General features: G+C 46.1%; 5 protein-coding genes and 1 pseudogene across 11 annotated transcripts in view; 1 reads left to right on the top strand and 5 right to left on the bottom strand.

Annotated features, from left to right (window-relative positions):
- Window positions 1-2,741, bottom strand: part of Egr1 (early growth response 1) — a 3,153-nt gene extending 412 nt beyond the window's left edge. Inside the window, exons 1-2 of the mRNA XM_021150547.2 lie at window positions 2,177-2,741; window positions 1-1,494 (exon numbers count right to left, since the gene is read on the bottom strand). The exon at window positions 1-1,494 is cut by the window's left edge and continues 412 nt beyond it. Of these exons, the coding sequence (XP_021006206.1) occupies window positions 191-1,494; window positions 2,177-2,474 (1,602 nt within the window). The 5' untranslated portion in view covers window positions 2,475-2,741 and the 3' untranslated portion in view covers window positions 1-190. The remainder of the gene's footprint in view (window positions 1,495-2,176) is intronic.
- A 14,828-nt stretch (window positions 2,742-17,569) lies between these two features.
- On the bottom strand, window positions 17,570-24,689 carry Reep2 (receptor accessory protein 2). Of its 2 annotated transcripts, none has more exons than XM_021150545.3 (8): window positions 24,468-24,689; window positions 22,718-22,790; window positions 22,302-22,378; window positions 19,665-19,785; window positions 19,348-19,461; window positions 18,939-19,080; window positions 18,712-18,842; window positions 17,570-18,630 (listed from the first exon to the last, which is right to left on the bottom strand). In XM_021150545.3, the coding sequence occupies exons 1-8, from the start codon at window positions 24,497-24,499 to the stop codon at window positions 18,562-18,564; spliced, it is 759 nt and encodes a 252-aa protein (XP_021006204.1). In that variant the 5' UTR covers window positions 24,500-24,689; the 3' UTR covers window positions 17,570-18,561. The 2 variants fall into 2 exon arrangements, with proteins under 2 accessions (XP_021006204.1, XP_021006203.1); XM_021150544.3 differs by having other exon boundaries at window positions 18,939-19,086; window positions 24,468-24,671.
- Window positions 24,690-26,224: 1,535 nt separating this feature from the next.
- Kdm3b (lysine demethylase 3B) lies at window positions 26,225-86,868 on the bottom strand. Of its 2 annotated transcripts, XM_021150261.2 has the most exons (24): window positions 86,636-86,868; window positions 70,183-70,350; window positions 68,784-68,897; window positions 67,582-67,687; window positions 66,459-66,583; window positions 64,258-64,332; window positions 59,533-60,132; window positions 54,221-55,469; window positions 53,257-53,458; window positions 51,276-51,490; window positions 50,089-50,241; window positions 44,784-44,891; window positions 42,477-42,604; window positions 41,273-41,552; window positions 40,231-40,487; window positions 38,013-38,279; window positions 37,020-37,191; window positions 36,572-36,662; window positions 36,302-36,432; window positions 35,348-35,467; window positions 33,878-34,017; window positions 31,946-32,122; window positions 31,063-31,197; window positions 26,225-27,636 (listed from the first exon to the last, which is right to left on the bottom strand). In XM_021150261.2, exons 1-24 carry the CDS (start codon window positions 86,828-86,830, stop codon window positions 27,556-27,558), a joined length of 5,289 nt encoding a protein of 1,762 aa, XP_021005920.1. In that variant the 5' UTR covers window positions 86,831-86,868; the 3' UTR covers window positions 26,225-27,555. The 2 variants fall into 2 exon arrangements, with proteins under 2 accessions (XP_021005920.1, XP_085689732.1); XM_085833606.1 differs by lacking the exon at window positions 59,533-60,132.
- A 3,344-nt stretch (window positions 86,869-90,212) lies between these two features.
- Window positions 90,213-104,788, bottom strand: Fam53c (family with sequence similarity 53 member C). 4 transcript variants are annotated; one of them, XM_029472001.2, is made up of 5 exons: window positions 104,492-104,788; window positions 100,870-101,099; window positions 100,466-100,523; window positions 95,056-95,840; window positions 90,213-93,213 (listed from the first exon to the last, which is right to left on the bottom strand). In XM_029472001.2, exons 2-5 carry the CDS (start codon window positions 100,945-100,947, stop codon window positions 92,953-92,955), a joined length of 1,182 nt encoding a protein of 393 aa, XP_029327861.1. In that variant the 5' UTR covers window positions 100,948-101,099; window positions 104,492-104,788; the 3' UTR covers window positions 90,213-92,952. The 4 variants fall into 4 exon arrangements, with proteins under 4 accessions (XP_029327861.1, XP_029327860.1, XP_085689821.1 ...); XM_029472000.2 differs by lacking the exon at window positions 104,492-104,788 and adding an exon at window positions 104,040-104,169; XM_085833695.1 differs by lacking the exon at window positions 104,492-104,788 and adding an exon at window positions 104,040-104,169 and having other exon boundaries at window positions 95,056-95,837.
- A 160-nt stretch (window positions 104,789-104,948) lies between these two features.
- On the bottom strand, window positions 104,949-109,105 carry LOC110284649 (oocyte-specific histone RNA stem-loop-binding protein 2-like; annotated as a pseudogene). Its single transcript, XR_015046107.1, has 5 exons — window positions 109,016-109,105; window positions 108,812-108,916; window positions 107,483-107,637; window positions 107,224-107,343; window positions 104,949-105,389 (listed from the first exon to the last, which is right to left on the bottom strand). The product of XR_015046107.1 is annotated as an oocyte-specific histone RNA stem-loop-binding protein 2-like (transcript).
- Window positions 109,106-112,085: 2,980 nt separating this feature from the next.
- Cdc25c (cell division cycle 25C) lies at window positions 112,086-130,014 on the top strand. The gene is made up of 15 exons (XM_021150461.2): window positions 112,086-112,280; window positions 112,383-112,480; window positions 112,631-112,856; window positions 114,000-114,094; window positions 114,647-114,692; window positions 115,932-115,965; window positions 116,235-116,321; window positions 118,766-118,864; window positions 119,643-119,768; window positions 123,535-123,636; window positions 125,448-125,510; window positions 127,393-127,491; window positions 128,012-128,145; window positions 129,343-129,454; window positions 129,643-130,014. Exons 3-15 carry the CDS (start codon window positions 112,666-112,668, stop codon window positions 129,793-129,795), a joined length of 1,341 nt encoding a protein of 446 aa, XP_021006120.1. The 5' UTR covers window positions 112,086-112,280; window positions 112,383-112,480; window positions 112,631-112,665; the 3' UTR covers window positions 129,796-130,014.
- Window positions 130,015-141,443: the final 11,429 nt, after the last annotated feature.

Genomic DNA, 141,443 nt, shown 5'->3' with positions numbered 1-141,443 from the left:
GGAACAGGACGGGGGAGGCAGGGACGGTAAGTGAAAGGGCCAGTGGCCAACGGACCTTCTACTCATGAGTAGAAGGACTTGGCTCTGAGATCTTCCATCTGACCTAAGAGGTGGCCCCTCTTGCGGCCATCTCTTCCCACCTGGGCTTTTATGTCTTTCCTGCCCCTCCCTCTGCTTTCTTTTATTCCCTTTAGCAAATTTCAATTGTCCTGGGAGAAAAGGTCGCTGTCATGTCTGAAAGACCAGTTGAGGTGCTGAAGGAGCTGCTGACGCCTGCAGACGGGAAGCTGCTGACCTGGGTGGGGAAAGCAGGTGGAACCGAGGCAAAGGTGGTGGCCACCGAAGGCGACGGGAAGCCACTGTGTGCAGGAGATGGGTAGGTGGAGGAGCCAGGAGAGGAGTAGGTGGTGGGCACAGGGGATGGGAATGAGGTGGTGGCGGGGGATGGGTAGGAGGTAGCCACTGGGGATGGGTAAGAAGAGAGGGAAGAGGCAGCCGGGGAGGCCACCACACTTTTGTCTGCTTTCTTGTCCTTCTGTCTTAAATGGATTTTGGTATGCCTCTTGCGTTCATCACTCCTGGCAAACTTTCTCCCACAAATGTCACAGGCAAAAGGCTTCTCGCCTGTGTGGGTGCGGATGTGGGTGGTAAGGTGGTCACTACGACTGAAGTTGCGCATGCAGATTCGACACTGGAAGGGCTTCTGGCCTGTGTGGATGCGGATATGGCGGGTAAGCTCATCCGAGCGAGAAAAGCGGCGATCGCAGGACTCGACAGGGCAAGCATATGGGCGTTCATGGGGGGGTGTCTTGCTGGGCCGGTTGGGGTACTTGCGCATGCGGCTGGGTTTGATGAGCTGGGATTGGTAGGTGGTATTAAGAGCCTTTAAGTCCTGGGAGCCCGACTGAGTGGCGAAGGCTTTAATAGTGGATAGTGGAGTGAGCGAAGGCTGCTGGGTACGGTTCTCCAGACCCTGGAAGGGCTTCTGGTCTGGGGTGCCCAGGCTCAGGTCTCCCTGTTGTTGTGGAAACAGATAGTCAGGGATCATGGGAACCTGGAAACCACCTTTGGTGGCAGGGTAGGCAGGAGGCGGGTACTGCAAGGCTGTGCCTGCAGAGCCGGGAAAGGCCTGGCTTTGGGGCTCAGGAAAAATGTCAGTGTTGGGAGTAGGGAAGGTGGGCGCAGCCGAGTAGATGGGACTGCTGTCGTTGGACGGCACGGCACAGCTCAGGGGCGGGCTCTGGGAGGCAGAGGAAGACGATGAAGCAGCTGGAGAAGGCGCCGAGGATGAAGAGGTCGGAGGATTGGTCATGCTCACGAGGCCACTGACTAGGCTGAAAAGGGGTTCAGGCCACAAAGTGTTGCCACTGTTGGGTGCGGGCTCCAGGGAGAAGCGACCGGTATAGGTGATGGGAGGCAACCGAGTCGTTTGGCTGGGATAACTCGTTTCCACCATTGCCTTCTCATTATTCAGAGCGATGTCAGAAAAGGACTCTGGCAGGAAAGGGAACAGAGAGGCCTGGTTACTGGAGAGCAATCACTGGACGATGAGACCCGAAGCGGCCTGGCAAGAGGTCGCCCGGCTACCACTGACTCCCGACGTGGTTAATAATTGATAGCAGCAGATTGCAATGTTCCTGGACCTGCTCCAGTGGCAGAGCCCATTTCAACAGCTGACGCAAACAAGAGAATCCCCCCTCTACTGCAGCTCCGAGAGCGCTCCGCAGCGAGGCTGCGCGGGCGAGGGAATCCCGCCAGCACCCTAGTGGCCACAGCTAATGCGCGCCCCCGACCCTGGGCGGCGGGACATCCCTGGTCACAGATTTCAGTCCTGCCTTGGGGAACAAGCTGCAAACAAGGCGCGCGACATCGCGCGCGGGGGGGGGGAGGGGGCAACCCCGCTCATCAAAACAAACCCTCCCCCCACCCCCCTCCAGCCACCCACGCAGCTTGAGTTCTCCATCCAAAACAAACGGTCTGCCATCCCGGCACCCGCAAGGATGGAGGGTAGGGGGTGTCCCTAGACATCCCTCTAACACAAGACCCTGGAGCTGTGTGAAATAGAGGGAAACCCCAGTCCCATCCCTAAGGGATAGAAGCAGGTCCGTGCAGGAAAGGACTGGACGTTAGGGTCGTCACGAAGGGGGATTCAGCCTCGGCGCAGACCACCGCTTACCTGTGGTCAGGTGCTCATAGGGTTGTTCGCTCGGCTCCCCTTGAGGATTGAAGGCGCTGCTGCCGCTGTTGCTGCCGCCCCCACCACCGCCCCCGCTGCTGGTGCTGCTGCTGCTATTACCGCCGCTGCCCTCTGGGGTTCCGGCAGCACCGAGGAACTGGGGAGCCCCGTTGCTCAGCAGCATCATCTCCTCCAGTTTGGGGTAGTTGTCCATGGTGGGTGAGTGAGGAAAGGAGCCGAACGGGTCAGAGATCTGCAGCGGAGACATCAATTGCATCTCGGCCTTGGCCGCTGCCATCCCGGACCAGCGAGCTGGAGAACTGATGTTGGGTGGTGGGCGCAGCCCGGGGCCGAAGCTACTGAGGGCACACTCGCCGGGGGTTGGCCGGGTTACATGCGGGGTGCAGGGGCACACTGCGGGGAGTGTAGGTGGGCCCCCAGGCTGGCGGTGGCCGCGGCCCGTGGTGGACGCAGGGCTGCCGCGGAGGCTGGGGCAGGGGCCGATCTTGCGGCGGCGGAAGCTGGCGGCGGCGGCGAATCGCGGCGGCGGCTCCCCAAGTTCTGCGCGCTGGGATCTCTCGCGACTCCCCGAATCGGCCTCTATTTCAAGGGTCTGGAACAGCACGGGCCCGCCTCCGCCGTGACGTACATGGCCATATATGGGAAGCAGGAAGCCCTAATATGGAAGGACCGGCCGGGAGGACCCGGAGTGACGTGAAGCCCTCCCATCCAAGAGTGGTGGGCACCTCCACCCTGCGACCCGCTCCGGCATCGCGAGCGCTCAGGCTCCTGGAAAGCCTAGAATTGGAACGGCGGCAGTGGCCTCCCGGGCCAGGCGCCTGGAGTTCCCAGCTTGCCCCCGCCCCAACCCCCGCTCGCCCCTCCTCCCAGAGCCGGAAGCGGCAGGGCCATATTGGGCCACTCCATATAAGGCGCTGCCCAAATAAGGTCTGTTCCGGCGGGGGATCCTTCCTGCTCCTTATATGGCGTTTCCGGGTCGGCGCACCCCCCCCCCCATCCTCCCCCTCCTTGGTTCCCAACTGGGAGCCTGAACGCGCGCGGGAGTCGGGGACGCCCGCGTGGGGAGGGCGCCAGGCGCGTAGAGCTGGGCGCGCGGCGGCTCCGACGGCCCCCGGGTGCGAGCTGGGCTGGGGAAGCCCAGGCCTGGCGCGGGGGCGAGGGCGAGTCAGGCCGGGGTTCTACAGCCGTCATCCTGGGCTCACCCGCCCACCTCGGGGACCGTGGGAGCGAGCCTGCGGAGAGGAGGAGCGGCAGGGCGGGCTAGGGCAGAGGCCGCCCAGGAGAGGCGGGGCCCTGACCCGAGCCTCTACTAATGGCAGGGTCACTTTCCAGGTGTCACCGGGAAAACTGAGGCCAAGACATTTGGCTACTGGTTCTTGGGACACTGCCTAGCTAGTAGTCGGGTGCATACTCGGCCACCAGTCAGTAGGTTGGGGGTGTTAGAGCCTGGGGCTTCCAATGCACCACCCAGAATCGAAAGGCTATTCCCTCCGTCCTGCGGTTGAGGATCCCACCTTTGGGGACCTGGGTTGGGGAACCCTGATTGTTCTAGGACAGTCCTAAGTCCCCGCCAGGATCTGTTGGTTCTTGTGATGGTTAGACACTTCCTGACTTTTATCCAGGCCAGGGACTGGTCGGGCACGGACCCTGCCCTGTCCTAAAGAGGGGGACTTGGCTTTGGGCAGTCTGGCGACCCCGAGCTTGCGGTGCGGAGGACGCGCTTACGGCTCGGTGCTGCCCTCTGTAGGTCTCTGGTTGTATTCCGGGGGCCCCAGGCGCGACGGGCTCTTCCGTCGCCTCCACGTTCCCCCTCCCGTAGTCTGGGCTGGGCGCGGAGCCAGGCCGGGAGAGCCTTAGACGCAGTGAGGGAGAACTGAGCAGGCGCGGCGGCCTGGGCCTTCCCCGCAGTCCCGAGGGAACCGCCACTGCCAAAGCGCCCAGAATTCAGGGTAACACTTCCTTCACAGAGCCAGGCCAAGGGCAGGGAACGGGGGGAAGGCGGGGGTGTGATGGCAGAGAGATCCCGCTGGTCTCCCGGGACCCTGACGCAAGCAGTGAAGCCCTATCTCCGAAGCAACCCAAAGGGAGAAGGGATTCCAGGAAGGGGAGGCTCTTGTTTCCAACATTGAACCGAGGAAGGTGCTGTTATTTTATTTTTTTTATTTAAAAAGAAAGCAGATAGTGCCTGTGTGGAAGGAGATTGAGAGACAGAAGGAAGATCGGGGACGTCAAGGTTAACAGGGAGGTTACTCTTCGGCTCTCTCTCTCTCTCTCTCTCTCTCTCTCTCTCTCTCTCTCTCTCTCTCTCTCTCTCTCTCTCTCCATCCGCCTCCACCTTCGTTTTATTTATTTTAAAAAACCAAAACAGCTTAAGGAATCCAGACATGAACCAGGGTTCCATTCTGTTTGAGTTCTTTGGTTGTTACTAATTTAGGAGCCATTAATGTGCCTTTCCATAGCCTCCTGGCCAGGACAGGCAGGGCCAGGTGCTTCCTGTGTGAGCATGCCCATTTTGATACTCTGGTGGGATACTCTGACCAAACCTGTGTCTCACCTGCTCTTGTTGTAAACTATCTGTTTTCATGAGGCAGGATTGTTTGTTTCTTCAGACCTGTGACTACCAAATGCGGAGCGTGTACTGCCCGTTACTAAGCACTGGAGAAACGCGGTGGGGGCGTTGTTACTTTTGCCCACCGAACCTCGCTCAGCTTCAAGAAAACCCAATTGGGGCTGGGAAACTCAGTTGATAGAGAGCTTAGTGAACCAGCCCTGTGTTGGTAATACCAATACTTAGGAAGTTCAGGTAAGAGGTTCAAGGACGTCCTTGGCTGCTTAGCACTTTTGAAGGCGGCTTGGACTATGTGAAATACCATCTTTTTTAAAAGGAGAAAATGAAACAAATTCCAAAACAACAAAAATCTGTGCAGAGAGAGAAACATACCAGTCCTAACACAAAGACACTGTCCCTAACAGCGGATCGGTATCCCTTCTTTTTATTTATTTATTTGTTTGTTTTTGAGACAGGGTTTCTCTTTATAGCCCTGGCTGTCCTGGAACTCACTTTGTAGACCAGGCTGGCCTCGAACTCAGAAATCCGCCTGCCTCTGTCTCCCGAGTGCTAGGAATAAAGGCCTGCGCCACCACGCCCGGCTCAGTATCCCTTCTTAAAAAGAAAAAAAAAATATGTGTATGAGGATTTTGTCTATGTGGATGCACATGCACTGTCTCTGTGTAGTGCCCATGGAGTCTAAAAGCAGGCATCAGATCTCCTGAATTTTTGCTTACAGAAGGTTGTGAGCCTTCCTTTGCTGGGAACCAAACCAGGGTCCTGTCTGCAGAGCAGCCAGTGCTCTTAACCACTAAGCCATCTGTCTCTCCAGCCCCTAATCTGCATTTGCTATGTATTCAAATGCTAAATTCTGTACCCCAAGATCTGGTTGTCCAAGAGGAACCCAATACCAGCTATTGTTGAGCAAACCATGCTCACCAATTTAAAACTATTTGATAAATAAAAGTTGCTGGGCTGGAGAGATGGCTCAGTGGTTAAGAGCACTGACTGTTCTTCCAAAGGTCCTGAGTTCAAATCCCAGCAACCACATGGTGGCTCACAACCATCCGTAATGAGATCTTACACACTCTTCTGGTGAGTCTGAAGACAGCTACAGTGTACTTATTTATAATAATAAATAAATCTTTGGGCCAGAGCGAGCAGGACCAACTGGAATGAGCAGAGGTCCTGAATTCAATTCCCAGAAACTACATGATGGCTCACAAACATCTGTACAGCTACAGTGTACTCATATACATAAAATAAATAAATCTTAAAAAAAAAAGTTGCTGATGGCTGAGGCTGATCTGAGCAGAATAAAGGTAGGCTGGGCTTCAGAGGTAGGGAGGTGGGAAGGGTCTGCAGGTAGGGGACACATGGAAGAGAAGGGAGGGGGAGAAGCAGGGCATGGCTGGTGGAGTGGATCCAGCACAGACAGGACAACTGATTGGCTGGTGACTTGAGTGTGCGATAGTTTAGGGGTAATGGCCTGGTAATTGTGCTAAAGTGGTTCAAATAAATCCATAGGTCTCTGTCTCGCTGACTAAGTCGTATTAAGAACTAGTAGAGTTCTAAATATCATATTCACTTCCCCCCATGACTCTGATGTGCAAGTCTGCCTGAGGTATCAGCATGTGTACATCTTCTGTGTACCCAGCACCTGTTAGTTTTGGAATATTCTCCAGTAATCAATTTCTTCTTAGGTGCTACTGTCACTCCTGAGGTTGTGGGGACTCCACACCAAAATCTAAGAGTAGGTCTGTGACCCAGGCCTGGCCATTCATATAGGACCCTGTAAGCCATGAGCATTCTGTTTCTTGCAGTGATGACTTTTGGATGGGCACATGACCCAAACAGGCCAATGGAGATTACTTCTGGGACTGTCTCTTGAACTCTTGAGAAAGATCTACAGCCAATGGAACGTGACCCCGGAGTCTGCTTTGCTCTCAGGGTTGGTGAGCGTGTTTCCAAGTGAAATCACTGGTAGGAAATTAGAGAAGAGAGATTTCCATACCCAGAGTGGCTTTTGATTCAGCCCCGGCTCCTCAGTTACACAAGGCAATGGATTCCCTTCTCAGCCTTTTCTCTTTACTGGTAACACAAGAGACTCTAATCAACACACCCTTCTCAACTGAGTTCCAAACTTCTGTGAGGAGCTGCTGAGTAAGGCCTGTGGTGGAGAGCCCCCACCCCCACCCCCCAAGAAGCTTGCTGTTGCATAGAAGCAAGCTGGAATCTTTTATTAACAAATTAAGAACAAAAAGAAAGTCCCTTAGCTGCCCAATGGTGGCGGTGGCGGTGGCAGCGGCGGCAGCAGCAGGGGACTTATAAGAAAAAAGGCATGGAGAGAAGCTTGTAACTTGGTGAGTCTAGCGCCTGGTAGACAGAGGTATGGGGTTATCACCATTTCAGGTCACTAGCCTGGGCTATATAAGACTGTCTCACAAAGCCGGGCAGTGGTGGCACACGCCTTTAATCCCAGCACTTGGGAGGCAGAGGCAGTTGGATTTCTGAGTTCGAAGCCAGCCTGATCTACAGAGTGAGTTCCAGGACAGCCAAGGCTACACAGAGAAACCTTGTCTCAAAAAACAAAAACAAAACATTCGAGCCAATATGCTGGTGCATATAGTTAGTCCCAGAACTGAGGAGATAAAGACAGGAAGGAAGGTCTCTGTGAGTGTGAGGCCAGCCAGAGCAATGGTGAGGTAATGAGAACCCCCTTCTCTCAACTCCCCTCAAAATAATAATAGGCTGGGACAGGAAGAGTGCCGTGAGTTGTGGGCCAGCCTGGGCTACAGAATTAAGACTGTCTCAAACAAACAGACAGACAAAAATATCCACTCTGCATAGAAGGAAGCTTGGAGTCCCCAGGAAGAGAGATAACCTAGCAAAGAGCCCAGGAGGAACAGGGGTAGGAACATGATTGGTCCAAAACCTCAAGCTAAGACATAGGCTAAGGACGTCCAGTACTTAACTGTACTCAGCCATCTCCCCACTCTAATTCTTTGCTTGGTTTTATGGTTCATAGACAGAAAGTCCTCTTGACTTTGCCCAGTCTCCTTGGTATAAGCCACTGGAAGGCAGATTCTGCCCAGGAACCGTGAAGGTCGGCCATGCTCTTAGAGAGGATTGTGCTGCTGACCCGACATCTCAGTGGCAACGCTAGGCGCCTCTGAGCCATCCTCACCCTAGCAGATATGTTCTATAGCTGGTGGCACACTTCTGTTTACTGTGATTGAGGGTCAGAGGGGACAATGATGACATGGGGAGGGGGAATTGGTTCCTCCCAAGGAGCCAAGTCACCAACGACAGGCTTTATGGGCCTGCAGGGATGCTGGGCCCCAAGGAATCCTCAGGGATGTCCTGAGAGTCTAGGGTCTTGCTGGTCAGGTGACGGGAGGAGGCAGAGGAGAGGGAGAACCAGGCTACTGAGTCTTCACTAGAGAGCAAGTGCAGTGGGCCATCTTGACTCTACTTAACCTAAGGCCAGGCGAGCTGCCACTCTCAGAGGAAAGCAGGTCCCCTTTCCATTGCCACTTCCTCCTCCCAGGGCTGGGTTGCGTCAGCACCCACATGTGCTGCTCAGGCCGTGGTTTGCCACTTCTGTGGCTAGCTTAGGGCTCAGGAAGTGACTCTCTTTTGGGTTCTGTCTGGGTTGCCCGTCACACTTTCCGATGGCTGAGGGGCCCCAGCGGAAACCTAGACAACTTGGCCTGGGATGCCTCCAAGTACAGCTTTGCTCCCGCCCATGGAGGGCTTTGAGAGATGAGAAGAAGGCTGAAGAGGCCACACACGAGGTGGGAAAGAAGTTGGGGACAAATGGGGAGTCATGGGAAAAGACAGGTCCCAGAGAAAGAGAATTGCCCCAGAGTGTGGAGGTGACACCCCTGAGACCTAGGCTAGGTGGGAAGGGCCACACGGAGTAGTGCTAAGGCCTGGAGCAGATCAAATGGTAGTCTGAGACGGCCCCTCATGGGCTGGGCTGTAGCTCAGTGGTAGAGTACTTTCCTAGTATGTTCGATGCCCCAGGTTAGATTCCCACCAACCCCCTCCCCCCCCCACACACACACCATGGGGAATTTGGCACTAGGTACAGCTTGCCTAAGGAGGCAGTTGTGGTCTGGGTGACTTGAATAAAAGTCCTCAGAGCCCTACAGAGAGTTGAGCCAGACAGAGTTAGGTTAGGTTTAAAATGGAAGCAACAGAAACATACTGAGTTGGAGGAGGCGCTACAGTCTGTACCTTAAGCAGGTCTGTAAAGGGAGGAGGCAGCTGCCTATCTATAGGCTGACAGGCTCTTTCCTGCCGCAGGTTGCCATGCAGAGGCCGAAAGAGACTGTAGTCCTTGGCCCTCAGTCCTTCCCTGCACAGCCCTCCCCTGGATCTGAAGCTCAGACACTGGGCTCAGAGGACAACCCATCCTGTGGTGTTTTCTCTGCTCTCCCCACCCCCAGCTGCGTGTTCAGCAAAGCCGGCTGTAGAAATCTCTGGAAGCTCCCTGGGCAGGAGAGGGAGGGGAATGTTACATAAGAGCCCTAGTGATGAGCAGGAAGTCGAAGCAGCCTTTAGATTCAAAAAAGCAGCGTTTCCACCCAGCCCAGAAAGGCAGGAATAGAAACAGGGGTTATTTCTGGCCCCTCCCCACCGCCCAGCTCCAGGCTGCTCAGCTTCTCGGTGGGTAAGCTTGCATTCTGCAGACCTGCCAGGAGGGGAAGGAGGGAGGAACAGGCACCTTCTGGGGCTACCTGATTCAGAACTGTCCTCGGCTACCCCACTCTAACAAACCTTAGAATGCCAAAAAGCAGTAGTGTCAGGGTGCCTGCTTCCTCCGGCTTTCCTTAATCTCTGGGGGGATCTCTTTTCCCATGATCACCCAGAACACATTTACTCTTTGGGCTCAGTGCTTCCAAGAGTCTGTCCTCACAATGCCTTATGAGGTAGGTCTCTGCCTCAGCCTCATTTCATTGATGAGGAACGATGCACAGAGAGGGCAGGTAAGTTGTTTGAGGTCACAGAGCAGCTGGTCAGAGGTAGAACCAGGGTTCTACTGAAATGGTTTGGCTTCAGAACCCTCTGTCTAAACCTTGGCTTCTGTCATGATCTGTTCTCTGGGGTCCCTAGCTTTTTCTATGCAGTTCTTGGGTCAGTTGGAGATAGGAGACAGACAGACAGACCATTTCTATTCATTTCATATTTACTGACCAAACATGTCTGCTCTCTGATATAAAAAAAGCAAGGAGACTCCTCCTACCCTGCTGTTGCTGCTGCACAGCCTGGTGGGGGACAGATATGCAAAGAAGCAATGGCAAGCCGGATGTGGTGGCCCAGGCCTGTAACCCCAGCACGTGGGAGGTCTAGACAGGGGGTCAGGAGTTCAAAGTCATACTCAACTACACAGGGAATTTAAGGGTAGTCTGGGAAACTCAGAAATCCAGGGGCAGAGGGTCTTCATGGTGGTGCCGTACGCATGTCTTGAAGCTGACATTGGACATCCAGCTGGCTTTAAAAGAATGAAAAGAAAAATGAACAATGGCAGCAGTATGACATCATCTCTCACGGCAGCAGTATGACACCTTCTCTGGTGGGGAAACACAGCTAGTCCTTGATCCAGCTCCCATCTCCTCATGCACACCCCAGCCTGTCAGAGAGCTAATCGCCATTTATAAAAAAAAAAAAAAACACAAGAAAAAGCAGGATGTGATGGCACCCATCCAAAATCCCAGCGCTTGGGAGGCAGAGACCAGAGAGTCAACTACAAATTAACCACAGCTTAATTTACAAAGTGAGACCCTGTGTCAAAAACCAAACAAGCCAGGCGATGGTGGCGCACGCCTTTAATCCCAGCACTCGGGAGGCAGAGGCAGGCAGATTTCTGAGTTCGAGGCCAGCCTGGTCTACAAAGTGAGTTCCAGGACAGCCAGGGCTACACAGAGAAACCGTGTCTCGAAAAAACCAAAACCAACCAACCAAACAAAATACATAAACACAGCACAAAAGAAAAGAGTGCTAAGCACAGGACCTGAGCGGGAGCCCAAGGAGAGAGCGCTGTAGTCCCGGATAGGGTGTCTGTAAGCGCCTGCTTCCCACAGCATCCACTCCAAGGCAAAAAGACATTAGAAAATGGACAGCCAAATTCACTGAGAGCCAGCTTAGCCCATAGGGCCATCTACTGTTCTTGGCATGGTGGCACTATGATGACTGGGACACTGGGTAGAAGGGGCTGTCCTTTTTCTTTTTCCAGCCATTCTCCTATCTGCTGCCTCCATATGGGAACACAGAGTCCCTGTATCCTCAAGATGAGCTGTATAGGGGAAGTGGTACCTCACACTGGGAGAAGAGCTTCCGGCAGGAAGGTAGCTGCTGTCCTTAGAGCGTGCTGGAAGGGCTCTGCCTTACTCTGTGCACAGACAGCATTGCTGCTCCTACACACAGGCAGGGGGTTTTTGGAACTTAGAGGACTCAGTTTCCCCCCAGTGCAGGGGACAGGTGGTCATCATGACAGCACGAATGCCTTGAAGCTGACATTGGACTAAAATGTTCACTTAGATGAAACACATGAGATCCTGTGATTCTCAACACTGTCAAAATTTGTCTGGTAAGCAGAAGCAAGCAGATCTCTGTAAATTCAAGGTCAGCCTGGTCTATGTAGTGAGTTCCAGAACAGCCAGGACTGGGTAGAAAGACCCTGTTTGGAAAAAAAAAAGTAAAATACTATATACTTAAATTTTACCATTTTAATCTCTTTAGTTATCTGTATGATCCAGGGACATTAATTACATTCAGTAACTTCTGAATCCTTCCAAACAGAAAGTCTGTGTCCATTAAACAATGACTCTGTCCCCTTCTCTGACCCCCATGGTCTCTGTCTCTTGACTACCTTTGGAGTCTCATGTAAGGCTAACACACACACTGTGTAGTCTTTGGTGTCTGATTTATTTCTCTTGGCATGATGTTTTCATGGACTGTTTTTTTTTTTTTTTTTTTTTTTTTCAGACAGGGTGTGTGTGTGTGTGTGTGTGTGTGTGTGTGTGTGTGTGTTTAGCCTTGCCTGTCCTGGAACTCATTCTGTAGACTAGGCTGGCCTCAAACTCAGAGACCTGCCTGCCTCCTCCCAAGTGCAGGGATTAAAGGCGTGCGTCACTACAAGACTCTTCCTATTGTAGCGTCCCTGTAGGACTGAATTACTCACCATGTCACGTATATTTCACATTTTATGTGTCCACTTATCTAACATGGGTGAAGGGTGGTTTCCATTTGAATATTTTTTATGTGCATTGGTGTTTTGTTTGCATGTATGTTTGTGTGAGGGTATCTGGTCCCCTGTAACTGGAGTTACAGACAGTTGTGAGCTGCCATGTGGGTGCTGAGAACTGAACCCAGTCCTCTGGAAGGGCAGTCAGTGCTCTTAACCACTGAGCCATCTCTCCAACCCCTAAATATTACTTTTGTTTTATGCGTGTGAATGTTTTGACTGCATGTGTGTCCTTGTACCATGTGTGTGTGTGGTACCTGTGGAGATCAGAAGAGCATCTCAGATACCCTGGAAATGGAATTACAAATATCTGTGAACCACCATGTGAGTGGCAAGACTTGAACTCGCCTCCCCTACAGGAGCAGCAGCTGCTCTTAGGCACTGAGCTATCTTCAGTGTCTCACTTTTTGACGCTAGTAAATAAGGCTGCTGAAAAGATTGGCAAGTGTTGTGGATGTAGAGTTTTGATTTTTTATCCTGTGGTGATAGCCATTTGGTGTCGGTGACAGCCGATCACTAGGAGCATGTGCCTCACGGATAGGCTTTCTGACGGTGCAGTTGCTTTGTTTTCTTGAGACAGAGCCTCACTATACAGCTCAGCCTAGACTTGGGCACACAATCCCCCTGCTTCTAACTGCTGAGTGCTGTCACAGGTAGGTGTACACTGCCACAGCTGCTGTGCATTCTGGGTAGCTTTTATATAAAGACGTGCCCACATGCTCTCTGAGTAGGACAGGACTCGGGTCTTTAAGTGGCAGGGCCCTTGGGTGATTCTCTTTAGGAGTGAGTTGACAAGGGCCCATGCTCTTCCCCTGGGCTCTGGGTAGGTTTTCCACCACCCAGCCCAGCCCCAGCCTGCTTTCCCTGGTAACACCCATGCTGTCTCACTTTTTCTCTCCCAGGCTAAATATGGAGTGTGAAACTGCTCTTCTTCCCAATTTAGCCTTTGCATTAAAGCAAGAACTGAATGTGGCTGGCTTGCTGACTCCCATCTGTATGTGAGAAAGGGCTCGCAGTCTGATGGGGGAGGAGACTGAGAAACAGGCACTAAGGGCACGGGCTGATGGTGGCATCAGCAGGTGTGTGGCAGGACAGGTGTGAGGGGACACCTGACAGCTTGTGGGTTTAAGCCCAAGACTTGCGCACCTGTAGGAGCTGGCCCAGCTGTGTGGGAGAGCAGAGGAGGGGCACTTGGGCAGAAGGAAGTGTTGGGCAGTGATTTGAGTTGACATGGCTTCTGTCTGTTGAGCACAAGGCACAGAGCGTGGGGCCTGACTTGGTCCGGGAGCTTCCTCAACCTCAGATTCTCCCCTCTTCCTCTTCTTACCCTTCATGCTGGAGAATAAACCCGGTGAGAGTGACCTGGGCCAGAGATGTCTGATCACGTGATCACGTTTGTTTTGTTTGCCTGTTTTGTTTTGTTGTTAGTTCCCAGGAGGCCCTGCCTGGTCTGGAACTTACCTAGACCAGGCTGGCCTGGAACCTGGAGTGGACCCTTCTGCTTCTACTTCCCCAGGGCTGGGATTCCAGGTGTTCTCTACTGTGCCCCGCATGCGACCACCTTCTGCTTAGACCACTCAGAAAGTGGACCTGGCAGGCCCAATGTGGACATGGAACCGGAGGAGGATCTGGGGGGGCATCATGGGAAATCAGTTAAGGGTCTTTGCTTGTTTTAAGCGAACCGTCCTTCTCAGAGGGAGGAGCTAGGTTCTTCTCACGTCTCTTCCTCTACTGGTCGAAACTGAATCATGATTTTGGTACAGAATGGATCGGGTGGAGACCTTGGTCAAAGGAAGCCTTTTGTTGTCAGTGTGAAAAGGCTGCCGGGAGGGTCATGGCCTGCCAGACACAGCTAAGGGATGCTGGTGTAAAACTCTCCATCAATATTTCAAGCAACATTATTTATTGATTACTTATCAGGGACAAAAAGAGGAGGTAGCTCATCACCAATACAAACCTGCTGGGGTGAGCGTGGGCAAGAGGTCAGAGAAAGGTAGGCTGTTGAAGAGGATTCTCTACCTTGTCAGGCCCTGCAAGAGTTCTTGGGGATTCGGGGGTAGGGTTTGGGGTTTTGTTCTCTCTTCCAACTCCACAATATTCTGGATGAATATACGGGAAAAGACTAGAAGTTAGGGAATCCTGGAGCAGGCCTGAGCTGCCACTGTGGCCAGGTCTACGGCTGTAACAGCTATGAAACATCTTTCCCCACAACCCTAACTGTGCCTTTCCCCTCGTCCCACCCCCAAACCCACTTTAGTAGGTGTCTCTTAGATGCTACTTTCGAAGCCCAGGTTAGGTCCCTCCTGAAGGAAGCCTGGCACATCCCCTGCACCCAGAACTGGGCAGATGCCTTCTCAGACAGGTTCTGTCTTTGAAACTGTTCACCTCTTATTTAGAGTGGTGGGGTGCACATAGACGGAACTCGGACAGAGATTGCCGGAGAACCCACAGCTATCTTATCTACCCTCTTTTCTACCCCCTTTAGTCTCTCATTCCGGGGAGCAGAGTAGGAGGTATTCTGGTCTCCAGTCCCTGAGCTGCTAAAGGATAGAATCCACATCGGGAGGAAGCTGCGCCACCTAGTGGGCCTTTCAACGTCTTGCAGGGAGAGTTCCCACAGCCGCCACCTCCTCTTGGGTAAAAACCAAAACGGAAGCCGCTGTCCAGCTCTCAGGACTGCCTTGAGATGCCCTTTTCTTCCTCAAGTCAGGCATGAGACCTAGAACCGAGAGAAAGCAACTATGGCGTTGGGAAGGAAATGATCATACATTAGCTGAAATCTAAGTTGGTAGGAAAACCAGGAGGGTCTTTTGACCTGGAAACAGATTGTTCCTGGCATCCAGAAAGCCACAGATAGAGACCACTGTTTAGGGTCTCAAGTTCCTCCCTCCAATCCCTGTTAGCTTTCCAGTAGGCTGAGCAAGGCTGAACTTAGCTCTGCTAATCACGGTAGAGCTGGCACAGGCTAGAGGGAGCTGCTGGCTTTCCTCTGACGTCAGGGCCTGGAAATCCCATTTTAAGCAGGTTCTTGGGAGGTTGGAACACCCACAAAAAAGGGAGGAAAAGCCAGATAAAGCGGCTTCAGGGGGCTGGTGAGATGGCTCAGTGGGTAAGAGCACCCGACTGCTCTTCCGAAGGTCCAGAGTTCAAATCCCAGCAACCACATGGTGGCTCACAACCATCCGTAACGAGATCTGGCGCCCTCTTCTGGAGTATCTGAGGACAGCTACAGTGTACTTACATACAATAAATAAATAAATCTTTAAAAAAAAAAAAAAAAAAAAAAAGCGGCTTCAGGCCTGAGGCCATCATAGTCTGGAACACAGGCCTGGAGGGTTGCCTAATATTCCGAGGGGACCTGGGCACGTGACATGGCACTAAACCCTATCGCTAAAGCTAATAATATTTCCCAAGGGCCCCTGAGAACCCCTTGATTTAGTGCCCTCCACCCACCTCTAACAGAGGTCTTTCCCTCCTGCCAGAGAAGATCTGTGGCAAAGGAGCAAGGCCAGGTGGCCCTAGGGAATGAGTGACAGTATGAGGTCACCCAGACCCAGTGCGTCCCACCAGCCAACCTTCTCCTAAAAGGCTTTCCAGTTATTCTTTGTCACCCGTTAACTCTCCTCTCCTCCCCTGCACCACAGGGGGCAGACCCTGAGCCTAGAGTTCTGGAAGCCTGAATGTTTCCATGGCAACGGGACAAGGAGCTTGGAAGTCTGAACATGCATACTCCTTTTGACACAAAAAACCCAGATGTATATGTAGAGAGGGGCCATTCGGAAATCTGGCTGTGGTCTCCCAGCCACAAGTGTGTGTGTGTGTGTGTGTGTGTGTGTGTGTGTGATGTAGCAAATGAAACAGAAACCTAACTTGTTTTCCTGACTATATGGTAAACACTAGCATAGTACTACAGCATTTTACTTTCTGGGAATCTTTTTTTTTTTTTTTTTCATTTTTTTTCGAGACAGGGTTTCCCTATGTAGCCCTGACTGTCCTGGAACTCACTTTGTAGACCAGGCTGGCCTCAAACTCAGAAATCCACCTGCCTCTGCCTCCCGAGTGCTGGGACTAAAGGCGTGCGACACCATGCCTGGCTACTTTCTGGGAATCTTAAAGAATGAGACTCTGCCTCTCCTTTTCAATTAAAAAACAAACAAACAAACAAACAAACAAAAACAAAAAAACAAAAAGGAGCCAAGTTCCTCAAGGGCTGGCTGCTGGCTAGTTTTTATGTCAGCTTGACATAGGCTAGGTTTGTCTGTGAAGAGGAGATCTTCAGGAAGTGCCTCCATCAGATAGGCAAGCCTGTGGTGTATTTTCTGCACTGTTGACAGATGTGGCAGAGCCCCGTTGCCTTTGGCCAGTGATACTCTGGGAAGGTGGTCTTGGGAGGAATACAGGAGTGGACCGAGCAACCCAGGAGCAAGCCAGTGAGCAGTGTTCCTTCATGGCCTCTGCATCAGCTCCCGCCTCCAGATTCCTGCCTTGGGTTTTCCCAGACTTCCTTCAGTGAAGGAGTGTGATCTGAGAGCTACATGCTGAAATAAGTCCTTCCCTCCTCAGTTGCTTTTGTTCATGGTGTTTATCACAGCAGTGGAGACTTCGATAGGAGCCAGTGGTGAAAGGAATCTTCAAAGGGCTGCTTGACTAGTGGGTTCCAGGGTGGGCAAAGGGCCCTTGCATATTTATTTTTACATATTTTTATATTATAGATTTATTTCTTTTTACATAGTTATATATTTATTCATTTATCTATCTATTTTTGAGACAGGGCTTCTCTGTGTAGCCCTGGCAGTCCTGGAACTCACTCAGTAGACCAGGCTGGCCTCGAACTCAGATGTGCCTGCCTCTGCCTCCAGAGTGTTGAGATTAAAGGCTTGTGCCATCACCCAAAAGGGGCCTCTTATACCCTCACATCCCAGTTCTGGAAGCTCTGATAGTTTGGCTCCAGTATGGCAGGCATACTTGCCCTGATGCCAGGGAGGGAGTCTATTGTACTTGGGATGTTTGCCCACCTTAGGGACTGGAGCCTAGGCTCCCGCTCCACTCTTCCCCCATCACCTGTTTTCCTTCTAGCCTGAGAGGCTGCGATCTCTCCCTTTTCCCTCTCTGCTGCTCTGCCATCCTGGGTTCCAGGCTTTGGTGTCCTGTCTCATTTGTCCCCAAGACCTATAGAACTGGTTTGCCCATAAACCTTCCTTTGAGTCATCTCTCTTGCCACCCACTCCAGCAGTACTGGGCTTTTCTGCCCCATCTTCAGCTCTGTTTAATAGCCTTTATCCCACTTTTTCCCCCTGGTACCTCACTGGGATCCCATCTCTAAAGTTTACACCTGGCAATTTCCATGAACTACTAAAGGATCTACTGAGGTCTTGGGACATGATTCTGGGGTGTAAAACAAAGTATGGAGGTGAGGACCCTTAAACTATTCTTCCCAGATGGATCAACTCTCCTGGGTTCCATCTGGCCCTTTTCTTTGCCCCTCATAGCTAGGTTCTGCTTCCTGGTGAGGCCCCTCCCACTTACTGGCTTGGTGGGTCCAGAACAACACAGAGACCACAATAAAGGAGGTGTCAGAGTTTCGTTTATTGGCTCATCCAGTGCCAAGGTCCAGTGTGGGCACCGTGGAGTTGGGAGCCTCTCAGCTCCTGCATCTCCTTCCCTGCACAGGTACCACTTGGCCCCAATGAGGCTGGCAGAACCAGCGCCAGGGGTGGGGTCCAGGTTAGTTCTGACCAGGGTTTGCTTGGCACAGGAAGGGGATCCCATGGCAAGGTGGGATGCATCCCCTTTACAGGAGAGGAAAGGAGCCAGCTTGGCAGGCCCTCTGTGGTGGAGCCTAGGAGCAGAGGAGTCCAGCCTACGGGCATGAATGTGTAAAAGGGATCAAGGATGGAAGGGTAGGGAGGAGTCCCTGGGAGCCTTGTTCTGTCAAGGGCTTGAGTCCTGAGGTTCAGAGACCAGCAGGGGTGGATAAAGAGGAAGAAAGACCAGAGCTGAAGTAGGGAGGAGGTGACCCCTCTCACCCAACCTCCCTAGCACGCACACCCTTAGCATCTCACCTCTCTTTTGGTAGAATACACAGCCCTACCAGCTGTAGTTCTGGCCTGGCCGTGCTGCTTATTCAAAGCCCTTGTCTCCATGCATAGCTGTGCCCGAGGAACACCCTCCTTCCAGGCCTGCCCCATTTCTTCCCCGTCTCAAGGTCCCCTCCCTGGGGCTGGGGGGAGCAGGTCAGGCCTCTGAGAGGGGACGGCCATGGTCAGCAAGGCACTGGATGGGCAGCGTGGGACTGGAGCAGCAGCAAAAAGAGCAGCGCTGGCCGGCCACGGAGCCTCCACCTCCTCGAGGGCTTAGTCATCACCTCTGTCCTCAACCTCCTCTTTGCCAAGCCCCCTCCGGAGGCGTGTTCATGGGAAGTGGGTGCTGGGGACAGCCGTCTGGGGGGGGGGTGTTTGCGGGTATGAAACACTTGGGGCTAGTGGCTCACTGTTGGAGGGGCCAGGGCTGTAGCTCTCCTCCGTGCTTGTCCTACAGATGGAGGGGTGCGGGGAGCCGAGCCTCTCATGCTGAGTCGCCCCCTCCGGAACTCTTCTTCTTGGGCCGGGTCTTCAGTGTCTTGGAAGCCGGTGGCTATGTGGAGAGTCATGATGGGGTTCAGCTTGTTCCCATTGTCTCTTCCCCATCTCCCCAGGCCACGGCCTGTATTCTCACCTCAGCTCTGGGTACTTTTTTGATAGGTTTGGTCCTCTTGGGTGCCTTGTCTCCTAGGTCATCTTCTGAGGTCTCTGTCCGGGGATCTGGCTGGCTTGTGCTAGACCTTAGACTTAGGGCAGGCTCATCTCCTGGTTTCACGGGGAGGGAAAGAGAATAAGGGCCCAGGGGTCTCTCTGGTCTTTTTAGCTCTGGACTCCTTCCCACAGCTCAGGGCGTGCCAGTACCTAAGTCCTCGATAGTGTCCAGGAGACCCACGGGGCCGGGTTGGAGGCGGCCATCTGGCCCCTGCAGCGGTAATGCATCCTCATCTCGAATGAGAGTCAGGTCCTGCATGCTGAAGCTCCGCAGCTTTTCCGACAGCACCCCCTGGCCCTAGGGTCACCACCACGCACCAAGAGAGCGGGAGGAAGGGGCGGGGTGGAGACAGAGGTTACCATCGTGTTGAGATATTTTTCCCTCTGGTCAGATGAGGAAGCTGACCAGACAGTCGAAGACACAGGGCTGGAGCCTGGAGCCACACAGCCCAAAGTCTCCTAGGCCTAAGGATAGGGTGGATGCTAAGGGGCCTGGACAGGACATGAGATGACCGACCGAGGTGGGGGCCCCGGGAGTCTGGGCCCATCCTCATCTCACCTTGGCAGCAGCTGTGACTGCAGCATTGGCAGCCAGGTTCAGGCCCCTCTTGCCCACCCTCATCATCGTCTCATAGCTCTTGTCTCGGGCTTGTGTGATGTATTCGTCGATCTCCTAGGGGGATGAAGAGACCTGAGAGGTGAGGCTGCAGGCAAGTTACCTGTGCTCACAACTGTGCATAGACAATGCCTACCCCCGGGAGCTAGGCTCTGCCAGATTGCTGCAGGCTCTGGCCACCCACAGGAAATATCTGTGGCTGGAGGCGTGGGAATGTCTCTGCTGGGCCAGGCTGGGAAGAGCTGAAGGAAGGGGCAAACCTTTTCCTTGTTGGACAGTGTTGGGTGCACGAACTTGCGGTAGAGGACGCTGGAGCCCTTGGTGTAAGGGGACAACAGCCATATCACAAAGGCAATCTTGAGCTCAAAGTAGAAGGGGAACCTGTTGGGCAGACAGAGGTGTGCTCAGACAGAGGTGTGCTCATGGCTTGTCAGACATGAGACAAGGGATATACTAGATTTACATCAGGGACCCTGGACAGCTCCCACTTCTTAAGTGGTCTGAGGCCACGTGGTTTCCAGGAGGACGGACGTAGGGGTGGGCTTTGGGGAGGGTTGGGAACACAAAATTGACTCATGCAGAAGGCAAGAGGAGAACCCATTTGGGGTACATGCCTATAATCCCAGTATGGGAGATTGATCACAAATTTGTGCCCACTCTAGCCTACCATATCTCAAAACAGACCCCAAAGCAAAGGTACGGGAGCACATGACATTTAAGCCAGTATGGAGGATAGACATGTGATTCACAAGATGTCACATGGTGGAGAAAGAGGAAGAAAAGCCAACATGTTGGGGAAGCCCTAAGCATTAAGAGATACATGTTTGGAAAAGAGATGGCTCAGTGGTTACGAGCACTGGTGGCTTTTGCAGAGGACCTGGGTTCAGTTCCCAGCACCCACATGACAGCTCATGATTGTCTGTTACTCCAGCTCCTGGGGATCCGATAGCTTCTCCTGGCACCAGACACACAGCAGGTGCGGGAGGCAAATAGACAGGCAAAACATCCGTGAACAGAAAGCAAGGGTTTTTGTTTGTTTGGTTGGCTTGGGTTTGTTTTGTTTTGTTTTTCTGAGACAGGGTTTCTCTGTACAGCCCTGGTTGTTCTGGAACTCACTTTGTAGACCAGACTGGCCTCGAACTCAGAAATCTGCCTGCCTCTGCCTCCTGAGTGCTGGGATTAAAGATGTGCACCACCACGCCCAGCAAGGGTTTTGTTTTGTTGTTGTTGTTGTTGTTGTTGTTTTTTTAAAGAAGAAATTGAGTTGTGGTGAAGTGCACACCTGTAATCCTAGCATTAGGGAGGCTGAAGCAAGAGGAGGATGATTGCTATTTTAAGGTCAACATGGGGTACATAATAGGTTCCATGTCAACCCAGCCAGGGATACATAGTGAACTCTATCTGGAAAAAAGAGAAAGAGAGAAGGGGGGAGGGGGGAAGAAGAAGAAGAAGAGGAGGAGGAGGAGGAGGAAGAGAAAGAAAATTATGCTTTCCTGAATCGAAACAAAGCAAGAAGCCTCAGGAAGGTGCATGGCTGTGGCCAGTAAGCTACTGCCTTTTTAAAAAAAACCTTAGCCGGAGGTTAAGTTAAAAACTTAGCTTAGTGGTGGCGCACGCCTTTAGTCCCAGCACTCGGGAGGCAGAGGCAGGCGGATTTCTGAGTTTGAGGCCAGCCTGGTCTACAAAGTGAGTGCCAGGACAACCAGGGCTACACAGAGAAACCCTGTCTCGAAAAAAACCAAAAAAAAAAAAAAAACCTTAATCATGTATATGATATGTGTGTGCAGATATGCGCATGTGTGTGTTTGTGAGTGTGTGCCACAGTGCATCCGTGGGAGTCAGAAAAGATAGTATTGGGGCTGGAGAGATAGCTCAGCGGTTAAGAGCACTGACTGTTCTTCCAGAGGTCCTGAGTTCAATTCCCAGCAACCACATGGTGGCTCACAACTATCTGTAATGGGGTCTGAATGCCCTCTTCTGGTGTGTCTGAAGACAGCTACAGTGGACTCATATACATAAAACAAATAAATACTTCTTTTAAAAAAAGAAAAGACAAGACAAGACAGTATCTGGAGCTGATTCCCTCCTTCTATTCTTACACAGCTTTCAGGGGTCAAACTCAGGTCAGCAGGCTTTGAGCTGATGCAGCGAGAGCTTTGTTGATGAACTACCTTGCTGCTCCCTGCCCTAAGATTATGTAGCCCAGGCTGGCCTCAAAACTGCAATGATACTCCTGCCTTATCGTCCCTAGGGCAGGGATTATGGGTGATTCAAATTCCAATATACTTCACTCTTCAAGAGGTATTTCTCACCCAGTCAACATTTCTGAGCAGATTCAAACTTACTCCCCGTCCCCGTAACGCTCGTATACTTTAGGCCTATTTGTGCCTGCAATACCTTGGGAATACAAGCATTCAGTGTCACCACAAATGAACTACATGTTTGTTCCACAGACGGGGGAGACAAGGTTTAGGGACTGGTGATCTGTCCAACGTCACAGGAAGGACTTGAGAGCAGATGCACATCCACTCAGTTCCCCTGGGGCACTGTGGCTGTCACCAGAAAGAAATGTGGCAGGTTGGTTGGTTTGTTTGAAGTAGGATAGCCCCAGCTGTTCTGGAACTTGCTACGTAGATCCACCTGCCTCTGCCTCCCAGGTGCTGGGATTAGAGGCGTGGGCCACCATGCCCCGTTGCTATGTCTGTTCTTGTGCTGGCATCAGGTGCGAAGAGCCGCCGTATTAAGGGGGCTGAGGAACTGTTGGGAGTCGGGGATCATGACTCTAGCCTGGGTCCAAATCTGCCTAATCTGTCTGGCTAGAGAAAGGGAGAGATCTGGGTCCTGAGATTCGGGGGTAGGGGGTGGGGTGGGACGACGGGGACATGACTGGACCTCACCAGGACAGTATTATATCCGTAAGTGTCTCAGCTGTGGTGAAGAAGGCGAAGACTATCCAATACATCATCCATTTTACCTGAGGGACAAAGGACAGCATTAACCGGGGCTTAGGGCTGAGGAGCTGTAAACACCCCAAGTCCCTGGTCTGTCAGCTCCTCATACTGGGGCTAAGTCAAGGAAAACAGAACCCCATTGCACTGTCTGCCCCAGGTTAGACGTTCTGGGAGAGAGATACCCAAGGCCTCACACTTGCCAATCATACCAAGCCTGTGTGGGCACAGGGAACATCCCAGAACCTCTTTTACTCAGTGTCTTGTTGGGTAGTGTGGCATAAAGCCACACTCTACTCCCATCTGTTTTACACACACACTACACACACACACACACATTACACAGGGTACGGTCATGCACTCACGTATTCCTTCACGTTTTTGGTCTTCACGGCCTTGTAGGAAGAATAGGCTGGGTACAGGGTGCCAAAGATGAGCCTAGAGAAGCAGGCATGGTTACTGGGCCAGTCTTCCTCCCAGCTCTGCACCATCCCCTGGGCGCTAAGGAGCAGAGGGATGGATCTCCAGAGCATCAGTTGTCTGGGGAACTCTGGTTAAGGACTATAAAGTCAAAGCCTTTGGAGCTACACACGTGTGGGGGCGGGGCCTCAGCCAGTCTGGGTGGGACCCTCTCCCTGTCCACTGTTCATTCTTTATATGGAAGACGCAGAGGCCGGAGGCTCCGGTGGTCCCTCTGGTCAGGAGCTTTGGCTATCCACAGGCGTGTCATGAGAGCTGAGGGGCTGGTCACTGCTATGAGATGTCATCCTTCTTGGCCTAATGCCTATTTTACCCATCTGTTCATACCCTCCCCCTCCTTGTCTCACAGACAGGCTGGGTAGGGCCAGGTCCCCAAGGGACCCTAACATCGCCGAACAGGGCACCCAACCTGGCAGTCAGAACTATTATGGTCCTGGGACTAGAGGGCACAGGTGCGGGAGGGGCACAAAAGGCTTATAACCCCAATATCAGCGTGGTCCAGGGCCAGGTACTGAAGACCTGGGCTTCAGACCTTATCTAAGCATCCCTCTACAGATTACAGGAAGGGCACAAGTGAGGGAGAAAGAGAGTCCATGTATCCTGTCGGGAGTTTGCCCAGGCCAGAAAAGTAGCCACCCTTGGAGGCTACAGGGAGAGATAAGGCCTGTAGGGGGTGGGAAGAGGAAACCCCAGTGGCTGGAGAGGAAGCCAGGACACAAGCATGGGAAGAAGGGTGGGGCTCCTGGGATGCCAGTCCTGAGGGACGCTGAGGGGCAGAGACCTAAAGTAGAGGAATGGTTGCCTCGGAAGCCAGCACCTTCAAGTGTGGGTGATGCTTTGCTAAGGTAGGGCACTCATTTCCTGTGCCGATGCGGGATAGCAGCGGGGCAGAATTCACAAGGCCAAATCTAGGCTTGTGTGTATTTGTGGGAGGGAGGTATTTGTTCCTGTATCTGGGGGAGGTGCCAGGGCCACAGCTCCACAATGTGACTGTTACAATGTGCCTGGAATCAAGGCCACCAAATGTTCTCCCAGTGGCTTTCCGCAATCCTAGGCAGATATGCATCCATCCAGTTACCTCCCCACTTTTGTCTTCCCAGCAACTCGGCTTCCATACCTAGCCCTGCTTCCCGGATGCCTTAGGACAGGTGTCCTCATCCTATCACTAGTCAGAACCAGGAGGAAGGCCTTGAGAGCTTTGGGGAGGCCCCAGGGGATGAGCCATGGATCTGAACTCCGGAATGACGAGCCCCCCCCCCCCCCCCCCGTCATAGTCCCCTTTTAATCTCTTCCTGGAGGGAAAGGAGGGTCTTGTATGCTCCTCCAGCCTAGATCTGCTTGGTGGGGGAGGGGATGTGCCCGCCTCCCCTAATAAATCAGTAGCTGCTCAGCGTCTAGGATGGGGGAGGGCGCAGGAGCAAGACAATTAAGAATAAACGGGTTTTAAAAATAATATGGGCGAGGTCCCTGGGAAACCAGGCCTGCCATGCTCCCCTTCCAGTCCCACATCTCTGTGTCTGGGGACACCACTTAGGGACCCTGGGATAAATCATCCCAGGCTTGAATACCGCGCCCTCCACCACCGGCCCCCTCATCCCCAACCCGGGCGAGCCCCGCCGCAGCCTCTGCACTCACACCACCAGGCGAGAGATGATCCAGGACACCATGGCGGGGCGGGGACCCAGCCCGGGTGAGGATGCAGCTGCCCGAGGCCGGCGGCTGAGGCAGCAGGAGCCGCTGTTAGCAGCGGCAGCCGCTTTGGGGTCAGCGGAGCGCAGAGTTGCCGCCGTTAAAGGGGAGGTCCCTGCCGCAGCGGCGGTCCGTGGGCGGTGGCGCCTCTTAAAGGGGAGGCCGCGGTGTCGGCGCGCCCCCCCCAGCACCTGCTGTGCCTGGGCATGCGCCTTCACCCTCTGTGCCCAGCTTTCCTCTAAATCGCCTGTTCACTTTCCTAGAGCTTCAAGCCTGTGTCCAGAGTCCTGGCGGGGTTCCCTTTTGGTTCCATCCTTTGACAGCAGCTTCGGCCTACCTCCCGCCCTGCCCACATCAGGTTGAAGGTTAAACATCCCACGAGGAGTAAGGGCTGCTTTGCTTAACTGTGAGCCAGGCCCTGAACAAGAGCTTCACGTGTTTCATTGAATCCTCACAACTACCCTGTAAGGTAGAATTATCCTCATCCTGAAGATGGGGCTTATTGGTTTCACTACTATGCTGAACCACTAAGCCATACGTGTTTATTAGGCTACACCCTCCAAACACTGTCAAATTCTCCTCCCTATTATAGGCTCCTTAAGGACTTCCATCTGGCTCCACTGTCCACTCCAGTCCTCATCAATAACTGCTAAGTCCCAATTTAACAGGATGTTTTGATCTGACTTTTGGTGGTAAATTGTGTGTGTGTGTAGTTTAGGGAGATGTGAAGTTTAATTTAATATGGGTGGGGGGGGTGGATAGGAGAGAGGAGTGGGTCTCAAGTCAGTGGAAAGTCCAGAGACCTGGGTTCCACCCCCAGCAAGTACCACTGGTAGTGAATGTCCTAATTCTGAAGACATTTATATCCAGAATGTAGGCTAGCCTGCCTCCTGATTTTCACCAAAGCAGCCACATTCCAAAGCATCCCTCCTCCACTGTCCTCCTTCTCTGTCCCATTTTAGAGCTGCTGTATCCCAGGCCTTTATGATGAGGTATAATCCTTTTGGTGACCACACTGTTAACCTGTTCCACCAGGCTGAAAGGACAAGCTCACAACTCTGTATTTCAAAGCGTTATGATCATATTCAAACCTAGCATCCTTGAAAACCACAAATGGTCTATTTCTACCCTGGTAATTATGTTTCCAGGTGCAAATGCTTTGGAAGGTGTTTTCAAACATTTTGGAGAAACAGGCCTCTGTGATCCCTCCTGCTTTTTAGAATTTCCTTCCCAAAAGGCCTCTTTAAATCAGAATGTAGGCTGTCCTTACCCAGTAAGAACACTTTAATTTTGCTTAATAAACACAACCCCGATTGGGTCTGTCCATCACTTCTAAGGTAACCTAGGGCCACACAGGTTAAGGCAGGCAGGCGACTGCAGCCTCACAGCCTGGCCTGCAGCTCTGTCCAGGCTGCACGTCAGGGCAGGCTTCTCTTATCCGGCTCCTAGCAGGACTGCACGTACTCCATTCTGTTCAATGAACACAAATTGGGAACCCTCTCTCCACTTCCCAGCTCACATGGCTCCTTCCCCACTGTCTGTCTTTCTCCCAACTAAGCACAGTTCAAACAGCAAAGAGCAATGACCAGATGCAGGCAGGGCAGTAGGAAACCCTGAAATCAACTCCATCTCTTACACCCAATGTGAGAGACTTTCTTGACTTTAGAAAGGTTGGTAGAGAAAGAATTTTGTCTACTCCAAAGAGATTTGTTAGATTTTTTAATAAGAACATGGAAATCCCAATCAGCCCTTCAATAAAATTAAAATACAGAAAGTGAAATTAAAAGTATTCTACAATAAATGACTTTTATTTAAAAAAAAAAAAAAAGAAAGTAACTGTGAACATATAAACAAGGCTGCAGGGTAGTACACCTGGAAAGAGACACATTTCCCAATGCACCTATGGGCCAATGAATTCTATCATTTCCAAGTAAATCCTTAATAAAAACTCCACTGAGTTGGAAAGCTTTGCTGAAAATATTCTAGACAAAACTCCAAAAAACAAAAGCAAAACTTCTTTATATTGGAGATCAAACTTTCCACCCCGTTTGGACACACATGAGGAGTCCCAAGGGAACGCTGGTAATTGGTGACACAGCTCCTGGGGTCAGCAGTTGGCGTGCAGGGAACACTCCGAAGCTCAGACATGATGCAGTTCTTTCTCAGATGACCGCTCCCTCAAGATAAGACTGAGAAGGACGCGGAGAAACTAAAAAACTCCTAATAAAAAGCCAATTCTTTTAAATCACGCTTTGGCTGATTTTGTGCTATAAGGGGCAGCTGATTTCTAAAAATCATATTTCTTTTCAAAGAGTTTTATCGAAAGGAAGACTAACTGTAATGTGCCTTTCCTCACAGTCCAGGAAAACAACTGTTATTTCAAAAGTTCTAAAAATATCTACTTTCATGAAATAGTAACTATTTCACTACAAACCTATTTTTCACTAAATACACATTTCCTAATCCTGGAGCCTCCTGGGAAAAGCAGTGGGCTCTCCCTGGGTCCTGAAGACTCCGGTATTCATGGAGAGTACGGGAAGGGCTGCACCCCCATCTCCTAGGATGGGCTAGGTCAGAGGTCATGTGTGGAGACACTGCCAGGCTCCCACCAGGCACAGTAAGTCATCACCTTACTTTACCAGTTATGACTTCCTCTGCCTCCAAACACATTCCTAGTTAGCTAGGCACAAGAGGAACAGAAAAGGAAGGTGTGCCCACATTCCTGGTTTCCATGGTCTCAAACCAGGAGAATGTGCAGGAGAGCCCAGCGATGTTCAAGCAACCTGGATTCCCAAAAGGCCACTGGATGGGAATGTGGCACCCTTGGCTTGAGTCTGAAACTGTGTGTCAACAGTGCGACTTGCTTGTGTCACCCTTCAGTGTGGAGGCAGCACAGAAAGAGCGGCTGGAGAGTTTGTAATACTGACCACGCTGGCTTGGGGAAGGGCCTCCGCTCCTGCAGAGAACCCTGCCCTTCCCTGCTAAGTGTTGTGAAAGGCCTGCTTGACAGGAGAGCTCGAAGTTTCCCCAGGCTTTAGGACCTTGCGAGTTTGGATTCGTGGGCCTTGAGAGTGCCGACAGCGTCTTTCACTGCGTGATATATGATGTTCTTCACCTGGAGAACAATCAGCACTGTCAGTTCACGGCAGCAGCTCACAGCCGCACAGCTAAGTCCTACAGTAACTGTGTGCTTCCTAAACCACCTCCACAATGAACTATCAGTCCTGCAGGATGTGAAATCACAGAGAAGGCTACACAGCCACCGTGCTCAGTAGGTGCTCAACAGTGTAACTACGGTATTTGGTGGAGGATTAGTTCATCTTTGCCATGATCCTATGAAGTATATTTTATTGAGAATCTTGTTTACAGATGAGACCCTGAGAAAATCAAGTTCGAGCAAACTGAAGCTGGGCATGGCGGCACTTGTCTATAATCCCAATGGCTGATGCCAACCTGGAACAGACCAAGACCTCACAGCAATAATCAGTGGAAGTGGGTGGCTGAGTGGTTCTCTCCTTCCACCTTGTGGTTCCAGGGAGTAGAGCCATCTTGCCAGCTCCTCCTCCCCCTTTGAAAAACAGGGTCTTACTACTTAGCCAAGGCTGGCCTCTAAACTATGAGCCTTCTGATTTAGTTTCTCAAGTAGTGGGATTACAAGAATGTGCCACCAGGTCCAGAGCCTATGTGTTTTTTCTAATTTATCTAAAAGAAACATATTTTGCATGTGATATTGGAAGAAGTTATTAAAATATGGTGTCAGGCTAAAGACACCTTTTTTTTCCCCCCCCAAGACAAGGTTTCTCTGTATAGCTCTGGCTGTCCTGGAACTCACTCTGTAGACCAGGCTGGCCTCGAACTCAGAAATCCGCCTGCCTCTGCCTCCGAGTGCTGGGATTAAAGGCGCCCGGCTAAAGACACCTTTAAAAAGGACTGACCAGAGACTGTTTTCTAAGGAGGGAAAGAAAAAGGAGGACACTGGCGCTGTCATAATGCTGCTGCTGTAGACTGGACGTGCATGTGTGTGCATACACATTACACTTTGCTTCACAAACACTGGAGGCTTTGTGAAGGCGTACAAGATACCTTACACCTCTACTGATCCTTTTCTCTTAACAAAACCACACTGTGTACCATCAGATTTGTGCTAGGGAAAGTTGCCAATGAGACAAAGCTCATTTAAAGCTTACTTTAACATGGATAGCAACCGACAAGTCAAATAGTACAGCATGTCAGATGGTGAAGTCATTACAGAAAAGAGCAAGTGACCAATGGGACCTGGAGCATCAGCAGAGGTGATGCTGATGCTGCTCTCATATCATTTTAGAATTAAATTTAGGTATATTTTATTGTATTGTATGTCTGCATGTCTACCATACATGAGCCAGTGCATGCAGAGGCCAGGGGAGGGCATCAAATCTCCTGGAACTGTAGTTAACAGGCAGTTGTAAACCCTGGTAAACAAACCCAGGTTCTTTGTGACAACAGCATGTTGGTTTTTTTTGTTGTTTTTTGAGACAGGGTTTCTCTATATGCCAGGCTGGCCTCAAACTCACAGATCTGCCTGCCTCTGCCTCCCGAGTGCTGGGATAAAAGGCGTGCGCCACCACGCCCGGCTAAATGCTAGGATTGAATATATGCGCCACCCCCCCCCCCCTCGCTAGCATGTGTTCTTAGCTCCTAAGCCATCTCTGCAGCCCCAGCCTCTATAAAATAAAAGGAAGTGAAAGGGGAGAAGAGTTGGCTCAGTGGTTAAGAGCACTGGCTCCTTTTCCAAAGGACCTGGGTTCAATTCCCATCATCCACAGGACAGCTCACAACTGTCTATAACTCCAGTTCCAAGGGATCTGGCACCCTCCTACACAAATACAAGCAGGCAGAACACCAATATACATGAAATAAAAATAAATAATTTACAAAAAGAGTAAAACGACAGGCTACAGTTGAGACCTGTAGAGGTGGGGATGATAAGTACATTTGTATTGCTTCTATGTTAATATGATTATACTTTGTATAAAAATATCTCTCTGCACCAATCTGCAGACTAAGGAACATGTTGTCTGAGGCCCTATGCAGGGACAAGCTCAAGTTTCTTTCTTTCTTTCTTTCTTTCTAGCTCAAGTTTCTTTCTTTCTTTCTTTCTTTCTTTCTTTCTTTCTTTCTATTTATTTATACAGGGTTTCTTTCCTTTCTTTCTTTCTTTCTCTTTTCTCTTTTCTCTTTCTTTCTTTCTTTTTCTTTCTTTCTTTCTCTTTCTCTCTCTCTCTCTCTCTCTCTCTCTCTCTCTCTCTCTCTCTCTCTCTCTCTCTCTCTCTCTCTCTCTTTCTTTCTTTCTTCAGGGTTTCTCTGTATAGTCCTGGCTGCCTGGCTGTCCTTGAACTCAGAAATCCTCCTGCCTCTGCCTCCTCAGTGCTGGACTGCCTGGCTCAAGTTCAAGTTTCCTGACCACCAGAAGATACCCTTGTCAAAGTGTGGCTTCACCAAGTTTAATGCAGATGAACCTGAGGAAGTAGTAGCTGAGAAGCGCTCACCCTCAAAGGCTGTAAAGGCCAAACCTTTCCCCAGCTATGTTCCTCAGACGAGTGCAGGGCTGCTACGCGGGGAGCCTTCTGCTGCAATAATGAACGAGGGATACCTTTCTCCTACCAATGATGTCTATTAATAAATCTCAGATCCAATGGAAAAAAAAAAGTTTGTGACTAAGCTGGGCCTGCCAGCACAGGTTTCACTAGTCCATGCTACTCCTCAACTTGGAAGTAGGAGATTACTCAAGTGCGAGGCCAGTCTGGATAGCTTAGCAAGAACCTGTCTTGAATTCAGTCTGATACAGCTCCATAGGAGCATGTCTGTCTACCGAGTGCACAACTGCATATTTGGGTCCCAGCACTGTTAAAAAAAAGTTCAAGGGCTGGTGAGATGGCTCAGTGGGTAAGAGCACCCGACTGCTCTTCCGAAGGTCCAGAGTTCAAATCCCAGCAACCACATGGTGGCTCACAACCATCCGCAACGAGATCTGGCGCCCTCTTCTGGAGTGTCTGAAGACAGCTACAGTGTACTTACATATAATAAATAAATAAATCTTTAAAAAAAAAAAAAAAAAAAAGAGTTTTAAAAAAAAAAAAAAAAAAAAAAAAAAAAAAAAAGTTCAAAGGAACAAGCATCCTCCTTCCCAAATAAAACCTCCTACAGTGTTAGTGTTGTCCCCTGACCAGGAATGTAAGTCTACTCAGTTAACACTAGAAATGGAATTATATTGGACATAGTAGACCCTTACCCATAAACAACACTCAAGTAGCCCAGGTTGGCCTGGAACTTGTGATACTTGCCCCGCTTCAGCTGGGTTATATGTATCAATTAGATCATAAGAAGATCTAGAGCAGAAGAGCTGGAAGTAGGAGGGTTAGGAGTTCAATGGTTAGGTATCTCTTCCTGAGAGGAGGCCTTTAGATGCCTGACAGTTCCCCCGAGTCCTTTCTCTACCAGAACACATCTATGAGGGGACTGTGATTTGCACTGTGAGCTAGACGAAGGAGACATTGCTTACCTGTAGCTTATCCTCATGATTGGTGTGAGTGTTGGAGAGATGCCTGAATTCCTGAGTCAGGCGGAAACAGTGCTTCACGTGCTCTGGAGATACAAAGTCTTCTGCTACTTTTATGCAACTGTACAGATTGTGAACCTGGGATGAGGAAATGTAGACCAGAGTAAAACAAACACAATCTCCTCTTTTTTCCTTCTTCCTTCTTTTCTTTCTTTCCTCTCCCCCACCCTTTTTTTTTTTTTTTTTTGGTGAGACGTGTTATGTCTCCCATACTGGCTTTGAGCAATCCTCCTGACTACAGCACACGCCACTGTGTTCTGTTAATACTACAAAACATGAGTATACATTTAAAAACAAGGGCTAGAGGGTATGGAGAGATGGCTCAGAGATTAAGATACTAGATGCTTTTCCAGAGGTTCTGGCTTCAATCCCCAGCAACCTTTTGGTGGCTCATATCCATCTATCATGAGATCTGCTGCCCTCTTCTGGCATACAGGCATACATGCAGGCAAAATGCTGTATACATAATTAATAAAAATCTTTAAAAAGGGGTTGGGGTTGGGATGGGGGAGTCTGGTAAAATGGAGATGGCTTGGCAGGTATATGTGCTTGCCAGCAAACCTGGTCGCCTGAGTTTGATACACAGAATCCAATGGTGGAAGGAGATGACCCAACTACTGCAAACTGCCCTCTAACCTACCACCCACGCACACAGCTTTATTCTCAGTATTAACAAGGCAGAAACAGCCTGATCTCTATGAATTTGAGGCTTGCCTGGTCTCAGGAAAGTTGATTTTAGATCCCGCTATTTATAGCTAAACTAGAGAGGAAAAGGAACCACCCAAGCCCATGGAGCTCTGGAGCCAGTCTTGCCAGCACAGCCCACCTGGTGCGGGGCTCCAGCAGGGATGAAGACAGCGTCACCCAGGAACTGCACAATGGCCCAGCCTTGCACACCATACTCTTCAAAGAGTCGCTTTCGGAGGATCTGGTCCAGATACCAACTTTGGTCATGAATTGGGTCATGATCTGGAGGATTCTCTTGGCCTTGCTCTTCTCCAACCTGAAATCATGATCACGATCCAAAAATGGAAGAATTAAGAGAGAGTAGTCCTTCTGTACCCAGTTTCTACAGTTTCATTTACACATAGGCTATTGTGCTCTAAACACACTACATAGAGAAGTCCAGAAAGAAGTCAACACTTTAAAATTGTGTGGTACTCTTCTGGTAGTGTGGCAGACTCACTGTCCAGCTCTACTTTTTACTAGACACGTGTCACCCTTATCTAGGACAGCTGTCTTTCAGGCCCTGGCATTTAGTCACCTAACAGCTGTTCCAGTTAAGACAGGTACCAAAGTTTCCAGTACCCTTTATGTAATGCTGGCTCCAAAGGACAAAAGCATGATGGCAAATCAAAAGCTCTGTGAGCCACGTTCTCTGTGAGCCACGTTCTCTGTGAGCCACATTCTCTGTGAGCACGCACTGGGAGAGCTGATGAAGGAGGTGGTGGCAGGCAGGGTCACAAGTTTGAGGTCAGCCTGGGCTACACATAGCTGGGGACTGGTAGCAAATATGCCTTTATCCCAGAACTTGGGAGGTAAAAGTAGGTGATTCTGAGTTCAAGGCCAGCCTGCTCTACAGAGTGAGTTCTAGGACAGCCAGGGCTACACAGAGAAACCCTGTTCCAAAAAACCAAAGCTAAACAAAACCCAAACAAATGCTAACTTTTTTGTTTGTGTATGTTTGGTATGTTGTAGTACTATTGTTGTTCTCTTACTGTACCTCATTATGTTAAAATTTATTACCAGTATGCATGTATAGAAAAGATAGATATAGGATACCTACTAGGGTCATGGAATATATTATCCTTTAAACACACAAAGAATATGAATATTTTCCTTATTTTGTCGAACATGTGTGAGCTCAGGCCCCTTGGGCATTTTGGAAAGAGGCTTCTTGGCCACTCAGTCCTTTCTTCTTCCCTCCCCACAGTGCTGCAGACTGAACCAGAGCTGTATACAGGCTAGATAAGCACTCTACAACTTTTAGCTACAAACCTTGCTCTTGTTTGATTCATGTATTGTAGTCTTGGCTGTCCTGGAACTTGCTCTGTAGTTCAAAGAACAAAGGGCCTCTAATTCTAAGATCCACCTGCCTCTGCCTCCCAAGTGCTGGGATTAAAGGCCTGCACTACTAGACTCACCCGAAATTTATTATGTGCTTTATCATGAGTGGTCAATTTGCATATACTGCTGCATACCAAAAGAGGGCATGGAATTCCATTACAGATGGTTGTAAGCCACCATATAGTTGCTGGGGACTGAACTCAGGACTTCTGGAAGAAAAGCCAATGCTCTTAACTGCTGAGCCATCTCTCCAGCCCTTGTGTGTGTGTTTAAATTTTTTTTTTTAAAAAGACTATTTTATGTGCAAAATGTTTTGCTTGCATGTATAATGTAAGCTCAAGTACCACATTTGTGCCCAGAGTTCAGAAAATTTACAAATGACCATGACCATTCACATGGATGTTGGGAACTAAAGCTGGGTCCTTTGCAAGAGCAAACAAACAATGCTCTTAATGCTCTAGCCTCGTGCTCTTACTTTTTTTTTTTTTTTTTTTTGGAGCTAGGGTCTCTCTATCTCTGCAGCCCAGGTTGGCCTCTATGATCTTCCAGACACAAGCAAGTGTCAAGTGCTACAATCATAGGTGTGCACTACCATGCCCTGTGTGAATAGGTCTTTACTGGTAACAGACTTCATACCAAAGACCACGGTGGGTGCCCAGCCCAGCCCAGCCCAGCCCAGCCAGAGGCACACCTTCCGGAGCAGCTCTCGGATCTTCTCTGCATCCTTCGCTGCATAAATGTGCCATAAAGCCCCTGGCTTCTCTTTGCCGTCATGAATCCTCTGCTTGGTCACCTCATCAGCATCTCCCTCATCAATAGTTTTGAGTACTTCTGAAAAGAACAAAGTGTTGATGTCAAGTAACCAGTCTAATATATAGGCCAAAAAAATAAAAATAAAAAATCAAAAACAAAAAACTGATTTAAAAAAGTTTGGCCTAAATTCTTCTCTGTCTAGTAAGATCATAAATAATCAAGAATCAAAACTTTCTAGGTATTGTGGAACACACGTGGAACACACTTTTTTTTTTTGTTTTTTTTTTTTTTGTTTTTGTTTTTCGAGACAGGGTTTCTCTGTATAGCCCTGGCTGTCCTGGAACTCACTTTGTAGACCACGCTGGCCTCGAACTCAGAAATCCGCCTGCCTCTGCCTCCCGAGTGCTGGGACTAAAGGCGTGCGCCACCATGCCCAGCGTGGAACACACTTTTAATCCCAGCACCTGAGGAAAGACAGGCAAATCTCTGTGGAATTTGAGCCCAGCCTGTTATACATTGAGAGACCCTGTTTGCTTATTTATTCTTTAAATCAAAACTCATATTGGGGATGGTGAGAAGGCTCTTGCTGCCATGTTTGATGACCTCAGTTGGGTCCCAGGGACCCACATGGTAGAAGGAAAGAACCAATTGGGTCTTAACATGTATCCCTGGCTGGCCTGGAACTCTCTCAGTAAGCCAGGCTGGCTCTAAACTCTCAGAGATCCACCTGTCTCTGCCTCTGAGTGTTGGAACTAAATGTGTGCAGGAGCACCCCTGGCTACTTAGGTTTTCCTGCTTGCTTGACAAATGCTTTACCAACTGAACTTTGTGTCTGGTCTCTGTGCAGATGACCTGGCTCTGCCACTTGTCACTCTGCAACTGTTACAGTTAACTAGTCAAGTCCTTTCTTTTTTTTTTTTAAAAATATTTATATTTGATTATGTGTATGTATCTGCATGAACTCATGTGTTCCACATGCATGCTGGTGCCTGGGAGGCCAAAGGGCATCCCATTCCTTACAGCTGGAACTACAGGAGGCTGTAAGCCTCTTTCTGTGGGTGCTGGGAACAGAATCCAAGTAAGACATAACCATTGTGCCGTGGCCACAGCCCTTCCTGCCCACTATCTACCAGGCTAGATACTTGGTAGGAAAAGAGAACATCCCAGGGCAAGGATCGAGTCAAGATTTACAAGTAGCACTCTGCTAGAACTTCAGTCCCTTTGTCTAACAATCTCCACCAGATGCCGCTACATGAAGCTGGGAAGGGAGTAAAGAAGATCCACCAGTGGAATATAAAGAGGAAGGCAGGAAAAGAAGTCACTGTGTCTTAGTGGACTGGGAAGAGACAGCCAGTTACTCTACTTCTTAAAGCTAGCCACACCACAGCCATTTTTCTAGCAAGCATACCTTCATCGTGAGCACCCTCGCCGACAGGAATCCCAACATACACCATCACATTAACAGCATCGGACACATCTAAATGAAGATTTGTCGTCCCAACCCTTCTGTCTTCTGCTGTTATCAAACCTAAAGTTGAGAGGAAAACATGAACGATAAAGGGGAGTGATTCCAAAGAACCCATGACAACCCTGCAAATCCGCTCCAGGATATCCTGAAGTAAGGATACTGAGAGAGGGAGGCGCGTGTGCTTATCAAGAAGTCAGCTCCGTGGCAGAGCGCTTGGTGCTCAGGCCCTGGCTAAATCCCTAGCATGACAGGGACGTGGGCACCAGGGAGGTGAGAGGGAAATAAGCTACAGCATTCGCCTTTCTCGCTTGTGCAGTTTAGGACTAATTCCTAGCCTCTCCACAGATCATCAGCATTCACCAAGCTGCTTCTTGAAAACAGTCCCTTTCTTCAAATTCAAAATATACAGGATTAGGGACAATCAGACAGAACTCAACTTTCACAGTATTTTAGGTCATTTTTTAACTTAACAGAGCACAGGTCTATCAGTAGCAAGGTATTTAGTATTCTTTTTTTTTTTTTTTGTTGTTGTTGTTGTTTTTTGAGACAGGGTTTCTCTGTATCCCCTGGCTGTCCTGGAACTCACTTAATAGAACAGGCTGGCCTTGAACTCAGAAATCTGCCTGCCTCTGCTTCCCAAGTGTTGGGACTGGTATTCTTTATTCTTAGCAAAACTAAAGTATAAAACTAAGAATATGTCTGCTTGAGTAGAATTTTTGAGAACAAACTGTTTTTAATAGATATACAAGCTTATGAATATATCCCAAGTCAGAATTGACAAAGGAACACGAGTATGATTTTTTTCCAGCATCTGTCACCTGCCCCCAATCATCTCTCCATATAAAACGAGGACAGCAGTCCCCCCGAAGGGCAACTCTGTCCTCTCCCTCATACCATAGGCGTTGTACATCTTGGGGCCCAGATCAGGCCTTACAAAGTAGCTGGGTAGCCTAGAAGCCAGATTGAGCCTGCCATCTCGTTTGGTATATTCTGGAAGAGGAAGATTCTCCATCAGATCTTCAAACCTAAGAAAGGGCAAGAAAGATGACTCTCAGTTTGCTGCAGGGAGGAAAACAAGAGCTCAGGTCTCTGTGCCTATGCCGTGCTGTGCTGTATTCCACCCAGCACAAGCCCGTGAGGACATTACTATCTGAAACCACTCACCTTGTAGGCATCATGTCCCGGAAATCTTCCCCAGGGGGCCAGTCTTTGAGTTTGAGCACCATTGGCTGCCCATCTTCTGACCGTAGTCTCTCTAGAATACAGACAGCATTCTCATAAACCCCTTCTGGCTAATCTTCTAGGGACAGAGTGTCAAGAGATGCAACCTCTCATTTCATAATGGGCCAGGTGAGGTGAGCCTTGCTTTATCCACCCACGCTGTTACTGCTCCATTTCACAGGTTCTTGCTCCTTTCCTTAGAGCAACAGAGCTCCATACAACCTAAGTCTTCCATGAAGCACAGCAGGCCTGCTCTGGGATGACAGGACTGCCACGCAGCTCTGTTCAGCTGGGGTTGAAACAGAAGGCTCCTCCCTCCATGGGGGATGGGCTGTTATTTCAGGTGCAGGACTACACTGTCTCTATTTAACCAGATAACCAAGTTACTTACTGCATATGATCTCAAAGCCATCCCAGAAATCTCGAACTTTAACATCGGATATGATAGCACAGTTCCTGCAGTTCACCAAGTCCACGTCCTGGTCTCCAAACTCCTGGCTGAAGGCTTCCGGCTTCCAGAGTTCAGACTTGAGCTTTTTATGCACCCCTGAAACTAGCACTGGCTGTGAAAACAAAAGCAACCCAATGAGAATCATCCACACATGCTGCAACAAAAGCAACCCAATGAGAACCATCTACACATGCTGCGCTCCATGAGAATCCCCAGGTCATCATCTCTGGCTACAGAGAATGGACTCGGCCTCTACTCTGCTGTTATGCTGCGTTCTCACTCTGGGGGACAGCCACTACATTTTTTTTTTTTGTCTGTGTAATAGAGCCCTAGCTATCTTAGACTTGCTTTGTAGACCTGGCTGGCCTTGAACTTCCAGAGATCTGTCTGCCTCTGCCTCCTAAGCACTGGGATGGAAAAATTAAGTTGGTATCTACCAGTATTTTGAGATGAGGAGACATAGCTGGCAAATGCTGAGAATATTTCTTCACAATACAAATGCAAATGAGGAAACTCGCTAAGCTAAGCTCCTCCTTCCTCAGGCACCTGCTATATAAAGATCATGGAGCACCTGTCATATCCACAGAGACGCAGACACGTCCCAGAACCCTGTTACTCCAGCCCTACACTCAGGGATTGACTCTCCTCCAAAGGTGTCGGCACCAGCAGCTCCACCCACAAGAACCACCCTGTGTACTTTAACCACAAATACAAAGCCCTGCTCAGCATGAAAAAACCCAAAGTGTTCTTAGGGAGCTCTTTGATTTTAAAGAGCAAAGTCAAGTTGAAACAGCAATGATATCTCCCATAAATTTACTATGTACGTCCTCCTGGCAAATGGTCTTCCAGGTAGGCCTGGAGCTATCTCGGCAGCAGTGACTTCCAGGCAAACAGTAGGCTAAGAACAAAACAAAACACCTTAGTTTTGCTTACCTGGCCTTGCTTCCAACACTCTCGGAAGATCTTCCAGTTGTTTTTGTTGCTGGGGTCATGGAGACACAGAAGCCGCCCGTCGCAGAGCCAGGAGTGAGACGTGTGGGGGTCGAGCACATTCAGCCCCATCGCCATCTCCTTCACCTCCTTCTGGGTGTCGGTCAGGTTGCAGGACCGCTTTGAGGAATCTGAGGTTTTCTTGTTTTCTACCACTGAGGCGATGATGTGGTCGAGGAAGTCGGGTAGGCTGGCTTTGCTCTTCGCTCCCTTCACAGACAAACCCTCGGTAAGCTGGACTCAAGCCCACAAGAACTCAAACCCAACTGTCTCAGAGTTACATTTCTTTCCAGTCCTAATCTACCTGATTACGTCTGATAAAAAATGCTTCCTGCAACTGCAGAAAGACAAAAAATTACTAATTTTTAGTATCATAAAGTCTTCAACCTTTTGTATTTCCTTACATTTATTTATGAAAGTACAGAGTGAGACCCTGACTTAACAGACAAAAACATATACTCACATAATGTTCTAAAAAAGAAACTTTAGGAAAGTAAATAGGGTATAACATGTTCTTATCTAAAAAGAAACAACCTCTATAGTATGTATTTAAACCACCTATGGTTTCAGACTGCACCCATTAACCATAAATATAATAAAAAACATACTTATGTTCTACAAGATAAATACACTGAAAAGTAGAAAAATGAACAGTAGAGCCAACTGTGTAAACAGGAGAAAACTATATACATTTAACGTTTCTGAAATGACACCCAAGAAATAATGCAGGGTCAGTGAGACAGCTCAGCAGGTAAAAAGACACTTGCTGCCAAGTCTACCGCCTGAACTTGCTTCCCACCCTGTGACACCTGCATCGCTCCCACATGTAATGAATGGTAACCTGCAAACAGAGAAAGGGAAACCCGAAAGACACCTCTATTTCTTTTTCTTAATGCGTGTGCTTTGCCTGCATGGTGCATACCACATGTAGGCCTGAGGGCCTCAGGTCCCCTAAGACGGAGGTCACAGAGCTCGGGAGCTGCCAAGTGGGCACTAGGAAGTGAACCAGGTCCTCTGCAGCCAGTGCTCTTAACCACTGAGCCATCTGTCTAGCCCTGCGCTCCCTGTTTCTCCTATGTTTAACTTTTGTACTCTGAGAACTCACACATTACATCAATGCTTACTAAAAATGGTTCCTATGTACGAGTACTAGTAAGCAAGATGCCTTTAGTGCAGGCAAGAGAAACAGAGCAGATTGTAACAAGTGCCAGCAAACAGGTAGATTTCTGAGTTCAAGGCCAGCCTGGTCTACAAAGTGAGTTCCAGGACAGCCAGGGCTACACAGAGAAACCCTGTCTCAAAATAACCAAAAAAAAAAAAAAAAAGGATACTGGTTCATTTTACAAAAGAGTTGTACCTGATGATCATGAGTAGATCTAAGGAGGAAACAGAAGAACTTGCTGACAAACTATGTACAAAATGTAAGAGGAAAGTTCCAAAGGATTCCAATTTTGGGCTGAGCAATCAGATGATACAGAACCATTGAGCAAGGGGAGAACACAGACACACACAAACACAGACACACACACACACACAGAGAGAGAGAGAGAGAGAGAGAGAGAGAGAGAGAGAGAGAGAGAGAGAGCGCACAGGTAGAAGACTGGAAAGACTGGAGCTACCCTGGTTGTTTTAAAGACTTGAATCCAACAGAGCACACTAAATGCACTGCTCAGCTTACAAAAATCTAGAGTTTGCAAGAAAGTCAAATGGATCTGCTGAAGACCAAAAAAAAAGGGATGTTTCAATTCTTACTGACCTTCTTTAAAAAAACAAAACAAAACTGTGTAGGGGGAGGGCGGGAGGGAGGGAGGGGCGTGACATGCCACGTCTGCAGGAATGGGTGCTCTCCTATGGTATCACATGGAGGTAAGACAACAACAATCTCAGGAGTAGGTGACTTCTCCTCTTCCACTGAGGGCCCTGAAGACTGAACTTAGACCATCACACTGAGCCTCAATTTTACTGACTTCAAAAAATGGTACCCAAGGCTCACAACTTAAAATGATCTCAAACATTCCAAGAACCTAATGTTAAAAGAGACTTTGTTAGCTTGACCACGTAACTAGGAGACTCTCACTAGATCTGTGATGGTTTTTTCATAAAAAAAAAAAAAAACCAGAAAAAACCTACCAAAGGCTAGAGTTGTAGAAAGGACACTTACTGCTGAGGATGAAGAGAAAACAGGGGGGAAGGGTATCCCTGTGTCCAGGGGGGTTTGAGGAAGCTTTCCGGGCCCAGAGTGAAGGAGGTCTCGAAGACTAGAACCCTCGGTTTTGCTGTTGGAGGCAGTGGGACCCAGTAACAGACTGTTAAAAAGCTTTGGAGTCAATGGAGAGACTTTTGCAGTAGAGTTGAATGAGTCCAGCCCAAAGGGTGAATGAGACTCCTTATTGAGCACCGACCGCAGGGACCCTGCATCTGTAAGAACATAAAAGCAGAGCATTAGACAGAGGAACACAGCCGACACTGACTGTCAACACAGCTAGGTGGGAAGAGAGAAGACCAACCTTCTGCAGTGCCCTGCCTCCAAACTAGGTAGGGTTAGTGTATGTCCAGGCTGAGAAGCTCTGAACACAGGTTTTAGGGATACAAAGAAAATTCTCTGCCCTTTCTTCTTACCTATGTTTGGATCACAAAATTTCATTTTTCTCATCTACTTTTTAATCTTCTAAGACAGTTTAAGTGGGTCTTCAGATCTCTTGGACTGGAATCATTTGTAATACTTGTAATAAATGGAGATCAGTTCTTATCTCAAGAAATTCTAACTCAATGGTTCTACGTGGGGTTAAAAAGAAAGAATTCCCAGGTGGTTCTCAGGCCCATTTAACATGGCTGCTCCTTTCAAGCCCAGATGAGACCCTCTTCAAACTAAAATTGCTATTCTAAGTCTCACTGCTAACTCTGGCTGCAGAAACAATCCAGGGGGAGGCTCACACAACACTGTCTCAGTTCTGACTAAGGAGGTTCAGGTAAGAATCCAACAACACTCCACTTCCTAAAAATCCAACCAACCAACCAACCAACCAACCAAAAACAACTGGAAAAGAACCCCTCCTGCTGAGCTACCAACCAGAGTAGCAAGCAGCACCTCTCTAAGCCATCAGTTTGAAAAATCCCAGAATTCCTCAGCCCCTTCCCACAGCCCTGGCTCTGGTGCTTCTGTAAGCACACCAAGAGCTGTGGGCACAGGTGCTTCATCTCACCTTTCGTTTCTTCTTTCGCCTTCTGAGTTGCTAAGTCGGCCAACCAATGCAGAGCAGAGGAAGGAGGGGCTGTGTCCGGGCACGGGGGCCTGATGGCTTTTAGTTCACTATTGCTATTTGATGCAGAACCTTCTGCTTTTAGGGGCTCCTCAGGTCTGCTGTCAGTGCCAGCACCTTTGGGAACTTGGTCTGGCTCTGGATTTGTGACCGCTGCAGTTCCGCCTCCGCTTGAGAAGGTAGTTTCGTTTCCAGAAGAGGCACTAGGGGTTACACTGGGAAGCTGAAGCATGGAGGGAGGATTAGGGCGTCAGTGAAGAGGGCTGCAGAGGGCAAGCTTAGGCAGAGAGCACTGACCAGGAGGACTACAACGGCTGCTCACACTGCACAGGTCTGGAAAGAATAACCTGGTGTTGTCTCAATGTCATTTCATGCATTCTGTAATCCAGACATTTATAAAGTCTACAATGTGTCAGTCATTTATTCAAGGTTCTGTAGAAAACCAAGCGAATAAGACTTAGAATTGATAATTTTAAAATGTCTTAGAGTGCTTCTACAACAGGAAACTAGTGATCAAAGCTAACCCCATGGGGCTGGAGAGACAACTCTGGTAGGAGCACCGCTGCTCTTCCAGAAATCTTGAGTTCAATTTCCAGCAACCACAACCATCTATAATGGGACACCAGCACCGATGCTGCTGAGGACTCACCTCCAGACCTCTCAGCATCCACACCTGGGTTTCTAGGAATCCACTCCATATTAGTGGTTCAAGGAGAGTTTCAAATGTAAGCTGTGGACTCTAATTGTTGCTTTGCTTTTGCTTTTGAGATATGATCTTGATATGCCCAGGGAGGCCTCAAAACTAACAATTCTTTCACCTCAGAATCCTGACTATTTCAGATTGAATTTTTCCTTTCAAGTTGAAAGCATGAATTTTCTGTTTAGTTGGTCCTAAGGTAACAGGTCCCTACGGTATTTTCACACACACTTAATGTGGTTGGGGTTCCCCACCATCCCTGTGCTTTCAACCCTTCTACCCCAGTGCTGCCCCTTCCAGGACTAATTTTTAAATAAAATAAAAATGTAAAAAGAACCCAAAGTATATAGAGGAGGAAGAGGGACGGAGGGAGGAAGAAAGACAGAAAGACAGACAGAAGGGAGGGAAGGAGACAAATAGCCTCACTTACATGTGGCCCACACATCTTACCTGTGATATCCCATTGGTGACAGCAGGTCTCAAAACAGATTTGCTTTGCCGACTTATACAAGGGCAGTTAGCTTTAATCCCCCACTTTCCCCGGGCAGCGTGTACCATGTCTCCAATATTGTAAAGCGCTAAGGAGAAGGACAGACAGTAAGTACCACTGGAAGACCTGCTCGGTTTTGAGACTAGGACCTGAAGGCCCCGGCTGCCTTTGAGGTCCTGAGGAGGACGTGGTGCAGAGAGCTGGGATTATGACCCAAACATACCCAGTCATTCCCTCTGTCAGGCTAGTACCATCTTCATGGATTCAAGGGTTTGGTTATGCTGAGCTGGTATCCCCCATCCCCAGGAAGCTGAGAACCAAACCCAGGACCTTGCAGTGAGCTAAATTCCCAACCCCTTAGCTAGATATTGTTACTGTTTGCCTGAGCTAGAATTTACTATGGGAGCCTAGGATAGCCTCCAACCCACTGCAGCCTCCTGCCTACCTCAGTTTCCCGAGGACTAGCACAACAGTTCTGAAGCACCATGGCAGTTCTCGTTGGTTGGTTGGTTTTTTTTTTTTTTTTTTTTAAATCATACATTTTTAAAATTATTATTGAGACAGGGTTTCTCTGTGTAACCCTGGCTGTCCAGAACTCAGTCTACTGATCAGGCTGTCTTTGAATTCAGAGATCCTCCTGCCTCTGCCTCTGCCTCTGTACTGGGATTGAAAGTGTGTGCTACCAAGCCTGGCAAAACCTATTTAGTTTGCCTCTTTGATTTTATTTTACTTGAATGCCCACACACACGCATGCATGCACGACAGCCCTTGAGAACGAGAGTTACAGGTGGTGTGAGTTGTCCTATGTGAGTGATGGGAACTGAACCCAGGTCTTCTGAGAGCAGCAAGTGCTCTTGCTGCATGTTAAAAACCTAAAACCAGAAGTCTTTCCTAACATCAAGAGTGACGGCTTGATTGAACTTAGAGTAACTGTGGTAACACAGCTCTGGGTATCTGAGGCATATTTCTAGAAAGGTTTAAATGAAGACCCATTCTCAGAGGCCCCAACTGATTAAAACAGAAGAGCAACAACACCAACATTCCATTTCTGAATCCTGTCTTTGAATACAACCCTGAAGTGACTTTTCCTGAATATTTTGTCACAGCAATGAAGAAGTAGCAATTGATCTACTGACTGCTTTCTTTCACTCTGACCCAGCTAATCACTCACCTCTCCCAAGTTCAAGGCCGATTTAAACTATGTAAAATCACTTCCTGTAGGCTGGGGATGCGATCTCAGTTGGCAGAGTACTTGTCTAGCTTACATGAAGCCCTGGGGCCATCCTAGCATGTAGACAACAGAGTGGTGGTGGGATACTCCTATAATCCCAGTACTTGGGAGTTGGAGGATCCTAAACTCAACCTTAGTTAGACAGTGAGTTCTAGGTCACTCTGAGCGTTTGAGGCTAAAACAAGGCCTGGAGAAGTGAATCAGCAGTGGTGAGTGCTTCTTCTGGGCTTCAGGAGCCGACTGCTCTTCCAGAGGTCCCGAGTTCAATTCCCAGCAACCACAACCAGGGCTCACGAACCACCTGTAATGGGATCCGATGCCCATTTCTGGTGTCTAAAGACAGCTACAGTGCACTCATGTACATAAAGTACATAAATAAATCTTAAAAAAAGAAAAAAAAGTGCTTCTTCCTCTTCTAGGGAACCCACCCAAGTTCAGTTTCCAGAATTCTTGTCAGTCTGTAACTCCAGCTCCAGGCTATCTTAAGCCCCCTTCTGAACACCAAAGGTATCGGCACACAGATGTACCACACAGACATAAATAATATGAAACAAAAATAAATCTTTAAAAAAATTAAAGAAAAACATGGCACAACAATGGTGCTGAAGAGATGGCCCAGAGGTAAAAGGCACTGCTGCTGTCACACAGTGACAGGGCTCAATCCCCAGACCTACACAGTGGCTCACAACCCTTTGTAAATCTAGCTCCCGGGGTCTGGTGCCCTACCCCACATAGTAAGTAAACAAACAGAACAGGCAGTCAAGTGGTGTTCTGTGAGTTGAGGCCTGCCTGGTTTTACATTTTGAGTTTCAGGCCAGCCAGGGTTACAAAGTGAGACCCTGTCTCAAACACGTGTGTACACCCCCAGCCCCACCAAACATACACACACATACACCCACACACAAAGTAACCCAATACACTCAGGCCAGGGATGTAGCTCTGTGGTAGAAGTGCTGACCTAGCATGTGAAAGGCCGAGAGTTTAGTACTCAGCACTGCACCCTTCCCACCCACTCTGCGGACAGGAAGGGACTTACCTGTGCCAGGGATGATCTGGGTGGGCATGAGGTTTTCTGGTTCGTGGGACTGCCCCTTCGCACACTTTAGCCAGGAGAAAACTTCCTCATCGCCCATTTCTTCTGTCTCTGAAACAGAAATTAATTTCTGATTTTATGGGGTCACAGATGGATCTCTCTCAGTGAGAAGTTTTAAAACCGCAAATTTTGTCATGGCCAAAGAAAGCAACAGCTTACTTAAAAAACTAAAAATATGAACTGTTCTACTGTGCTATATATTATAAAAAACAAACCAACAATCTAAAGTAGATACTTCATGTTTCTTCAAATCAATAATGACCAAGAGCAATCCTATCCCCTCTACAAACTTGAACTCTTTACAATTAATATCCGTCTTTTGATCTTGGCCAGCACTGTTGTTGTGTTGTGTTGGATGGCTTCTCATGTGTCTCAGCTGGTCTCTGACTTGCTAAGCAGTGCAAGACAGCTCTTAACTCTGGATCCTCCTGAGTGTTAGGATTACAGGTGTTGCTGCCAGATCTAAAGTGTGTCTGGGATGAATGTTGTGTGTGTGGGTACCGGCCATGGTCTGAGAGGACATCAGGCCCCTTGGATCTAAGGTTAAAGGTGGCTGTGAGCAGCCTGCTATGGATGCTGGGATCTAAGGTTAAAGGTGGCTGTGAGCAGCCTCCTATGGATGCTGGGATCTAAGGTTAAAGGTGGCTGTGAGCAGCCTGCTACGGATGCTGGGAAGGAAACTCGTTTGCAGAAGCAGAGAATGCTCTTAGTCATCACTCTAGCCCCAGTAGCTTTGGTGTTTTAGGAATTGCCCTAGGGTTAGCAGTACTAACTTTAACTTACCATAGTCTATCTTCAACTAGTAGACTACCACTTCATATTGGGTGTGTCACTTAGACGACAAGCGTCATCATCCACGACTTATAAGCATTTTCTCTTTTGTCATTTTGAGTCGTTGGTCATACCTCAACTCTGCTTTTGTCTCTTCCCCATTATTCTTTGTTGACTGAATGCAGAGGTTTGTCACTATGAGGAGACTGTTTTGTTTTTAATGTTTTGTTTTAAGATTTATTTTATTTATGAGTACACTGTAGCTGTTTCCAGACACACCTTAAGAGGGTGTCAGATCCCTTTACAGATGGTCGTGAGCCACCATGTGGTTGCTGGGAATTGAACTCAGGACATTTGGAAGAGCAGTCAAGTGCTCTTATCCACTGAGCTATCTCTCCAGCCTGTTTTTTGTTTTTAAATCCCTTGAACACTATTAAACTTGTTAATACTGTTAACAAGTCAGCAATCAGTTTGAGTCTTTTTTAAAAAAAAAATGGTTATTTTATTTATTTACATTTCATGTTATTCGCCTTCCCTGTTTCTCCTCGGCAAATCCCCATCACACCCCCCCCCCACCTTTGAGTCTTCTAAAGTTTACTTTACAATTCTCGGTGGCAGATCTAGAGATTTTACTTTACATGTATAGGTTGTTTGTCTGCATGTATGTATGTACATCACCTGTGCCTAGTACTAATGGAGGATGGAAGAGGGAGGGTGTGTCAGACCTTCTGAAACTGGAGACAGACAGTTGTTACAGACAGACATATGGTTACGGACACCCATATGGGTACTGGGAACAAAACCCGGGTCACACACTCTCAGCCCTCAATTAAAGAAGATTTTAACACTAAATCCCACAACTCAGATGTGACTCTTCTAGACTCTAATAAGCATCTCTTTTTGTTGTTTTTATTTTTATGTCTTTAAAATACTATCTTTATTATATAGTCTTGGCTGTCTTGGAACTTGCTATGTATAGCAGGCTGGTCTTTAACTCAAGAATATCCAACCGCATTTGCTTCCTATGTGCTAGGAGACCAAGCATCTCTCTACAATTGTGATTATGACCTCAGGCATGGTGGTGCAAGCCTTGACTCCCTCTCAACATTCAGGAGGCAGAACACACAGATTTCTGTGAGTTCAAGGCCAGCCTGGTCTACAGAGTGAGGTCCAGGACAGCCAGGGCTGACAGAGAAACCCTGTCCTGTGGGAAGGTGGGGGTGGGGCAGAGAAAAAGATTTTTTTAAAAAAAATTATGGATTCTGAAAATTACTTGGTAATTATTCTCTGAGGATCAGTTCTGGGCCTCAGGGAGTTTGATCTGAAACTCCTGTAGATCTGTTACACAGGAAACACAGGACCTCTCCATAGTCTCTGCTGCTGTGTTTGCGCAGGCAGCCCTTTCCTCTACCCAGGTATTTATTCTCCATGATTTTGCTCTGTCTCAGCCCAGTGGGGCTGCCAAGCTGATCTGGCCTGCTCTGTGCTACAGTTAGAAGCTGCTCCTAGGCAGTGCTTGTTCCTTCTCATTCCTCAGGTCATAGTCCCAAGTTTCCTGCTGCAAAACCTGGAAAAACAGAGTTTTAAATACTTACTGTTTCTTTCTGTTTATGGCAGAAAATCAATTCCTATAGAGTCATGGTAGAAAGGCGAATGTTAATTTTATGCCATGCTTAGGTGTCAGTCCTGTGTAAACACTTTAGATATAGTTCATTTAATTACCTACAACAACATTGCTAATAATGTTGTATTTTTGTTTTATAGAAAAAGGAAACTGAGGCTTGGAGTGATTAAGTCACTGGCCCAAGATACCGCAGTGGGTGTGTGATGTGGTTGCAGGTTTTCAAGTTCTAGTTGCTTAAGCTAATAATATCTACACCCACCAGGCCAAAAAACAAAACCAACCAACCAACCGACCAACCAACAAATAAATAAATAAATAAATAAATAAAAAAAACCTACGGGCCTGCTGCCATCACCACAACACCAGATCAGGTGTGGTGACAGAAACCCACAATCTCCACCTTCAGAATACTCGGGGGAGGGACACACACACAGAGAGAAAGGAAGATGGTGAGTTTGACATTAGCACTGCCTATGAAGGAGACCATTTTAACAAAAACTAAAACCACTACCAAACAACACAGATACCCAACTGTTATACTGGATCTCTGAAGAAGGAAAGATGAGGACATCAAGGGGCAAAGGATTCCTAACCTCAGCTAGAACCACTGGGAGCAAATAATTGAATATGTATCTGTAAACAAAGCAAAACAGATGGGCAGTAAGACTTAAAAACATGCAACATCACTAGTCATGTAGCAAAACAGCCCAACCTACAGGATGTAGCTGGGACTATAAAACTGTAAGGTACTTTGGAGCATACTGGAAGCTCCTCAAAAGACCTTTATTTAGCCAGGGATGGCGAGCAACACCACGGATCCCAGCACTTGAGAGGTTGAAGCAGGAGGATTAGGATCAAGGTCATCCTCTGTTATGCAGAGTTTGAGGCCAGCCCTGCTTACATGGAACTGTCTCAAAACAAAAAGGTAACGTTGCCTCAGGCCTCAGCCCCATTAACAGGACATCAGTCCATAGACAGTCAAATAGAGAATTACTGTATGCCCACGGGTGTTTTTCTTTGTTTTGAGATGAGGTCTCCTGTCATCCAGACTGGCAAACTCACTACACAGTTGAGGTTAGTGCTAATCTCTGTATCCTCCTCCCCCTACCTTCCAAATGCTGGGATTACAGATGTTTATCTACTACACCTGGCTTGACCCAGAAATTGTACTCCTAGGTATATAACCAAGAGACTAAGCATACATCCACACAAAAACTGGCACACAGTGGCAGTATCCATATAGGCAAAATGAATATAACCCAGATGTACATATAATAAACATACAATAGAGCATCGCTAGACAATAGACAATAGAAAGAAATCAACTGATATGTACTTTTATAGACAAACCTCAGTTATGAAGCCAGTCAAAAAAAACACCAAATGTTACAACTCCATCTATATGACATGAAATAGAATATGTAAATCTATAGAGACAGAAATTAATTAGGGAGGCAAAATGTCAGGGCAAGGAAACAACGGTAAACAACAGCTTGGACAAGATTTGCTAGGGTGGCCACACAATTTTATAGGTTAAACTACTGCTTTATCCATGTTTAAAAGGTTTGTTTGAAAACAACAATGACAGTGAGCTGACAGGGTTGTGAGGAGGCTCAATGGTTATGAGCACACACTGCTTTGCACAAGACCTTTTCAGCTCCCAGTACCCACACCAGGCAGCTAAGAACAGCTGGAACTTCAGCTCCAGGAATCTAAAGTCTTACCCTTTTAATTTTACTTTTTATTTGTTTGCTTTTTTGAGACAAAGTCTCTATATCACTGTGGCTGTCCTAGAACTTGTTATATAGATCAGGCTGTCCTCGAACTCACAAAGACCCTTCTGCCTCTAGCCTTAAGTGCTAGGATTAAAGGTGTGTGCCATCATACCCAGGCAGACTTTCTTTTGTGGCTTCTGAAAGCACTGTACTCATTCCTCTTAGGGTTTCTCTGTATAGCTCTGGCTGTCCTAGAAACTCACTATGTATACCACCAGGCTAGCCTTAAACTCACAGAGATCCACTTGCCTGTGTCTCTGAGTGTATAGATTAAAGGCATGCCTCACTTACTAAATCTTTTTTTGAAAAGGAAAAAGTGGGGGCTAGAGAGGTGGCTCAGTGGTTAAGAGTACTGACTGTTCTTCCAGAAGTCCTGAGTTCAATCCCCAGCAACCACATGGGGTCTTACAACCATCTACAATGGGATCTGATGACCTCTTCTGGCATGCAGGTGTACGCAGGTGTACACAGTAGAGCACATTATATATATATATATATATATATATATATATATATATATATATATATATATATATATATATAAAATAAAATCTTTTAAAAAAAAAAAGGGAAAAGGTAGGCTGAAGATTTAGCTCAGTAGTAGAATACTTGCCTAGTAGAATCCTCCTTGGTTTTAGGCTTTTTAGGCTTTTTAGGCAATCTTAAGACATTACAACAGGGGCTGGAAAGATGGCTCAGCAGTCAAGAAGATACTGCTCTTGCAAAGGACCCCAGTTTGGTTCCCAGTACCCATATCAATCTGCTCAGAACCATCTGTAACTCCAGCTCCAAGGGAAGCCAAACCTTCTTCTAGCCTCTGTAAAAACCTGTGTTCACCTGTGCACATACACCCGCAGACAGACATAGTCACATAATTAAAACTAATCTTTTTTAAAAAGATGTTATATGTCTAAAAAAAAAGATTTATGGCAAAGGCAAATGAAGCGGAGCAGCTTTCAGAGGGACATAAGCGCCCCCCCCCCCCATCCATTCCCCCACCCCGATCCAACTGCCAATGCTTAGAATAGATGCCTACCAGTCATGTTTACAATGACCTGAGACAGACAAGACTACTTACCACTCCTTGGACGGCTTTTCCTGAGCCGGTAACAGTCAAGGCAGACCCCAAATCCACATTTCCGACAGACCCAGTGGATGTTGAAGAGGGTTGTCTCACACACATCACACATCTCCCGAACTCCACGCACTGCTCGCTTCCACGCCACTTTCTCTGGTGAGAGAAGAACACTTGTGCAGTGCTGACTGCGACTGACAGCACTAGACCATTTTACTCATGGCATTCTGTCCATAGATAAACATTTAAAAGTAAACAAGTCTTTCTACAATTGCAAGAGAAACAAATGTATGGAAGGCAGAGTGTCGTTGTGGAGTTGTAACAACAGTGGGTGATAAGAAGATTCTTAGGGGGCTGGAGAGATGGCTCAGTGGGTAAGAGCACCCGACTGCTCTTCCGAAGGTCCAGAGTTCAAATCCCAGCAACCACATGGTGGCTCACAACCATCCGTAACGAGATCTGGCGCCCTCTTCTGGAGTGTCTGAAGACAGCTACAGTGTACTTACATATAATAAATAAATAAATCTTTAAAAAAAAAAAAAAAAAAAGAAGATTCTTAGTGCCGATTAATCCCTAGGAAGTTAATGTTACATGTTATCAAGTGAGAAAAAAATAACACTTTAGTTGGGTTGTAATTCCTATATTTAAAGGTGGAGGCAGGGAAAGGTCAGTCTTAGATCTATAACAAGTCTGAGACCGCATCTCAAAAATAACAGACAGTATAAAATCTTTACAGAGAACTTGACAAAAGAAAAGTTTTCTTTTGAAATGTAAAGTATAAATTCACAGTATAGTTTCCATTGGTATGGAAAAAGTATGATGTATATCTGTATTGTCTCTTTGTAATAATGAGGATTCTAGGTGAGAAATTAAGCACTGAATAGTACCATGTTTCGCAACAAACCATAGAACACTGGTACTGATGCAAACTCAGAACAGCTCAACCCCACGCGGCAGATGTGTGACAGACACAACGGCACAGTGAAGAGGAGGTTCTGTTTACTAACTGTCAGAGATGGAAAGAATGGCACGTGCTGGGAACAGTTCATCTGAATAGGTTGCTACAAAGACAAGTCTTATCAGTCCTAATTCATTCATAGCAGATGCCTTCTCCTCCCAATCCTTCTTTAAGTAAAAAGAAATTAGGGTGGCAAGAGGGGAACAGCGGGGAACAGTGAAAGGCGTCTTACGGTGTGGTTCCACCATCATCATGGCCTCCTTCTCAGACATTACAAGCTGGCAGAACTGGTCCCCAACATTGGCCAAGATGTATTTTGAGGTTTCTAGGTCTATTCCTTCTGCTAGGGAGGAAGAGGGGATCCACAGGTTCATGGCATCCGGGTCACTCTGCTGGGGGCTCAGAAATCCCTCCACACGGAGCACCCCCTTTCGAGTGAAGACCAACCTAAGGCAGAAAGGACACAAGTCAAACCCAACCGTCCCTTGGGGTCTGAGGGAAATGGTTAAAGGCCACACTTCCTACCTATCACCCATACCCCTACCAAAATCTGGGGCCGATCAACTCCCTCAGATACTATAGCTGAACTATGCATGTGTACATATTCTTTAAGTCATCAGCAGGTTACTTATAGCAGTGAATACAGTGCAAATACAGTATTTATTTCCTGTAATACTTAGACAGCCGTGACACTATGCCGACTAAGGACGTGGGAGGAAAAGGTGAAGGATGGACAAGGCACTGGATAATGGATGGCTCAGCGGGTCAAAGGGCTTCCTACTACACTTGATGATCTGAGTGAGTTTCATTCCCGTGAACTACTCTAAGTTATTCTGTCTGCCAAATGCTGTGTGTGCATGTGCACAGGCACGTACACTCCAGAGGCCAGGAAAGACAGCATCAGATCCCCTGGGGACTATGTTTATAGATGGTTGTGAGCTCTCATACATACATACATACATACATACATACATACATACATACATACGAAGGAAAAAGAAAGAACAGTAATGAGAAAAACATCCTGAGAATCCACCTCAAAACCAACCAGCAACAAATAAAATATAGACCCTTCATGAATTCTCTGACCTCATCCTAGTCTATCAACTCTGGTTCTACCAACAATAGTACATCCTCAGGAATGAACTTGCTTTAACTGATCTCTCAGGGCAGGCATAGCGGCACATGTGTTTAACTCCAGTACTTGGGAGGCAGAGGTAGGTGTGAGTTCAGAGCCAGCCAGGGCTACACAGTAAGACCCTCTCTCAACCCACCAACCAAGAGAGTCAGCAGACTCCCTGGCGTTGGAGTTAGAGGGCTGTGAGGCCCCTGACAGGAGTGTCAGGAACCAAGCAAGAGTTCTCTAAAAGACCCAGAGCCACTGCTCTAGCCCCTTGACATCCACTAAAAAACAAAACAACAACAACAACAAAACCTCCTTCCTCTTCAAATCATGAGAACTAAAATTTGTTTCCTTTGCTTCTGAATCCATAAGAAGGGTGAGGGGTGTGTGTGTATGTGTGTGTGTGTGTGTATCAGGGGAGGGTGGCTGACATAATTAGTGGCCCAATAAATATTTGCCAAATAAAGAAATTCAGATCAAACCAATAAAAAATTTAGGTTTCTTTACTTGATCTTAGTTGAAAAAGCTGAGTGGTAACTTGAGTTCTTTATTCAACAAGTAAAGACTCTTAATCAAGTATGGTGGCAGACACTTTGTAATCCCAGCACTTTGAAGGTTAAGGGCAGGATTGTTTGAGTCCACTAGTTCAAGGCCACACTGGCAACACAAATAAGACACTTCCCCTAAAGCAAACCAACTGAAAGACAAAGGAAGGACAAAAGCAGCATTGTACCACATCCCAAATTCAGCTTACTCTAGCACTGAGGGAAGGGAGGTGGTCAGGGGAAGCCACAAAGAATCTGAGTCTTGCTTATACAACTTCCAGTGGAATCAGACTTGAGAATAACTCAAGGACAGCACAGGGCTACAACTAAAATAGTTCAACTTACAATCTCTAAGGACAAAGCCACATGCCACTTCACAATCCAACTGAGAGACTGACTACTCTGACAGAGCCTCAACACAGACTCTAAGAGCAAAGGTTAGGGAAGGTAAGAAAGATGGCAAGACACATCTGTGGGTCCAGAGAGAGCTGCAGTCATTTAAAACCAATGAAAACTGGGAAGTGAGTTAGATAAAAGCCCAGTACCTCCGGAAGTGAAAGAAGCGGCAGGCTACAGTAGAATCATCTTGCTCCTGCTCCTTAAACTTGCGGTACCTCTCCAGGCGGCACTCCCGGCACTTGTGCAGGTGAGGCGCCACGTTGATGCAGGAGCCGTCCTGTAGGAAAGGCTCTCCAGACTGCTTCAGCTTCCTTACTTTACTCACGTCCTTCAGCACCGACTGGCCAACTGTCGTGAGGAAGGAGGAGAGAGGGCCTTCACAAGAGGTATGCATAAACAGGGTTCAATAGCACAAGACACACACCCTGACGTGAGCTATTTCTCTCCATGCTCCTTGAGGATGTACCCAGAAAAGAGCGCATAAAGGAAAAAGGCTTCGGTTGGGAACTACGAGCCATGGAGAACTCTATCTGAGTAACCCAGCTAAGTGAGAACTCTAGGGGTAGGGATGAAACCCCCTCAGGGAGGAAGAAGGCAGTCACCACCTGGCTGTGGCTCTTCAGGACCCCAAAGCCTCTTGGACTTTATCCTAAAGTCTACCAGAGCCTGAAGGAAAGCGCTGCTTTTATCACTAGACTCTGAGCTATCATAGCTACTGAGCTCTGGCACGTCTTAAGGGAAGAACAAATAGAGGTTGTGGATCTCTTTGCTTCATCAAATTTACCAAAGGTTGCTATGGGAACAGTGATTATTTCTTCCTAACTCCCTGAAGTAAATTTAAAGATGGTCTAAGAGAAGTAGAAACAAATGGGATACACAAAAAAACTTAGTTCCCGATGTTAAAAAAAAATTAATAAGATCAAAAACGTTCTTTGTGGCCAGATAACTCTTATAGTGACAACACAGAAACAACATTGCCTAGAACAGGGTTTGATGGGGGACAATGTCAAGCCCCGTTGGCTTTGTAATTCTATGAGATTAAGAATTTTCCATCAAAGCATTTGATGTTTGTGCTAGAGCAAAGACCATGTATGGTCCCAGCTGGATCACCTTTCAGGGGAGCAGTCCGGGGCCGGCCCTTTGGGGCCTGCTTCCCTTTGCCCTTGCCCAGTAGCAGCTCAGCACTACGCTCCCCGTTGGGGCCTAGCTTCCCCATCAGGTGCTCTGGAATCCCCTTCAGGCCACTCTTGGCCTGCAGCTGCTCCTCTGAGTCGCTCAGATCTGACAGGTCACTGTTGGTGCTGGAGTCCGAATCCTGTCTGCAAGCCAAGCTTCGCTCATCCAATGAGAACCTTTTTACAGCTTCAAAAGGTGCTTTGTTCTCCTGTGCAAACTCTGCTGGGGCAGACAGAAAGCTGCCTGAGTGCCTGCCAAAGACAGTACTGAAGGTTTTGAGGAGCGGATTGTCCTGCTGGCCAGGCCCCACAGTTGGCCTCTCTTCTGTGGGACTGGAGGAGAGAGTAGGCATCTCAATAGGTTGGGTGAGGCTGTTGGTGGGCGAGCTGGAGCGGCCATTCCCCACGGCAGAGAGACTCGGACTCCCAGTGCTGAGAGCGGAGCCCAGAACACCAGATACCAGCTTGGAGGAGTCAGTTGTAATAAAGAGGGGCTTTTTCTTTGCTAAAGGTGCAGACTCTGCAGAGGAGTGAGACTCAGGCCAGCTGGCTGTTGCCTTTGAGGTGACAGAGGTAGCAGAGGAAGAGCTACCTGATGCCTGAGACACAAAGCTGCTGAAAGGGCTGTGTTCCACTTTCTCCACAAACGCCAGGAAAGGGTTAGAAGGTTCTTCTCGGGACAGTTTAGGGGGCTGTAAAAATAGATTTTCATGATTCTCTGGGGTGCGGGTATTTAGGAGACTCCGTGGGAAGGCTGGAGTAAGGGTGGGCATGGACTCTGCAGGCACTTTTCGGTCCACAGAGCTGCCGGCCTTGGGACCTGGCTGAGTATCTGCTCCGAGAACAGATCTGCCTTTACACAGGCCTGAAGTCAGGCTCTCGAGGCTTTGTGTGAAGGAATCCCTGCTCGAGGAGTCATCGGCCACACTCTCTGAAACCCTGCTCAGGTAGTTAGTGCTGGGTACATTTTGGGACATGCATTGAAAAAACAAGTTCTTGGAGAGATCTGAGTCCTTCTGAGACTCTGATGCAGAGCTGCAGCTGAAAGAGAAGCCCAAAGGCTTGTTATCTGTGGCTAAAACTCCATTGGACTGGCTCCGTCCACTTCCAAAAGTCAATGGTTGTGACAAACTTGAGAGAGACACTCCAAATCCAGAAGAGGCCAGACTAGAATTTCTTGAATTCTGGAAGGAAGATTTTAGCTTCAGTTAGTGATGACCCGACCCACTGACCTTCCTGTATCATAGCCATCACAGTTCTATAAGTCAATCAACTTTTCTCTCCTATATTTCATGACCCTGCTCTTATACCTGGATTTCACCAGCACTGGTATCGAGAAAACTAGCCACAGACCACAAGTCATCTTTGTTTTAGAAAGATGAGCCAGAGATAGCAGGGTGTCATCCAAACCGCTACTTCATTGGTTATTATCCAAGTATTCGGAAGGCAGTGTGGAGCTAGGATGTATGAGTCTCTGTGTCTGCAGTAGTTGGAAAGAGCCTCCATTAAGGAATAAGGTTCTTACTTTGTTATGTAACTTGAGACCCCAGACCTTTGTAACATTCGTCCACTTCCTCAGGCCTACAGAAAGGCATTGCTTTTCCGTGTCTTTTGAGACGAGGTCTCATGTATCCCAGGCTGGTTTCAAACTTCCTATGTAGTTCAGAATGACCTTGAACTTCAAATGTTCCTGCCTCTACTTCCCAAATGCTGAGGTTATAGGACAGGTCCATGTCAACATGCCTACTTTATGAGGTAATGTGTATTTGAGGCAAAGCACTCTACCAACAAGCTACACACTTTTATTTAGTTAAGCTGCTGTAAATAGCCCATGGTACAAAGTTACTTCACTTTCTTACAACTCCCTGTACATTAAAGAAAAGAATTGCCAGGGGGCAGTGGTGGCTCAAGCCTTTAATCCCAGCACTTGGGAGGCAGAGTCAGGTGGATTTCTGAGTTCAAGGCCAGCCTGGTCTACAGAGTGAGTTCCAGGACAGCCAGGGCTACACAGAGAAACCTTGTCTGGAAAAAACAAAAACCAAAACAAAAAAATTGAATTTCATAAAGTAGATCTTTTTTTAAAATAAATCCCCTAACTAACATTATATTCAAGTGAACTTAATTAGTCAGTTAATTCTGAGACAGAGTCATGGCCCCCTGGCTGACCTTGAACTCACAGAGATCCCCTGTGCCTGCCCTGCCAGTGCTTGGATTTACAGTCTGCACTATGTGCCCTGCTCATGTCAATTTTAAATTGAACAGATGCTTCATCCGTGCTTACTCTTCACCTAACGATAACCCTAGATGACATGAGGCTATTTAGTGAGCTCTGTAACAATCAGGCTCTATTAAGGCTCCCCAGTTGAAACGTGGACATTGAAATATTTGCCAAACAAATTTTTTAGCACAACAAATTGGAATGAAAGAAACATTTATATATTTCTTCCTTTACTTTGAAAAGGCTTAACTTCTGTATGTGAATGACTGCAGGATACTTTCCTGTGCATTAGGCATCTAGACCTAATATATCTGTAAACAAATGTACTCACAGGAACCCTTTTTATTATTTTTTATTGTTGGCTTAATTTAGTAATACTTAGATCCTAGCACCTAGCTTGCAAATCATGCATTATTACGATGAGGATACTATACCTCCAAAATACTAAAGAGAAAAATTATCTCATAGCTGAAATATGGTTTATTCTTTTGGTATGGGGGAACTCTCCGGAGCTAGTAAGAATTCTGGCACGTGAATGTACTAACCACCACAGAACTAAACATTTTAATAGTTACAGTGGTAAATTTTTTTCAGAGTAGCACAGAAGCCTAAAATAGAAATGGACTGTCTCCAGGTGACATCTGCTACCAAGACTACTTTAGACATTTTACAGTTAAAAGGCACAAGTTCGCTTCTTCCCACTAACTACACAGCACCGATACTCCAGCACAGCCCATGCATGACACAGAACAGGCCCACAGCACTGAGGCTCTCCTGTTGTTGTTTTACTAGCAACATCTGGCCCGGGGCTGACATCTGCAGGGCTGTAAGGAACTCTACCTAAGTAGCTTGTTCCCCACTACTAAAGCTAATAGCACACGAGTGATCGTTTGGCTGTTTTTTCATTTTCCCTCAAATAAATAAATTCCAAATTCTTTCTTCATAAGAAAGTGATGAAAACTATTGCAACTCATTTTTTAGGAGAAGTTTCTTGATGGCTATTTCTCTATTTCAGATTAAGCATAGAAAGGGAAACATTTATGGCTGTACTTTGATTCCAGAAACATTAATAAGATGCTTGATCATCCAAAAATCCCTCTAACCCATTTGACTTTTGGGGAAGGTGACGAGGGACTGAACCTATAAGAGCTGTGAACGCATTAGGCAAGTATAATACCAATAAACGATATCCCCAGCCCTCTAACCATGGAAAGAAATACCCATTAAACCCACGTTACTTACATTTCTTCAGCTTTTCTACTCCAAGAATAGAAGTGTTTCCTACCTACATCACTTCTGCAGCACATAAACTGGCTTGTGCTATAAGCCCACTTACCCTCATACTACTTCTGACAGTGTTCCTTCTAAATAACTCATAACTCTGAAGACGTATCTGCACTAGAAAGCCACAGAGCCACCTGGTCACTTTCCTTTACTCTACCTACCTAACAGAGGAACGCCATAAGCAGCATTATATTTATAGGCCTTCTCTTCTGCCTGGACATTCCATCTCCCTCCCTATCCCTGAATACTAAGGATTTAAAAATTGCATTTGCTAGGAAAGGAAAGAAGTCAGATGAAATCGATAAGCAGTAGGTTTTTGTTGAGGTTAGAGACTGAACCCTGGGCTTTATTTATACCTAACAGTCAAGAGCTTCCCACTGGGCTATACCCTCAACCAACTGTCATTTTTATCTGCTATGCCTATACCTGAAATAATTCCATTTTATTTTGTATGTGAGCTCCTCTTGAAAACAGGGATTTTTCTTTTTAGACAGGGTCTTGTGTAGCCCAGGCCAGCCTCAAATTCTTTAAGGAGCTGAGAATAACCTTGAACTTTCTGGCCCTCTTACTGCTCCTCCAGAGTGCTGTTGGCTGTGGGTATACATACACCTCTATGCCTGGTTTTCATATATAATATGCAGTAGTACTTAGCACACAGTAGTTTTTCTGTATATAATTTTTTGTTTCTTTTAATTTTGTAACAAAGTCTTAAGTTCCCAGGCTAAATTGTCATAAACTCCTGGCTCAAAGGAACCCTCTGCTCAATTTCCATATTGGCTGAGAGGACATGAACATGGCACCATTTCCAACTCTCTCTGTTTTAAAAAAAGGTTTATTTACCTTTATATCCATGAGTATGAGTGCTTTGCCTGCATGTGTGTCAGTGTGCCACATGTATAGGCCTGCAGAGGAAGAGATCCCCAGAACCACATTACAGTCAGTTATAAGCCACCATGTGGTTGCTGGGAATTGAACTCAGGACCTCTGGAAGAAGAGCCAGTGCTCTTAACTACTGAGCCATCTCTCTAGCCCTCAGATTTTATAATTTTTTTAAAGGTCAAGGATTTCATATTCTAACATGCGTTACCAGACTGTTTAAAAGAAAAATATGACTTAACACTTTGGTGACCAAACTTGGTCAATTTATTTTTATAGTCTATTTTGGCAAAAAAAAAAAAAAAAAAAAAAAAAAAAGTATATAGTAAACGAGATACTATTGCCAACTAACTCTATTAAATTTTATAGTACTGCTATTTAAAAGAACAAAATTAGCAAGAAAAAAACTATAGCCATGCCAAGTGACTGGAGGTGGGGCTACCCATGAGGAAGACTTTCAGAGAAGGAAGTGAGAGCGCAACTCTGGCTTGCACAGCCTTTGTTCTGGCGTTCACTAGCCTCAGCACGGTAACTCCATTAACTCTGCCTCCAAGACTCCAGTTAGAGGCTCAGCTACACCATGAACTAAACAGACAGTTGAAAAAGAAGGTCCCACCAGATCTTTTTCACACCTCATTAAATTGAATAGTCTACTGGTTTTTAATTAGCTCAACTGTCAGGCGACTTTTAAGAGCTGATAGTTATTAAAAAATACACGTTTGCCAAACAAGCAGGACTGGCCCAGAGAGAACAAGGTAAGTCTGTATCAGAAATCTTCCTTCCTGGGGCGGGGCGGTTTCAATGCATCAACAATGGAGGAGAGTGGAAGAGTTAACCCAGATCTGCCAGTCTGCCCTGAAGCAACTCACCTCTCCTGAGGCCTGCGACCAGCTGCCTTTCTGTTTTTCCGGCCCAGTCCCTGATGCAAGACCAGTGTCTGAGATCCTCACCGTGGTTGGGGTGGAGCTGGCGGTAGTGACTACAGCTGCTGAAGCCACCATGCCCTGGCTAACTTGTTCCAGCATTTTTCCTGCCTCTTTGTTTTCAGCTCCACCTACCTCTGGGGCCAAAGGTGTCTGACCTGTGGCTGAAGCATACGGAGTGAAAGGGACAGGCGTATCCCCACCTACAGGCTCATCCTGTACCACCAGAGTTCTGCCGTTTTCTTTGGTGTAAGTGGCAAAGCGAATGTTGCGGTTAATCTGGGGAACAAATGTAGACGGTGGCTGCTTGGCTCTCTGCTCCAGCCCTGGCTCTCCACTGGCATTACCTCCTTTCCAGGGCCCTCGGCTTGCCTCACCTCCATCACTCCCATTACTGTCTACTTCACCCCTGTCTCCTTTTAATTTCTTTGTAGCAGGGTCACACCCAGAGTCCGAAGCACTTTTCCTCCTCCGGCCATCTCTCCCCTCTATGCTCTCTCTCTTCTTCTTTCCTTTGGAAGATTTTACTGCTTTTATGGTACCCCCCTACAAAACAAAATTCAAAAAAGGTTTATTGTAAGGGATCTTTCATCCTGTGAAAACCATTAGCCATTAATGCTTTCCCATCCTAGAAGCATATAGAGCAGGCACCGCTCTGATGTTGCTCTAACACACTGGACAGCTCCAGTCTGCTAGTGGCTTCCTTTGTAGATACCCACACTCAAGACCATAGCGACTGGCGCTTCCCTGCCTTGGCAAACCCTTGCACAGAAGGTACACCACTTCACAGGAATTTTTTTTTTTTTGAGAGTTTCAACAATTTGTGGAATTTCTGCTACAAAACAAGTTGTCAGAGCTAGGCTGGGAGTGCATTTGTCCTGTAATTTTTAAATTTCCATTTATGTGTATGCCACATGTCTGCAGTATGCAAGCAGGCACCTTCAGAGGCCAGAAGTGGGAGCAGGATCCCCCTAGTGATGGAGGTACAGAGACTAGTACACGGCCTAATACGAGTTCTGGTTCTGAAACACCAGGAATCTGAAAGAGCATCCCTTCAAACATCTCTCCAGGGTCAGGCTATTGGTAGTGGTAGATGGAGAGAAGACTCAAGGAAGAGCATTGGCTACTTTTGATTCCCAGAACCCACATGGCAGCTCTCAACCATCTGTAATTCCACTTCAAGGGATCTGACACCCTCTCCTCACATCCAAGGGCATGAAGGCATGCTCAAGTGCATACATATGCATGTAGGCAAAACATCTATACACATAAAAGAAGTACTTTTTTAAAAGTTAAAATTTATTTATTTATTTATACTTATTCTGAGACAGAGGTCTCACTATGTCATCCCAACAGCCTACCAGTCTCTATAGAGACCTCAGGCTAGCCTCAGACTCGAGCGCCTGCCTCTGCCCACTAGTGCTGGGATTGATTACATGTGTACTCCATCTTATCTGCTTTTGGTACAAGTTTGCATTTCAAGTTCTGAAATATAAAACCTCCTAGAAATGTGTGAATCATGAGCAAAGGAAAAGCAAAGCTGAGAGGCCTGAGCTGTGCACTGACATTCTAAGACTTAGCTGACTTCCAGACCTTACTGCAAACCATTAGTCAAGGAGAAAGGAAATAGCAGATCAACACAGGCTCAAAGCACAAACCTCCTTACTAGTATTTCATACTGCCAACGACATCTTATGCTTTTAGAAGCCAGAGCTAAGAAGATGCGGATCTGAAGGTCCTAAGAAGCAGGTTCTAGGTTGATTCAGGAACACTGAAAGTACTGAGGTGGCAATAGACTCGTTTGTAGAGATGACTATTTACGAATATTTAATAAATCTACTCTTAATACTTACAGAGCCTCGTGCCGGGCAGTGGTGGCAGCGCACTCCTTTAATCCCAGCACTCGGGAGGCAGAGGCACGTGGATTACTGAGTTCCACGACAGCCAGGGCTATATAGAGAAGCCCTGTCTCGGGGGAAAAAAAAACAAAAACAAAAAACAAAAACAAAAATCCAACTTACAGAGCCATATCTATACTGTAATCATTATATTTGGTATGTCAACTTTTTAAATATTTAAAAATTTCTTGGAGCCATGTGGAGTGGTACATGCCTTTAATCTCTTCAAAGGCAAGGAGAATCTCTGAGTTGGAGGCCACCCTGCTCTACTGAGTGACAAGGACAGCAAGGTCTACACAGAGAAACCATCTCGAAAAACAAAACAAACAAACACACAAACAAAACAAAAAATATAAATTTTTTTCTTCTTGCTAATTTCTGTATTTTTCTTTTTTTTTTTTTGCTGACTTCATTTTTTCCCTCCTTTAATTTTCTTGTAAAACTCTTTTAAAAAAAAATCGGTTTATTTTATACATAGTGCATGTATACCCAAGTTTATGTATGTGTATACCACATACATACAGATGCCATTGGAGGACAGAAGGGGGAATCTGATCCCTGGAACTGGAGTTACAGGTGGTTATATGCCAGCAAGTGCGCACTGGGAACTAAGCCCAGGACCTCCACAACAACAACCAGTGCTCTTAATCTATGTGCCATCTCTCCAGCACCAATTGTAAAACCCCAAAAAAGAAAGAAAGCTCAAGATTTGTTTCCATTTGACCCACACTTCTGGTAATGTTACCCAAGTTTCCACAGAGATGAGTAACAGGTATAAATAAATAATAACATACTCATTATGACTAAGTACCTATCATATTTCTGGTGATATTATCAAAGCTTTCCAAATCTTTTATTCAAGAATTGGAAACACTTCATCAAAGATTGTTTTTATTTCATCCTCATTTAAAAATATTCTGCAAGTTTTCAGTCTACTTGCAGATGAATGTTCACTGAGATATAATCTTTCTTGTTCATGCAATCATCCACACACTTTCTCATCCCAGTCAGATATGAGTGGACTGATCTTGGATGTCTAAAAAGGGTTATTATAAAACTTGGTACGATATCAACAATAATTGCACTTTGTTTGTCAAGAATATAGTCATACCAGGACAAGCCAAAGAAGAGCCACTAATCTTCAGCTAAATAACACAGATCCAGTTTCTAACACATCTGGCCAAATTGCAGACCTGGCTCAGAGCAGTCTCCTACCATTCCCTAAACATCCAATGTGTGTCCTACTATGCTGAGCAGATGTGAGCAGACAGTGTAGATGGATGTAAGACCTATGCACGCACTCCAGTTTCATCTACAACAGAACAGTAGCAGCGAAGTACTTAAGAAACAAATGAGCTCTAGAAAGGAACAAAGGGAAAAAGCTCAGCACATCATCAAAACAACGGCATCCTCAGGCAGGCACGCACACACAGTAAGAGGTAACCGTGCAGTCAAAGAACTAACCAACTATTAGACTAAACATGGCTCCTTCCTTTCCTTCTGATCTTGTTTCAACAAGAATGACTCAACAGTGGTGCATGGTGGCACCTTTAAGCCCAACACTTGAGAGAGAGAAGCAGGCGATCTCGGAGTTTGAGGCCAGCCCAATGGACATAGGGTAGGTTTCAGACAACACACAGACCCGTTTCAATTGAAAAATAAGGACTGCACACTTATCCAGTGAGATGGAGAAAGTAACATTTACACAACTGTTAATAGTTTAAGGACCATAAATGCTGTTTTGTCTTTTGAGGCAGGGACTCAAGTAGACCTCGCTGGCCTTGAAGTCCTGATACTCTTGCCTTAGCATCAATGTGCTCGGATTATCTGAGTTCACTGTCATATCTAGCTAGCTCAAGCAGATTTTTAAAATAAACTTTTTTTTTTGTTTTTGTTTTTTGTTTTTTGAGTCAGGGTTTCTCTGTGTAGCCCTGGCTGTCCTGGAACTCACTCTGTAGACCAGGCTGGCCTCGAACTCAGAAATCCGCCTACCTCTGCCTCCCAAGTGCTGGGATTAAAGGCATGAGCCACCACTGCCCGGCTAAAGTAAACTTTAAAAAAAAAAAAAAAAAAAAGATTTACTTACTTTATGTATATGAGTACACTACAGCTGCCTTCAGACACACCAGAAGAGGGCATCAGGCTCTCATTATAGATGGTTGTGAGCCACCATGTGGTTGCTGGGAATTGAACTCAGGACCTCTGGGAGAGCAGTCAGCACTCTTAACTGCTGAGCCATCTCTCCAGTCCCAACATAAAAATGGTTTTGTATGTTTACGATAACTTTGAAGGAACCAAGAGTTGGCCTGGTTCATAGTAACTATAAATAAACCACTGTGTGCGCAGTACTGAACTGGGCATTTGTTTGATTTGATTCCACTACAAAATATAGAATTTCAGACTACCTTGGAATTCAATGGGGAGCTCAATGGGACCCGATTGGGGGTAGGGAAGATAGCTTTTCCTTTATTTCCTCTTATTAGCATTGTTTATCCCAGTATTAACTATCTATTAAACTTATCCTGGGAGAATATAAAAAGAAAGAGACCATGGCTTACACAATTGAGAGACACTGCTATAATTAAAAGGGTTTGCTCAAACCAGGTCTCTTTCATAAGACACCTCCTCTCTTAACTAGCAAATCATATAGTAAACAGGAAAAAAAATGGCAGAGCTGAGCAGCTTAAGGGTATCCATAAAAACCCAGACACAAGAAATCCACATAATAGAATTAATACAAGCTCCGGGATCTACTTTGACTCTATTACTGTACCTCACTCTGTGGTGTCGAGCTGTCCATCAGCATCACGTGGGTGAGTCTGGGATCTACTGACTTGACCTCACCAGTCTATGGTAGCAGGAAAGCAGAGCACATGAAAAACAGGAAAAAAGCTATTAATACCTTGACAACCAAGATATAATATCATACATGTTCCTTAACAATATAGGTATTTATTTAATTTTAATTCTCTACAAGATGGAAAACTTTCTAAGAAGAGTCATCTCCAATAATAGTACTGGAAATAACATCTACAATAGTGCAAACATTAATATTTGTCAAGTTAATGAACTAAAAGAACTGACTGAGTTTAAGATCTAAGTATATCTTCTTAGGAATATTCATTTAAATTTCTTTTTTTTTATGTTTTTAAAAATTATTTATTTTAAATTTCTATATCTCTAAGCCAACAATCATTAAAAGAGGCACTCAACTATTAAAGAAAAAATAAAAACTTTGGGAGTGGGACAATGTGATGTAAGTACAAATTTATTGTATTTTCTTTGACTTAGCAATTTCACACCAAGAAATTTCTTATTTTTAACAGACTTATTTTTAATTATGTGTACAAATGTGTTGTGTGGGGGTATGTATATATGAGTACAAATGGCCAGAAGAGAATGTGGGATCCCTTGTGAATGAGCTACAAACAGCTATGAGCCACCCAACACAGGTGCCAGGCACCAAACTCAAGCACTGAGTGCTCTTTACAGCTGAGCCGTCTTTTTTTCCCACACCAAGTCATCTTTATTCATTCTTATAAATAACATCTGTGAAGGAATGTTTAACTGTGCCCATAGCTTTTAATTAGCACATAATTTAAAAGTCCCCAATTCTAGACTAAATTATGACATATCCACTTAGAGTATAGCTGTATTTTGAAAGGATGAGTCAAGTTTTAAGTATCTATACTGACATACATATACAGCACAACAAACATACAATGATGTTCAAAAGATGAGTTGTGCCTATGTACCATATCATACCAATCACTAATGTAAAACTTATACAACTAATATAAATAAAAATGTATCATGGATATACACATAGAAAATGTTAGGCAGAAATGGAAAACATCAAATTGATGATCCCACTGGGGGAGTTGTAGCTCCCTGGGGAAATGGCAGTTTTTGTTGTACACTTTACACATATGTATATTACTTGAAATTAAAAAAAAAAATGTCTGTAGTGGGGACAGCTCTGTGGATAAGAGACTTCACTTCTCTTTCAGAACAGCCTACCCACTGCCCACATGGTAAATCTCAACTGTCTGGAATGTCAGTTCAAGGAAACCCCACTCTCTTGCTGGCTTTTGTGGGCACAGGGCACAGCAGGCACATAGAGTACACACATACGTAACTGTAATTTTTTTTTCTCTTTAAGATCCATCCACCTAAGCTTCTCATGGACCTGCCTGAGTGCTGCAGAATTTCAGCTTGACTGTGTTGTAACCTGTTTCTGGAACTTGGTATATCTCCACCCTACGGAGTTGACTTGAATCTTGAACATACATGATAAGATGTTCTGTGCAGTAATTTTGAAATCTTCAGCCAAGGTCCTACATAACCAAAATTCCTCTAGAAACTCCCTAATCCTTGGAAATCTCAAAGTCTTGCAGTTTGGGGGCCATATAAACCCTAACTTCTCCTATGTTCATTGCTATTTTCTTAACCCTCCTACTTTAAAGAGATAGCCTTGTATGGCAAAAAAAAAAAAAAAAAAAATAACAAAGCCTGCATAGTTTGACCAAAGAATGCCCAAGCAATGGTTTTTAATCTCCATAGGTAGGATTAACACTTTCAGAGTGCTGGACCACACATATGCACAGCCACACTTGGCTTACAAAAGTACTTTCAAAGACATCATCCCAAAGCTATGAAGCCAATGGGGTTTTTGTATGTTTACCTCTAACTCACAATGACAGGCTCAGCAATGAAGAAAACAGGCAAAAGTAAAATCTAGTCTTCCTGTGGATTCTATGCTGAGGCAGTTACATTTTTTTTTTTCCCCGAGACAGGATTTCTCTGTGTAGCCCTGGCTGTCCTGGAACTCACTCTGTAGACCAGGCTGGCCTCGAACTCAGAAATCTGCCTGCCTGTGCCTCCCGAGTGCTGGGATGAAAGGCGTGGGCAGTTACATTTTTATGTCATTTTCTGTAAGGCAATGCTGTACCTCTTACAGAGTAAGAGCCTCACCTCAGTTATAGACACTTCCATAAGACGGGTGACTGAGTCCTGACGGCTCACAACACCGCAGAGCCATCCGTCCTCTCCTTCGGGTTGGTAGACCTTGACTCTGTGGCCCTGGACACTATAGGGACCTAAAGGAGAGACCAATTACAACGGAATGTTTTGGGCTGAGCTGTATTTTATAACCACATGAGATACAAACTTGACATTTTCTGTGCAGAACAGAAAAGAGCAACTCTAGTTTTCCATACTCAGCACAAAAAGGAAACCGAGTTCTCCTAAACTTTTATACATTTTTTACTTCTAAAGAATCTCCCAAGCCCATTTTTTTTCTCAATCTTAAAAAAAAAAAAAAAAAAAAAAAGCTCTGGAAGGCCTGCCTAAGCTTCAACGAAAAGCAAAGCAAAGCAGGCCACTAAGCTGAATGTGTCATTAGATAAAATGGCCATGGGAATGATAAGTGACCATTAATGTCCTGCCACCTCAGTTTTAAATACTTTGGGTGAAAAGTTCTATTGATGCTGAATGATGGGACCCAGGACTGTGTTTTACAGACACACTTTACCACTGACAAGTTCTAGCACAGACCTCCCCCTTTCTTCTGTTGTTAACGCACAGTAGGTCTTGAATGATTGCTTTATGCAAACACTTTGCTGGTATCACCAAGGTTTTAGCTCTTGTTAAGTATATGGTTAAGTACAAATACAGTTTTCTCTAAAGGCAGTAACCTCTATCTTAAACAAAACTGAACATTTTTCTAGTACGGGTTAACTCCTTCATAAACACTCAAGAAAACACAACAAAACTCTGTCCTATGAAATGCAGAAAGAAGAGCTGGGGACTGTATCTGTTGGCACTATTAACAAGTGGAAAATGGCGAACTTAGTTCAGGGACCCTAGAAATTCTACTCTGTGACTTCCTACCATTGGATAGAGGATTCAGCTTATAAAGTTCCCCGTCTGAGTAAGAGGCTATTTTTTCCAACTGATTCTAGAACTGTTGCTAACTACAGATAATTCAAAGTTTACACGACAACAGACCAGGGAAGACATTTGAAAGCTATGTGGTGCTTCGTCCTCTCTATCAATGCTGACCTGGATCCAAGGACAGAAAACCACTTGTTCTTACCTCGGCTGAAAATCTCTTGTAGCTTTTGGTCACTGATCAAAGCATTAACTGTTTCTCTTAATGCAGCATGTTCTAAAAGAATCTGGTTTTGAACATCTGTTCCCATCTGGTAGAGATAAAAGCAAACACCTGGATGTTAAAATAAATGGCAATAAAATTAACTAGATAAGAAAAATCATACACTAGAAAGGTCTTCAACACACGCACACAGAGCATAGGGATGAATAAAGTAAGGATTTTTCTTGATGAGAAAGAATAACAAAGAAACTACCATTAATAAAACATAGAACACAGTTTAGGAAATACTGGTCTCTCAATGCAAGACTAAATTTGGGGGCTGGGAATGGCTCAGCAGTCAAGAGCACTGACTGCTCTTCCAAAGATCCTGAGTTCAATTCCCTGCAACCACATGGTGGCTCACGACCATCTGTAATGGGATCTGATGCCCTCTTCTGGTGTGTCTGAAGACAGCAACAATGTACTCTAAAAGAAAAGAAGGATAAGGAAGGAAGGAAGGAAGGCAGACAGACAGACAGACAGAAAGGAAGAAAGAGCAAAACCTTTATAATTTAAAACTCTCAGATAATCCTTACAAGTATGTGCATGCAGTGCCCTCAGGAGTCAGAAGATGGCATCAGATCCTCTGGATCCACTTCATGCTGTGGGAACAGATATCACTCTTTCCTACTCCCCACTAGGGTCCAGCTACATGAACTCTATCAGAAGGCGTCAGCAAGGAGCCTCTTTTCTGTTGTGTATGCATATGCATGTTAACATTTGCAGGTATCTGCAGAGGCCAGGCCAGAGCAGTGCATTGCTCCCCTCCAGCTGGAGCTACAAGCAGTGTAAGCAAGCCTGAGGACAGACTGATGGGAACCAAACTCAAGGTCTCCAGAAGAGCAGCAAGTACTCTTAACTGCTGAACCCCAGAGCCATTTTTTTTTCCTGAAGAAACCCTCAGAATCATGGTAGTTTTAAGTCCTGGGTGGCTTTAGTGTGTGCAGAAGAATATGCAAAAGAGAAAAGAGGCTCCAGTCACTGGATGTACTTCTTAAAAATAGAAAACTTCAAAATGCACAGGGTCATTTATGAAAAGAAGCAAAGCAATGCTAAAAGAGTAAATTCCCATATTTGAATCAACAAGGAAGTTGGCAAGGAGGTAAGTCATAAGCCGAAGACTAGATGGAGCAAGTGCCAAGTACCTGGAACAGATGCATCCCATTAGCATCCGACAGGAAACGAAGCTCTCGATCCACAAGGTATTCAACTGGCACCACAGACCCCAACCCCAGCTTATCTACTAGGGGGGTGAAAGTCTGTGAAGCACAAAGACAAGACATTGATTAGAACTTGGAGATAAAAATAGATAACAGCTCAATTAATCATTAGCTTCAGAGAAAGCACCCATCACTACTCTCTTCTCATCCCAGTGAACAGAGAAGCTAAAGAACAAGTCCTTGCAAACATTTTCAACATAGCCTCTGCTCCTCAAATAACCACAAGGAACAAATCAAATGACAGTTTGCTCAATATTTCCTAATTTGGTTTATTTGGTTTTGGGTCAGATCTCACACTACAGACCAGGTCAGTATGGAACTTGAAGCAATGCTCCTTCCTCAGCGCCCCAAATGCTGAAATTATTGGTCTGAGCCACTACACCTGGCTTTAATGCCCTTACATCTAACAAGGACATGCGCAATAAGAAATTCACCGTCATCACGAGGGCTCTGACTAACCACACTAGGCTTCCAAGAGATAAACTGTAACAGTGCAGAGTTGTAGTGAAGGCGCTAGTCCATGTCTGTAATCCTAGCACTTGGGAGATGGGCAAGGAAGATCTCCCAATACACAAGTTACGACTGTCTCTACAGCTCCTGAAGCCTCTGGGAGATTTATCAGTCACTGGAATAAGCCAGGTATGATGGTGCACGCCTTTAATCCCTGCACTTAGGAGACAGAGGCAGGGGGACCTCTTGAGTTCAGGGCCAATCTGGTCTACAGAGTGAGTTCCAGGATAGCCATAGAGAAACCTATCTAGAAAAACAAAACAATAAACAACCTTTCCTCAGAGCACAAGAAGAAAAGATCTGTTGAATTTTTGCTTTGGTAACTTTAGAAATCAAAGCCTGTTAAGGAGATAGCATATAGATTTCACAATCCCTGATGAGTAGTTATAAGGTAAATATGTATGGGAACACATAAGAAAAAAAGGTCAAAATGTTCCTATCCAATCAAAGCGATTCATTCACTGGGTAGCAGGCTATAACTCAGTGGCAGAGCATTTGCCTAGTATGAAAAAGGCCCCGGGAGGCCCTGGATTTGATACCCAACACCAGAAAAACAAAGAAAATAGAACAACAATAGAAAAACAAACAAATAAAGCCTTTTTGCAGATGGACAGACAGCTCAGTGAGAAAGTGCTTGCCTAATACATATAACTGTAGGTTTAATCACCAGCATGGTATAAACCAGGCTGGCACACACCTGTAAGCGAACCCCGGATCACACAGTGATCTGGAAGTCAGTGTGGAGCACATGAGGTCTGGTCCGCAGCCTATCCAATAAAAGAAACAAGTAAAGATGAAATGAAAAGCTACTTACCAGGGCTGGCCACTGGGCAACTGGGACACGGGTGCCCTGTAGAAGGACGGGGTCCTTCCGGGGAGCCCAAACAAGTGAGCCTTCCAGCAGAAGTGCAAGCACTTCTTCAGCGTGAACCTTAACCCAGGAGTGCTGCTTCCAATTACAGCCATCAAACTCCACAAAGATCTGCAAAAGTATTAAAGCCAGTTCCAATGTCACATTGTGCAATACATAAAAACAATTTCCCTGAGGTGCCTCAGATGAAGAAAATTTCCATAAACTTACTTCTCTCTCTCTCTCTCTTTTTTTTTTTCCGAGACAGGGTTTCTCTGTGTAGTCCTGGCTGTCCTGGAACTCACTTTGTAGACCAGGCTGGCCTCAAACTCAGAAATCCGCCTGCCTCTGCCTCCCAAGTACTGGGATTAAAGGTGTGCACCACCACGCCCGGCCATAAACTTACTTCTAAGGTCATTTTATTAATATTTTCTTTTACTTAAAAGATGGAAAGGAAACAAGACTTATTGGGAGTGTATGCCACAGGAGGCATGCATATGGAGGTCAGAGTTAAAGCTGTGGCGCTGACTCTCGCCTTCCACTGTGTGAGTTCCAGGGACAGAACTCAGGCTTGGTGGCCAGTGTCATTACCTAATAGGACATTTCCCTATAACTTTGAGTACATTCATTTTCTTGTTTTGTGTGTCCGTGCCAGAGTTTATACCTGGAGAGCAACTTGTAGAAATCACTTCTCTCCTAGAATGCGGCTCACAGGAGACGAAACTCAGGTCGGCAGGCTGGGTAGTAAGTGTGTCTCATCAGCTGAGCCACCTGACTGCTCCAATGCTTCCCCCCTCCCCCCGCCCTTTTTTAAAAGATTTTATTTATTTCATGTATGTGAGTACACTGTAAATGTCTTCAGACACACCAGAAGAGGGCATCAGACCCCATTACAGATGATTGTGAGTCACCATGATGTGGTTGCTGGGAATTGAACTCTGAATCTGTAGAAGAGCAGTCAGTGCTCCTGAAGCCGAGCCATCTCTCCAGCCTCCGAACATTTCCTTTTTTGATACACTGTCTCAGGTATTCCACACTGACTTCAGTTAGGATGATATGTACCTGTAGGCACACCTGGCTTTATGTGCTACAAGGGTCTAACTCAGTTTTATGCTCATTAGGCAGGAAAAGGCATCATAAAAAAAAAAAAATGAGAGCTAGAAGGATGCTGGAAAGTGGTAAAGAAACTCTAACAGGGCTGGGGAGATGGCTCAGCTCAGGAGCTGGCTGCTCTTCCAGAGACTCAGAGTTCAATTCCCAGCATCCACATCATGGTGGCTTACAACCATCTGTAATGGGATTCGATGCCCTCTTCTGGTGTGTCTGAACAGAGTGATGGTGTATTCATATACATAAATAAATAAACTTGGAAGAAGGAAGGAAGGAAACCATTACAGAGACCCCAGCCGGGTTCAGCACCTGGAGCTCATCTCCAGTTTCTAGGGACCTGGCACCCTCTCCTGGCTTCTTTAAGCACAGACACACATGTAGTACATATACATACAAAAAGGGAAACATACAAATAAAAATAAAATGAACCTTAAAAAAAACAAAACCAAAACCAACCAAACAAAAACCCACCAGAGCCCGGTGGTGCGCTTTGGAGGCAGAGGCAGGAGGCCAGTTTGATACTCGCAGTGAGACCTCATCCTCTAAGAACAAAACAACAAAAACCCAAGCCCGCAATGAAAGAACCAAAGACAAAGCATCAATGGTAGTTTATACTTGCTTCAGTGCCCTTAGATCAGAATGTATAAACTCAAAATCAGCAACAGTAAGGGATGGTGAGGGGCTCAGTGGGTGGAGGATTCCTGGCACCAAGCCTGGCACCTGAGTTTGAGCCTCAAGGGCACACCTGGTACAAGGAGAGAATCGATTCCAGCAAACTGTCCTCTGACCTCCAAATAGGTATTTTGGCATATATGCACGTCTCTCTCACCCCATACACAGATAAATGTCATGTTAAAAGGTTAACAAAGTCGAGTGCATGCTGTTAATCTTAGCAGACCCAGGTGTCATCTCCAGACTAGGTTCCAGCCTGCTCTACACAGCAAGTTCCACACTACCCAGCTAGAAAGGAGACTTGCTGAAATATGTCTCAAAACAAACAAAGAAACAAAATTTAAAAATGCTTCAGTTTTGATTAACACTGTTAGTAGTAATTTGACTTCATGTCTGTCCTGTAATCATCATTTTGGATTTTGGCTGTCTCTAAGAAGAACTTTTACTATAACTGGTAAGAGTGTAGCCTGGTGGTGGTGGTGCATACCCTTAATTCCAGCACTCAGGAGGCAGAGGCAGGTGGATCTCTGTTTTTGTGGGCAGCCTGGTCCAGAGTGAGTTCCAGGACAGCCAGGATTACACAGAAAAGCCCTGTCTTGAAATCACTAAAAACAAAACACAACACAACACAACAAGAGAGGGGGCAGGGAGAGGGAGAGGAGAATGTTCCTCACTTGCCAGGTCCAAGAATATCCAAGTGTAAGAGTGGGTGACAGAGGAATGGAAGCTTAGAATTATGTAAAGCCAGCGAAGAGACCAAGACTGCTATGCTAGCCTGGACAGGGCATCTGTCCTGGAACTACAACAGTTTTGTGCAACAATTACGAGTTCAAAGATAAGGGAGGTCATGCCAACTGCTCTGCAGAGACAGCTGCATTCATCCACTGATAAAAGACTTTGTAGCAGGTAAGATCACAGAAAACCACAAAAGATCCACTGTTCTAGAGGAGGACGGCAAAAGCATGGCACAGGGGAAGAATGGAGACAAAAATGCAATCTGTTGGCAAAGACAGCTCCTTTAACTGACAGTGTTTCTTTTAGTCTAAGATATAGTTCATTTTCAATTATACACGTGTGAGTGGTGCACCAAAGACAGGCGAGCTGGAGTTGTGGGCAGTTGTGGTGGAGACCAAGCTCGGATCCACTCCCAGCGCAGTACATGCTTTCTACTGCAGAGCTGTTTCCTCCACATTTTATTTTTATGTGTCTTCTACTACCTACCTACCTACCTTCCTTCCTTCCTTCCTTCCTTCCTTCCTTCCTTCCTTCCTTCCTTCCTTCCTACCTACCTACCTACCTACCTACCTACCTACCTACCCTATCTTTATTTTTTTGAGATGGGGTTTCTCTGTGTAGCCTTGGCTGATTTGGAACTCACTTTGTAGACCAGGTTGACCTTGAACTCAGAAATCTGTCTGCCTCTGCCTTCCAGATCTGGGGATTAAAGGCGCGCACTACCACCTCTCAGCTTGCCCCAGTTATTTTTAGTTCCCATTTGTGTATCTTACCTGAATATGTCTGTGCACCAACATGTATGCCCAGAGGCCTAAAGAGGGCAAAGAGGGCATCAGTTCCTCTGGTTCTGGCATTACGAATGGCTGATTCTCAATATGACTGTTGGGAATTGAATCTTGGTCCTCAGTGCTCTTAACCACTGAGCCATCTCTACAGAAACCAACCCCACTCCCTTTTTATGTTTTGAAACAGGGTCTCTCTCTCTCTCTCTCTCTCTCTCTCTCTCTCTCTCATTGGAAGCTGTTATTTTAAAAAGTAGGTGCTTTAAAAAAATAGAAAAGAGAAGAGTAGGTATCTTAGTAGGGAGTGGTATAAGGCCATCAGTTAAAGGCAGGGTTGGATGATCTCTTAGAATAAAAGTCCAGCTGGATCTACAGATCACTTCCAAGACAGCCAGGGATGTTGCACACAGAAACTATCTGGAAAAAAACAAAAATGAAAACCAAACACAAAGCAGAGTGCGGGTGGGTGGATAGTACAGGTGGGTGGATAGGATAGGTGTGTGAGTGCAGGTGCCTGAAGAAGCCTGGATTCCCTGGACCTGAGCTTCTACTCAGCAGTGAACGAGCCAATATGGGTGCTAAGAAGGAACCCAGGTTCCCTGAAAGAGTAGTAAGTGTTCTTAACCACTGAGCCATCTCTCCAGTCTTTCACTTTTTGTTTTGTTTTGTTTTTCCTTTTAAAAAAGATTTATTTGGGGGCTGGAGATGGCTCGGTGGTTAAGAAAACTGGTTGCTTTTTTAGAGGTCCTAAATTCAATTTCCAGCAACCACATGTCAGCTCATAATTGTCTGTAGCTTCAATTCCAGGGCAATATGACATCCTCACATATACATACATGCAGGCAAAACACCAATGCACATAAAATAAAGTAAAAATCATGTGTGTATGTGCCAAGTTCCTTGAGTGCAGGTGCCTATAATATATAGAGGCCAGAAAGTACATCTGACTCCCTGGAGCAAGAGTTACACTGAACCACAAGATGTGGAAGCTAGGAGCTGAACTCAGGTCTACAAGAGGCTCTTCACCACTGAACCATCCCTCCAGCCCCCTTTTTAGGTTTTTAGTGTAGCCCTGGCTATCACAGAACTACTGTAGACTAGGACAGTCTTTAAGAGATCTGCCAAAAAAAAAAAAAAAAACCCAAATAGCTACTTTTGGGCTGGTGAGATGGCTCAGTGGGTAAGAGCACCCGAGTGCTCTTCCGAAGGTCCAGAGTTCAAATCCCAGCAACCACATGGTGGCTCACAACCATCCGTAACGAGATCTGGCGCCCTCTTCTGGAGTGTCTGAAGACAGCTACAGTGTACTTACATATAATAAATAAATAAATCTTTAAAAAAAAAAAAAAAGAGATCTGCCAGCGCCTGCTCTTGCAAGCTGAAAATAAAGGTGTGCACCACCATGCCAGATTAGGTTCCCTGACTGCTTCTGACAAACATTTGGATGTCTTTACCAAGTTATCAGTGCTCTCTGGCAGCGGATGAAGTCAACCACACCCTTTGGTGTATCATTTGCATTTTGTTTTTGACAGAGTCTCACTACTTACTTGAGGCTGGCTTTGAACATTATCTTCTTACGTCTACTGCCTACTGAGTGCTAGTATTACAGGCGTAAATGCCAGCACACTCAACTGGATTTTTGCTTATGTTTTATTCTTTACACATTTTTTTATTTTTATTTTATATTTATTTTGGTCTATTGGTGGATGCATTCTTCTATTTATTAATTCTGTTTGTTTTTACCGTCCAGCTACGAACAGTCCCTCGATGATTCTAAGGGTAGGTCGCTTGGTTATAGAGTTTCAAAGAACCATCATTCTTCTAGTTTTAAGGTAAGGGAGATATCACAAGACAATGCTACCTGGCAAAATAAATTCAGTTTAAACAGAAAATCAAAATGAAATTACAATGCACCTTATAATTAGATGACTAAAATACAACAGATACTGTGAAGTAAATAATATAGAGAAGTTTTGCCAGGTGGTAGTGGCATTTAATCCCAGCACTTGGGAGGCAGAGGCAGGTGGATCTCTGTGAATTCAAGGCTAGTCCACACTACAAACAGCCAGACTACACAGTGAAACCCTCGAAAACACCTAAATAAATAAATCTGAGTTTTAGAAAGTGGTATCTAGGGCTGGAGAGATGGCTCAGTGGTTAAGAGCACCGACTGCTCTTCCAGAGGTCCTGAGTTCAAATCCCAGCAACCACATAGTAGTTCACAACCATCTATAATGGGATTCAATGCCTTCTTCTGGTGTGTCTGAAGACAGCTACAGTGTACTCATATACATAAAATAAATAAAACCATATATATATATATATATATATATATATATATATACATACATACATATGGGAGCTAACAGACAACTGTCCAGACATGGGGATAAAGGAAAGCTGCAGATGATTTGAGGGCAGGCAGATACAAGCAGGAAAACTGAGCAGAGCGGGGTCACATTTGACTTTTTATTTGCTCTGCTATTTCATCCATGTGCATAATATAGCCTGATTCCTCTCCCCAGACTTATCTCCTAACCATACCTCACACTCCTCCCCAGCAGTGTCTTTCAGATTCATGACTTTTGTTTTGTGACCCATTTAATTTACCAGGGCCACCTCTGGACTGGAACTATCTGCTGGAGCCTGGTGGGGTCACCAGTGGGTATACAACTGAGAGCAACGAGTGCCCCCTCCCTAAACCTTTCAGTAGCCAATAGTTAATGAAGAGGATGGTCTATAAGCCCAAAGCCCCTCTTTCATCTACACCTGACTCCTGGTGCAAATCCAGAACAAGTAACTGCAGGTCCATGAATTCATGATTGCAAAGGTTTGCTCTGTCTTGCCAGAGACAATGTTATTTCACAACCCTTCTCCCTGCCTTCGAGGCGCTTACATTCTTTCTGTCCCTCCTCCCACTCTGCTCTCCAAGCTCAGAGGGACTGTATAAATGTCGTCTTTAGGGATGAACATCATCCTTTATTCTCAGCACCTTGTGCCACCATGAGTTTGTACATTCACAGAAGTTCACTGAAAAGAGGTTTCTCTAGTTATGGCTGAGACAAGTATTTATGGGTAAAAAACATGATTTTTTTTCTCTTCAATAAGTGTTATTTCACTTATTATTTATGTAACCAATTTTTATGAGGAAAAATTAAATTTGGATTAGGCTTAAAAGATAAACTTTTAAGAGAGTGATCTGTAGGAAATACCATTTACAAAGAAATAAGATGAAAAACACCAGTAAGAGTGTATGAATGTAAAGTATACTTGAGAATTCAGAGATAAGAATAACAGGATATGGGCTGGAGAGGTGGCTCAGTGGTTAAGAGCACTGGCTGCTTGCTCTTCTAGAGGTCATGAATTCTATTCCCAGCAACCATATGGTGGCTCACAACTATCTATAATGGGATCTGATGCCCTCTACTGGTGTCTGCAGACATCAACAGTGTACTCATATAAAATGAAATAAATAAATAAATATATAAAAAAAGAATGACAGGATATGATGATGTCAGAATGTAAAGGAAACAAAACATGAATTGCTAAGATTCCAAACTTCTAGATTATGTACAATTTTACAAAACTGCAGGATATGTGGACAGCTACAGTAGGTGATGAAGCAAGTCTACAGGCTGCTACTTTTAAGTAAATAACAATTTTCTCTTTATAGTTTCTTTGAATTTTCAAGAGATATCTTTTCATACCCATCTAACACAGTATATGAAATGTAATATAGTAATTATATTAAATGTTGGATGTAATGGTGTTAATCTGAGTAAAATTCAAACGTGTACAACATTTTGTGAAATCAAAGCTAAGGAACTGCACCCCAACTCCCCCCACGTTTACACTTCAGCCTCTTTGCGCCTCATTTCCTTTGCCTATAAATAGGAGCAATAAGGGCCTCAAAGGATTGCCGTGAGGATTAGCCCTTATTCCCTAAGCAACCTTGTGTTCCTTACTGGCCACGTATAAATTGGGAGTAGCTTTGAAAAAGAAGTGTTGGGCATCGTGGCACATGCCTGTAACCCTCTAAGTCTATCATTCCTGAAACTAAAGAAGGATTGTGAAGCCCAGGCTTACTATATGGATACCGAACTCACTAGCAGTGAGATCTGGATTGAACTTGAAATGACCCTTTGGAGAAGCCAGGAAGAACCAAAACAACCCAAACAAAAACAAAAACCCCCACAAGTTCCAGGCCATCTTAGGCTGAGACACTATCTTAAATAAAACAAGAAAACATAAAAATGTATCTAAAAATTCTAACCATGTAACGGTCTAGTGATACCATCCTGCAATGATCTAAGTACTCTACACACAGAGAAGTCCACACTCAAAACTTCTCTTTGCTGCCGGGCATGGTGGCGCACGCCTTTAATCCCAGCACTCGGGAGGCAGAGGCAGGCGGATTTCTGAGTTCGAGGCCAGCCTGGTCTACAAAGTGAGTGCCAGGACAGCCAGGGCTACACAGAGAAACCCTGTCTCGAAAAACCGAAAAACCAAAAAAAAACAAAAACAAAAACAAAAACTTCTCTTTGCCAAGGCAGACATGTTGGTAAATGCCTGTAATCTCTCCGCATTTAGGTGGCTGAGGCAGAGGGCAGAAAGGTCTCCTTCCCAACCCACAGACACCCCAGCTCAGAAAAGAAAGAGATATATGTGAATATGATTGAGGTCAACTGTTTCCATAGAAAATGTCATGACAAATTCATTATTTTGTACAAATAATGCATGCTGTTATTTTAAAGTAAAAATTAAAAGTTAATACTAAACTACTGACAATGCCATAAATTTGAAACAATATGCATAATTAAAGCAAAAAAATTATGTATTTGTAAGATTTCTTTTCCTTTTTGAGGTAGGGTCTCAAGTAGCCCTGGGTGCTCTTCAACTCAATCTGCAGCTTTAATGACTTTAAATGGCTGCTCCTCCAGCCTCTAGTTCCCTGGGGCGGAGTTATGTGAGTGTGCCACACCTTTGTGGGGTGGAGGATGGAGCCCAGGGCTTCAAGAAGCTAGGCAAACACACTACCAATTGAGCTACACCCTAGTCCCAAATCTGTTAGACATAAGGTCAATATATGGATACTGAATTTACTAGCAGTGAGATCTAGTCTGAACTTAAAATAACTCTTTTGGGGAAGCCATGAGAAACCAAAACCAAAACCCAAACAACAACAAACCAAAGATAGGCATGCCTTTAATCTCAGCACTTGGGGGTAGAGCCAGGGCGATTTCTGGGATTTTTAGGCCAGCCTGGTATATAGAGTTTCAGTCAGTCAAGTCTACATACAAAGATGGTGTCTCAAAAGAGAGAGAGAGAGAGAGAGAGAGAGAGAGAGAGAACACACAAGTAAGCACACTCCACTCGTGTCAGAGCCATTAAGAAAAGAAACCTTTAAGCCCAGGCTGGGCATCCAGGGGAGTAGCTGTAATACCAACAAGCAGGAAGCTGGGCTGGTCAGGGCTCACCTGGGCTACATATCAAGGCTATCTCAAAAGGAACAAGAATAAAGCACTGGAAGACAGAAGCACTAGGGAAAGAGAAGACCACAGAATGAGGGCTGCTGTCTCTAAGTATCTCTGGGCCACATCAGATTTTCCTTGTCTGATTCTTCACAAGGCAAAGATCCTTCTTCTAGAGCAGATGAGGCTCCTCGTCTCTACAGGTGTGTCCTCTGCTGTAAATGAATAACCCTGCATATGGGCCTCAAATCGTCCCCAGAGAGTGTGGTTAGTGACTCAGTCCCCTGGAGCCCCATTACCTACTACGTCTCTAAAAACAGGGAGCTTATGCTCCTGAAAAACTAAAAGGCCACCCCACTTGTCACTACTAAACAACCAGGGAGGTTTCACCCATTTGGGGAACAAGAGTAAAGGACGCTTTGGCAGAAGGCATGATGGGTTTAAGCCACAGAGCTATCAGAGGCAGTGGGAACTGAGGAGCGACAGGTGTTAGTTAAGTGTGCTCAGACCTTAAAGCAGCAAAGCCTACAGACCACCCCCACCCACCCACACACCCCACTGTTAAAATCAACAACAGAAAGGGGTTCTTATCTCCCACCTGGGGTCTATTTGTGAAGGGAAACCTAAACCAGCAGAACAGCTAGCAGAGCATAGACGTGCATAAGGCAGGCAGTTGGCAGATGAGGAGTGTGTGACATGAATCACTGATAAACAAATATCTAGCTTGGAGTGGTACCACACACCTGTAACACCAGACCAAGGCCAGCCAAGGCTCTGACTTTAAAAACAAAAGCAAAACCTAGCCAGACATAGGTAGCCTGAAGCAGGTCAGCTCCAGGCCAGCCAAGACTACATAGTGTAACTGTCTCAAGAACAAACTCACCCCACCCCACACAAGCACAGAAGGGAAGCTGTGATGGTGTGATAAGGAAGGTGAGAAGGTCACTGCAGGGGCAGGGGCTGGGACAGGGACAGGGACAGGCTCGCTGCACAACGCTGAAACAAGCAGTGCAGAGACGGCCTGGTAGAGCACACCTGATATCCATCCAGTACTTGCCAAGTTAAGGAAAGGGCTTCGAAAATTCCAGGATACCCTGAGCTACAAGGCAAGATCCTTATTATTTAGTTTTCTTTTGTGGGCCTACAATGAACTACAGTACTGGCTGGCCTGAAATTCTTGCTCCTCAGGCCTGGGTTTATAGCAATTCACCACTACACCAGGCAAAAGAAATGTTTTTTTAAAATGAACAAGGGGGAAAAAAAATGAACAAGGGGGCTAGAGAGATGGCTCAGCATTTAAGGACACTGACTGCTCTTCCAGAGGTCCTGAGTTCAATTCCCAGCAACCACAGAGGGTCACAACCATCTGTAATGGGATCTGATGCCCTCTTCTGGTGTGCATGAAGGCAGCTACAGTGTACTCAACACATAAGATAAATAAAAATAAATCTAAAAAAAGAAAAAAAGACCATTTAGAAGAAATATATTTTAAAAAATAAATAAAAATAAAAAATGAGCCAGGTATGGTGCCACACACCTTTAATCTCAGCACTTGGGAGGCAGAGGCAGGCGGATTTCTGAGTTCGAGGCCAGCCTGGTCTATAGAGTGAGTTCCAGGACAGCCAGGGCTATACAGAGAAACCCTGTCTCGAAAAACAAACAAACAAACAAACAAACAAAATGAACAAAAGTCGAGTGGTGGTGGTTTCCTTTATTCCCAGTACCTGAGGCAGGTGAGCTCTAGCCTGGTCTACACAATCAAGTTACATACTGAAACTTTGTCCAACAATAACAACAAATCTGAGCCGGGCGTGGTGGCGCACGCCTTTAATCCCAGCACTCGGGAGGTAGAGGCAGGCGGATTTCTGAGTTCCAGGCCAGCCTGGTCTACAAAGTGAGTTCCAGGACAGCCAGGGCTATACAGAGAAACCCTGTCTCGAAAAACCAAAAAAAAAAAAAAAAACACAAATCTGAAGTTAAGTTGATAGGTGTTTTAAAGGGGATCCAATTAAGCAGTACATGTTCTTACTAAATGAGAAGAACTTCACTGCATTTAAAGCTATACTACAAAATGCTGGGAATTAAAGGCATGCAGCTCCACGCCCAGTTTATCTAAAACTCTATAAACTAGGTGTGGTACCACACCTGAATTCCCAACATTTACAGGGCGGAGAGAGGTGGGTCTCTGAGTTCAAGACCAGCTGATCTACATATCAAGTTCCAGGCCAGGGATCTATAGTGAGACCCTGCATGAAAAAAAGAATTAGGGGGTAGGGAAGATTGATACACTTTATTCCTCATAGAGGACCTCCAGACAGGAATCACACGGAACTAGCCAGGTACTGCAATTATTATATATTCCAAATCACAACAAAGCGATTTTTAGAGCCATTCTGACCCTGAAACAAAAATTAAAGATTAAAAGTTAAGACATTAAGCTGGGCGGTGGTGGCGCACGCCTTTAATCCCAGCACTCGGGAGGCAGAGGCAGGTGGATTTCTGAGTTTGAGGCCAGCCTGGTCTACAAAGTGAGTTCCAGAACAGCCAGGGCTACACAGAGAAACCCTGTCTCAAAAAAAAAAAAAAAAAAAAAAAGTTAAGACATTAAGGCAGATACACTTTAGTCCTCCCTGAAACTCCTGAAGCTAAAGACAGCTATGACAGCAGAGTCACCCAAATGCCACACGTAAAAGCACCGGTCAGCCCGACTGCAGCACCACAGCAGAGTTTCGTTAGTAACAGTGGGGACGCCATAATCGATTAGTCAGTAGGAAAGAGAAAGGGTAGATCAGAGTGCCTATTTCATATCCAATAAAAAATATCAGGTGAGTGGTAGATCCAATGATCAAAGCCAGCAGGAATAATGGAGAATGCCTTTAATACTAACCAGCACTTAAGTTCACCAACCTGGTCTATGTAATGAGCTCCAAGCACACCAGGGATACATACATAGTGGGATGGTGGGAATGTTTCCAAAAAATGGGGAAAAAGATTAAAATGAAAATATTAAGAATAATTATAAAATCTTAAGTCTTAGAAAGTCCTTTCCAAGCAAGTAAACTTAGAAGCCATTGTGAGATAGAGAAAGAGAGAGAGAGAGACTGGGGAGAGAGAGGAAGGGAAAGAGAGACCCAGACCAACAGACAGGGAGAGACTGACTGACTGGGTGGGTAGGTGGAGGGAGAAAGGGAGAGCGGGGAAGCCAGGTAGTGGTACAAGCCTTTAATCCCAGTGTAAACTAAGGTCTCTGCATTCAAGGCCAGCCTGGTCTACAGATCGAGTTCCAGAGCAACCAGGGCTATCTATGGAGAGAAATGTCTCAAAAACAAAACAAAACAAAAAAACCCGAAACAAAACAAAAACCAAAAACCCAACCTAACCAATATACTAGAAGCGTTAATAGAAATATAAAGAACTCAGAATGGAGAAACCCTGTTCATTTAGCAAGGGAGGGGAAGATGCATAACTAGGAGGAAGCAAGGAGAAGAACTGCACCCATAGAGACAGCAGTCATGAGCACGCTAGACACTACTTCTCACTGCCCGACTGGCAACAGCAAATACTGACAGAGAAGAAGAAGACCAGCCCTCCATCACTGTTGGTGACTGGGAAACACTCATGCATTACTTAATGAAATAAAAGTACACACGTTCAACCTGACAATCTCACTCTTGGATGCCTAAAATCACAAAAGAAACCTGGATCACAAAACCAAAACACAAGAATATACAAAAGGCAGATAAGGATGTTCACTATTCCTCCAGAAAACAAAACAAAAATTCAAATAAAACGCCGGGCGTGGTGGCGCACGCCTTTAATCCCAGCACTCGGGAGGCAGAGGCAGGCGGATTTCTGAGTTCGAGGCCAGCCTGGTCTACAAAGTGAGTGCCAGGACAGCCAGGGCTATACAGAGAAACCCTGTCTCGAAAAACCTAAAAAAAAAAAAAATTCAAATAAAGTGGATTCCACCAAGAGAAATAAAAATAAATTACTAAATGATGGCATACGCATTCCATGAAGTATGAAGTAGTTATAAAAAATGACAACAATTTGGGAGTGTTACTCAGTACTCAGCACAGTACTTGCCTAGCATGTGGAAGTCCCCTGGGAGGGCTGAGGAGAACTGGGACATGTTTATAATATATATATAGCTATTATATATTTGTATATATACATATATATTTATATAGCTATTATATCCATGGTATATATAATGTTCAATTAAGAAAGCAGGGCTGGAGAGATGGCTTAGTGGTTAGGACCAGTGGCTGTTCTTGTAGAGGACCTAGATTTTGTTCCCAGTACCCACATGGTGGCCCACAGCTGTCTGTAATTCCAGGTCCAGAAGATCACACATACTCTTCTGACCTCAGGCATCAGGCAAGCAATGATACACACACACACACACACACACACACACACACACACACACACACACACCTCAGGCATCAGGCAAGCAATGACACACACACACACATATAGGCAAAGATACTCATTCACAGAAAATAAAACAGGCTTCTGTTTGTTTCTAGAGCTGCTGGCAGATACTGTGTAGTCAGCTAGCGTTTGTTTCAATGTATTTGTGGAGAAGAGCTTTGCAGGTGTGCACCCAGCCCAGCACCAGCCTTAAGTCTCTACAGTGTGAACTGACCCTGAGCCTTGTGCATGCTAGACAAACACCTCCGACTGTTCCAACCCTATCTTTGTCCTCATTTTTTTGGTAAGTATAAGTTATTTTTTTATAGGAAAAAAATTCACATTCTTCCTTGGTAAGTTGAAGCTGGCCGGGTCGAAATGCCCTGCTCTCGGGTCTATGACTCTCACATTCTGTAAATAGTTGTACTATTATGCCCAAAAGAACATCCATGGTATTTTTTCTGTGTGTCTACTGCCCCTATATATATAATACTCCCAAAGACTCTGGGAGTTACATGGACTAATAATGACTTACGAACTCAAAGTGTACAACTAGATTAGGAAATAAAATAAATGCAAAAAAATCAACAATCTTGCAACATAATTTTTAAAAAACAGAAAACACATATTTTGAACGACAAAGCCACTATTCCAAGAGAAGGGGGGGGGGGGGAATTGGGTTTGTATCTGGCTAAAATTATCAGCAGTTGCTTGTCAAAGAGAAATTCACTGGTGAAGACACCCACTCTTCAGACCTTCATGGAAATTACCAAGAAATGGAGTATTTTCATTTTTTTTTTCACATCATTTCTTAAGGCAGCATATGACATTAGTAATGAAATAAAAAACAGGTTCATTAAATGTATCACTAGTATGCTCTTAAATATTTCTGGGTCAACAAGTATTTAGAGAGAGGGTATTAATGGGGCCTAAAATTGAGCAATGTGTTTTCAATCAGTTCAGAAACTCATTCATCCAACCCTCAATTACTCATCCTTAACAGGGGGCGCCCTGCTATGCAGTACTCAAAACTAAGCACGCCTGAAAACCTCTTAAACGTAACTGAAAGAAAATCTGCCCAATCACAGGCCAGCAGCTGGCAAACTCCACCCTTGAGTACAGGAAGAACACTTTTGATTGGAAGACAGTTGTGTTTACTACAATGTGTGGTGCAAATTGGAAAGGTCCACATGCCCAGAGTCCAAGGCATTCTCGTCAATGAAAAAGGAAAACGAGCCGGCAGCCTGGGCTCCCTCACTAGACATGGCCATTAGGAGGACCTTAGAACAGTTCTGCAAGACGGCTTTGGGAAACCTTAAAGGCCCAGACTTTCGTTGTGACTTTTCTTATATATGTGACTGGATAAAAGTGTGGCAAACACAAATGTACCCAACCCAAAGTTACCTTTGCTTCTAGATTCACATTGCATCATACAAGACGGCACACAGTTGTAAGAACAACCTGTTTTATTCCAAAAACCACTGCAAGCTTTTCACTGCTTAGGGAAAACCCACTTCCTACTGGCCAAGAGGTAAACACATTGGGAATTTAGCCCTAGTAGGTGTCCAACACTCAGTGAACTTCAAAAACCTCTGCCCTCAGGGAAACCAACACCACCAAAGTGAATGGGTAGCCATTTCAGGTGCACAGCTCATTAGCTCGATTCATCTGATGGCTGAAACAGGGAAACAACTATTCAAAGAATTGGGAAGTAACTTCCAGTCTAGAAGCCTGGAAAGACAACAGCTCAGGTCAGAGTATGCACATAAGGGTGGATCTGAAGAACGATTTACTTCCAAGGGTGAATTTGTGAATCAGAAAGAAACTGCCTGGATCTGAACCCAAGGGCAGAGTAATTTAGTCAAACTCCATCTTACTACATCCTGAACCCCTTATATTTGTGGCATCTTTTTAAAAATTCACTTCACTAAAGCTTCATAAATACCCTTAACAAGCCTTCATTATACATCCCGGAGAAGGATCCAAGCTAGTCAATTCAAACAGGAGAGGAAAACTTGATCCAGGGAACAAGTCACAAAAAAAACCAAACCAAACCAAATCAAATCAAACCAACAACAACAAAACACCCCAAAGATTGCCGATCAGAGAGAAAGGCAGTCCACAGAAACCAGCAGCATTCAACTACATTAATCCTAAGCCTTCCAAAATACGTTTCTAGTTAGGGAATAAAATGTCTATTGAATCAAGTTCATCAAGAATATTCACTTTCTGTTTACTGGTCAGTAGATAATCCAAAAACATCCTTCCCGCCCCATTTTTCTTAGCTTTATTTGACCAGAGAAGCTAGAGCTGCTATCATATCAGAATGAGGAACTTAAGAGGCTTGACAAAACTCATTTTGCCGCCACATTACCAACAACAAGAAGAAGAAAGCTCAGGATCTCGAATGCTAGTTAACTTCTTACCGAACAAATTCACTATAAAATAAATAGACCGAGGCAAGCGGCCAAATCCTCATAACAAAAGTTTCAAAGCAAAACCTCTCAAGGTTAGTCAGGGGAGTAACCCAAGTTCGAAGCCAAAAGCACCATTCAGCAGCCCCATTCGGCTAGCCCAGACCTCAAACTTAGCAAAAAGCTAAAACGGCAGCTCCTATTACCTCGAAGCGCCAAAAGAAAAGGGGCGTTCGAAATCAGACCACAAAACTGGCCTTTCTGGGGACCGTCAGGCCGAGCACTGCTCCAACAAGGAGGAAGTGCCAGATTAAAAAAAGCCCCGAGCAGCTCCGGCTGCAGCCTCTGTGCCTCCCGTAACTGCCCACATTCCGGCCGCACTGATGGCTCCAGAAAGAGGGGAACCCGGAGCGAGTCCGCCGAGGCGACCTGGGGACCGCAGGTCCGTGTCTTCTAGCCGAATTTTGCGGGACCCGGGAACCCAGGGTTCCAGAGCCTGCTCCGAGGGCGTGTAGGGGGGGGTGCGCGGAGCAGGGTCGCCCAGGAGGCGGGGCCTGCCGGCTAGAAGCAGCAGCAGCAGCTCTTCGCACCCCGGCCGCCCCCCAGGAGAAACTGGGGCGCGCACCCCAACGCGGAAGCCACGCCGGCCAGAGCCAGAGTGCCCGGGCGCCGAGGTGCCGGCGGGGGGCGCTCAGGAGAGCCGGGGGCGCGGAACTGGGTCACCCCCGCCTCGCCACCCCCTCACAAAGGCCCCCGGGGAGGCCGCCCACAGGCCCCGCAGCCCCGGCCTCGCGTGCCCGCCTCGGCCGCCACTCACCGCTAGGTCCTGGGGCACCGCCCCGCTCATGGCCCGCACCGTGCCGGCCCTCCAGGCCCGAGTGCGCAGCGCAGGCCCAGGATCTCCGCTCACTACCGCCGCCGCCGTGGGGGCCGAGGCCGAAGCTGAGGCCGTAGGGTCCGCGAACAGAAGCAACAGCCGCTTGCCCACCGGGGAGGCCGCCGCGTCCGCCATCGCCAGGGCCGGACGGACCCGCGCTCCCGCCCGCCGCCTCCCACCACCTCCGCCGCCAAGCGCCCGATCCACCCGCAAGGCCTCCCTCCGCACCACCCGCGGCCGCCGCTCCCCCCCACCCCCCCACCAGCCACCACCAACCACCGGCGCCGCGCAGCGCCCCCCGTGGCCGGGAGCGGAGGCACAACCACGGCTGCACACAGCGCCCCCAGCGCTCCGGAGCTGGGCAGCAGCTCTCAGCCCCTCACAGTGCTCCGCCCCAACCTCCCTGGGGCCTGCAGTGCCTCCTGCGGTCAGGAGGGGAATTGCAATTTCCACTGGGGGGCGGGGAGGTGGGCGGGTCCTTCATCTTCCTCCCCGCCCAGTCGCCCCATCCCTGGTTCCAGTCTTTCTTCAAGTGGTCACGTGTTGAGCTTAAGCTTGCTCTCCTCAGACATCACCAAAGACTTAAAGGGGTGGGGAGAGGAGGCAAGGTACCTAGAAGATGGATGTGTTGAGCAAAGACTACTAACCCCAATAAAAGAGTCATTTATCTTAAAACAGGTATGTTAGGATATGTTAGGAAGTATCCACCGCATGGAACACTATCTTCCTTCTCCTTGGCTCATCAGTAATTCCGTTCTTGATAGGTTCCTTTCCCATTGACCAATGCTTAACATCCATTGGATATGATTATGGTGATTTCCATTGGCCAAAGACCAACAAACAGTGTGCTTTTAACATCTTAGTTTTTTGCCTTGAACCTGTAGCGCTTCTTCCCTTTTCTAATGGGCCAATTTTACTGGGTTTTGAAGATTTTTAGCCAGGTGTGACACATACTCTTAACCCCAGCAGAGACAGACAGATCTCTTCGAGTTCAAGGCTAACCTGATCTATCTAGGGAGATTTAGGTCAGCCAGGGATGACTTAGTGAGAACCTGTCTCAAAAAAACCAACACAAACACCTCTTTTACTTATGTACTGTGTCTTAAATATTTTGCCTCTGTGTGTGTGTGTAGGCCACTAGAGGGTGCTAGATCACTGGAACTGGAGTTATAAAACACTTGTCATGTGGGTGCTGGGAACTGAACCCAGGTCCTCTGCAAGAACAGTGCAGCAAGTGCTCTCAATCTCTGAGCCACCTCTCTAGCCCGACTTCCAGTGTTATTAAGCTTTACTCAATTTGTGGAGGAATAGGAAAGAGACCACCTGACTTGGTAGCATTTCATTTTGCCATGGAAATAATGGGGTTGCAGGCAAAGAAAGTACAGTAACATGTATTAGAACTATTTCAGGTGTGAGATACTCTTCAATCCCAATCAGAAAAGGTAATGTAGAGGCAAGTTGCTGACATTTGGCCATACTAATCCACAGTAGGCACTGGAGACTCTCCAGCATTTAATGTTGGTGATGCTAGACTGCCTTCTCTCTAACAGTCTCTCGAATATGCAGACTAAGGATATATAAGCCAGAAAGAGACAAGGTCTAGTAATAAACTACACCAGTTGCTGTAAAAGTGGCGAGTTCTTCCATCAGCCCAAAGCTTCCGTGACTACCTAGTTATCTCCTTCTCCATAACCTTGTTTAGACCTTTGACCTTTTTTTAAAGCAAACACTGGCATAGGAGACACCAACTACCAACTTTGTATCTAGAGAAGTCATCCTAACAGCAACCCTGTGGAGCTCCAAGGAAACAAAAACTTCTTCCCTGTGCTTGCAATCCTTTAAAAAAAAGGGGGTTGGGGGTTGGGTGTCTCAGTATATACCCCAGACTGGCCTGGAATTAAGTATGTAGATCAGTCTACCCCTTTGATGAAAAGCATGCCCCAGCATCTTATCCCTTGTAACTTCTATTCTCCCATAGCAAACCTGAGGTCTGGACTGTGAATCCTTAGAACACATGGCACATAAATTATTCATAGAAGGAAACCGGTGAATCCATGTAGAACCTATCTGCCTTGCATCTTTTCTACCAAAATTAACTCCTGAAGATTTTCCCTCCCAATGGAGGAGTTTTAATCACCACCCCTCACCTCCCATCCTCCAGTATCTAAGGCTGGTTTTCACCAGCACCAGTGACAACTATATTTAAGCTTAGAATGGGATGAGCAAAGGAGAAATTCATCCAACAAGTAAAATATGCCAGATTTCCAAAGCATTGAGGCCATAACACAAAATAAAACAATCCCTGCCCTCACAGAACTTAACTTCTTTCCTATAAGAGACTTGAGCAATGAAAGTGATTAACATAATTGACCTCTCAGAAAATTAATAGAAAACAGAACCATAGAGCTGGGAATATAGATAAGTGAGAGAATATAGTGTGTATTCCCTTCCTTGTTTTTGTCCCCAGAAACACACACACACAAACACACACATGCACACACAGCATAACACAAGGGAAAACTTTAGAAACCAACTATAAAGCTAAAAAGTAAAAAAGAACAAGGGACCACGTCCGTGTCACTTTAGTCCTTTACATTCCCTCCCTTGCTCTAGTGAAGGTGAAACAGTAGAGTTGTAAGGTAACAGACGCTTCTTCAACCCTGTACGTCATCTCCAAACCCCTCCGTCTTAGTCTCCAGGGCAGGAGACAACTCCCACTCTGGGGAATTTTCATCCAAAGGTTCCTGCTCCAGGTAGCAAGGCCAGTCCTGCCCTGCACACTTCATTAGTGTTCCAAGATGAGTGCCACAAATGGGAAGCAAGAAAGGGATGTAAACTACACAACTTGACTCTTCCTACACCCAGTATAGAAAGAGGCCCTTGCTTGGCTCAGTAGCTATATTTCATCCATACACATTAGGAAAATGTTAACATAGGAAGGGCAGGATAGGAAAGGCAGGATTCAGGAAACAAAAGCATTAGAGAAGGTGTCCTTTTTTAGGACAAAAGAGCTTTGCTTGTTAGAATAATTCTGCAAACATGATTTTTAAGAGGAAGAAGTTACCCAGGTCCTTAGACTCTAAATTCTGATGGCTACATTCCCATCTCTCCAGTATACAGCATGTGAAGAAACTTTCTCTTTCTCACCCAAAACCTATGAATCAGCCCAGTCAGGTTTCTAACCGTCCCATGAGGCATATCTCAGGGAACTGGAATGTAATAGCACTTGACTTTAACTAGCTGGAAAAATGGACTGATGTCAGAAAAGACCGTGTGTTAAGTACCAGGGAAATAGGGACCAAGCCATATCGACAGAATCCCAGGTAACAGAGTCTGATCACAGAGAGTCTAGTGACCAGATACTGCCCTTCTGGAATGGCCTGGCCTTTAAAGGGACTGGGAAGTTAAGTGACCTTCACTGTTTCTTCCTCTCCCTCTATGTGTTTGTGTTTGTGTGTGCATGTCTGTGCACACATGTGTGCACATATAAGGGAAAAAGACACTATAGTACACAAGGTTGCTTGGGAAAATGGATTATTCTAATAAAACTTTATTTTTTCAAACACAGCCACAGAGGCAGAACCTCATGTTTTAACACACACAGACTTATGGATTTTTTAATATAAAACAAAGTTTACGAAAATTTTTTTTCCACTTTTTGTTTCTGTAATCCCATTAGCACAGGGACTTTGGCAGCAGGTGGGAATGAAGGGCAGCTAGAGCTGCCACTGGGCAGTCACCGGGCACAGGAGGAGAGCATCAGCCTGGGAGTGGCTTCACTCACGCACGCAGTAAGACTCACCTGCTGGCCAGCCACACCACACACGCAGCACAGATGCAGACGTCTACACAGCAGCAGCCACAAGCCCCGGAGGTATGCTCCACTCTGGGTAAGCCCACTGTGTGAAAACCCAAATGATGAAACTGGCTAAAGTAGAGGGAAGTTGCTTGCTTTACAAAAGAAGCAATCATAGGCTGCCTTTCCATGGTCAGCAGTCCAAATGCATTAAAAAATAGCGTTTGGTTTACACAGAACTGTTGGGACAGATCTACTGTGTAAAACAAATGATTCACGTCTTGAAAAGGCTTGTTCCAGGGCCAGAGGCATTTAAACTGGGAAGCAAGATGATAGTTCCGCCTAGTTTAACATTCCAGACTTAAAGTAATGGAATTAAAATATGACAATTGTAGGCCTCCTTCCCTAAGGGTGGTGACCTAAGGGCTTTGGGAAAGCCAGGTTGGAGGCAGAATCACTGCCTTCACTTAAACTTGGGGCCCGCAGAGACCCCATTGGCACTGCCAGTGACCTACTGGAGGCTGACATTGCCATCTGCAGCAGAGAGCCCAGGGATGAGGATGCCCCAGGTGGAAAAGAAGCTGGCACCAGGGAAATTATGGACCAAAGAGGGAAAACCAGGGAAAGATGAAACCTACGATAACTCCTGGGCTCAGTTTCCCTGAATTCTCAGGAGAGTCTCTCTTAGGCCCTTAGAGACTGGTAGCCCAGTGGTAAGATGTGGTAACTAGCCAGGAGACAGGGAGGAGCCTTGGGAAGGCAGAACCTCTAAGGGTCACAGGTTTAAGAAGACATGGCCACCTCCCCTGAAGTGGAGGCAAAGAGTCTGAGGCCTCTATAGTCTTCCTATTAGCATGTGGGAGACATGAAACATCAGGCTCAATTCCACAAGGAAGAAAGTACATGATCTTAGTTGTCTTCCGTAACACTAGGAACTGGGCCTTAAGACACCATGGAAACTGAACAGAAAAGTGCCCTTACTATAACAACTGGGAAGGGCAGGTCCAATTTCGCTATACAGGGTAAACAAAGCCTCACAGACTGCATAGTGGCAGCTTCTATATGCATGCCCACAGGTGCCAACCCTACCAAGGTAACTGTAATCGTCAAGTCCATCCCTCCAACCACTGGGATCTGCTGCACTGGCTGAAGTTGTGGGTGAGAAACAAAAAAAGAAATTCAATCCAACAACAACAAACTCCCAGCTGCTTCTCATAGCCTTTGCTTTATACATCCCAAGTCAATCCCTCGGTGAGCCCCAGCCTCTCTGTGGTCTCTCAGGGCCAATTAGAAGCAAATAAACATTTCCTGGCAAGTGTGGAAGACAAGCAAACTATTAAATGCTGAACACCCTACCTCTTTTTCAAGCAGATCAGAGAGAGACCGGGCCTAGATCTTGCAAGAGTAAGTTTCCCTACAGCCAGCTTCCAAAAGGCAGTGCTGGGGGTGGCCTCAAGGCCTTCCAGGGAATAATGTCACTGCTCCTGCTGCTGGTCTGGAGAGGAACTCTGTCTCTGACTTAAAGATCGGAAAAGGAAAGGTCCCCTCGGGGAAGAGGAGAGCGCCCGAGCCCCTCAGCTCTGCCTCAGTTGTCCATCTGCTTGCAGCTTCTCAGCGAGCGAGAGAGGCGGGCTGCAGACAGCTTAGACAATGAAAACAAGTGTGGGGACGGCCTCAAGCCTCAATACTAGATTCATCTAGTGGGAGAGGGCGGGACTTCAGGAAAGCCCATTAGCTGGAATCATAGTACTCAAAAGATTCTGCTAGACCCCAAAACAGAACCATTTGCAGAGCAGTGATGCTATGAACTTAAAAGCCTGGCTCCAGAGCTATTAAGACCAAAAACAAAAAACAAAAAAACAAAAAAACCCAAAAACCTCTCTCCTCTTGACACCTTGAACAAGCCCAATGTTATATTAAGGAAACAAACAAAAAACCCCACAAGATTCTGGGGGTATCCTGATGCTCTGCTGTTAAAGGAGCAACTGCCTTCCTTCCCTAAGGCTATACAAACCAGCGCACCTTTCCTCAAGTACACACCCATGCACGCACACACACTCACACAATTTCTCCGAGGAGGCTGACTGAACCCCCCCACCCTGGCCAAATTCTAAGACACAAGTGCCCTTTGAAGCAAAGGGGCTAGTGAAATTCCCCGAGCTGGGGTCGCAGACCCCTTCCTTCCCTGCCCATTGCTCTTAGTGGCAGGGATACTCACACTCAGGGCCGCCATGGGGAGGGTCTGCTCTGGGGCTGTCCCTCCCGCCACCAGCTCCATTTATCTTGTCCCGGCCAGTCTCTTGGCATGGTCGAGTTTGCTGGAGCAGGAAGACTTGGGCTGCCCTGAGTCGGAGCCCTCCATTCACCCCCTTTCCCAGGCTGGGCCCTCAGCCTTGGGGCCCTCACAGGTGTTAGTAGCCATTACACAGTCTGCATGGGCCCAGGAAGCAGCCTCTCACTTTTAGTTTTCTTCAATCAGATTCAGGTCCAGGTCCCCAAAGTCCTGCTGGCACAATGTCCGCTTGCTCAGTGCCTGCCGTTCCCACCGCACAGAACCCTCTTCCTCCTCTTCGCTTTCACTCAGCACCTGGGATGAACCCTCGATGGGACTGCAGGAAGCAGAGAGAGGTGGGGGACTACAGGCCATGAACCATGGTGGAGAGACGTTGCTGCCTTCTTCTCGGGCTGTTTCTTGGAGACAGAGACCTCCTGAGTATGGTTTCTGTCAACAAAGTTAAAAAAAAAAAAAAGATAGTAATTTCCCAAAGTCACTTAAATAAAACAAACAAAGAAACAAACAAAACCCCCTTAGATTTTCTATTTTCTGTGTTGAGTGTTTTGCCTACATGTATGTACTCCGTGTGCTTGCAGAGGGCCTGAGAGGACTTCGAAGCCTCTGGAAATGGACTGACAGACAGTTAGCCACTATGTAGGTGCTAGAAATCAAATTCAGGTTCTCTGGAAGCACAGCCTATGTTCTTGCCACTGAGCCATCTCTCCTGGCCTTCCAAAATGTAAAGTGTTCATCTCAGTTACACTTGAAAGTTTATGCTTTAGAGTAAGGTTCCAAATCATAAAATCTGGAACATTTAGTGTACATGTACACTCTCTGGGGAAGGCACCCCAGTTCCCACCTTTTGGTTCATTTTGGTTTTTAAGACAGGGTTTCTCTGTAGTCTCAGCTGTCCTGGGACTTGCTCTGTATGCCAGTCTGGTCTCAAACTTAGGGAGATCTGCCTGTCTCCTGCCTCCATGAGCAGGATTAAAGGCCTGCACCACCTCCTGGCCCAGTTTCCAGCACCTATGAGGAAAAGGCAGGCAGATATCTGCCAGTTCAAGAGCAGCCTGTCACAGTGCATTTAGGCCAGCTAGGACTGTAACTATGAGACCCTGGCTTAAAAAACCAACCCAAAGCCACAATGAAGAGAAGCTCTTCCGAGTACTGTTAACTCAGTGGCAAAGTATTTACACAGCCTGCCTAAGAACACAGGTTCACTCACACAAGAGCCACAAAAAAGAATAGAGCTGAGTTATGATGGGGCGTGGTGATATCTGAAACCTCATAGCTCAAAAGGCTGAAGCCAGCCTGGGCTACATAGAAAGACCTTAGAAAGAAAGAAAGAAAGAAAGAAAGAAAGAAAGAAAGAAAGAAAGAAAGAAAGAAAGAAAGAAAGAAGAAAGAGAGAGAGAAAGAAAGAAACAAACAAACAAACAAACAAAGAAGGAAGAAAGAGAGAGAGAGAGAAAGAAGAAAAACCAAGGCCTGGCGTGGTGGCGCACGCCTTTAATCCCAGCACTTGGGAGGCAGAGGCAGGTGGATTTCTGAGTTCGAGGCCAGCCTGGTCTACAAAGTGAGTTCCAGGACAGCCAGAGCTACACAGAGAAACCCTGTCTCGAAAAACCAAAAAAAAGAAAAAGAAAAACCAACCAACCAACCAAACCCAAAACAACAACAACAAAACCCTCTCAATTTAAGGTCCAGTGGAGGCCACACCACCATCTGCTTATCTGGCCACTCACTGCCAGTGCCTAAGCAGACTCAAGCACATAGATTTTGCCATGAATGCTTTCTGAATAGCTGGATGACTAAGAGAACAACTTCTCAGAGCCCTATGACCAAGCGATCTGGAAGGAAAACTATGGCAAAAAAGGACAAGTCACCCACAGTGGCTGCTCTCAGCTTAGGGCTTAGAAAGCCACTGCTCAACTTGCTTAAGCTCCCAAAGGCTGACAGGAGGCACTGAAGCCAGGGAGCAAAACCAGCCCTGAGCCCGCGGAGGAGGCACTGAGGACAGGAATGCTGGGGTCTAGAGTTCTCAGAGAAGAGGAAAAGTGACTCTGGCAGGACAATTAGGATCCCTGTCTGAAGGCTTAAGGCCTCAGTCTAGTTTCTTTAGAATACCAAGGACTAACTTGACAAGGCAGAAGACATTAAAGGTTAAAATTCAATACTTCCAGGGTGGTTTTCTTGTATAAACTCTAGACAGAAGAGTTCCCAGGGAGGCCTTGCCAGAAGGTGGGGAACTAGGAGATGTTTAAATAGCTTCTGGTCTGCCAGTCCCACCTGATTCATCTTGTCAAAGTCCAAGGAAGGCCGCAGGCGCCGGGAGTCTTCCTCATGACGTCGCTTGACGCCAGTTTTGCGAGCATCCAGATCACAAGGCTGTGAGCGGCTTCGGGGAAGGTTGCGGAGACCTCGGGGTCTCCAGGGCAGCTCTGGGGAAGACGCGGGGGAGCTCCGGGCAGAGGGCAGGAAGCGGCTCGCCTGTGGGCCCAGGCTGGGTGACAGGGAGAAGCGGCGCTGGGGTGGGCAGGGCGACAGGGACTCTGCATCACTCTCCCAGGAGCCACTCTGTGGGGAGGTGGCGCAGGGCTGAGCGGAATCTTGGGCCAGGGCCAGGCTGAAGAAAGGAGGGCTGTAGGGTCTGTGGGCTGGGGCACACTGAGACGAGGCACTGGGAGCTTGGAGGAACCTGAGGCTGGAGACCCGCTTCGGAGGGCTCTGCTGAGGCACCTGCGGCCCACCCCCTCCAGCATTGCCCCGGTGCTTGATGGGAGTCCACAGCTTGGAGGGGGCAGGCCGCCACACCGGCTGCCAGCGAGACAGGTCCACAGGCACCGAGAGGGAGCGGCAGTGCCTCTTGGATGGAGGGGCAGGGGGCACAGGAAGCTTCTCTGGGTCTGGGGGTTCGGGGCTCAGTACTTGGGAGAGGGGCGGCTCCTTGGGGGAGTTTCCCCGACTGGGTGGTCTGAGGTGCAGGCTTAGGCCTGAGGGATGGTAGCTGAAGTTGAGGCTGTCCTGGAACTCAGCACAGGAACAGTGGGGCAGGCCCCTCCAGGAAGCACCTTCTGAAAGGCATGCATAAGCAAAAGGGTTAATGGCTAACATAGTCTAAGAGCTACCGAACCACAGAATGTAATTTCTCAAAAGTCTCCATGAAGGAAGTACTATGACTGTGCTTGTCCAAGGTCAACAGGCACAGCTATTAAGGGAACAGAACAGGATCTAAACCTACCCACACCATGCTACCTGCAGCCTGAGAACCCACCTGGCACCAAGAATGTTTATACACTGTCTGCCACTCCCTCTCAAAAATGCAGTCATCAAGAAACCTGTATGAGCTGTGAGGTGGTAATGCCACGCCTCTAAATCCTGGCACCTGGGAGGCAGAGGCAGGTGGATCTCTGAGTTCGAGGCCAGCATGGTCTACAGAGTGAGTTCCAGGACAGCCAGGGCTACACAGAGAAACACTGTCTTGGGGAAAAAAAACAAAAAAACAAAAAAAACCCAAAAACCCAAGACAAACCAACCTGTGTGTCTATTCCCACTCACCCCCTAGCTCTACGTTCAACCTAACCTTCCCTGCTCCCAGCCTGCTCTCCTCCTCTGGCCTTTTCCCTCTCTGTCTTCAGGGGTGTAAGGCAGGCAGCGCTGTCTGGAGGAAGTCACTGTTACTCCTAGGAAAGGCCATGGGATGTCTGCGGGGCTGATGGCAGAACACGTGCTTGAGAAACCCTAAGCCTCTGGGCTGCCTTTGTCCCTCTGTCTGTCTGTGCATATACTCTGCTTCCTGTCTCCTTAGGCCTTCATTATTCAATTTTGAAAAAAATTTTTGTTTTAGTCTATGTATTACTATGTAGCCTTGTTGCCTTAAAACTGAGTACGTAGAGCAGGCTGGCCTTAAACTCAGAGATCTACCTACTTCTACTTTCCAAGCACTGAGATTAAAGGTGTGCACCACACTGCCTGGCTTGAGGCCTTCTTTTAAAGCCAAAGACCGGAGGACCAAGCCGGGTAGGGCTCGGTCCTATAATCTAGGAATCCACAGAGATGAAGGTGAAAAAATAAGGAGTTCACATTAATCGTCAGCGACATATTGAATTGAGGCCAACCTAGGCTAACTCCCTGTGCTTGCCAAAGGTAAGGAAATCAAAAGAAAAGGAAATGGGCTAAAAGAAATGATCTGGACTGCATTCTAACCACAGCTGCAACTTCTGGAGTATGTGTGTACGTTCTTATTCACGTGTGTGCACATGTTCATATGAGTATGGATAAGAGCCCACACATGTTGAGCCAGAGGTCAACATCTGATGTCTCCCTCAATCACTATCTACCTCACTTTATTTTTTATATTACATTTGTTTATCTGTATATGCATGTGTTATGTGTACTAACAGCACAATCATGTATGTGAAGGTCAGAGGACAACTTGGGGAAATAGCTCTCCTTCCACCATGTGGGTCCAATGGATGAAACTGAGGTCGCCAAGTGCTTCATGACATTCTGCCTGCTCCCTCCACCCCCTTTTTTGAGATAGGGACTCTCACTGAACCTTCTGCTCATCAATTTGGATATGCTGGCTGGCCAACCTGTCTCTACCTCTGTAGGTACTAACGTATTAGAATTATAGACTGTGCCACCATATCAGGCTTTGATGTGGATGTTGGGGACCCAAACAAACCCAAATGCTTACAACGCAAGCACTTTACCAACTGAGCCATCTTTCCAGTCCCCCCAAATTGTGACCTTCTTTGAGACAGGGTCTCATGTAATCCAAACTGGCCTCAAATTTGCTAGATAGCCTCCTGCCTCCACCTCTCAAGAGCTGCTCAACCTCTTGCCTCTATATTCCCATGCAAGACCAATTTAGGGAAAATAATGAGTTATTTTCTAAGTTTTTTCAAGAATGCTCTAGAAAAGGCACAAATCAAAGTAACATGAAGTGAGACTTGATGACAGAAGTCAACAGCTCTTCACATGTCTATCCCTCCTAAGGCAGGGAGCACGGACCCTCAGGACGGAAACTGGCTTTCAACAAGTGCTTCTGAGAGAGAGAATGAGCGACTGGAAGCTTTTGCCCACTCACCTCCTTTGCCAGGCGCTCAGGAGAGATATGAGGCAGCCCAGCTACACGGGCTAGAGAGCTTCTGCTTGTCTTATACTTAGCTCATGACCACAGGCCTTGGGTTAATTCACAATTGAGGAACTGACATTTCAGATGCATTTCCACATATCACAAATGACCTAGGGAAAACGTTATTCACTGCTGTTCTCGGGAGGTGGCTAGGCAGGCAAGTGCCTGCTGTGTAAGCATGAGGAACAGAGCTTGGATTCACTACAGTCCTTTGTAAAGAATAGAAAATAGGAATCTCGGGGCAGGAGAGATGGCTCAGTGGTTAAGAGCACTGACTGTTCTTCCAAAGGTCCTGAGTTCAAATCCCAGCAACCACATGGTGGCTCACAACCATCTGCAATGAGATCCGATGCCCTCTTCTGGAATGTCTGAGGACAGCTATAGTGTACTTACATATAACAATAAATAAATCTTTAAAAAAAAAACAGAAAATAGGAATCTGTAAGGTAGAGATCACAGCCTTGGTGGCTGCCAGCCTAACTCCAGGGTCAAAGACTCTGTCATGTCGCAATAAAGCAGAGGGATGGAGAACATCTGGAGCCCTGCTCTGGCTTCAGTGCTCCTTTTCATATCCATACATACACATGCATGTAGAATACATGGACATACACTCCCAACTAGAAAACTGCAAACTGCCCACATCCACATTAACAGGGAGTTAACGTAATGCAGATCCACGGTGCACTAAACTTCAATGAAACACAGACTAGTAGAAAACTTTCCGTGCCAAAAAAGTAAGAATGCAGATAGACTTATACTTGCTTCTACTTGTATATAAATATCCAGGGGCTAGTGATGCTGCTAAGCCTGATGACCTGAATCCATCCCGAGACACGCACAGTAGAAGGAAAGAAACAACCTGACACCCACAGGCCACAGCACACACATACCCTGCCCCTCTGTAAGTATATATTTTGAAAACTAGAAATTCTAAGCTAGGCCTCATGGCATAGACTTGTAATCCCACAGGCTGAGGTAGGTGGTTACAAATTCAAAGCTAGTCTGTGAAATTAAAACAAAAAACAAAACAAACCCTATCTCAAAATAAAAACGCAAGCCAGCCACACTGGCACACATCTGTTATCCTCGTAATCAGGGGTGGAGGCAGAGGATCAGGAATTCAACACCAGCCTGGAGTACATAGCAAGTTCAAAATGAAGTAAGGAGAGCTGGAGCTGGAGACACGTAATAGAGTGCTTGCTTAGTATGTCTTAGCTCTAGGTTCAATCTCAAGTACTACCAAAAAGGAAAAAACTCCTAGCTGGGTATGTGTCTAAGAGACTGGTTAACAGAGCCTAAGACTAGTTAAACAGAGCCTAAGCAAGAAGCCTCAACAGATAGATGTGCTTGCTGTCAAGGCTGGTCACTTGAGTTAGAGCCCCAATCCCTAGAAGCTATGTGGTAGAAGAGAGAAAACCTGCTCCCACAGGCTGCCCTCTCACCTCAGCATCCACACTCTGCATCTGTGCACATACAGCCCCACCCTACCCCACCCGACCCCACCCCACCCTACCCTACCAATGTAAAAGCAAAAAAAAAATAAATAAATAACAAAAAACTTATAGGTCAACAAGATGGCTCAAGGGGTGACTGTTTCTGCCAAGCCTAACGACCTGGGTTCAGTCATCCCTGGGACTCACGTGGTGGATTCCTACAAATGGTCCTCTGACCTCCACCCACTGTAGCACACCTGTGCATACATTTTATATAATAAATGTAAAAACAAACAAAAAACTGCAATAGGCCTTACCTCTCCAAGCCATACACAGTTCTTAAGAGCCAAGGCAGGGCCTCACATGCCAGCCAGATGCCCTATCACTGAGCTACTTGCTTTCAGAAGGTACTTTTAGGGAAGAGCTAGAAGCTAAGTGGACTAGAAACACGAGAGGGTAACTTTTGTCAAAGTAATAGTTTAGCTATTTTTAAACTATGTATATATGTAGTACCTCTTCAAGGCAATTACATTAGAAAAGCTCTAGAACTGTTCCGGGCTCACACTGTAACCTAGCACTCAGTCGCAATACTGTTAAGAGTTCTAGGTCAGCCTAGGCTACGAGATCCTGCCTTAAATACAAAAGAACAAACTAACCAATGATTTTCCTGCAGGACAATAGAGATAAATAGCACTCTCAGAAGTTGGCACTGACGGAAACAAAACAACAAAATGCCAAGCTGGTGTCCAGGCAGTGGTGGTGCGCACTTTTAATCCAAGCACTTGAGAGGCAGAGCCAGCCTGGTCTACCAAGCGCGTTCTAAGACAGCAAAGGCTACACTGAGAAAATGTCTTGAAAAACAAACAAACAAACAAACAAAAAACCCAAGTTGGAGTGGAGGCCACCTTTTATACTAGTACTCTGGAGGAAGAGGCAGGGGATCTCTATAACTCTAGGCCAGCCTAGTCTACATAGTGAGACCCTGTCTCTAAACAAAATAAAACAAAAAGACCATCATAAAAGCTAGAGCTAGGCTAATCAGTCTGGCCATTAAAAACCAACAACAGACATGTGTGGACAGAAGCACAAACAAACATATAGTACATAGAAACCACAGGTTCCTTACCAGACACAAGCTGGAAAGGGTTCCCACAGTTGGGTATGTCTGCATGATCAGGCAAAGGCTAAGAGAGAGACCATCATTATTTGGGTTCAGGACAAGGACATTTCTAGAGAACTCTTACATTCTTCCTATAATTCATGAGCTACCAGGATATTAGACTCCTGTGTTGTTCTCTTCCTATTGTCTTCCCAAAGTTGGTGAGAAACAAGCCACACCTCAAACGTCACAAAGCCCCTTTCACCCAAGTTTTAGCGTCCCTGCCCCCTTTCTCTTGGCTGGGTTTTGAGCTGTTAGTGGGCTTTTCCGGTACAAGCACATTTCAGACGACACAGAACACAGGTTAGATTGTAGCAACAGCCTCCAGAAAAAGGGGAAGATGAGGAAGAAGCAGAGATGCGGGTCTTTACCAGACTGACGCTGAAGCGCGTGCATTTCAGCTCATCCAGGGTCTGCTTCTGGAGCTGCTCGGTGATCAGGGTGATCATGTTTCTGCCCAGGACTTGGCTTGCACGCTTTGGAGCGATTGGTGGATGTCTTCCCTGTCGTTCTCCTGGATCTCACTCATGAGCCACCTTCTGCCACTGCAGCACCGTTCTAGCACCATTGGGACCTCCCTCTCCAGTCATGCCTGCTGCGCCTGCCAATTAGAGGGGTCAGCCCCAAGTAACATTAGAGACGGACAAGGCACGGCATACACACACACAGCAGTGTCCCTATGCCAGGCCTCGGGCAGACTTCGTTAATTGATCATAGCACTTTCCTGGTAAGCTTAAAGACAGGCTCAGAAACACTCTGAACTTGGCACTCTAGATACCCAGTCAAATAAACTGGAGCTGGCAAGCAAAGTGAAACCTACTTACCGTTTCTAACCTGGCTTAAGTTCTGTTGTGTCTACCTAGAATATCAGCACCACTTAGAAAACAGCTCAAATGAGAGATGTCCAAATGGTTATTTCCATACTGAATTAACACAATATTCTCTTTATCTTACAGCCAGAAGCCAAGAAAACAACAACAACAACAAAAAACAAAACAAAAAGAAACCCCAAACAAACAGAAAAACCCTTCTAAACCACAGGGGTTTAGTACAGAGAGAGGAGCAAGGGCTGGGCTTTCAGTTTCAGGTCAGACTACAGAGGATTTTAAATGAACAGCTGATATATATCTCTTTCCTAGTAGATGCTGCTGGCTATTCTCTTACCCAATGAGAAAGAATGGTCGGTTCCAATCACATTTCAACTCTACGGATATTAAAAACAACTCATGACTTCATCCAACAAAGTTGTTTTGTTTTGTTTTTCATGATTCCATTTGAAGACCATGGATTCTTCCTTATGACTGAAGCAAACTTTTATCAAAGAGCAGCTTCTAAACCCCACACAACTGCCTACCTAAGGGGCCTTGGCCTTGCTCTGAGGGAGAGGGGAGGGAGGTTAATGATGCCTTTTGTTCTACCTCTTCCCATCAGTGACCAACAGGCAAGGCCAGAGTATGTGGAGCATTAAACTGGCACAGAGAACAGTCAGCCAAGAAAGCTAACTCCTGGGCAGACACCTGTAATCCCAGCCCTTGGGAGATGAAAGCAAACAGAAGCTAACAGTTCATGAAGGCCAGCCCCGAAGGAAAAAAAAGAAGCTGCCACCATCACCGAATCCTTAATCCAATTTGCTCAGGCAAGTTTGGCTAGCCATATAACATTCCTGCTTACCCATATGTAAAATGGGTATAACGATCTTACTCTATCACAGGAATGAGGCCACATGAAATATCAAAATAGCTTACCAACTGGCCTATATAAAATAGTTCACACAGACTGTTGTTTCTTCTCTCTCCCTTTGCTGTTCTTCCAAGCCTTGGTGTGCCTAAAGAGGTGGTATCACTAGGATGAAGAAAGCTATGCGTCTTTCTCTGGCTGGAGGCCAACCTCCGTCACTTGCTCGCTAAGTTGAAGCCTAAGGGGGTCTTCCTCCTGTGATGTTTTGGAGAAGCCCACCCACTGCAAAAACGAGGGTGTCACTTCAGAGGCACATGACAAAGAGCAAAGGTCCTGTGGATGTGGATGGAGTTCTTTGGAAGGACGGCGCAGCCGTCAATCATCACTCTAGCTAACTATGGTTTCCATGCGTAATTATCCCTACCGTTCCCAACAAAGTCCCAGCTTCCTGAGAACCAACTCCCTTCAGCTGCTTCCCCTGGGTTCTGGTGGGAGAAGCTAAAGCTTGAATCACTTCTGCTCCCATTTTAACTCTGCCCTCAAAAATGATGAACAAGATGGGAACCTAAGTGGAGAATCTTACCCTAGAGAGACTCCAGGCTCCAGGTTGACCAGCCATGAGGAGCAGGGAGTGAAAAACACTTGCAAGCCTTTCAGTGAGGCATTTGGACAAACAGCAAACTCCCAGCCCTCTCTAGCAGCAGCTGAAGAGGGTGATTTCTCTTTTTCTGCATTTTAATTGTCGGGATGTGGCCACACACAGCGGTAATTGGAACAATGCAACTACCACCACGCAGCTGATACTCTCAGCCTGAGTTTCCTAAAACAGGCCAGGCTGAGAGGGGCAACAGAACGGAAGCCATAAGGAATCAAACCAGGACACAAAAGAAGGTGAACCAGCTCTGCAAGGGGCCTCCTCGGTCTCAAGCAGACATTTACAAAGTGTGAGAAGCCCTCTCTGGCAGCCTTCCTTCCCTTCCATTTTGTGTATCTGAGGGGTAGACAGCTCTCAACATTTCACTAAACAAGTTAAAACTTCTCAGCTGAACGTTACTGGCACAAGGCTCAGCCCTTCACTGAGCAAGCAGGCCGCTCGGCCCTCCCAGTAACCCCACCAGGCCTAACTCTCTGCCCAGAATCTCCCTCCACCACAACCCCCCAAGATGACGACTAGACCCCCCCCCCCCGACTCCTATTGGATGGAAGCAACTCCTGACACTTGCGTTTCAGGGATACTTAGGTTGTGTCGAAACCTGGACGACCTAAGATCCAGTCAGGCCAGGGGAAAAGAAAGTCACAAATCCCCTGGGGACATTCCCCCCAGGTCTCCCGGTCCCACACCTCTGGGAGAAACTGAAGGAAAACATAAGCGAGGCAGGGAGATGCAAGAAAAAGGTAAATGGGTATTAGAATGCTCTTCTTCCATATGGCTCTGATGAAGACAGGGGTGACAAGTGGGGTGCACCCATCCCCCCACCGCGACGAAAAAGCAAACGACTAGGCTCCCTCTAATCTTCAACCTCTCCCTCTGTTGCCCTGCCTGTCCCCGTGGGGTGGGGCATGGGGCATCTACTGGCCCCCCGAGGGGGGGGCACTCCAGGGTTTGCTCAGAGAGACTGTCGCTCTCTTCTTTCCATTCTGGTTCCCCATCTGACCGCGGGAAGCGAACTCAGGACGCAGGGGATGGGGAGGGTCTGGGACATGCACTCCGCCACCCCCTCCCCCACCGGGTCCCGGGTTCTCCCGCCGAGACGGCCTGGGAGGCTCCGCCGCACCAGCGGCTGGACTGGGGGATGGGAGAGAGGGAGGGACGGTCGCGGTACCCGCCCCGAGGCCCCAGCACCACCTGCCCTCCGCTACCTACCGCGGCTCCTACAGCTCCATGGGCCGCGGCCGGAGCAGCTCTGAGCGCTCCGTTCGCCCCACGGTGCCCTTAAAAGGCGCTGGCAAGAACCAACCGGCCTTTGAGGAGAGTAAGGGGATCGCGTCTATTCGCAGAATCCCCCGGAACCTGCCGAAGAGGCCCGAGCCCTACGTGGTGTCTCCCTTAATCTTTTTCAGAATAGTGCCGTCGGAAAGGAGCCTAGAGCTGTGGTTTGGGGACCGGAGTGTCTCCTCACTAACTAATCACCCCCTCCAAAATATCGTAGAAAGTGGACAGGCCCAGTTGGAAGCATATCACGAAGCCCGTAGGGGAAGCCATGTCGGATAAAGGTAAACAAAGCCATTGTCCACTCTTTCCACCAAACCATCCTCCCAACGGAACTATCCGACTCATCTCAGGCCACGAAACAATATTAGCCACAGTCTTCTCACCTGGCCTCCTTTCCCTTCCGACACAGCCACCTTTCTGCAAGCATCCCCCCACCTTCCCCCGGCAAGGACTGATCCTCGGCGTGAAGGCTGCTGGGAAATGTAGTCCAAGCGCCGGTCAAGGCCTGCTCTGAGTACCCGGAGCCCCTCTTCTAGCTGCCGGATCTACTATAGCTTTTATAAACCTGAGATTTATAACGGTTGCGGAGCTGTGTCCCCTTGCTCTGTAATTTGTTCTTGCCCAAAACACTTAGTAAAGCTGAGGCGGACCCGAGGCTGTTCACTCCCTCCCTTCCCTATCCTCCTTACCGCCCCCCCCCAGCAGGATGAGGTAATGGGATTGTGATTATGACATCATAGGTGGTTCAGTTGCGGGGTGTATGGGGGGTGGAGCAGGATGGTTCTGGCTGGACCACTTAAGACAGAAGGAGGGAGGAAGCTGACATAGGAGGAACCGATGTCAACAGTACTGTATTTCCTCTTCAGGAACTGGAAACCACATTTTTAGTATGTACCACTATCACCACCTCCCACCTCAAGCAAAGTTTTAAGTCCTTTTTCAATAGGCTGGATGTTGATATCAGTAGGGAAGAAAGCCCATAGAGGCTCCTGGCTCTTCTGTAAATTGGAGGTCTCAGCTGGGAAAAAAAAGTTTTCAATCAATGCTCTCATGCTCAGATCACTGTAGGGCAGAGTTTCAGATTCCTTTTTTTAGTCGGATAGAAAGTGGTAATCCCAGTCATTTCATTATTACAGTTGTAGCAGCAAATCCCTAAAAGTCAAGTGTTTACTCTGCGTGTTTTGAAGCCCCCTCATCTGGGATAGGGAAACAGACTTAGTGATGGAGAGCCTCATCTTTGAGCAGGGCCGGGGAGGAAGCAGGAAGCTTCAAGTATGCAAACTGAAAAAGAAGAATTAAAAAATGTATTACAAAGTTGAGGTGGGAAGTCTGGGCCAGTGGTACACGTTTAAAATTCTGGTACTTTGGAGGCAAAGGCAAGAAGACTGCCTCGGCCCTCCAGGTCAGCCAGTCAGCATTTCAACTGCAGAGGTCACTCAAGCGTTACACAGCGAAACCTGAAACAAAATTAAAGGTGTATGTGTGGAGACTTATTTTGAGTTGTGTGTTTTCCTTTGACAAAGAGTAAAGGAGACATGGTTTCCTACAACTGCACTGTGCGACATACTTTGCTCGGTTATTTTTGAGACAGGGTCTCCTACAGCTCTGGCTGGGCTCAATCCTGGTATGTAGCTAGAGATGTCCTTAAATTCTGTTCTTCCTGCTTCCGCTCCCTACATGCTGGGATTATAGCCATGAATGGCCCATGTCTAGTTACACTATATACTTTAAGTAAACATATTACTGTTTTCCTTTCGATCACCAAACGGAAACTGTCAACAAACCCCCTGAAAGGCTAAATGACTGCTCAAGTGGTAGGTAAAGCCATAGCAAAATTGGAGACTTTTTTTTTTTTTTTTTTTTGGTATTTCGAGACAGGGTTTCTCTGTGTAGCCCTGGCTGTCCTGGAACTCACTCTGTAGACCAGGCTGGCCTTGAACTCAGAAATCCTCCTGCCTCTGCCTCCCGAGTGCTGGGATTAAAGGTGTGTGCCACCATACCCGGTGTGAAATTGGAGACTCTTAACCCCTTGGTTTGGGGTTTTGTTTCGCTTTGTTTTGAGTCAGGTTCTCACATGAACCCTGGCTGTCCAGAAACTTACTCTATAGATCAGGCTAGCCTCCTGTTCACTGAGCTCCTGACTCTGCCTCCTCAGTGCTGAGAGTATGGGCATGGACTACCTTGCTCCATTTTTATTACTAACCATGCTTACTAAAGTTAAATGGTTATGTGAAAGTTAAGTGGGCACTGGCTTATTTGCAAAACATTGAGAGGAACCGAGTCAGGCTTTTTGGTTCAAAGTTATAATCACACTTTGAATCAAGGGTTCAACACGTGAGACCCTGAAGGAGGGTTGCCATGAACTCAGGGCTACCCTAGGCTACACTGCATTCTAGGCCAGCCTGGGCTACAGAGTGAAGTGCTATCTTTTACTGCCACCACCAAAAGAAATAATAAAATAAAAAATAAAAAAGGAAAAAAGAAAAGTAGAGCAAGATGGAAGAAGGAAGGAAGGAAGGAATGAAGGGAAGGAGGGAGACTAAAACAAGGGCAAGGAACTGATAGAGCTCACTACTGCCAAAGAAAACCACTGCAAGTCATGTGTGAGGACTCATTTGGAAGGCTGCACTGTTTCCTGTGAGTATGATCTTCATGTGTGTGCCATCTCAGATGGCCTGCTGTACAGTACAACACTGCCCATATTATGCCTCTCTTGATTTTCAAGGAGGTTTTTGCTTTGCTTTTTTGTTTGTTTGTTGTTTGCAGGTCTTGTGTTTGTTTGGCAAGTGGATCTCATGGAGCTGATGTTGTTGGCTTTAAAATCCTGATCCCACTGTTAATGTCAGTAATAAACTCTTGCTTTAATGTTTTATAAAAATTAGCTTTATGTTATTTAACATAAATAAAACTCCTGTTCCTCTTACTTTCACCTTCCCAGAGCCCACAGGATTTTGCACCACCATGCCCAGTTCCTTCATCTCTCGTGAAGAGAGATCAGACCCAGGGAGGCCGTATAGCTCTAGCCCCGTCTCCTTTGGACTATGCCTTATTTATGCTCTCACAGGTCAAACCCCATCTATTTTCCTGAGCCAGTGGTTTCAGCAGAGGACACTACCTGGGCCTCTTTCTCACCTCTGTTCCAATTCTCTGAGGATTCTGAGTCCTGGGGCCAGCTACCAGGAGATCATCTTAAGGAGTAGAAGCCAATGGCCTTAGGAAGTGCTTTGTTGCCTTCCTAGAGGGGCAGCAGAATGAGAGAACATACACTCATGCAGATACCACCCCCCACCCCCAATTATACAACCCAAATCTTTGCAGTGGACAAAGTAGGACTTAAACCACACCACTCATAGGAGCCAGATTAGTGAACACACTCCTCAGCCTGTCTGTCATGGAGAGGATGGCTTGGGGGGGGTCCCAGGTATGCAGGGCTCTTCTCCATTGCCTGATTTGGGCATCCCAGGATCTGCGGCTGTATCTCCTGTTTTTGTTTAGTGTTTGAGGGTGAAAACCCGGCTGTCGCTGTGCCCTGACAATGACAAATATGGGTCAGATTGAAGTCAAAGGAAAGGAACACTGCTCATTGCTTATCACAGTAAATCAGAAGCCTAGACAGGATTACCCAAGGACAGGATGATGCTCCAATCCAGCGAATTTAGTGAAGCCAGGCCTGGTGGCACATCCTGAAATGTTAGCCCTCAGAGGTGGAGGCAAGTTCAATGTCATTCTTAACTACATAGAGAGTTTGAGGCCAGCTGAGGCTACATGAGACTGTCTGAGAGACACGGAGGGAGAGGGAGGGAAGGGGTGGGGAATAATTTTCACTTGTAATGCTCACTTTGACGGGAATTGTAATGATACAGAAACTTACACTGGCCCTTGAGTAAAGATGATATCCAACTTTTGATACATTTCGTTTGTGTGTGTGTGTGTGTGAGAGAGAGAGAGACAGAGACAGAGAGACAGAGACAGAGACAGAGACATGAGGTGAAAGGTCTGAAGGGAGCAGAGAGGAGAGAATAAGAGAATATTGGAACATATGGAAAATAGAAGAGGGGGGCTGAGACAGCTCAGAGGACCTGGATTTGATTCCCAGCACCCACATGGTAGCTCACAACTTTCTGCAGTTCCAGTCCCAGGGAATCTGATATCCTCTTCTGGCCTCCACAGCATTCGTGTGGTGTATAGACATACATGCAGGGAAAACATAAACGCATAATAAAAGCTTTAAAAAGTTAAATGAACAAATAATAGTGAAATACTTTCATATAATGAAGTCATCCCAATGAGACCATTCCATTGTACAGTAACAAAGAAAATTAATAAGAAAAGGAATGTGGGGGACAGCAAGATGACTTCGGAGGTTAAAAACCACTAGCTAGGATAGGAGGGCCAGATGAGCAAGTTTGATCCCCAGAAGAGCCTGTCCTGGAAGTAAAGATCCGTCTGACTTCCACAAGCACATCTGCACTCCCCCAACACACACATTAAATGATTAAAAAGAAGGGGGAGGGGGACATGGCAAGCCCTGAAAGCCGTCTGGGAAAGTACGCTTCTACTTGAGAGAAATCTCAAATGTATTGGGGACTAGACGGCAGGAGAACCAGTCCCTCTGCACCCACTTTCCAGTTATCTTCCAGCACCTGACAAGGAGCTACAGCCATTTGGTTGGCATCCTTGTGCCTGCCTACAACTGCACTCACCTGGGGACCTGCTGCAGAAAGTTCTAGTACCCAGGTATGCACTTGCCATAATCTATCTGCTTCTGCCACCGCTGCAGGACCACTTCATCGGTCTCAGCTTCCCACCTACAGGGAAGCATACGTGGTGCCTCAAAGAGTACGACTGTAGCCATCAAAGCATAAGAAACTCCTCTCACAAAACCCCAGCCTTGTCTCCCAACTTACCTGGTCTGACAAGGCTCGGTGGTGACTCCCACACTTACCACCTCTATCCTAGGGGACAAAGACATTTCACACACCTCCGTTCTGGGGAAGTAGTTTCTGCAGATAGAAGGGATATCAACAAACAAACAGGCTGAACATGCGACATTTTCCAGCCATGGCAACTGCCAAGCACCTCAGAGCAGATAAAGGCTATGGGGTTTTGTTGGTTTTTTGTTTTTGTTTTTGTTTTTGAGACAGGACCTTCTCCATAGCCCTGACTAGTGGTCTGAAATGAACCAGCCTCCAAACTGTGGCAATTATACATCAGCCTCCCAAGCTCTCGGATCATAGGAGCGGGCCAAGTCCAGCTTCGTTTCCTTTTCATATTTGTGTGCTGTGTAGCTCTGTTTACACATATGGGTGCACGTGTGTGTTTGTGCATTAGATCAGGTGCCTTAATCTTCACCTGGTATATTGACATAAAGTCTCCCACTTGATCCCAGAGCTCACAAATTTGGCTAGTCTAACCAGCCAGCTTGTTCCAGGTAGCCATTGGTTCTGCCTCCCGAAGGCTAAGATAACCGGCACGCCATCATGCTACCCAGGACTTGTGTGGGCTCTAGGAATCCAAAGCTGAGTATTATGCTTGTCTTTACCACTGAGCCATTGCCAGGCTGGCAGCGAGCTCAGAAATCTGCCTGCCTCTGCCTCCCAAGTGCTGGGATTAAAGGCGTGCGCCACCACTGCCCGGCTCTAGGTCCAGCTTTAAAGGTTGTATTTCTGTTTTCAAAAAGTGGTCTGCAAGCTATTAGCATGAGTAGCACCTGGTGGCTTTAACCATTCCTGGGCCTCTATAGACCTATTAGCCTGCATTTTAAACAGTTACAAAAGTTTTAAATTAAAACATTTGCTTTGTTTGTGAGACAGGGTTTTGCTAGGCAGCCCAGGTGGCATTGAATTTGTGGTTCTCCTGCCTCAGCTGCATAAGGTTTTAGACAGCAAGCTCTATCAAGCTCCCACCATTTTCTTTGATACTGGGCCTTGTTATGTAGCTAATAGTGGTAACTATCCTTCCCCCAGCCTCTGCAATGCTGGGGTTACAAGTGGGCATTACCATACTCAGTGTAAACATTTCTAGTTATGATAAATGTCAAGGTTAGTGTGGTAACACATGCATGTGATCCCAGAATTTAGGTGGTTAGGACAGGAGAATCATGAGTTCGAGGCTAAGGCTATATAACAAGACCCTGCCTCAACTAGCCGAGGGAGGGAGAGAGGGAGGGAGGCTGGCTGGCTGGAGAGATGGCTGAATGGTTGAATGCACTGGCTGCTGTTCCCAAGGGCCTGGGATCAATTTCCAGCATTCACATGGCAGCTCATAACTGTGTGTAACTCCAGTTTTAAGGGATCCCACACCTTCACACAGACATTCATGCAGGTAAAACATGAATGCACATGAAATACAAATAAAATATTAAAAAGAAAAATTCAGATGTATTCCGAAGTACAGGAAACTGGGTGGGTGTAGTATCATAGCTCTGTAATCCCAGACTTCAAGAGGCTGAGGGATTTCAAGCTGAAGACAAGTTTAGGCTAAACAATGAGACCATGTCTCAAAACACACAAAAAGTACAGCATAATGCTTGCTACTCAAGACTATGGTCCTGGGACCAAAGACACCATCATCAACTGAGAATTGCTTACAAATGTAGAATTTTACGTCCAAACCCAGACCTACTGAATCAGAGTCCACATCTTTTCAAGATCTCCAAGTGGTTAGTATGTCCATTAATTAAAAGTTCCCACCCAACCAGCACCCCACACTCATGGCCAATTACTTCATCTATACTCACACCCACTCTCCAAAGGAAAAAATATACCAACACTAAGACTTTCTTGGATTAACGGGCTGAAGAGATGGTTCAGTGGTTAAGAACACATACTGCTCTTGCAGAGAAATTGCCCATGTTGGGCAGCTCAAAACTGCCAGTAACTCCGTTCTAAGGCATCGCCTCTGGCCTTCCAACTGGCACAAATGCTCATACACATATACACATAATTAAAAATAAATCTTTTTTTTTGTTTGTTTGTTTTTGCTTTTTTGAGACAGGGTTTCTCTGTGTAGCCCTGGCTGTCCTGGAACTCACTCTGTAGACCAGGCTGGCGTCGAGCTCAGAAATCCGCCTGCCTCTGCCTCCCAAGTGGTGGGATTAAAGGCGTGTGCCACCACGCCTGGCTAAAAAAAAAAAAAAAAAAAAAAAAAAAAAAAAAAAAAAAATCTTAAAAAATAATTTCTTGGACTGGGAACTAACAGCTAAACGACAGTCCTTGTGTAGTGTGCTCTGGATTCCATTCCTATCATCACCACCGCCGCCGCCGTCGCCGCCGCCGTCGCCGCCGCTACCATTGCCGCCGCCGCCACCACCATCACTATACCCGCCTCCTTCAAGTAGGATCTCACTCTAGCCCACGGCTAGATCTGGAACTCACTCTGTAGTGCAGGCTGTCCTCAAATTCACCGCGACCCTTTTATCTCCGTCTTCCAAGTGCTGGGATTATAGGCATGAAACCCTCCTGCCATAAAGAATACGTCAAAAGGTTCCGTTCCTCTATTCTCCCTGAAAAGGAATTTCTATCTAGAAAACCTCTTGGAATGACAGCTCATCATCAACATGGTCATGCTCCAACCACTGCCACACCGGCGGCAAGTGGTCCATTTCCAGCCGAAAGGTAACAAAACTCAAGAGGAACAACGCGAGAAAGAAGCAAGGAGAAGCGAAAACTTCATCCAAAAGCAGTTCTTGAAGATAGTCAACGTTAACGGGGCTCAATTTAAATCGCCCGGGGTTCTTAGGGCGGAGAGAATTGAGTACAAGGAAGGATGTGGCGATTGGCCAGAGGGAGAGCCAATGTGTACCAGGCTCTCTGTATGGCGGAGCTGCCCAGAGGACTAGGTATGAATGTAGCGATTGGTCAGGGGGCGGGGTCGTGTTCTCGTGCGATGATTGGCTGACGCTGCTAGCAGGAGAGCGGTGATAGGTTGTTGAGAGAGTGGAAGGTTTGAAAGGTCAGACCTCTGGCTGTTGGCTTTGCCTTCAGGCCATCTCCGGAGAGAAGCAGCAAAGCTGAACCTCGGGCCACGTAGATGCAATTTTAACCCGAAGAATCGCTTCTGTTCCTCAGATCCCTTGTCATTCTGTGGAGTCTTCGCTTCCGTCCAGTCCTGCAGGATTTTTTTTTTTTTTTTTTAAATCTCACAAAATTCAAGTCGGCCTTTAAACTTAAGGTAAGCCGGGAGCTGTGTCCATCCGGGAATCTCGGATACCCGATTGTCCCTGCAGGGTTCGTTCGGGACCCGAGATCCGTATAGCCTCATCTTGTTTGTTAGATCGGTTTCTTCTGGTCAAGAGTGTGAAACTGCGTGGTCGGGATCAAGCCAGTCTTCTCTTCGTTCCACCTTTGAAGTCCTGAGCTTGCCTGACGTCTGTAAGTTTTCGCCCTGAGCAACTGCAATGTAACATTCCAAGAGGTTAAACCCTTCATCCTACCGGGATGCTCCTCCACCCGGGCTCAACCGGGCACTGGAAAGGGTGGAGAGACTGGAGTTGTTGAATATCTGGAGTGTTCTTCTCCTAGATAGCCCCACCTCCCTCGGTGAAGACTCTGAAGTCATGTCTACTGGACCTATCCCACCTGCAAGTGAAGAGGGAAGTTCTGTTTCAGCACCCAGTTTTAGGTCCAAACAAAGGAAGATATTACACCTACTTTTGGAGAGAAACACTTCTTTTACCACCCGTTCAGATTTCTCTGAATCTCCGAAAGACAAACTCCATGACTCGGCAAACCTAAGCATTCTGTCGGGGTAAATTTATTTTTAAACAACATTTATTGTTAATTTGGGGGATGGGGGTGGTTGTGAGCTACCTGAAGTGGGAGCTGGGTGGTAGTAACCCAAGTGCAGTCTTCTAGAAGAATAGCAAGTTCTTAATCACTGAGCCATCTCTCCCGTCTGTAAATTAATTTTTATTTTTACGCCTTATCTTTGATTTTTATGAACAAGTTTGTTTGCTGAGTTATCCTGTTTCAAGGTCCAGAGTTTGAGTCTCAACTATGATCTTGAACTATATGACTCTTAAGTCTTGGGCTTCCTTTCTATGTAAAAAAACAACCAAAGAACCTTTTTCTAAATAGGACTTGGTGGGTATGTTTGTAATCTCACCATTCTGTAGGCTGAGAGAAGGATGATCAACAGGTTCAAGGCCAGCCTGGGCTCCTAGTAAATTCCAGGACAACTAGTGGGCTGTAGTGTGAGACCCTATTGCAAACAGACAAATAACAAGAAGAAAAAAAATAATTTTCTTTCTTACCAGGAGTAATCTTTTCCTGTAATGTCGGAATCAATGTACTGTCTAGAAAGCATTCTAAAAACTCTATTAGTGTGTTATATGAGTTGTCACTTTGTGTTTGTGTTAGTGATATACTTTAAATTCTGGTCATGCTGTCTTTATGCCTCATTAGCAAACAAGTATTGAGAAGGAGTAGAAATTCCAGGGAGAAGTTGAGTTTATGTGTTCAGGGTGAACAGGATAGACAATTGAGGGCTAAGATCCTATTCACTGGGCAAGTGAGACGTAAAGGCACCTGTCACGAAACCTGATGGCCTGAGTTAGGTCCCCTGTCTATTGCAAGCCGTCTTCTGACTCACATACCAATATGTGTACACACAGTATATAAAATGTAGTAAAAATTCTTAAAAGTCATCTCTTTAGATTCTCATTAAATAGATCCTATTTCAGTATGTTGGTGAAAAGAAAACGAGGCTCACATTATTGAAATAGGAAAAATTGGGGGGGGTTCTTCTCAACCCAGTCTGAGCTGATTGGTTTGGATACTGTTTAGTTTTTTGTGATAGTAATTGAGAGAGACCCAAATACAGGACTGAACTCTACCTTTTAAGAGTAATACACCCTAATGGGAATCTTGATATATTTTTATGTCTCAACAGAGGAACCCCAAAATGTTGCCTTGACCTTTCGAATCTTAGCAATGGAGAGATGTCTGCCTCTCAGCTTACTACTTCTGCTGACCTTGAGGACAATGGTAGGGGTATAGTCTTTAAAAGGAAGCCTAGCTTTTAACCTAAACATTTATATTTATTAATGTGTTATGTGTATAAATGTGCATTCATGTGTGTGTATGTGCCCTGCACGTGTGCCTGGTGCCCTCAGAAGCCAGAAGAACTAGATCCTCTGGGACTGGGACCATAAACTGCTGTGAGCTACCATGGCATGCTGGGTATTGAAGAGCAGCTACCATGTGGATGCTGGGGTTTTTGGAAGGGCAACTAGTGCACCTAACTGCCAAGCCATCTCTTGGTCTGGAGAGATGGCTCCATCTTTAAGGCTAAGACTTACAACTTAAGGAGAACTAACTTTTCAGAGAGACGATATGGTAATAGGATAGAAATAGAAGATGAGCCGGGCGTGGTGGCACACGCCTTTAATCCCAGCACTCGGGGGCAGAGGCAGACAGATTTCTGAGTTCGAGGCCAGCCTAGTCTACAAAATTAAACCCAGGACTTTGTGCATGCTGGGCAAACTACTACCAAGTAAGCTATATCTCCAGCCTATGATTCTTCATATCTGATTGCAGGTTCCTTGGATTCATCTGGACCTCTGGATGGACAGTTAACTGGCAAGTAAGTTTTGCTGTTAAATGGTCTGTATGCTGTAGCCTTTCTGTATGAATCACAGGGATGTTATCCTATGTAGACTCTGTACACTCTAAAGTATTTTACTTTGGACATTAGTGGGTTTCAGAGATTCTGACTTGAAAGCTTTTAAGTTTTTCAGTTCTAAATAGTGTTGTGAAATCCAGGCTATTTTCACTCAGCATACATGGAAATACCTTGTTTTTACATGAAGAGAAATGGTGCCCTGCACTCACGGTAGGGCTTCTCTTTGCACGTGAGAAGTCCTGTATTTTTGTGGCTAAGGATGCAGGGTGGGAAATGAGACTGTCTGGGTTCTGGTGACTACTTCACTAGCTGGGACCCACAGCTTCTTAATTCATTGGATTGTATTTTCTTTATTCCTATGAGGTAACAAAAGTGCTTATTAAGAACAGCTATTGCAAAGATTAGATAAAATGAGAGGCTGGGCTATATGAGACATTGTCTCAAACAAAACAAAACACCACCCAAACCAAAAATAAAAACATACTCCAAACAGACCCAGGTAATATGGTTTACATTTGTAATCTCAGGACTCAGGTGGGAGAGGCATGAGGCCAGCCTTAGCTACATAAAAAGCCTGAGGCCAGCCTGGGCTGTGTGAGACCCTATCTTAATACCACCTCCCACCTCTATCCCCACCCTACCCCCAAAAAAAGAAGAAAAACAAAACATGTATCTAGCTCATAGGAAACATTTTGTTTGTTGTTACAACCACTGTGGAGTCTCTCCTGGAGATTCTAAAATAGTTAGCCAGGGGGTATACATAGAGTAAAAACTGATTTGAATGCAACTCTTTCAAACCTTAAATAGCCTATTTTGTACAGACTAGATAGAAATTTGAGAGGGAAGAAGAAATTAAAAAGAAAAAAAAAAAAGTAAGCCAGGAGTGGGAGGTGCCCTTTGGTGGTAGAATGTTTACCTGGCTTGTACAAGGCCCTAGGTTCCATCCCTAGCACTAAAATTTGAACAAAAGACAAACTCCCACTTGGCGCATATTTATCTTATATAGTTATGCTAGTGAATTGAGGGCCTTCCCCCCAGGACACCACTAAGTCTTGGATACCCTGAATATTGTTAGAAGACACATAGAATCGCAAAGACTGGGGCCCCTTGAACAGAAGAAACCCGGGTGCCCCAACCACTGAAGAACCAAACTGAATATGGGGATTAGCTGATTAGTGCTTGTCTTTGTTTAATCTTCAGGGATTTTCACCAGGACCTTATGAAAGGTATCCCAGTAAGTGGATCTCCATCCCCTTCCCTCCCTCCCTCCCTCCCTCCCTCCCTCTCTTCTTTTCTCTTTGTCTTTCTGTTAAGAGAGTGCCTCACTGTGTTTAGCTACCTGGGCTGGTGCAGGTACTGAACACTGAGACTGAAGCCATGTGCCACCAAGCCTAGATTTTCCTTCCTGACTTTGGTTTGTCTCTCAGGTGGGCGGCAGAGGGTTGCACACAGCCTCGTGGCTGTGGCTGTTGGATGCTTTCTGTAGACACATCTGTCTTTTAGGTACAGCTTCTTTGTAGTACTCCAAATGCTATGGATCACGGCCACAGGAAGATTGCAAAGCGTAGCACATCTGCACGTAAAGAAAATGTGAGTGTTACTTCCTAAACTGGGAACTGTCAGCTCTGTTCAGTTTGTTGGTTTAGATCTCAAGTTGCTGCTGCTATCCTGAAAATAACTATTTGGAGGGCATCACAAACTGTGTGTGAGTGTAAGTTCCTGTAATGGGCTGCTGGAAGTCAGTTTTTGCCTATTCACATGGGTCCAGGGCTGGAATTCAGGACTTTAGGCTTCTTTCCCCGCAAGCACTGTTTACCACTGAACACTAGCCCTAAATAATTTTACTTTGTAAGAACATACATAACATAATTTGTTCATAAATTCTTTGTGGTTTTTTTTTTTTTTTTGCACTTTTATTGCTAAGGATTGGATGTAGTCATCGTTCAAACAGCCCTTTCATGTCATTGAGCTATACCCCTGCCTTGTCTTGGATTCCTGAGGATGGAGCAGTATACAGCCCTAGTGCATGCCAGGCAAGCAGCAGCCTACAGCTCACTTTTTGTGTGCTGTTTTTAAGATAGAGTCCATGGGGCTGGAGAGATGGCTCAGTGGTTAAGAGCACTGAGTGCTCTTCTAGAAGACCTGGGTTCAATTCCCAGCACCCACATGGGAACTCAAAACTGTCTATAATTCACATCCTCACATAGACATACTTGTGGGCAAAACACCAATTTACATTAAGTAACAATAAATAAATTAAAGAAAAAAATACAGGGTCCAGTTATGCAGGCTTCCCAAGTAGCTAGGATTACAGACCTTCATCAGTAGGCTAAACTAAACTTTGGTCTTTCATTCTTTCGGTATTAGGGATTGCATGAAAGGCCTCAGGTGTCCTGAGCAAACACTCTGTCATTGGACAATTACATTCAGTGTCTGGCCTCCTTTGGCCTTTTTTTGTCTTTGAGAAAGAATTTCATTAAGTTATGACCTTGAACTTGAGGTCCTGTGTCAGTCACTTAGGTGGGATTAGCTGTGCACTACCAGCAGGCTCATATTAATTTTTTCTGATTTCTCCTTAGATAAACTCTCTTGAGGACACTATGGTCCTTTTTGTTTGTTTGTTTGTTTGTTTGTTTTTTGGTTTTTCGAGACAGGGTTTCTCTGTATAGTCCTGGCTGTCCTGGAACTCACTTTGTAGACCAGGCTGGCCTCGAACTCAGAAATCTGCCTGCCTCTGCCTCCCGAGTGCTGGGATTAAAGGCGTGCGCCACTACGCCCGGCTGGTCCTTTTTATATAAGCCTTACTGACCACTTACTACGATGATTCTTTAATCCGTCCACCTACAGTGCTTTTCTAGCCATCTTCTGTGTCTTCCATCCCTTCAGCTGGATCGGTATACATGCTAAAGTGGCTATTCTATTCTCCTTTCTTTCGGATTCATTTGTTTTTATTTTATGGGTGTGAGTGTTTTGCCAGTGTGTGTGTCTGTGCACCACATTAGTGCAGTGCCCACAGAGCTGGAAGGGGTGGTTGGATTTTCTGCAACTAGAGTTGCAGGTGGTTCTTGGCCACCATGTGGGTGCTGAGAATTGAACCTGAGTCCTCTCTAAGTGCTCTTAACCGCTGAGCCCTATCTCTAGTCTCCACTATGCTTTTATTCTTTCCTTATACTAGAGAAGATATGCCTGGTTTTAGGTGTTTATAATCATCTTTTAAAAATTACTACTACCACTGCCCCTTAATTTTTTTTCTGTATTTATTTATTATGTGTATATCTGTGTCTGTGTCTGTGTATCTGTGTGGGTGTATCTGTGTGTGTGTTTGTGTGCTCATGTGCCCGTAGAGGTCGAAGGACAACCTTTAGAAGTCAGTTTGTTCCTTCTGTTTCTTAGGCCGCCTCAGTTCCAGGGATCGAACACAAATTGTCAGGCTTTGTGCTGAGTGCCTTTGTTAGCTGAGTCATCTTTCTATTCCTGTTATTGCCTTTTTAATCTCCTCTTGTAAATCGCTCTTTAAAATCTCACAGTCCAGGACTACAGAGGTGGTTCAGTGGTTAAAAGCACTTACTGCTTTTCCAGAGGACTTTAGTTGAGTTGCCAACACCCACATGGCAGCTCCACACCCATCTCATCTGTAAGTCCAGTTCCAGGGCATCGAGTGCCTTCTGGCCTCTGCAGGCACCAGGGGCACATGTAGTACACATATCTATGCAAACAAAACACTCATATACATAAAGTAAATACACTTTAAAAATAATAAATATCTACAAATAAAATTGCAGATCCCTTCCCAAGCAAGCTTTCTTTCATCCCCTGTCCTTTTGCTTATGATGATAAAATATGTATCCTCCAAAGCAAATCTGTGTGTCAGACATCAAATCCACAGCATTATTTGTATCTTCAGATATGATTTAGTGATTACGTTTATGTGTTTCATGAGAGTTATTCATAGTTTGATCAGATGTGATATTTTTGGCAGGCAGCATTACTGCTTTTCTCCCTCCAGCTGATTGATGCAGGTCTTTCTTGTGCAGATAAACACCAGCTTAAAGGCATTGGAATGGGAGGCACCTAGGACCCCAAGGTTTCGAAAAATGCCTGGAGGTCCTCTGGCTTCTCCTCTGTGTGAGCTGGTGAGTTACTGACTACGATCAAGTGGTGGCTGAAGTATCTTGGGCGACAGGACAACAGCCATGGACTCCTGGCCGTTGACTTTCACTAAGCCACTGCTGTAGCTGAGAAGAGGGTGGGAATAGTAACGGCCAACATGAGGAGCTATGTGCCTTCGGATAGTTTGGGTTGTTTAAACTGCGGGCTGAGAATTCTTCTTAGCCTTTGTTTTCCTCTTCTTTTCTCTTCCTTTCCTTTTGGGGATTTGAGACAAGGTTTCAGGCTCTTAGAGTCCACGCTATCCTCAAGCCCACAACAATCCTGCTGTCCCAATGTAGGTGCTAGGTCAACAACGATGTGCCACAGGGCACAGTGTCCATTTCTTTTCTAGTTTTTGAAATGAAGTTTTACTGTGCTGCTCAGGGCAGCCTTGAACTCCTTCACTCAGGCTCTCTTTCTCCTCCTCTTCCTCCTCCTCCTCCTCTGTCTCCTGAGTCCTGTAGGTTTCTGCCACTACATGCAGCTTCTTTTAAGGGTTGTACAGTTTAACTCTTACATTTATATTGTTGCTAACATGATGTGTATGTTCCAAATAAGGTAAGGATTTCTCGTTTTTTTTTTTTCTATTAATTTAAATTTTAATTTGTTTTTTCTTTTGTGGAGTTAGCATTTGAGTAGGCAGCTAAGGCTTGCCTCAGACTCTGGATTCTTTTGTTTCAGCCCCTTGATCTGTGGGATCATAGACATATGTTTTCATACTCGGCCCTAAATAGGTTTTAATCTTGTCAGTATACTTGACAGGAAATGAAGCACCTGGGCAGTCCCATTACTACAGTTCCTAAGCTGAGTCAAAATGTAAAGCTAGAAGACCAAGAAGGGATTTCAGAAGACCCAATGGAGTGTTCCCTGGGAGACCAGGACGCCAAGGTTCAGTGTCATGTTACTTTTCACTTTCCACCTTTGTTTTGCAGTTTACTTACTCCATCTGTCTATGGTGTCTACGTTTGTTTCTGTGTGTGCATGCACATGCATGGCATATATGTGGTGGCCAGAGGACAGTTCGTGAAAGTTAGTTCTCTCCTACCTTGTGGGTCCAAGCATCGAACTCTGTCATCAGGCCTCACAAACTGAATCATCTCAGTGGCTTTTGGATGTTTGTCATTGTTTTTGTTTTCTATTTTCTTAAAAAAAAACAGGGTCTCATTAAGTAGTCCAGGCTGTTGACATTGCTGTTTAGCCCAGAGTGGCTTTGAACTGGCAACCTTCCTATCTTAACCTCCTGAATACTAGGACTATAGGTGTGGCATCCTGTGCTACCGTACCAACTTTTCTTTTTCACTTTGTTTGTTTGTTTAAGATCAGGTCTCACTCCGAGGCCCAGGCTGACCTGGAACTTACTTGTAGCCAAAGCAGCTCTGGAGTTCACTGTAGTAGCCTAAGCTGACTTGAAACTCTTTGAAATCCTCTTCCCTCAGCCTTCCAAGTGCTAGGATTACAGCCATGGGCGTCTACATTTGATCTTAAGTAAACAATATTGTTTGCCTATTGTACTAGGGCTGTGACAAAACAAAACAAAAGACAGAGTCTCAGTGGTGATGCATATCTGTAATTCCATTACTTTGTAGGTAGAGGCAGAGGGTTGTGAGTTAAAGGCCAACCTTGAGTACATAATGAGACCTGGTCTCAACAAGGACAATAAGACTGGAGAGATGGCTCTGCAGTAAAGAGCCCTGGATGCTCTTTCAGAGGGCCATGGTTTGAGTCCAAACAAAAAAAAATTTTTCTTAAAAAAAAAGAAAGGAAGAAAGAAAGAAAAGAAATTCTTTAGACTCTAAGAGATACCCGACAGACAGTGTCTCATCACCATGAAGAGCATTCTATTACTGAATGAAAAGTTTTGGTCAGTAATTTTAGACACTATCAAAGCAATGGCTGGAATAACCTAGCAGGTCTTCCAAGGCACTTCCCTCGTCACAGGGAGATAGCCTGAAGCTGTGTGTGCCTTGTAGGTGTGTGTGGACAGCAGAGATAGTCTCTGAGGTGTTTGGCACTTCTGATGGCTTTAAATGCATTTGTTTAAATGGAGTGAGTTGTGAAGGGCACCGGGCTGACTGATGGAGATGTGAGAGGAGCATAAAAGGCAGGGTGGGGGATGGGAGCACCACACTAGCCGCACAACGCACACCTTGTGGCAACTTTAAAGAGTTAGAAATAAGTGATTTGCCAGCCTTGGCGGTTCCTGGATATAATTCTAGCACTTGGTCTCTACTAAGGTTTCCTCAAGCTTGAAGTTAGCCACGGTAACAGAGGAATGCCCTGTGTCAACACAAGGCAGATGCGGTGTCATGGAGTTGGGCACTTGGGCTCCAGTTCTTGGCCACACTACTGCAAACTTAATTTTTCCCTTTTAAATTAGAAAGCTGCCCAGCCCATAAAGGACATGTTACTTAAGCATGGGGACCCCAATTCGGGTCCTCGGAACCCACATAAATGCTGGGTGGGTCTACCTTAATCTCAGCCCTAGAAAGGTGAAGCCAGCAGGTGGAGATAGACAGCCTTGCCAGCACATTCAGGTGACAGACTCTGCCTTAGTGAACAAGGATCCTGGTATCCACCCAGCCCTCCACACATGTTTGCAGGCATCTACACACATGCACATGGTTACATGAACACACATGCAAAAAATAGATAAAATGGAGAACATGATAAACCTTTCATAGAATTGCTGTTCATATGATAAAGTATTAAAAGCAGTTTGTATAACTCCAGCATTCGGGAAGCTGAGTCAAGAGAGTCCAAGTTCAAGGCCAGCCTCCTCCTCCTCTCTCTCTCTCTCTCTCTCTCTCTCTCTCTCTCTGTGTGTGTGTGTGTGTGTGTGTGTGGTATCTATGCAAACACAGGGAAGCAGTGTTTGATGAAGGACATTAATTTTTATTATATATCTTGAAGGTTTACATTTTTTGTTTGTGAAAATATACCTCAATAAAATAGAAATGTTTTTTTCGGGGAGTGATGGCACATGCCTTTACTATCAGCATTTGGGAAGTAGAGGCAGAAGGAGCCGGAGTCTAGTCTGGTCTACATAGTGAGTTCCAGCCCAGCCAGGGAGGGATACATGGTGAAACCTTCTCTTCTCCCCACAGCCCCCTAAAAAAAGAAACAAGAAAAAGAAAAACTTAGAAAGCAACTTATAATGTTCTACATACTTTATTATTCTTTAAAGGTCTATCTTATTTTTATTTATATGTTTATGTAAATATCTGTGTGGGCCAGAAGATTGTATCAGATGTGATTGTTAGGAGCCGACCCAACTCTGGTCTTCTGAAAGAGCAGCAAGTGTTTTCCAACCACGGAGCCATCTTTCCAACCCTAGTTTATTGTATCAATAATAACTGATGTAAGTAGTAACAACATTCAATAAGCATGATACTAACCAGTATTGCTATATTACTACAGCTAAGGACAGCCATAATTGAGAGAAGATTCCTTGGGCTAAAAAGATAGTTCAGTTTGGGCCTGGAGCTAAGGCTCTGTGGTTAAGAGCACTAGCTGTTCTTCCAGGGGACACAGGTTCCAGAGGATACAGGTTTGGTTCCTAGCACCTACACTGGCGGTTCACAATTACCTGTAACTCCAGTTTTAAGGATCTGATTGCCACTTCTGCTTCTGGCCTCCGAGAGCAGCAGGCACAAACATAGTGCACATACTTACATTCAGGCAAAACATACATAAAATAAAAATGAAATAAATCTTTTTTTATTTTTAAGATAGCTTAACTGGTAAAGTACTTACTGTGTGCATGGGAGCCCACCTCCAGCCTCAGCACCAGATGTGGTAACACTTACAATCCCAGTGCTAAGGAGGCAACCACGGGAGGCTGGCCAGTCTTGTCTACTCAGCGGGGCCCAGACTTCATTTTGAGACCCTGTTGCAAATAACCAGGTTGATGACTCCTGAGAAATGACACCAGGGTTGACCTCTGACCCACAGCAGCACTCACACATACAAAGAGACTATATGTGTATAGGAGGTCCTGAGTTCAATCCCTGGCATGGGCTTGGGAGGGAGAGAAAAGTACATATCTTTGGAGTGTCAAGTGTTGTTGTTGTTTTTAAGGCAGAGTCTTATTATGTAGCCCTGACTGGCCTTAGTGTTCTAATTCTAAGTGCTGGAATTGCAAGTGTGTACCAGCATGCCAAGTCTGTGACGTGTCTTGAAACTGTTTTCAGTGTTGGAGTTGAACTCAGGATCTAGTGAATGTTAGGTAACTGCTGAGCCCATGAGCTCTACCTCAGTCTATATACTGTTCAGATATGACAGTTTTACACTTAAGTTTTAGGAACTGCCTATTGCAGTATATCATTTTACATTCCCACCAGCAATGCACAGAAGTCCCAGTTTCTCCACAGCTTAAAAAAAATTATATTTACTTAAAACTTCTCTAGACGTTTGTCTTATTTATATGTGTATGTATTTAATTTTGCGTGTGTGGGGGGGGGCATGTGACATGTATGTGGAGCTCAGAGAACAGTTTTAGGAAACGGTTTTCCCTTCCACATTTATATAGGTTCTGGGAATTGAACTCAGGTCGCCAGGACCCAGCTAGTACCTTATTTACTGAGTCATCTTGCCAGTCCAGGTCTTTACATCTTTAACATGAGAACTGGAAGTAGTGGGAGTTTTGTCTTTTCAGGGCTTAAGTCTAAAGAAGATGGTCCCACTCTGTGACATGAACGCCGTTCAGATGGAGGAGGAAGAATCTGGCTCAGAGCTTCTGATTGGTGATTTCTCAAAGGTGCATTTGCTCCTTCTTCCTTTCCTTCCCCACCCCCCCGTGTGTGTGTGTGTGTGTGTGTGTGTGTGTGTGTGTGTGTGTGTGTGTTGGTTAATACAAAAAAAAATGGTAGAAAATGATAACATTTATCCCAAACCTTATCAACCAGAAAAATTATTTTTTATATTTATTTCTAGACTTTTCTACACAAATACAAACAAGTGAGTTTTGTATCCTTCACACACACACACACACACACTACAGCAACAATAACAAATCCTCTTACCCCACTGTGGGTCTGTTGGGGTTTTGTGTTTCTCTGTTGCTTTGTATCGTCTCGTTAGGATGAGATACAGTGCTAGAGTTTGCTAGAGTGCGTTTTTTTAGAGTAAGTTATGTGTGCATGAGGGTGTGTGTGTTCATATCATAATACAGTAGCAACACTTGAGGGAGTCGGCTTCCTCCACTCACTGTGGGTCCTGGGCATTGAACTCAGGTTTTCAGGCTTGCTGGCACATGCCTCTGCCCCGGGGCCCTATCTCTGGTCCCATGGTTCTGTTTTTTACAGATAGTATTTCGTAGTTCAGAATCCTCCTGACCACTACCAGGATTATGGATGTATTTTGATGTGCTTGCACATTTTATCTTCTGGTTTGGGGTGTACGGGGTGCTGTGTGTGCTTTAGTGTGTATATACCTGTGAAAGCCATAGGTCAGCCTTGGACAGTGTTCCTCAGGAGCTGTCACCTTGTGTTTTGAGACATGGGCTCACTGGCACCTAGGACTTGCAGATAAACAAGTCTGGCTGGCCAGCAAGCCCCAAGGATCCTTGTGCCCATGCTGCTCAGCTCTGGGATTACAAATGCATGCCATCCTACACGGTTTATTGTCGATGCTAGGGACCAAACGTAGCTCCTCATAATTGCATGATTTCACCAACTGAGCAGTTTACCCGGCCCCATGTTATCATTAACACCAATAGTAAAAAGTCTTGTTTATTTTTATTTTTTAAGCCTTTTTCTTTTTAAAAAATATTTATATACATATATACACACATATACACATATTTGAGTGATCTGTCATTTTGCATACCGGAAGAGGGAATCAGATCCCATTTAGATGGTTATGAGCCATTTCTCCAGCCCTATTTTATATTTGTAGGTGTTTTCCCTGAATATATGTATGGGCAAGTGAGCCATAATGTAGTTGCTGGAAAATGCACATTGGTCCTTCGGAAAAGCAGCAAGTGCTCTTAACCACTGTGCAAGGTCTCTAGCCCCCCATTTTATCATTAAAGAAATAAGAAAAGATTTAGCCTTGCCTTTAATACAAACACTCAGGAGGCAGAGGCAGGCAGATCTCTGTGAATTCAAGGTCAGGCTGGTCTACAGAGTGAGTTCCAGGACAGCCAAAGTTTCATAGTTTTTTTTTTTTTTACTTTCAAAAACCAACAACAATATTTTTATTTTATGTGTATGGATGTTTTGCTTGCATGTATGTCTGTACACATCTGTGCAGTGTCGTCAGAGGTCACAAGAGGGTGTCAAATCTACTGGCACTAGAGCTAGAGACAGTTTTGACCCACCATCTGTGAGAACCCAGGTCCTCTGGAAGAACAACTAAGTATTCTTAACCACTGAGCTATCTCTGCGGACCCTTATTTCATCATTTTCAATAGCTGTTTATTAGTTAGTTAACTTTTTGGCTGCTCATAAATTCTCTATCAATCCCTTCTTGTGGGATAGTCACTTGGAAAGGACCATATGGGAGGGTTTGTTGGGATGCTTTGGCGGGGGAATTCCTGCTGTTATTTCAGTTCTCGGGTCTTTCCAGGTGTGTGTGCTGCCAACAGTGCCAGGGAAACACCCAGATCTGAAGTATATCAGCCCAGACACAGTAAGTACAAGCTGGAGATGGCCACTGGTTAGATCATATCATCAGCTGCTGGCCTGTGCTCCCAACACCCACTTCAGTCTGTATGTCTTTCACTCTGTCCCTCTGTCCACTCTCATGGGCTCTTACTGGGCTGAAGCTGTATTGAAGGGTTCCTTTGTATCTTTTCTTTTCTTTTTTTTTCTTTCTTTCTTTTTTTTTTTTGAGACAATGTTTCTCTGTGTAGCCCTGACTGTCCTGGAACTCACTCTGTAGACCAAGCTGGTCTTGATCTCAGAGATCCGTCTGCCTCTGCCTCCCAAATACTGAGCTTAAAGGTGTGTGCCACCACTGCCCCGCTCCAATTTCTGTCTTTTTAAAATTTTTACTTAAGGGGCTGAAGAGATGGATAAGCAGTTAAAAGCACCGGATGCTCTTCCAGAGGTCCTGAGTTCAGTTCCCAGCAACCCCATGGTGGTTCATAACCATCTGTAATGGGATCTGATGTCTTCCTCTGACATGCAGGTGTACATGCAGATAGAGCACTCATATACATAAAATAAATAAGCCTTTAAAAAAATTTTTTTAGTTAAACAAATGATGTATTATTATGAAGTAGAGAAAGGAAGGAAAACATAAAAAGAAGAAAAAAAAATCACTCAGTTGGGGTCTTAAAGCAGCCATGATTCCTGACTTACATGTTAATAATTCTCTCTCTCTCTAACACACACACACACACAAACACACACACACACACACACACACACACACACACACACACACACGAAAGATGACTCTCTTGAGACAGAGTGTCTGATTCTCCTTTATCTTGACTGATTGTAAATCACTATGTATTTGAGATGAGATGACTAATGACCTCAGATTTCTGAGCCTTTTGCCTGGACTTCCTGAGTGCTGGGATTACAAGCAGGTCCCACCACACCTGGTATAAGGAGTGCTGGCAGTGTTGCAGGGTAGAGGGAACAGGCTGAGTGTATGCACTGTACCACCTAAGGTACTCCAGTCTCCTACCTTCCTCTTTCAGACAGGATCTGGCCTGGAACTTACAGTATAGACCAGACTGGCCATGATTATAGAGATCCACCTACCCAGTTTATAAATAATAGAGTAATGGTGAACTTGGAGTGTTGCAGTTAATTTGGTGAGATCATTGTAAGAAGCCAAAGTGAGGCCAGCGCCAGGGCTGCATAGTAAGACCAAGTGTCAAGAAAAAAAAAAGGTCAGGTGGTAGTGGCGGCACATACCTCTAATTCCAGATCTTGGGAGACAGAGGATGGCAGATTCTGTGAGTTTGAGGCCAGCATGGTCTATGGAACAGAACCAGACAACCAGAGCAACACATAGAAATCCTGTCTCAAAAAACAAAGCAGACAGACAAAATCTATGTTATTTTAATGGCTGTAATCTGTTATGCCAGCATATACAATTTGTTTAACTAAATCCCCCTGAATGGATGCTTGAGTTGTTTGTAATATTTCAGAGTCCTAGACAATGCTAAGATAATTATCAATTTGTATGCTTTTACTTAAGGTGTAAGAAGAAATCGGGGCTAGTGGTACATGCTTATAATCCCAGCAGTTAGGAGTTGGGGCCAGGAGGACCATGAGTTCAGAGCTATCCTCTGGTACATAGTGAGTTTGAGGTCAGCCTGGGCTACTTAAGACTTTATCTCACAAAACAAAGATTTCAAGTATAATTCCATGTATATCTTCATCTCACACTCGTATGTGGGATTAGGCTTCATCCACATGCCATGTTGCAAATACAGGCTACACTTGGAGGTTCTGCATATAGTACAATAATGGGAATATGCAGAAAGGAGCTGTGTGGCTCCTCTCTCTCAGAACAACAGTGATCAGGATATTTACTCATTCTTTGTGTGCAGGTGGCTGCTTTGCTGTCTGGAAAGTTCCAGAGTGTGGTCGAGAGGTATTATATCATTGATTGCCGCTATCCGTATGAGTACCTGGGAGGCCACATCCTGGTGAGATTATATCGTGAGCAATGGGAAAGGAGAGGCTTCAGATTCGCTTTTACTGAGAAGAGTGTGGGCAAAGGGTCCTGTGAGCTCCAGCACTAGGCCAGAGATGATACATTTTTGGATCCCATCAAAGGAAGTCCTTATTCCCACTGTAATCCTGTATACCTCGAGCAATCCCTTTCCCTCCTTGACAGTCTCCCTCCTTCCTGTGGGAGTCTAGGAACCCTAAAAACCATCCGGGAACCAGGAAGCACTTTGCAACCATTTAATGTTCATAGACAGTTCTCATAGTTTATCCCATACTCTGGGTGGCTCAGTTCTGTGAATATTTATTGAGCAGCTACATACCAAAGTCTGTGCCAAGCCCTGGAGTAGATACAGAGGGAGGCTTAGGCTCCCACCCCGGAACTCCTTGTTGCCTGGTTTTTCTGGCCTCAATGTCCCAGAAAAGTATACCAGTCATTCCCGAGTACTGACTGTACACAAGCCCGTGAGGAATACTTGCTAACATTCTTCTCTGCAGGGAGCCTTAAACCTGCACAGTCAGAAGGAACTACATGAGTTCTTTCTGAGGAAGCCTGTTGTTCCTCTGGATATCCAGAAAAGAGTCATCATTGTGTTCCTCTGTGAATTCTCCTCAGAGAGAGGCCCTCGAATGTGAGTGTCTGCATGAGCTGAAGCCGGGGACGGAAACGGATCTTGAGTGAGACTTGGCACACCTGTTTGGACAGAGATGAACCTGAATGAATGCCTGCCACTGCAGTTCCATGAGCGTTAGGGTGATCGAAGGAAGGTGTTCTTACAGTTCAAAAGAATTGGGCATTGGAGATGTAACTCCGCCGGCAGAGTACTTGCCTAGAATATTTAGTCCTTGGGCTTGATCCCCAATATTGCATAAAGCTGGGCATAATTATACACACCTATAATCCCAACACAGAAAAGTAAGGGAGTCGTGGTGTGTCAGGGATACACAAGCAGGAAGATCAGAAATTTAAGGTTCTAAATCAGTCTGAGCTAGAGATCCTGTCCTGTCTCAAAAAAAAAAAAAAAAAAAAAAGATCCACCCAGGCGTGGTGGCGCACGCCTTTAATCCCAGCACTCGGGAGACAGAGGCAGGCGGATTTCTGAGTTTGAGGCCAGCCTGGTCTTCAAAGTGAGTTCCAGGACAGCCAGGGCTACACAGAGAAACCCTGTCTCGAAAAAAACCAAACCAAAACAAAACAAAAAAAAAATCCAGATATGGCGGTCCATGCTGGTCCTAATCCCAGCACTTAGGAGTCAGAGGCAGATAGATAACTGAGTTTGAGACCAGCCTGGTCTATATAGTGAAACCCTGTTTCAAAAACAAAACAAAACAAAACAATCAAAAACCCATGTAAACACACACACACACACAGGGATTTGGGGATGAAGCTTCAATAGAGGAGAGGGAAGAGTGTCACTGGACCTTGGTTGGTAAACATGGTGAGAGGCTGTGTGTATTGGGGTGGGGGTGGCTGTGGATTAAACCTGGGTCTTCTGCCAGGCAGTGGTGGCGCACGCCTTTAATCCCTGCACTTTGGAGGCAGAGGCAGGCAGATTTCTGAGTTCGAGGCCAGCCTGGTCTACAGAGTGAGTTCCAGGACAGCCAGAGCCACACAGAGAAACCCTGTCTCGAAAAACCGAAAACCAAACAAAACAAAACACCCTGGGTCTTCTGGGTACTACATGGTACTCTACCTTGAGCTACGTCCCAGCACTGGAGGTCCTCCGGGGCAGTGACTCATAGTGTGTTCGTCCCTCCCTCCCACTGAAGGACCATAGAGTCCTGGCCTTGCTTCCTCCATCCAACCCATCTCTGTGTTTTCTTTACAGGTGCCGTTCTCTGAGAGAAAAAGACAGGGCTCTGAACCAGTATCCGGCATTATACTACCCTGAGCTATATATCCTCAAAGGGGGCTACAGAGATTTCTTTCCAGAGTACATGGTAAAAGGATGTGGAAGATCTCAGACATGGTGGGAGGGGGGCTCCAGCTCAGCTTTAGCATATAGTCTCCAGGGATGTAAAGCAGTCTAAGAGAAAACGGGTTTCTCAGCCCCAGGGAGCCGTAGTATCTCTTCTCTGTAGTAGGCAGGGCTCAGGAGTCTGAGAAACCTTTGTCCTGTACCTTTCAGGAGCTGTGTGACCCACAGAGCTACTGTCCCATGCTTCACCAGGACCACCAGGCTGAGCTGCTGAGCTGGCGAAGCCAGAGCAAGGCCCAGGAAGGGGAGCGGCAGCTGCAGGGACAGATTGCCCTCCTGGTGAAGGGTGCAAGGCCGCAATAGTGACTATGACAGTGGCAGTGAAGACACTACAGACCCTGGACAGAAGGAGTCATCTTCCGTGTCGCTAATCCCATGATTATATCTGCAAACATGGGCAGAGCCAGGCAGGCTGTAAATGCCTTTCGTCCTAGCACTAAGGAGACAAAGGCAGGAGGATCTTTGAGTTTGAGGCCAGCCTGGTCTACATGTGACCTTGTCTCAAAAACAAAACAAACAAAATAAAACAAAACCCATTAAAACAAAACCTCTAGATATCTTTAAGCCTGTCTTGCTGATGAAGTGCCCCTCCTGAGGCTGGACGTGGTTTCCCTGAGCTGCTGGCTGTTCTAGATGATGAGCATTGTGTTTGAGAGTTCAGAGCTCTATCCCCAGTCTCCCATATCTTGCCACAAGCAGCAGCTCTGCACAGGCTTCTGGTTTTCTGAGAACATGGCTTACTTACCCTCTATGTATTTTCTTCCCTTTCTCAGCCTCTTTACTCAAATGGGAAAGTAAAATCGAAGTGACTTGGAACCCAGTCTCTTCCTGGAGGATCTGCATAAGGAGAATCATCATGAGAGGAGGCTCCTTTAAGGGCTTGCTTGTCACAGGAGCACTGAGTCAGAGCTTGCACACCATAAACAGTTAAGAAATACAGTCAGGCTGGGGAGGTGCCTCATTGGGTGAGTAAGACGGTTGCATGAGGCTCTGAGTTCCAAACCTAGGGAGCTAATAGGACACTGGCCACTCTACTGTGCGTCTGTAATCGTGGTCATCCTCACCATGAGAAGAGAGGTAGGGACAGAAGCCATGGAAGCTCTCAGGCCAGCTAACATGGCATACAGAAGAGACTGAATAAAGTTAGAAGATGAAGGCCAACACCTGACCTTATACACACGCGCACACACACAAACACAGATCTGTGAGACCTCATGTATAACCTGATAATGCCAAAGTTCTTTTCTTTAGTTTTCAAGTTTTAGAGCCTGGACCCTCAGCGTCATATGAATCTGTTTAAAATTTAAAAAAAATAAAAAATGATGGTGCCTGCTTTCAGCAGCATTTACACTAAAGGTGGAACAAAAGCATGACCCCTGCAAGGATGGCCCGCAGATTAGTTAAGGCGTGCAAGTGCGTGCGTGCGTGCGTGCGTGCCTGTGTGTGTGTGTGTGTGTGTGTGTGTGTGTGTGTGTAAGTCATGACTCCTGATTTTAAGCCAGAACTGAGGTTCTGAGTTTTAAACTTTCTGCCAAGTGTAAAGTAAGTGCTTATACTGAGTACTTGGTGAGTCCGACCCAGGAGAGCTGGGGTTCAAGGTCACACTCAGCTCCCTGCCAGTGCAAAGCCAGCCTCAGCTATGTGAAACCCTGTCTTACAAAATAAAATCAAAATCTTCCCTTTGGGAGCTGGAGAGATGGTTCAGCAGTTGGGAGACTGCTCTTCCAGAGGTCCTGAGTTCAATTCCCAGCAACCACATAGTGGCTCACAATCATCTGTAGTGAGATCTGATGCCCTCTTCTGGTGTGTCTGAAGACAGCAACAGTGTACTTACATATAATAAATAAATCTCTAAAAAAAAAAAGAAAACTTCCCTTTTCAGGTAGTTTGATGTACCTTGGGCATCGTAACAACTGCTCTGGCCCTAAGGCTAAGTTTCAACTGTATTCTTGGGCTGGACTTAGTGCTACGTGTTTGTCTCTCTAAATGGTCAAGGCAGGACGATGCTGATTGTTTGGTCTCCAACCTGGAACAAATGTCCTGGGTTTAAGACATAATGGTGATCCGCCTTTAATCCCAGCACTTGGGAGGCAAAGGCAGGCGGATTTCTGAGTTTGAGGCCAGCCTGGTCTACAGAGTGAGTTCCAGGACAGCCAGGGCTACACAGAGAAACCCTGTCTTGAAAAACAAAAAAAAAAAAAAAAAAAAAAAAAAAAGACATAACAGTGAGTTCCACTACAAGATGCATAGATGCATAGTCTGTGGTGAACTTTTTCATTGTCTTATTTTAATTTTAAGATTAATTTATGAGCCGGGCGTGGTGGCGCACGCCTTTAATCCCAGCACTCGGGAGGCAGAGGCAGGCGGATTTCTGAGTTCGAGGCCAGCCTGGTCTACAAAGTGAGTGCCAGGACAGCCAGGGCTATACAGAGAAACCCTGTCTCGAAAAACCAAAAAAAAAAAAAAAAAAAAAAAAAAAAAAAGATTAATTTATATGTATGAGTGTTTTCCTTGCATGTATTGTGTGTGTGTGTGGATAGATAGATAGATAGATAGATAGATAGATATAAATACCACTTGAGTGCCTGGTGCCTACAGAGGCCATCATAGGACACTAGATCCAGAACTGGAGTTAAAGATGATTGATTGTGAGTTCTGGGAACAGCAAGTGTTCTTAACCACTAAACCATCAGCAGCAGCCCATGTTTCTCATTTAAAAAATTTGAAATGATTTCACTCTGCAGTTCAGACCAGTCTGGAATGACTAAGTTGGTGAGCGCTTGTCTAGCATGCATGAATCCCTGGGTTATTTATCTCCATGCACCATAAATGGGAATGCTGGTCCATGCTTTTAATCTCAGTAGTCTGAAGAGAGAGGCAGGGAAATTACAAAGTCAGGGTCATTCTTGGGTATCTATCAGCATAAGTTATATAAGACCATGGCTCTCAAATGGCAAGAGGATCGAGAGGTGACTTGGCAGAGGACCCAAGTTCAGTTCCCAGCATGGTCATCGACAAGCCCACAGCTACCTGAAACTCCAGCTCCCAGGATCCAATGTTTTCTTACAGCCTCCATGGGCACCTACACATGGCAGACACTTAGAATTGTTTTCTTTGATTTATCAGCTTTAAAGAACTGGAGAGATGTCTCAGTGGTTAAGAACACTTGCTGCTCTTACAGAAAACATGCACATGGTGGCTCACAAACCATTTCTAATTCCAGTTCCAAGTTATCTAATAGCCTCTTCTGATCTTTTGGGACATCTGGCACACATTTGATGCAAATACATACATGGAAGCAAAACACTTATAATTGTAAAGAATATAATATAGAATGTGTATATATTTGCAATTGTTCATGTGGAAACCAGAGAATAACTTGCAAGATTCCCTCCTATCACCTGACTGGGGGTTGAATCTGGAACATCAGGCTTAGAGGCAATACCTTTACACACTGAGCCACCTCACCAGCTAATTTTTAGCTGTGTTGGCTAATTTTTAATGCTAACTTGACACAAACTAGGATCTTGTGGGAAGAAGGAATCATAATCAAGAAAGTTTCTCCATACAATTGGCCTATAGTTAAGTCTGTTGGGCATTTTCTTGCTTGATTGGTGATTGATATGAAAGGGCTCACTCTAGTTGGTGCCACCCTGAACTAGTAGTCCTGTGTTAATTAAGAAAGTAGTCTGATCTGGGCATGGTGGCGCACACCTTTAATCCCAGCACTCGGGAGGCAGAGGCAGGCGGATCTCTGAGTTCCAGGCCAGCCTGGTCTACAGAGTGAGTTCCAGGACAGCCAGAGCTACACAGAGAAACCCTGTCTTGTAAAACAAGCAAACAAACAAACAAAAAAAGAAAGTAGTCTGAGCAAGCCAGTAAGCAGTGTTCCTCCATGGCCTCTGCATCTGTTCCTGCCTCCAGATTCCTGCCTTAGGTTCTGTGCCTTCCCTCTGTGAATGCGTGTGACCTGGGAGTTGCAAGCTAAAAGCAACCCTTTCTATGCCACACCACCTCCAGTAGGATCTGTGTGACAAATTCCACTTCCGAGGCAATTGACCTCAAAAGGGGGAGGCCTCCTGGAACCAGTTGTGAAACTCTTCGCTGGAAAAAAATTATTAAGCCATAGTTCTCATGGCAATCTCTCTGTTTTGTTTTCTCTTATTCCTTTTCTTATTTCACATGTTTCCGGTAGCCTAGGCCAAAATCTGAAACAAGAATAATGGGTAAGAAACCATCCCTTGAGCTGGGGTCACGAACAAGATCTTATCCCCAGGGAAACCAACACTTTACTTTTTAAATCATTTACCAAATTATTATGATAGATAAAAACTTTCCCAACAATAAAATTTCATATGGCTACACGTGTGTCATCAGAGGTGGGTTTTGATAAGTGGTAAAGAAAGCCTCAATTAGGGCTGGAGAGATGGCTCAGTGGTTAAGAGCACCGACTGTTCTTCTGAAGGTCCTGAGTTCAAATCCCAGCAACCACATGGTGGCTCACAACCACCCTTTATGAGATCTGATGCCCTCTTCTGGTGCATCTGAAAACAGCTACAGTGTATTTAGATATAATAAATAAATCTTTTAAAAAATGGCATTTCTTAAAAAAAAAAAAGAAAGCCTCAATTAGAAAGAATTAAAATAGTTTAAATTTATGTTTTGAAGATTTATAAAAAAATCAGGCATCAGATGTTAAATAATAATTGACCACGGGGCTGGAAAGTTAGCTAAGCAGTTAAAAGCACTGACCATAAAGACCTGCTCTTGGAAATATGCCACTAGCCTTGGATGATTGCCCCACTGAATACATTCTTTTAGAATTGTTATATTTTGATGATTTACATTAACAGTGTTGTTACATGTTCTGTTTGTGATTGTTTGTTTCACTGGGTACAGTTTCTAAGAGATATTTTTGTGCTCTACCTTGCCAAATGATTTCTGTTGATATTTGTGATTGTTTTACTGGATATAGTTTCTAAGAGGTGCAATGTTTGGGTTTTTTTGTTTGTTTGTTTGTTTTCTTTGATTTTTTTTTTTTTTTGCTTTTTTGGTTTTTTTTTTTTTGGTTTGGTTTTTTGAGACAGGGTTTCTCTGTATAGCCCTGGCTGTCCTGGAACTCACTTTGTAGACCAGGCTGGCCTTGAACTCGGAAATCCGCCTGCCTCTGCCTCCCGAGTGCTGGGATTAAAGGCGCCTGGCTCTGGTTTTTTAATGTATAAAATCCCTTGCTTGAGAGCTGCAAAATACACTCAGATTCAGACTGCCTCAGTGTTTGTTTCTGTTTGTCACTGCCGAATCCTTACCCACCTAGCTTTAAGGCCCCTCATTCCAGGGACCCCCATACCCAAATGGGGTGTTCTGTGGCATTTCCTCCCCAGTCACTTTTGCTCATGGTGTTTTTCACAGCAATAGAAACCCTAAGTTGCCGGCAAAACAAAACTTTGAAAAATGACTCTTCAGCTGGGCAGTGATGGCACACACCTTTCATCCTAGCACACAGGAGACAGAGGCAGGTAAATCTCTGTGGGTTCAAGGCCTGCCTGTTTTACAGAGCAAGTTCCAGGACAGACAGCTACAGGTCTTCAAAACCCAAAAGGAGGGAGGGGCTGGGGAGGGGGGAGAAATTAGAAATGCAAGGAGAGATCAGTTAGTCTTTTTTTTTTTTTTTTTAAGATTTATTATATGTAAGTACACTGTAGTTGTCTTCAGACACACCAGAAGAGGGAGTCAGATCTCGTTACGGATGGTTGTGAGCCATCATGTGGTTGCTGGGATTTGAACTCCAGACCTTTGGAAGAGCAGTCTGGTGCTCTTACCCACTAAGCCATCTCACCAGCCCAAGGTCAGTTAGTCTTAAGTCCAACCTGTTCTGAGCTCCGGAGCTCTGAGGTGGGCAGGCTTCCATCTGTGTGGTAAGATGACACTCGGGCACGAGCAACCAATAACCCAAGGTTAGGGAAGGAGGAAGCACTCTGAATCATAGACAGACAGCTGGGGGGTGGGGGTGGGAATCTTCCCAGAATCTGGAATAGTCTAACATTCTTAATGTAAGTGCATAGGAAAGAAGGCTGTAGCCATGGAGTAGCCCGTGCCTGTGGTTTCTTGTTAAATGCAAGCTTCACAGCAGAGGGCACTGCTGCATTCTCAAAGACAGCCAGCAGCCTCTGCTCTGAATTGTCCATGCAATGAAGACCACCTTATTTGCCACTAAACCTTGAGCTCAGCTTCAAAACGTAGAGTGAGAGGGCAGAGGGGGTGACTGTTATACCCTCACCGGGGCGGGGCCAAGCAGAAGTCCCCAGTTAGCCTGAAGAAGAAAAGGTAAATGCCTTATGTTCTTTGTGAAAAGCAGTACTTGTCTAAAAGGTACAGTGCTGAGGATTGATCATTATATGATTATATGATTATATGCTAAGCAGGTGTTGGATGAGGGAGCTTCAGCTTTCTCCTGGGATTTAGTGTGTGTGTGTGTGTGTGTGTGTGTGTGTGTGTGTGTGTGTGTGCCTGATATAAGTGTGTATGCCATACACATTACTGTTGGGAGCCCAAATGAGTTATAGCCACCATGTGAGTCCTAGGAACTGAGCCTGGGTCCTTTGCAAGAGGAGTCAGCACTCAACTTCTGAGCCATTTCTGTAGCCCCAAGATTTCTTATCTTTCACTTATTGGGCCTGGGTTGTTGAATTCATAGAAATATTTAACTTGCTACATACTTTCTAAACTTATTTACACACACACATGCATGCACACATACACACACAAACTATTTTACAACAGTGCTATTGAAAGAAGTTGAGGAACAAAGAGGACAACAATGCCACATAGCTGCCCCACATGTGGACTCACCTGTAATCCCAGCCCTCAAGGCTAAGGCAAAAGGGTTGCCCACAGTGTGAGGCCAGTCAGTTACACAGTGAGGTCTAGTCTAGTCTGAGTTAGTGTGGGACTTATAAGGGCAGGGACGGTAGAACGCTTGTAATCACAATATTGGGACATAGTGGCTCAAAGGTAAGGAGTTGGTCATTCTTGGCTTTACTTTGGGTTTAAGACCAGCCTGGGCTACATGTCCCATGAGGGAAAGGGGCTGGGAGTGTAGCTCTGTAGACTGCCTAGCTTTGGGTTTGAGCACAGCTGTAATTCCAGCACAATGGGTGTAGAGACAGCATTGGGAGATTAAGATTATCCTTGGCTACTTAGTGAATTTGTGGGTAGCCTGGGCTACTTGACATAACATGTCGAGAGCATGCACGCACACACACACATACACACACACACACACCAAAAAGATCACACAAGTACTGAATAGTAGTTACCCTTTTTGTTTTGTTTATTTGTTTTCAGGTTTTTATGCAGTGTTAATAAGAATCTAAACACCTTGCTCTCTGACTTTTTCATACATACTTATAATACATTCTGGTTACTCTTCCCCTTCCCTTGGACCCCTCCCCTACTGCATGGATTCTGCGGTTTCTGCATCCTTATCCAACAACAATGTGGCTTTTGGGAGTGGGTGACGGATGTATCAAGCTTTAAATCTGTATCACATTTGTAGGTTCTTGAGAACTCCTGCGTGGCTTAGGACAAGGGCAGACACTAAAGCACAGTTATCAGTTTCATCTCAGTACCTGGCTCATCTTATTAGGAACATAGAGTGGGAGGCAGAAGATAGTTCTCATTCAGTTCAGGCAAATATTATCCCAAGTACCACGAGGTGGACAAGGTGGTACATGCCCCTAGTCTCAGCACTCAGGATGTAGAGGGAAGAGAATCTTTGCAAGTTTAGGCCAGCCTGGTCTGCGTAGTTAGTTTCAGGTCAGCCAAGGCTACACTGAAAGTCCCTGTCTAGGAAAAAAGAAAGGCAATTCCTTCAAACATATATATATATAATTGTTGATTTTTTTGGTGCTCCTAGTGTTTAAACTTGACAGAATCCCTGCCCTTAAGAAACTGACAAGACCAGGCGGTAGTGTACATGCCTTTAATCCCAGCAGAAGCAGAGGCAGGCTGAGTTCTGGGCCAGTCTAGTCTGCAGAGTGATTGCTAGAGCTACACATAGAAACCCTGCCTCAAACAAGAAAGAAAGAAACAAACCCCCAAACTGACAAGGGGTGCTGAGCAGGAATGCCCAGCAGGTGAGTGCTGGCTATGACCAGATAAAGAAGAGTATGCCTGAGTGCCATGGTGGTGGTTTAAATAAGAACGGCCCCCATAGGCCCATTTGTTTGGATGTTTGATCCCTAGTTGGTAGTGCTGTATGGGAAGATTAGGAGGTGTGGCCTTGTTGGAGGAGGTGTGTCGCTGGGGTAGGCTTTGAGGCTTCAAAAGTCTACCACATTCCCATTTAGCTCTCTGTCTTATTCTCTCACCATGTTAGCTCTCAGCCACTGCTCCAGCACCATGCCTGCCTGCCTGCCTGCCTGCCTGCCTGCCTGCCTTCATGCTCCCCACCATAATGGTTATGGACTTTGAAACTGTGAGCCCCTACCAACTCATTGCAAGCCCTTACAAACTTATAGAAGAGATACCCTGGTCATGGTGTCTCGACAGCAATAGAAGAGATACCCTGGTCATGGTGTCTCGACAGCAATAGAAGAGATACCCTGGTCATGGTGTCTCGACAGCAATAGAAGAGATACCCTGGTCATGGTGTCTCCACAGCAATAGAAGAGATACCCTGGTCATGGTGTCTCCACAGCAATAGAAGAGATTCCCTGGTCATGGTGTCTCCACAGCAATAGAAGAGATACCCTGGTCATGGTGTCTCCACAGCAATAGAAGAGATACCCTGGTCATGGTGTCTCCACAGCAATAGAAGAGATACCCTGGTCATGGTGTCTCGACAGCAATAGAAGAGATACCCTGGTCATGGTGTCTCTACAGCAATAGAAGAGATTCCCTGGTCATGGTGTCTCTACAGCAATAGAAGAGATTCCCTGGTCATGGTGTCTCCACAGCAATAGAAGAGATACCCTGGTCATGGTGTCTCCACAGCAATAGAAGAGATTCCCTGGTCATGGTGTCTCCACAGCAATAGAAGAGATTCCTTGGTCATGGTGTCTCCACAGCAATAGAAGAGATACCCTGGTCATGGTGTCTCCACAGCAATAGAAGAGATTCCCTGGTCATGGTGTCTCCACAGCAATAGAAGAGATACCCTGGTCATGGTGTCTCCACAGCAATAGAAGAGATACCCTGGTCATGGTGTCTCCACAGCAATAGAAGAGATACCCTGGTCATGGTGTCTCCACAGCAATAGAAGAGATACCCTGGTCATGGTGTCTCCACAGCAATAGAAGAGATACCCTGGTCATGGTGTCTCCACAGCAATAGTAGAGATACCCTGGTCATGGTGTCTCCACAGCAATAGAAGAGATACCCTGGTCATGGTGTCTCCACAGCAATAGAAGAGATACCCTGGTCATGGTGTCTCCACAGCAATAGTAGAGATACCCTGGTCATGGTGTCTCCACAGCAATAGAAGAGATACCCTGGTCATGGTGTCTCCACAGCAATAGAAGAGATACCCTGGTCATGGTGTCTCCACAGCAATAAAAAGGTAACTAAGCCGGTTGTCCTTTGACCTCTTCACACCCATACTCACGCACAAAATAATGATAAATGATAAAATTTAAAAGGTAAAGTCAGATTCGATGGGTCACTCCAGGAACCTTGGGAGGTGGAGACAGGAGAACTTGGAGTTCAAGACCATCTTCAGGCACAAATGGAAATGAAGGCCACCCTGAGCTACTTGGGACCCTGTCTCAAAACCCAAGAACAACAACAACAACAAATCAGCAGGTCTGGTGGTGTGAGATAGCCAAGTTCATAGGATAACTGTTGGTACTCTGTCTGGACTCCACCCCCACAGTTACCTGGCAACAGCCAGGTATGCTACTCCTCACAGTTACCTAGCAACAGCCAGGTAGGCCTGGCCCACTATAAAAGGGGCTGCTTGCCCCCCCCTCTGTTAACTCCTGTTTCTCTCCCTTGCCTCTTGCCCCCTTGTTCCCTCTTTTCCCTCATTCCCTTCCCCCCTTTCTCCACGTGCTCATGGCCATGGCGGGCCTCTATTTCTCTACTCTCTCCCTTTCTCTGCCTTTCTTTGCCTCACCTACCCTCTTTTTTCTGTTTGTTTGTTTGGGTCTTTTTGTTTTTTTTGTTTTTTGAGACAAGTTTTATAGCCCTGGCTGTCCTGGAACTCACTCTGTAGACCAGGCTGGCCTCGAACTCCGAAATCTGCCTGCCTCTGCCTCCCGAGTGCTGGGATTAAAGATATGTGCCACCACTGCTCAGCTCTACTATGCTCTTAACTCCCCTCCCCATGCCCTAAATAAACTCTATTCTATGGTTTACTGTCTGTGTCTGGTCCTCAAGGGGAAAGGATGCCTTGGCATGGGCCCGTGGAGGCACTCTCTTCCCCCATACCTCACCACACCCCCATAAAACATATCTTAATATTTCTTTGTCTTTTTATAATCATAACAATAACTAACTTCTGAACTCCCTTTGAGATAATACAGCTTGTTCAGTGCTCACTCTGTCGAGGGCAATTGCTGAACTCCATGCCTAGTGTGTACTTAACTCTTATAAACATTTTATAATATATTGTCCTCGATTTTACACATGAAGAAATGGAGCCCAGAAAATTGACATTGTCACCCTGCAAGTGCTGGAGAGACCATTGAACTGAGGCAATCCTATAATGTGTGCTCTTAACTATCATTCTGATTTAGAAATTAAAGCTCAATAGGGGGGGATAGATGACAGAAGACACAATCCATTAGCCTCATCAGAAGAGGAGAAAAGCAGCATTATCAATGAAAGTGCAGTAAGTCATGGGGACTTTGGACCTTTGGGCTCCATCATTAGTAGATTATAAGGCCTCCCAAGGCCGGATTTGTGTCTTAATCACTTTGTACAACCAAAGCTGTGCATACAGTCAGTCCTAAAAGGACATTGAATGATGGCTGAGTAACACCTTAGAAATGACTGGCTCATTTATAGTTACATACAAGTTTCCCAAAGGCTAAGGCCACATACTCAGCATGTGTTGGCAGTATGAGTTGGTGGGGAGAGAGTACACGGGAGGGCTGTCAACATTGGTCTTAAAGTCATATTTAATTGCTTCTTTTACGCTCCCTAACCTCGGTTACCAATCCTCACTAATGCCCAGGGAAGGTACACTCAGACAGAAATAATGCCTCAGGTACCTCCTTTGTTACCATGGAAGGCTGGCCTCTTTGGGTGCAAGTTGGCAGCTCTAGTCAATCTTCTTGCATTTTTTTAAAAAAGATAATCAATCGCTCACTATGTAGACAAGGCTGGCACTGAACTCATAGAGATTTACCTGTCTCTGCCTGCTGAGTGCTTGGATTAAATGTGTGCACCACCATGACAGACAGACCCAAGATTTTTGATTCATTCTATGGAAACAGTATTGGAAAGATACTTTTTGGTATTTTTCTGCAATGAACGGGACATAGCTTGGTTGCTGGGGAACAGGTTACCCTTGACTATGTCACATCTTGGTGAGTTCCTGGTACTTGGTTCATCTCTAGCATCCCAACCACCTGAGAATTGTTTCCTTTTGCTTTGTAAATTCTTTTTGAAACTCTTTCAAGAGGTAAGTGAAAGGTTAAAGCCATCTGCTCCCCGTCTGCAGGTTTCCTGATGTCCATGGAGGGAAGGCTTGGGTACTTAGGGATGGGGGTGGAGCTGGGAGCAAGCAGGCCCTGTACAACAGCTGGGGAGCCAGATGTTCACTTTCACAGGTCTCCTGTAAACTGGCAGGGCACATAGAGATTAAAACGCAGCAGCACAAACTCCATTTAAAGTGCATTACAGATCAGGAGCCAGCTCCCCGCTGGGCAGGAGAAAGGAGGGAAGGGCACAGAGGCCACTCAAGCCTCTCCTTATCTAGGGCCACATGTCTCTCTCCCAGCTTTGAG

Source organism: Mus caroli, unplaced genomic scaffold (assembly GCF_978045245.1).
Source record: "Mus caroli unplaced genomic scaffold, Mus_caroli_1 scaffold_19, whole genome shotgun sequence".
Classification (NCBI taxonomy): domain Eukaryota; kingdom Metazoa; phylum Chordata; class Mammalia; order Rodentia; family Muridae; genus Mus; species Mus caroli.
The sequence above is the reverse complement of the archived record's forward strand: the minus strand, read 5'-3'. Positions and strand labels throughout refer to the sequence as shown.

Coding starts and splice junctions, on each gene's coding strand:
- Reep2 (XM_021150544.3), bottom strand. CDS start 24,499: ATGGTGTCCTGGATCATCTCTCGCCTGGTGGT. Junction 22,791..24,467: donor ATCATCTCTCGCCTGGTGGT/GTGAGTGCAGAG, acceptor CTGCTTCTCTAG/GCTCATCTTTGGCACCCTGT. Junction 19,087..19,347: donor CAGTCACAGCTGCTGCCAAG/GTGAGATGAGGA, acceptor TGGTGACCCTAG/GGCCAGGGGGTGCTGTCGGA.
- Kdm3b (XM_021150261.2), bottom strand. CDS start 86,830: ATGGCGGACGCGGCGGCCTCCCCGGTGGGCAAGCGGCTGTTGCTTCTG. Junction 68,898..70,182: donor TTGCCCAGTGGCCAGCCCTG/GTAAGTAGCTTT, acceptor TGTGCTTCACAG/ACTTTCACCCCCCTAGTAGA. Junction 38,280..40,230: donor TTTTCTCTTCATCCTCAGCA/GTAAGTGTCCTT, acceptor TTGTCTGTGAAG/GGAGCGAAGAGCAAAGCCAG.
- Fam53c (XM_029472001.2), bottom strand. CDS start 100,947: ATGATCACCCTGATCACCGAGCAGCTCCAGAAGCAGACCCTGGATGAG. Junction 100,524..100,869: donor CGCGCTTCAGCGTCAGTCTG/GTAAAGACCCGC, acceptor TCTCTCTCTTAG/CCTTTGCCTGATCATGCAGA. Junction 93,214..95,055: donor ACTTTGACAAGATGAATCAG/GTGGGACTGGCA, acceptor CTTTGTTGACAG/AAACCATACTCAGGAGGTCT.
- Cdc25c (XM_021150461.2), top strand. CDS start 112,666: ATGTCTACTGGACCTATCCCACCTGCAAGTGAAGAGGGAAGTTCTGTT. Junction 127,492..128,011: donor ACCTGGGAGGCCACATCCTG/GTGAGATTATAT, acceptor TCTTCTCTGCAG/GGAGCCTTAAACCTGCACAG. Junction 129,455..129,642: donor ATTTCTTTCCAGAGTACATG/GTAAAAGGATGT, acceptor TGTACCTTTCAG/GAGCTGTGTGACCCACAGAG.